This window comes from Hippopotamus amphibius, chromosome 4 (genome assembly GCF_030028045.1).
Source record: "Hippopotamus amphibius kiboko isolate mHipAmp2 chromosome 4, mHipAmp2.hap2, whole genome shotgun sequence".
NCBI classification, from domain to species: domain Eukaryota; kingdom Metazoa; phylum Chordata; class Mammalia; order Artiodactyla; family Hippopotamidae; genus Hippopotamus; species Hippopotamus amphibius.
Window position 1 is genome coordinate 123,068,796 of NC_080189.1, and position 108,418 is coordinate 123,177,213.

The following is a 108,418-nucleotide window of genomic DNA, read 5'->3' on the forward strand; positions in this document are numbered from 1 at the left end:
GAGCTGGATGTCTTCCTTTTCAGAACAAATTTCTTTCTTTTGGATTTCTGTCACTCATCAATTTTGACACGTTATTTTTTACACTTGTGGAAGGGTTAAGAGGGAAAGTCTGCTAAGTATTTGAATCATCTTTAGTATTATCCGTAGGTTGATCCTATTTGATCTTTTCCAAGTCTTCCAAAAGGAAGTAGACAGTATTACATTGTGAATAAATAAGTTGTTCCCACTAAAGAGTGGTGAGAGTTTGTTTGGATTTGAGTTTGTTAATTATTACTTTGAAGACAGAGACACGATTGGCGTTAACTTTTAACGATCGCCTCTTCTCGGGATTAAAGTTAAGCGTAGCGGGAAAGGATGCGATCTCCGGGGTTGCCCGAAGACGCCAGCTTCGGGACGTGGGGAGCGGGCGCGGTCGCCCCGCCGCGGGAGCCGGCCCGTCCCGTTACCTGCGCCCGAGGGCTCGCCCGCAGCCAGACCCACTCCCGCGGGTCTCCGGAGGCCCGGCCCGGCCGGCCCCGCGCGGAGCCCCTTCCCGGAGCGAGCGGCTGCCCGCGCGCGCCCCGCCTCGGCCACCGGCGGGCGGGGAAGGGGGCCGGCGCGGCCGCGGGAAGACTGGGGCGGGCGCTGTTGTTTCCGCGAGCCCAACTCGGGCGCAGGTTCCGCGCCGCGGGGCCGGAGTCTGGGCCGCAGCCCGTGGGGCCGGCGGGGCGCTCTCCTCGGCAGGAGCCCGTGGAGGCGGGCGGCGGAAAGAAAGAAATAACGGGGGGTGGGGTGGGCTGAGCTGCGTGCGGGGCCGGAGCGATGCCCGCGCCGAGAGCAGGGTGGCGCGTGTGGCGCTGTGGAGAAATGTCTCCGCAGCCGCGCCAGCGCCGCCGCCGCCGCGCCGAGCGAGGGGGAGGGGGCCGGGTCGCGCTGCTCCGAGGGGAGGGGGCGGCCGCGGGCCCGACTACACCGACACTAATTCCCAGGCCGCCCTTAAGGAATGAGGGGAGCACGTGACCAGGTGGGGGGGCGGCGGGGGGAGGGGGCGGGCGGACTCTGAGCCATTTTGGAGCCGGTGTCAGTTTCCACTCTGCCTTCAGCGGTGCTTTTTTTTTTTCCGCCCTCCCCTCCCCCCTCCTCAGCCTTCCTCCCCTCCCCCCGCCTCTCCGCACGCACACACACGGCGCCCCCCACCCGCCCTCCTCCCCACACGGCAACTATGAAATAATAATCGTAGTGTTAAAGGCAGAGATCGGGGCGAGACAATGGGGATGTTGGCAAGGGAGCCCCGATCCGGATTAGAAACACCTCCCAGCCCCGCAGAATAATACTGATCGCGCCCCCTCCGCGCGCTCCCTCCCCCGAGTGCGGAGCGGGAGGAGGCGGCGGCGGCCGAGGAGGAGGAGGAGGAGGCCCAGGAGGAGGAGGCGTTGGAGGCCGAGGAGGAGGAGGCCGCGGAGGAGGAGGAGGCCGAGGCGGAGGAGGAGGAGGAGGAGGAGGAGGCCGGGCTCGGGAGGCAGCATGAGCCGAGCGCGGCGGCCGCGGCTCCTCTCGGCTGCGCTCGTTGCCCATTGACAGCGGCGTCTGCAGCTCGCTTCAAGATGGCCGCTTGGCTCACATTCATTTTCTGCTGAACGACTTTTAACTTTCATTGTCTTTTCCGCCCGCTTCGATCGCCTCTCGCCGGCTGCTTTTTCCGGGTACGTAGGAGGCGAGGCGCCTCCGGGACGGGGCCTGGGGGCGGCGGGGGCCGCGCGGGGCTCGGGCCGGCCGCCGGTGGACGGGGAGCGGCCCCCCCCCCGCGCGCCTCGCCCGCGCCGGCCGGGAGGGCGCTGACAGCGTGGGCGCCGAGCCCCGCGCCGCCGCCCGCCGCCGCCCGCCCGTCGGCCCCGCGCGCCGCCCGCCCGTCGGCCCCGCGCGCCGCCCGCGAGCGCGCGCCCGCCGCCGCCCGCCGACTCCCGCGGCGCCGGGACCGACCCGCAGCCCGCGCCGCGCCGCCGCCGCCAGCCGGCCTCGGCGCCGCTCCAGTCGCCGCCCGCTCCAGCCCGGACGCGCTGCGCGCGGCCCCACGTTTTAGTTCCTTTCTCCTCCGAGCGCCCCTCTACACCCTCGCGACGCACATGGCCCCCGAGAAGAACACTTCTATTTGCAGCCTCTGCGGCTCTCCCGGCCGCGGCGCCCTTTGTTGAGAGGTAGATTTTGATGAAACGGGGACGGGTGCCTGAAATCGGGAGCTGCTTGGGTCAAGTGGCTTCCCTCCTCTCCCGAAGAAAGGGCTTTGGAGGACTTTAAACAGCCAGAGAATGCCCCCATTTTATAGGGACGGGTTGCGTGGGGGGCAGCGATCCCGCCAAGGTGGACATTAGGCTGGTGAGAGCCCGAACAAAAATGTTATTAACTTAAGTTGGAGGGACACTTGTGTGAAATTGGATGGCTGGTAAGATGGCGGTTCCCAGTTGTTTCCAAGGTCTCCTGCATTTGTGTTTAAAATAGTAAAGTTTTTAAGGTGCTATTTGTTGGGAGTCTCGGATAAGTTCTTCAAACATTACTTGGGACGTGCTCACTGGGAAGTGGGCATTTCAAATTTGGAGCTTTTTTTTGGAGTGATGATGGTGAGTGGACGTTACTCTTGCAAAAGGTTTCCTTTCTTTCTTTCTTTCTTTTTTCTGTGTTTCTTTTTTTTTCCCCTCTCAGAGACTGCAGTTTTTCTCTCAAGCTCTAGTATAGGGTGCACTTAGAACTATGACTTAAGTCCACAACGTTTTATAGGTTTTGCTAAATGTCAGCATAGGTCATGTGGTGAAGAGATGCTTTGGAAAACGAGCACTAAAAAGTTGATGGCATATGTTTACGCAGTCTTTTGGGTTTGACAGCCATATAGCATGTTCTTTTTCCCAGAGATTTACAGTTAATAATTGGAAGTAAACAAGTATAGAGACTTTGATCATTCCCAATTGCAATAAAAGGATTTAGTGGGCTTAGTGGTCACGGTTCAGTATTTGAAATAGAATCATGTATTAACCCCTTTCCTTAAAGTAGGCAAAATTCTGGACATATTTATTCAAATCCAAGTGTAGGTTGGTGATGTCTAGAATGTTATGAGTAGTTCAACATATGTATTATAAGAACCTTAACCCCCAAGTTCTGGAAACATAAGACACACTAAAGTCTTGAAACTTAAGGATGCCAATTGTTAACAGCATATGAGACTATATTAACAATGAGTTTTATTTTAAGTATAATCCCTTAGAGGTTGATTTTATGAGCAAATTTATAATTTTTAAAAGATATTTGAGTTCATTGCCATACATCTGCCCCAAAGTACAAAGGTGTTTGAAATAACCTACCTGTGTAAATTTATGCCTAGTAACAGTATCTTTAAAGCTATATAAATCACTGTGTATGCATGTGTGTCTGTATACACACATGCATACACACAAGCTTCTGTAAGAAAATTGAGCATTTAGTCATACGTGATAAATCCATTAATGTTCTGCGATCAAGTTCTTGGATGTGCATTAAATGCCCCAAAAGGTAAAATTCTCCCCAACTTTACCCATACTTAATGTTGGGCTGGGAGCCCCAGCTGGGGCTATGGAGTTCATTTGCATTTCTTAGATTGCAATAGTCAAGCTGATTGTTAACATAAGCACTTGCTTCTGTTTTCCTTCATTTTGACATTACTGGTGTTAGGCCTCCAACTAAACTGACAGCCCCAACTGAGTATGTTATAATGGCAAGTTTTAACTATTGAGTATTTTTTCCATTGTATGTTTGGTGCATTTTTGCTTGCTTAACTGGCAGTTTCTGTGGTTGAACCTAGAAGCTTTTCCTTTCTAAGGTGCAAGAGATTGCTTCTGAAACCTTATCAAGCATGTCAGATATTTTGGAAATCTTCATTAGGTTGCCAGTACTTTCAAGTGATATAAATAGATAAAGAACTGATTCTTATACAGATAACAAGGTGATATTTACTAGCATTATAAATGGTTATAGGGTTGTGGCCAAATTCTTCTGAATTGAAGTAGGAGAGTTGTGTGAATTAAGACTTAAGATGAATTTGAAAGGGTTTTGGTCAAGTACATGAGATTAAATGTTCAAAGCCAACCAGTAGATAACCCTCCACTGAGGTCTGATTGTTCTGTGTGTTAATATTTGTGTTTGTCTGGTGTTGGTTTTCTGTAAAGCAGAAGAGAAATAAAGGCAGCTTTTTTTATTGATGCCCCTTCCTGAACTTCATCAGTGGCATTAGTGTGATGTGCTTTCACAAGGAGACAGAAGTATCACCTTGCTAACTATCTTTCTAGGAAAGGTCCTGCTTTCTTTTCTAGGAAAGGTTCTGTTTTCTTTAAGAACCAAGAAGGCTTGTCTTTAATAATCAAGTACAATAGAATTAAATATTGCTACTCTTCAGGGACACTGTTCCACCCACAACTCCTCTGCAACCCCACTTAGATTAATATTAACAATATGTTGACAATATTCCTCTAAACAAGTCATCCAAAGATAACTGAGGAGTCACACATGACGTTCTCTAGTTGAAGTCCCTGGTTGCCACTGTGGTCACTGTTCATAAAAGAGGCTTTGTTTTGTTTTTACCGTTTTTTTTTTTTCTTCTAGTACTCTAAAGCTTTTAGTTTCAGCCATTGAGCTGTGTTGATTAGTATTTCCCTCTTCTGCATTAAAATTCCCTGAGAATTAAAACCTCAGATTCATCTTAAAGTTTCACAAGTTCCTAGATTTCTATTCAAGGCAGCTTTGAGAATGTGCTTCAGATAAGTCTGGAAGCTTAGTCTTGTTTCAGATTCTAAAATGAATGAAGTGGGAGTAAGAAATGCATTTTTCAAGCATACTGCACGAGGTAATTGACTTCCCTGATTGTCCGCTGGTTTATTGTTGCTGACAGTTCCCCACCGTGAATTTTCTATAATATATGATATCTGTTGAGAATATCATTTCATTGTGTGGGGGTTTGCATGGAGGTTAGGCTGAGAAAATGACATTTGTTTTTCTCTGCTATCGATGCTCTGGGTTGACAAGGTGTTGATTTAGCGTTGGGAATGGGCTGGTCACATGGTTCTTTACTTATTGTCACTATCGTTGATTCAAGTAGTTTTTCTTGCCTCCATCCAGCATAGTTCAGGTAAAACACAAGGCTTTGCCCCCTCATCGTCTGCTGTAAAACAGATTTCAGTGTTCAGCCTTTCCAAAACTTTATATCGCTCATCTAATCTACAGGAGAACTTCCTATTAGAGAAGAAAGCTTTAAAGAGGTTCAGTTCAATAAACATCTCTGCAATTTGAGCCCTGATGGTTTCGGGCTAAGTGCACAGTTGGCAATTCTCTAAAGATCCCTTCGTGGAAATTTTCGACCTAGTGATTGCTAACAGGAGAGACTGAAAGAGTCAAGATCTGAAAGAAGCTCTTCGCGCCGAGTCGACGTGGAAAGAGGCTCCCAAGAGTGTCCGAAATGGCCGGGAGCGCGGTTTGCATTTTCCTTTACCACTGCACGCTCCGGGGTCCCCCAAACTGCCTGCCAGGTCGCCGCGGGCTGGGATCCTGCTCCCCAGTGCCGCGGGCCTCGTGGGGCCGCCCCACCCCCGCGCCGCGCGCCCGCACCCCACCCCGCCCCGGCCCCGCCCCCGCGCCGTGCCGGCCCCTCCCCCGCGCCCGCTGCCGCCGCCGCCGCCGCCGCCCGGCAGACCCGCACGCCCGCCGAAGCTACGGGCTCGGCCCGGCTCCGCGCGGAGTTGCAGCGGTGGCCGGATGCCAAGTGTAAGTGTAAGTTGCTATGGAAACCCCGACAGAGGCGAGTTCCGAATCCGGAGCGAGACGGAGCCCGGGGCGCCGCCGGATCCGCCCCTCTGCATCCCGGCCCCCGGGCGTCCGCGCGCTCAGGCCCCAGCCCGAGGCCGACTCGAGGTGCTTCTCCTGCGGCCCCAGCACCCAGCTCCGGAAATGCCAGGGATGCAGATAGAGCAGAATTTGCTTTCCCTTTGTATCGTGTCAAAACGTGCCAGGTTTTGGTTGCTGGAACCGCCTAAAACAACCAGAACCCCTGGGAAGCCTGGGCATGTTCCTGGGTTTTCAATCAAACATCCATAAGGAAGTTTTACGATAAATTTGGAGTCCGGGAACAAGCCTTAGCGGTTTGTAAATATCTGCGGGGAGTGTGTGGCGTCTGCAGCAGCCGTGGGGCTGCTGGGCTGGAGGACAAATGGAAGAAAGAGACCCGAATACTCTCAGCTCCCAGCCCCCACCCCAGACCTTTTCTTCTCTCTCCTGGAATGACCTGAGGGACCAGGGATTCCTTTTCTCAGATCCTTTTTCACCTTTTCCGTAGAATTGATTAAGGTCTGATCAGTGAATTCCTTCTGTAGAAGACGTTGGGACAATCCAGCTGTACAGTGTTAAACGAGTTTTATGAACTCCTTCAGCATTGTGGAGTGTATGGTTACTGGGGGTTGGAGATAATCTCGATTCTCTTTCTGTGAATTATGGCCAATATTTCTTTGTCTTGCAGGATCTTTTATCAAGCAGAAATGCATCGAACAACCAGAATCAAGATCACTGAGCTAAATCCCCACCTAATGTGTGTGCTTTGTGGCGGGTACTTCATTGATGCCACAACCATAATAGAATGTCTACATTCCTGTAAGTACAGTTTTAGACCCTTTTTTGTGTTGTGTATATGTAGCATCTTGTCCTGAAATTTGAAAACTAACAATTCCTGCTATCCTTGAGAATGTTGGTACAAAGTGAAAAAGTTGTTTTCTTCTCTTGCATTTGGTGACTTTTTGTTAATGCATATTTAATAAAATATTATTGTATGAGTACAAATTGTGTGAATAAATTTTACGAGTGTTCTCAGGATATTGAGTTTGTTTATTTAATTAGAAATACCTTTTGGCATTTACCATTTTATTACTACTGGTTCTCTGTTTCTGACACGAATTTTATTGTTTAGCATCTAATTCCTGAACTTTAAAAAATATGTTTTTACTTCTAGTCTGTAAAACGTGTATTGTGCGTTACCTGGAGACCAGCAAGTATTGTCCTATCTGTGATGTCCAAGTTCACAAAACCAGACCACTACTGAATATAAGGTAGGAAAATGTTTAAAAACATTGTAATTGTTATCGGAATTGCATGATTATTGAATTTAGTATTTATTTCTTCACACAAAATTTACCCTGCAGTCCCCATCTAATGTGTGTACTTTGTGGAGGGTAGCCCTTAATTTCTTGGCCATTTTAATGATGACTAACTTTAAACAGAGTTCAATATTATTCAAGGGATGTTAAGATTTTTTTAATCATCTTTTAAAAATGGAATTAGTTCTCCATTTTTGCATTGCTTTATTGACCTTGTGACAGGCAAGAGTAAATGTGTTTAAACTGCTTCATTGTCTCCTCTTTGTTCTCTTTTATATTAGCTAATTCAGTAATTTGAAAGGTACACTTCTCTTAGTGAAATATGAAGAACTTATTAGTGAATATAAAATATTCTCCTACAAATTTAAAACAGTGCTACCACATAAAGAACTTTTATCCGCATAATTAATTATCGTGTTGGTGTAGTTACAGACAGTGTCACAATCAAGTAAAATACTATAACAGAGAATTTATAATAACTTGTGAACATTTTTAGTTTTTGTCATATTAGTTGATAGTTTATTTTCTAATTCTCTTTCAGGTCAGATAAAACTCTTCAAGATATTGTATACAAATTAGTTCCAGGGCTTTTCAAAAGTGAGTAACTTGCTTAAAAATGAATTTTTATAGAGTATCGGTTTTACCTGCCTTACCAAATTTTTGTCTTTTTTTTCCTTCTCTTTAGATGAAATGAAGAGAAGAAGGGATTTTTATGCAGCTCATCCTTCAGCTGATGGTAAACTCTTTGGAGGGGGAAAGACATTTTATTTGGAGGGAGAACTTATCCAGTAATTTATTAACTTTAAAGTGCCACTTTCATCCTTCTATATGTATATTTCAATTAAATATTTCATTCTTAAAAATTGACTTTTAAAATGTCTTTATAGCTGCCAATGGCTCTAATGAAGATAGAGGAGAAGTTGCAGATGAAGATAAGAGAATTATAACTGATGATGAGATAATAAGTTTATCCATTGAGTTCTTTGATCAGAACAGGTAAATTCTTTAGAAAATGTGTTTTATGCTAATATATTTATTAGATACATTGTTTGCCTAATAAATTATCTGTTTCTTAGATTGGATCGGAAAGTAAACAAAGATAAGGAGAAATCTAAGGAGGAGGTATGTTACATGACACAAAAATACACAGAAGATACATTGTTTGGATTCTAGATTTTATGAGGGTGTATGTTACCCTTTAAAATATCCTAGAGTCAGAGGATACTGTCAAATAGAAGAAAATCATCATGTTTGATGTTTAAGAGTGATCTATATCCTGTAGTTAATAGAATTTATCTTATGTACGTTTACTATTCTTACAAAATAGTTTAAGTAATTAATGTTTAATGCTTTGATGTAGTGAAGGAATCTATTCATTTAGTATTTATAATAATAGCAAACTCAAAGTATAGCTGAGAACTTAGTCAAATCTCAGCTTTAGTATTAGTATCTTATCATACTCAGACATCTATCTAATTGACTTTTCAAAAAAATCTTAAAGTTAGGAATTTTAAAAAATTACTTTTCTTAAATTTGCTCTTAGGTGAATGATAAAAGGTATTTACGATGCCCAGCAGCGATGACTGTGATGCACCTAAGAAAGTTTCTCAGAAGTAAAATGGACATACCAAATACTTTCCAGGTATCTACTTTATACTCTTCAATGCATTTTATGTAAATCTCTTTTTAAAGAATTCCAAAGAATTTTTTCTTTTTGGACTCTAAACCCAAAAAAGCAACAGAATTTTTTTTTTAATTTAGTAATTATTTGAAAATAGCTCTTAAAATGTTTGCTGTGGATTCTGTTTTATGCTGTGAGAACAAATCCCTTAATAATTTCAAGAAATGTTTTTCCTCATCTGATGTTTCAAGAGGGATTCTTTCTTTGTCCAAATGTCTGGAGAAAATGTTTTTTAAAAGCATTTTTGGATTATATTTAGATGACCACAAAAAAAAAATCTAGATTTACCATCTTTGTGATACTTAATGACTGAAGTGTTGTTTTTCAACAGATTGATGTCATGTATGAAGAGGAACCTTTAAAGGATTACTATACACTAATGGATATTGCCTACATTTATACCTGGAGAAGGGCAAGTAGCGTTCCTGATGCTTGCAGATTCTTTTGGTAAGCTGTACATAAAGATCTAAGACTGACTTTTTTTTTCCCTCTTAACTTTGTAGAATGGCCCACTGCCTTTGAAATACAGAGTTCGACCTACTTGTAAAAGAATGAAGATCAGTCATCAGAGAGATGGACTGACAAATGCTGGAGAACTGGAAAGTGACTCTGGGAGTGACAAGGCCAACAGCCCAGCAGGAGGTATTCCCTCCACCTCTTCTTGTCTGCCCAGCCCCAGCACTCCTGTCCAGTCTCCTCATCCTCAGTTTCCTCACATTTCCAGTACTATGAATGGAACCAGCAGCAGCCCCAGCGGTAACCACCAATCTTCCTTTGCCAATAGACCTCGAAAATCATCAGTAAATGGGTCATCAGCAACTTCATCTGGTTGATACCTGAGACTGTTGAGGGAAAAACATTTTAAACCCCTGATTTATATAGATATCTTCATGCCATTACAGCTTTATAGATGCTAATACATGTGACTGTCGTCCAGTTTGCTTTCTTTTGTAGTGACGTTAAATCTGGCTATAAAAGAAGGACTAGATGTGATATTCATATGGACGTTAATTGAAAAGAAAGAATTGTTTCTCAAAAGAATTGGTTTCTGAGAAAGCAGGCAAGATGTTTTTCCGTGTGTTAGGACAGATGTGAAATGGTTTCTGTAACCATTGTTTGGATTTGAAAATCTTCTGCAGTGGGTATAAACATTGGGCCATAGTTTGTTAATCTCAACTAACGCCTACATTACATCCTCCTTGATTGTTCTTGTTATTATGCTGTTTTGTGAACCTGTAGAAAACAAGTGCTTTTTATCTTGAAATTCAACAAATGGAAAGAATACGCATAGAATAATGCATTCTATGTAGCCATGTCACTGTGAATAACAATTTCTTGCATATTTAGCCATTTTGATTCCTGTTTGATTTTTACTTCTCTGTTGCTACGCAAAACCGATCAAAGGAAAGTAAACTTCAGTTTTACAATCTGCCTAAAAGCGGGTACTACCGTTTATTTTACTGACTTGTTTAAATGATTCACTTTTGTAAGAATCAGATGGCATTATGCTTATTGTACAATGCCATATTGGTATATGACATAACAGGAAACAGTATTGTATGATATATTTATAAATACTATAAAGAAAATATTGTGTTTCATGCATTAAAAAATGGTTGTTAAAATTCTCCCAACTGGTTCGACCTTTGCAGAGACCTATGTTTGAGTCTTATCAGCATAGGATATTTTTAATGTGGATATCTAATTCTAAATTCTATTCCATTGGAAGCAATTGGCATATCGTAATACTGACTTTTCTCTAGTAATACCTGTTTACTTTTAAAATTAATAGTTGCATTAAAGAAAAACTTTTCACTAAGGAATTTGGAAATGCTGTCTTCATTTTCCATTGCTTGTGATGGAATTAATGTGTTTTTAAACTGCATATTGATCACTGTAGTTCTAAACACATTTTTAAATAAACCAGCAAATTGCTGGTAGAAGGCATTTTATCTTAAATTATTTTAATATGTGGCATAGTGGAAATTTCAAATTTAAGAATTGCTTTTACAGTTATAAACAATGGAAATATGCCCTCTCTGTAATGTCTGGAAATAGAAGCAATTTATTGTGAGCTTCTACAGGTATTCATTTTTAAATAGAGTGAGCATGTTGAATTTAAAGTATGAACATCCCCAACAATTTTCAGTTTGTATTTTGCTTTGGTCGAACTTGGTGTGTGTTCATCACCCATCAGTTATTTGTGAGGGTGTTTATTCTCTATGAATATTGTTTCATGTTTGTATGGGGAAATTGTAGCTAAACATTTCATTGTCCCCTGTCTGCAAAAGAAGCACAATTCTATTGCTCTGTCTTGCTTATAGTCATTAAATCATTACTTTTACGTATATTGCTGTTACTTCTGCTTTCTTTAAAGATAGAGTAAATGAAGTTTTATGAAACCACAAAATACATATATTTTTATTTTGACCTAAATTTGTACAGTCCCATTGTAAGTGTTGTTTCTAATTATAGATGTAAAATTAAATTTCATTTGTAATTGGAAAAAATCCAATAAAAAGGATATTCATTTAGAAAATAGCTAAGACTTTAATAAAAATTTGATATGAAAAGCACAATGTGCAGAAGTTTTGGAAACCCTATTATGGATCACAACAGGTAAAAGCTAAAGAACACCTATTGCTGTCTTAGTGATGTTGCTGAGAGTACATGCTTTGTTGTATAATTGCTTGAAAGCCCAATTGAAAGATGTATCTGTTTATTTACTCCACAATCTTTGAAGTAAAAGTTACCCTTGTTTGCCAATTTTGGTGAATTTAACTCATTTTTCTAGGCTTCTCAAGTTTTTCATGATGTTATCTAAGACAAGAAAAAAAATGAAGTTTCAAGTGATGTTTTTACTTTGGATATGACTTTACATAAAAAATGAAAAAATGTTTTTCAAAGGCTAAAAAAGTGCCAGTGGATTCTCATTTGACTTACACAAAACCAAGTCGTAAGAACAACACAGAATTCAAAGATTTTACATCTCAACCTTTTTATGGACTTACTTTGGAAATTACTTAGTAAAATAGCAGATATTGCGTTTATGGCTTACCTATCGCTGTTTTACCATACTTGAAAACATATCCATTTATTTTGTTTAAAAGAGGAATTTTCCCCCTACTCAATTTGAAAATTGCTTAAGCTTTAAAGGCTATTTCAGCTAAAATTTGTCTTTTAATAAAACAGAAGAAAGATTATAATGGTTTGTATTCTCCTATAAGCAGCCATCATGTTTGACAATTAGGCTTTAAAACTTTTGCTAAACTATCACTTAAAATTTCAACCTTACAAAAACCCATATCAAAGCTGCTAACTTTGTAACTCTGAGCAGTCAAGGCAGGGTATGTGAAAAGTCGGCTTTAAGTTTGGCTTTTGCTTCTGAAAGTATTCTGGGGTTCTATACCACAAAGTTAGAGCTAAAAATAGTCCACAGAAAATGCCTAAATTGATTTCACAGATTTTAGCTTAAATGCAAAAAAAGAATGAGGCTAGTTACTGTTGTGTAAATAGTGATCTATCTTGCTTTACACATGCATACCACTTTACAAGTACTTTTTTGCTTTTAAAATTGCCGGCCGGCCGTTAATTGCTCTGAGTTGAAAAAAAAGTTGCCCTTCAGTTGACTTAAACTGCCAACCATATTGCTTCGTTTCCTTATCCCTATGTGCACATGTTAGGACCTCTGGAGGTACAATGCAACAGGCAGAGTAAGCTGATAGGGTCTTTCCTTCATCCTTTCCTCTTATTCTTTTCCCAATATTGGAGTTGCAGTTCATTTGTGAAGTCTTTCGGTACACTCATTGTATAGGCCTATCAAATAATTTTGTTATGAAACCTTAATAGGAACGTAAAAGGAACCCATGTGAAATCCTACTTGCACTACCCAAGAAGAAATGAAAATGTCTGGTTTTTGAAAAACAGCGTATGGTAATCTTTAGAGGAGATGGGGTTTTAATTTCAGAAACAATCTGCACGTAGAACCTAGTCTCCTTAAGAATCCTGAGGTGAAGTAATGGTTATTTTTGTTCATTTATCTTTATATTTTAAAGGTTTAAAAAATATCCCATATCTTTTTCTTTGACATTGCCCTGGAATGACAGTTGGAAATTCTGATTTAGTTTAGTGCTGCATGAAATGGAGGCTCCATGTTACTTTGGAATACAATGATTGTTTCTTCCATAGTTTTATTCCCTTTTTAGCCAAAACAAAAGGTCTTGGTGAAATTACATTTTAAAGAACCCTTTAAAAAAAAAAAACCCCACCATATATAACTTTAAGACATCTAAGGTTCAAAGAGCACAAAACGCAGCTCCATCGTAAGGCTCTTGGGTTAGATAAGGTCACTTCATTTGAGTATGTTTCTTCAAGTATAAAATGAACAGTAGAACAGGTGACTATTTCTAAGGTCGCTGAAAAAAAAATCTGGATTCCTCCAAAATAAAACTTTGAATGAAACTGGGACCACAAAATTCAGACAGATGGGTCCTTTACAAGGAAGAGAAAGTATCACATATTAGAGCCTCCCATTAGATCAGACTTGGGAAATAATCCCGCGAAGCCTGTCCATCTCCTTACAAATCTCAAGATCGCCCAGTTTTGATTATGAAAGTCTCCGAAAATGTTTACACAGTCGAGTGTTTCCTGTTTCCGCAGTTAAATTTTTTTTAACGTTTTTTCTCCTTTTGGTTCTTGAAACGGATTTCCTTTATTTGCACCAGTTTCTTTTTCTGAGTGTGCAATTTCTAGAGGTCTCACATGAAGACTTCACCATCAACTTTTTGTCTTCATCAAGTTGACGACATGAAAAGTCATTTATCACTGGAAAGGTTACTCCAAGATCCTTATGAGTTATCTGAAGAAGTTTTAGTGCATATGGAAAACTCACCCGAAGTCTCACTTAACCCTCTATATGAATAGTAAGCACTAAATAAAACTTCCAATGAGTGAGTTAAATTACCCCCATTCTTCTGACTCTTCTTAAAATATCCCTTCCAGAGGCTATTAGAAGGAACTTCCCAAAGTAGCAAGTGATGTTCCCTCAGTCACCTACATTTCAGTTAAAAAAAAGAAAGAAAGAAAGAAAAAAGAGGAAAAAAAATATTTCTTGCTCTGATTGTTGGGTCGTCATAAACTTCGAACTTCAACGTGAACATGATTTCAAGTTCGGTGCGGATTTGGAGCTCCCCAACTCCGTCCTTCCAAGTTAGCTAGAACCCGACAGACCCTCGGAAGGCTGCGGACTAGGGTACTCGGGAAACGCGTCGAAAATTGGGATGGAAGGAATGAGAACGTTACAGAGATGGATAAAGAGGTTGCTGAAGACAGCGAAGCCTGCCCAGGAGCTCCAGTCTTAGGTCTAAGTGCCCCCCAATGTGGAAATATTCAAAGAAAGCCGAAGAAAGGAGTGCAGTGCGCGGCTTGGAAGATAAAGCGGGGGCTAGAGTAATTAGGGTGGAAAGAGCAACGGCTTAAAAAAAAAAAGAAAGAAAGAAAGAAAAGAAAGAAGGAAAGAAAGAAAGAAAGAAAGAGGAAAAGAAAGGCTTCTTATGTTCGGGTGCCCGGTGGAAAGGGCACAGGACGCCCGCCTGGAGAAAAGGACCTTCCTTTCCCGGCAGCGCTACCTTCCAGATTAGGGAGCCTTTACCAGAAGGACCGGTGAGGGAGGAAACGGCCCTTCTCTCTGTTTTATTTTTTAACTAGCAGCTCTCCGAGGACTGCAAAGAGCTACAGCCCAGACCTCCGCTCGCGACCGCGCCGCCGGTTCGGCCCGGCCCGGTGCGCGAGCCCAGGCCGCGGGGCACCGGGAGGCCATTTTGCGCGTGCGCCGCTCGCCGCGCGCCGCCCTCGCAGCCGCGGACTCGGATCCCGCCAATTTTGAAAGCGAGATTCCCAGGCCCTGGCGGGCCGGGGAGGCGGGGAAACGAAGTCGCGTCTCCCAGGCCGGACCCCGGGGCGAGCGGCGGCGACCACTGGGTGCGCGTGACCTCACACAAGGCGGCCCCCGCCCCGTCCTGCCGAAGGCTTCTCCACCGGGCGGGATCCCGAGGCGCGGCCACTGGCACCTGGGTCGCGAGCTCAGCGCGGGCAGGAAAGTGTCTCCACGTCCCGGGCGGCGGCGGCTTCGCCTGCAAAGCCCACAGGAGCGCATCCTTGCCGGGCTATTCCAGAGCATCATCTCGCTCTGCCCTCCTCCCTCCCGCTGCTTCAAATCCGACTCCCTTTCTCCTTTCTCCTTCAAAAACGGGGTGTTCTTGGAGTTTAGGGTTTTGTTGGAAAGACTCAGGCAAATCATTAACAAAATATAAAACTGCCATTTGAGGGTCCCCGAAGGGCGAGCTTCGTGGACTGGAAAGGCCGAGGGGAGAGGGTCCTCCGGTGAACTTGTCTAATGGGTAGAACGGGCTCCAATCCCCTGGGAAGAAAACCTGACCAGGTGACAGTGTCGAGGAAGGGGTGGCTGCGCGACAGGAAATCTCAAAACCTGGGAGAAGGACCACACTTTCAGACCCAAAGGCGACGCCTGGGTCTCCGGGCGGGGAGAACCTGGAAGGTCCGGCGCTCTCTCGCGCCCCGGCACCACCGAGACCCGGGCGGGGCAGAGGATCGGGCGGTCGGAGGTTGGGATGTCGCCTCTGGAAGCCGCCGGGACCCAGCGGTTTCCTGCAGAGTCCGCGCCTGCCTGATCCCCGGGGCAGAAACGCCTCTCTGACCCGGGAGTCCCACGGGCGCCCAAAAACGGGGAGAGGAAGGGACGGCTTGTGGACGGGGGGTCGGGGTAGCCGCAGGGAAGCGAAAGCGGCCTAAAATGGGCGACGCCCGGCGAGTCCTCTTCATCGGCGCCGCAGACTGCAGGAGCCGCCATTTGGTGGCGGATTTCGGTATTTCAGAAGCACGTTGTGCTGAACGTCACAACTGGCTTGTCTACGTGGCAAGGTCGTTTCGGAACCGCGGTTTTTAAAAATGCAAATTTCCCCCTGGCCTCCCCGCACCCCTGGGGCACCGACGCCTCCCCCACTCCCGGTGGTGGGCGGGCGCCGCGGCTCGGCTCCCCCCTCGACCCGGGGAGGGGACCTTTCCTCCGGGCTGCACCGGCTTCCACCCGCGCCCGAGGGCTGGTGTGATACGGGGTCAAGCCCAGCGCAGGACTAACGGGGTGTTTTTCTCCCTGTTTTTCCGAGATTGCGAGCCCGCAGCATTCCTCTCCCCTGCGGAGAATCTCATTTCCTTGGGGGCGGTGACGGGCATTGTCCTTTTGCGGGGGCCGCGTCCCAGTCCCTGCCTTCAGCCTCACACCTCTCGGAAGCGAGAAAGAGAAAGGCGGGCCAGCCCTGGCAGAAAGGGACCCACCCGACGAGAGGCGGCACCTCGGGGAGTGTCGGGTTAGCATCCCGGACTCGCGCTTTCAGCGCGGTCCGGAGCCCTCGGGAGGCCGGGGGAGCTAGACACCTTTGGGGAGTGCCAGGGCGTCGGCTTCCCTCCCGGGGTCACCCTGTCTTCGAGGGTCTCCATTAAAAACCCCTGAAGTGCGAGGCGCCTATCGAGTGGAGAACAAAGAGCCGAGGGGAGAGCGCAAGGCGAGTCCGCGCGCACAGCTGCCCTTGGCTGGGCCGGGCTCGGAGGCGGGGGCGCCAGCAGAGCTGACTCCCGGCCCGGAAGGGAGGCGGCAGGCGAGCTGCGGAGTCCACGGCCCCCGCCTCCCCGGAGGACTGAAAGAGCCCAGTCTTCGAGCCAGAGCTGCCATGTTGCATTCGCGGAGGACGCCAGTCATTTGACGCTCCCGAGGCAGCGACACCCCCAAACCGAGAGCCTTTGGGGGCCTCACGTGCCTCACAGCCGTGGTCACAGCCCGAAGGGACCGCGGGGCGCAGGAGGGAGAGCAAGCCTGCGGGAGGCCGAGCCCGCGCGGCCGTGGCGCCGCCGCTTCCCCTCGCCACCTTCCTTCCAGGGGCTGCGGGGCTGCTCGCTCTGCAGAGGCTTGGTTGCCAGTAGCAACCACACGACGGCGATTTGCAGCCAGGGCTGCAGCCTCGGGTACCGCCGCCGCCTCGTACATCTCGGTGTCTAGCATTTAGAACTCTGGGGGTTGCCCTCCTTGACATCTCTCGCCTCCACCCCTCCGGGTCCTCATCCTCCAGGACCCTCAGCACGGCTCAAAAGCCAGCTCCCCGGCTCGGCCCTGCCCCCATGGCAGACAATAGATAAATAGGCTCGGAGCGCACACTGCCGCGCAGGCACCTGAGCCCCCGAGATCCCGGAGCTCGGCTTCTTCCCAGCCTCAGGTGCCCTCGTCTCCAACTTGAGCTGAAATTCTTTGTCAATGGTCAATCCATTAAAAAGCTTTTCTCGATATCAGCAATAAGTGTGGTGGTAAAGAAGTCAGGACAAGACGCCCACTCCCTTTCTAGTTACATCGCACAAAGAGCTTGAAGTTGTGTCTGCTCTTGGTAACGGTGGCTTTCCTCTGGGTTAGAGCCCACAAGCAAACGCTACCGTCTTCCCTCTTCTTTGTCTACCACGAATATTTTGCATGATATTCATAATATAACCGCTTGTGTAGCTCAAACATTACTTCCAGATACTTGTTCTTATACATAAGTGGATGGAGTACTTTTTTTCTCCCTTATTTCATTTGATGAACCACAGCAGCCCTTGGCAGTGAGGATGCACAAAGAAAATGATTGGCATTAACCCTTAGGAATCTTTTTGCCTTTTCTAATGTCTGTGACTCTAGGACGTTGATATAATTTTTAACACAGCTCTTGTTAATGTTTTAAATAGGTTTTTATTGAAGAAAAATCTTCAAGGTATTCAGCAAAATATTTTGATTAGCTAGTAGGATAACCCGGGAATTACATGCACTGCCAAACTTCTTCGCTCTTAACCATTGTCCCGGTTTTAAACAGCTATTAAGTTAGTGGAGTGTTCTTCCTAGATTGACATTTAATGTAAATCACAGATGTGCTGAAAAATTTAAGTGTAAAGCTCCTTGAGGACAAGCACCTGTCTTATTTATCTTTGTATGCTCCGGAGTCCTTTTAACATAACTCAACAAATATTTGTTGAATTTCCAGAGGATTCCAGAAGTTCAACAACCCTTATGAGAAATAAAACTTACTAGTAACTACTATAAAGCTTGGATATCTTTAATGAACTCAGTGAAAAGGTAAACATTTTCCAAGCTAGTGGCACTAGTCAGGTATCCTCATTAGTGCATATTTTTACCTAATTATATTTTGAATGTAGTGATTGTACTAAAAAACAATCTGTACTATATGGCAGATGTTTCCAGATTTCTAAGAATAACAACTTGTAACTTTGCTATGTTCCCACCAAAGGTGTCTGGAAATTGGTTAATAGGCATAAGAAGATATTTTAAAGTGACTTTCATACAGCACAGGCATGGCATTAACTGTCTTCACAGCTCAACGGGAACTCTTAAGGCGCTAGTAGTGGATACTGCAAATCTACTAAGACAATGCACCTTGAAATATTCTAACTTAATCTTTAAAACATACTGAAAATAGTTAATATGTCTTATATCTGATGGTAAACTCAAATCAACATACCTCCTAAAATGCTTCTTAGGTATGATGTTATAAAAGGGGTTCACCTTTAAGCTTCACAAAATGTCGAGTTCATTAAATAAGACAGTTTACTTCAAAGAAGAAAGTTAGCACTACTTGGTTCCTGGAGGCAACATAATGACCTGTAGCTTGCCCAGACACCCCCACCACCACCTGAAAAATAGGAAAGCAAGGCTTTAGTGAAAAGTTCCTTTCTATGGTCTTTCAAGAAAGAAAAGCTCCAACAACTTGCTTTGGACCAAGTTAAAGAGATTATCTCTCTTTTTCATTACGACTGTGTCTTTCAGTGAATTGAAGGATAAGATCAAAGTGCTTTCATATTCATGTGAATTATCGCTATTGACTTGAATAATGATGGATTTCATTGTTTTATTTAAACTGAAACCAGAAATGCTGCTGCTTTGGAGTCTACACCCCTAAGCCTGTAGAATTTCTTCAGAGGACTCAAAAGCCAAGCAATTAGGTCTGACAACCAGGTCATTTCCATAATGTACTTCCATACAGAGGACTTTTTATTGGAATTGGTTACATTTCTATAGAATCTTACCACGCAATTTTTGACTCCTTTCCAACCTTCTGAACAAAACTCCTAACTAAGTTCAATAAATATTCATCCAAAACACAAGTATAAATGGTACTGGGAAAATAGAGTGATGGTTAGAAAGCATCTAGCTGTTCCTAAATCAGAAACTTAATGTTATCAGTAATTAATTCAGGAGAGTGTTTTTCCTTTGAACATGATTTATTACAGTTTGTTTTCTAGTGTAACAGAAGAAGTCTGTCAGAATAAGCTTGGGAAAATGTGTTTACCAGCTGTTTCTTTCTAAATATGCCTCCACAATTATCTTAAAATATATTCATTTGGGTTCTCTTCAGACTATGCCATCATTTTCTAATGAGAAAGAGGTTACAAGATCTGAGGGACTCCCCTCACTTTTACCAAGTAATCATTCTGCTCAAATTATTCACCAATTAAAATCATCACTTCGGACACCACTTCTAAGGAAATTCATTAGAATAAAGTAAGTTTACAACAGAATGATATAAGCAAGCTTTAAAATAGGCTTCAGGAAATGCTTTTTCATGAACTTTAATCTACACAATTCGTATAGGCTCTCTAAACTTAAAGACAGACCTTAATGCAACCAAATCTATTATACTATCATGGTCTGCAATGGGTTCTAAGAATACACTTTCCAAGAAAGATAACTGTTGCCTTAATTGGTATCAGTCTTAAATATTTGCCATACATTTAAAGCATTATGCATAAGCATCGCATTAAGAAAAAAATCAAGGTTTTTCTATCCAGTTGTGCTACAAGAAGTCTCTATCTTAATTGTCCCCATTTGGTGTCCTTACTATTGCAAGGCACTCTTTAAGCCAAAAGTTTGTTAGTAAGTTTGATTCTCTGGGATTTGACCATAAATATACTGACATTACTTGTATACATCTAATTTTACCTGTAAACTTCCAAGACCTTTACCCTTGGCTTATAATCAAAATGATAAGCAATTATGTATTATCTCACCAGGAGAAAAAAAAAGCACTCCTAGAATAAAAACCATTTCTTTACAATTCATTTCCTGTCTTATTAATGGGAAAGGCATTAGTGTTTTCTTCATATAGGTAGTCATTATTTTCTTATGTTGTCCATATGAGAACTTTTATTCTTCACCTTAAAAAATAAAAATGAGGTAACATTGGAGTAGGAGGTAAAATCATTCAGCTTTAGCAATATTCAGATGTTTGCTCTGAACTACCAAAAAAAAAAAAAAAAAAAGATGGCAGGAGTTGTGTTGTATAGCTCACTTGGACTAAGGAGGATGCAAATCACAGTGCAAGCATCTCCATTTAAAGAATGGGAAGCTATGCCACCGCGTCTTCCAAGTCTAGCCTACGTTTTAGCGGAGCTCCCTCTCGGCTGTGATCATCTGTGAGGGGAACCGACGTGCAGGGTGGATAGATAGCCTATGCTATTTTTGTGAAAGCAGAAACCTTGAACACCTCTCTGTACCTTTGCAGTATTTCCTAGGAGTCAGAACAGTCAATTATTTTTCAGAGTAATCAATGAGCAAGAAGTTTTGGCTTGGGACTTGAAGTAGCGAAATGACGTCAAGAATTTAAAAAAAAAAAAAAAAATTTAAGGCTCGCACATGCGCAGTGAAATGCAGCTTTTTTTTTTTTTTTTTAAAGTAAGCTTTGGGCTCCTCACCCCGCCTTTGGGATCCGGCCTGCGCCGCGGGGTCTAGGGAGCTGACTGCTGTGAGGTGGTGTAGTAATCCCAACACCCCATTCCTGGTAAAGAGAGTCTGATCCCCTTCCCCCGCCAACTGGGCTCTCTTTTTTAAGTCCCAGGAGGAGAAAGTCAAAGCGAAGCAGGGCCGAACGGAGCGGCTGCCGCGAGCTTTTCTGCCTGCGCAACGCTGCGGGGCCTCTGCTCCCGGGGTTCCAGCCTTCGCCCGCTCCGGGCTCGCCCCTGCCAGTTGGCCGCACCATTCCCGGGCCCACCGGTCAGCCGCGCCGCGGGGAGGCTCGGCCCAGGACCCCTCCGCGAGAGCCCGCGCGGCGGTGCGGTGCCTGCTGGAGGCCTGGCCGGGAGAAGCAAAGCGAAAGACAGAGGCCTTTTTCATCTTGCAACTTGGCCCCAGCAGACGCCGGCTGCAGCATCTGCGACCCCTTCCCTCCTGATCCCCAGGCCGGCAGACCGCGGGGCTACGAGCAAGCGGGAGCAGGGACCTCCCCCCTCGCTCGCACCCGCAGGCGCCCGGCAGCCCTCGGAGGCCTGGCGAGAGGGGGGCCGCCCACGCCGAGCCTGCGCCGTGCTTCCGCACTCGCGCCCTCGGGCCTCGGGCCCCCGCCTCTTCCTCCCGCCAGCTCTCCCGGCCCTGCCGCCCCCGCGCCCCCTTTTCGGCCCAGCCCAGCGACCCACAGCTGGGGGCCTCATGGGTTTCTGGTTCGAACGACGGCCTGATCCCAGTCCCAACTGATTCCCGCGCCCACTCCCGGGTTAGAACTGCGGGGAGTCCGCGGAGGTGCCCACTGAAGTTTAAGAAACTTTGGCCTAAAGGAAAAGCTGAGGACATCGGTGGAGCATCGCGTTCTTCCCTTCCCCTGGGGCCGCGACACCCCATCCACAAGGAACGCGGTTGCCTGCCAGGGCAAGCGCCGTCGAGCCGGGGACCCCGCGCCCATTCCGCGCGGGGACCCGCTTGCGTCCAGCTTTGTGGCATCCGCCCAGAACCTTCCGCTTGCGGCGGGCGGAGTCCCAGCGCAGCCCTGGCAAGACCCGTACCTGAGGGATGCGTCCTCCTGGGTCTTGGCCCAGATGCGGGCTTGGTGGGCTCCGCGTTTTTTCCTGTGTGGCACTTTCCATCTTTTGTATCTTGCGTTCTGTACTAATAAAAAGGTGGGAAAGGAATAGTACCGACTTTGACTGAGACAAGTCCAACAAGGCCAAGATTTTAAAGGGGTGGGGGCGGCCTGGGGAGTGCTGAGAAGGAGTGGCTGACAGATTTTTATGGCAGGGCGCCTAGAGGGTATCTGGTGCTGCGGGGCTTGGGTACAATCTTAAAGGAAAACTCACATAAATCTTTAAAAAGAAGATATTCACATAACACACGTGCACACACATGCACACCAAGAAGCAATATTTTGGTTTTTATGCATGTCCCATTGCCTTAGAAAATGTTATGCTGTATTTCAGACATTAGAATCATCATTTTTTTAAGTATCAATCACTTTGTGCTATATGATGGCTTTGGAGGTGAACTTTTTCTTGTGTGGAATCCCCCAATCACGGTTTACTTTGGTAGTGGAAAAGATGAGTTCAATCTCTATATCCACTGAATTACTAGAAAAGGAAGCCATGTACAGGCGTATCTTTAGAACTTTGGGGCCAGCGAAATCACTATCATTCAAATATTTTATTGGCCTTAACACAAAGAAACGTAAAAACTTTAAAATATAAGGAGTTGACTTTAAAAGGCTTGAAAAGCAAAGAATAGGAAACAAGACACAAACACAACATCCGCATAGAAATGTTAATCTTCTCTTCCTGGATGGAAGTGTCCGAGTCTTTTCTGCTCTGCTGACAAACTTGATGGCACAACCGGTTGGTCTGCTGAAACCCAAATGTAAACTCCTGAGGCTTTTTCTCAAAAGAGAAGCAGAGCAACATTTAAGATGTCATATGTTTGCTTTCATCATTATAGATAATATTTTAAGTCCACTAACTTGGTTATAGTGTATGTAATACCTTTATTTTTCATTCAAGTATGGAAATATTGTTAATTTTAGATTAGATGTTGGCAAAATGATTATTTTATTCTTGTGACTTGAATAATTACATGCAGTTGCCAAATGAATGCATGTTTAAATATTACCATTAGGTTTTAATTCTTTGGGAGAGGAGGGAAGGAGATTTCATATTTAGGTAAAAGTCAGCTAATTTTTTAAAAAGACAGGACACCTTTTATTAGTTAAGTGATGTTTTAGATATTTTCACTTCTTCTCCTAAGTCCCTCTTTCTTGTTCCCAAAGCACTTAGAGCACTGAGTGCAATTATAGCCCTTAAAACAGAGAAGGCTGCAGTATATGCTTATTTAATGAATGAAACTCTCTTTAGATGTCTATCTCCCACTAGGTTTCATGTCCTAGAAGACAAACACATTCTGTCTGGCACACACTGATATTTAATGTTTTTGGCTTGGAAGAGGAATATATATGCACTTGATTCATCTCAACAGCAGTTTTTAAAATGTGGATTTTAATACCTAATTAGAATATATAAAGCTTCAACTTTTAAAATTCATCTAGAAGCTGAAGGTAAATAAAATGTCTGTTAAAATTAGTAAAATTTCTTTTAGGCATGTGTAGAATATATTCCCATGATAATGGGCTTTTCTGAATTCCCAGAGCAGATTTTCAAAGAGAAATAGAACAGGATTTTTAAACTGGCTTTATAATGTTGTCTTTTTTGGTCTCATTTTCATAAAAAGAGAAATTAAATGTAAAAATGATTTTGAAATTACATGTGATTAGCTTCATACAAAAGTGGCCAAAGGCTTCCACAAATCTTTCATGGAAACATTTTTGCAAGTTATTCAGATAATATGTTTCATTCTCAATCAAATGGATAGTTTAAATGTGTCAAGTACATTGTATATCTGTATTTAAAGTCAGGTGGTACTTTAAGAAGAGTAATCTTAAACAGCAACTTTTCCCTTTTTTTTTTTAATTGAAATATCCCTTTGAATAGTTTTCTTTCTCACTGCCTAACTCTTAGAGGTGTGTAGGTCCTCTTGGGACATTCAATTGGCTTTGTAAAACAGAATGGTATTTTATTTTAAAGTTAGTAAGTTGAAAAGTGGGTCAAAAAATATAGATTGGCTTTGTCAGTAAAAGTAATCTTTCACTTTTGCCATATCTTGGATTACTAACAATTCATTTATGTTTTAGGGTTAATCTATGCTACAGTTCTCCATTTAATTTTAAGGGCTTTTCAAAAGAAAGCTAAAAATATAGAGCAAAGGTATAGCTTCTTTAGTATGTCCAGTTTCACATATAAAGTAGGAATTCTGTATTGTGTTTTATCAGGAATAATACAGTTTAACTCATAGACACTGTTAATGACAAATAGAACCTATACTTAAAATAATTTATATACCACTTGGACTTAAATTTTCAAACTTTGTAGTGTTCCATAATAAGCAGACTGTTTATAGGTTTAGACTTTTTTTTCACCATTGAGCTCTTATATCAACACGTTTAGAGAATACATAGTAAAAAGAATTACTGAAAATGGCAGCTGTAGTTGCTTAGGAGTTTGAGTTGTTAAAGGACTGAAACCAAATATGGAACCTTTTAGTTTTAAGGGGATTTCTTTTTTAATAATGCAACAAGGAACCGAAAATAAAATTACAAGGTGTATTTGCCATTTTAATTAGGTGTCCAATCTGCCCCACCCCCCAATCTCTAAATTAGTACACAAAAATACTTTAGTTCTAAAGGACCTGTTTCTTCAGGGAAATGTGGAGATCAGTGTTAAACTTTATGTCTCAAGGTTAAGTAAAGGCATTGTGGATATCAGTGGCTTCTGAGCTGTGGAGCAAAAGACATGCACCTGTTCTGAGGGTAGTAGGGACCCAGCTGAACATACTTACTCCTCTCTCTGATTGCTGGTCCATTCCACAACTATTTGGGGCTTCACAGAATACCAGGACTTCATCTGAGAGCTCAAGTCAGAGTGAGGTTTTAAAGATTATTGTATAGGACTCACCCCAAATATGAGAATCAGCTAAATTTGCATGTCCCCTTCTATTAAAGAAGAGATACCAAGAAGTTTCCTGTCTTGGCACTACTCAGCAGCAGCTGTGAATATCTGCTCACTTGACATTTGGTGAAATTGTAGTTTCTGATGGAGGAACATTTAAAGTTGACACCTGTCATTGAAACATTTGGTATACAGTTTTCAGACATACTAGAAACCAGTGATAGACTACTTAATTTTTGTTAAAAGAAACTGGGTAAAGAATTAAAATTATGTTAGCTAGGGAATTCTGGTTAAGATAATTTGAATCGAGACTTTCCAGGGAAAGCTTCTCTCTTCCTTTCTTTTGGAAATGTCCTTCGGCAACAAAATGAAGCCTACATTTAAAAGACAAAGACAAAATGTTTACAAATCACATAAAAGTGAGGAAACAGCAAAGTTAGTGGTAATTTGGAGAAAGTCAAGGAAGACAGGACATTTATCATAGTTTCCTCGTCTGCTTTTCTCATTGAATCTCTAGGAGTGCTTATTAAATAGTTTCAATACTGTACAACTAAGTGTATGAACAGAGTTGTCTTGACCCTCCAGGAATCCTGAAACCTGAAATGCCAGGTATATAAAATATGGACTAAAGGGGCAAACATTTGACTTTAAGGTTGCACTGATAGTAAAGTATTTAACAGATTGCACAGTGTCACACGTGAGATTTCTCTGGACCGTCGAAGCCCAGGCGACTCCATCGCAGCAGTTTGCTGTCTCGCCGCACTTGGACCGGGTTCCCTGGGTGCGTGGGGGCTCCCTCCCGCCCCGCTACAGTCTGGAAACCTCGCGGGTCCGGGTTCGGTTTGTGAAGCTCCCTGACCTCCTGGCGGACGCCTGTGCCTACAGGCTGTGCCCCTCGACGGCGCGCGGCTCCCGCTGCCGCCGGGAGAGCTCGGCACGTCGGGGACGCAGCGCAGGTGGAATCCCTTCCCTCCTCATCCCCCCGGGGCGGTCGACCCCGCGGGGCGCCCTGGTACCGCTCCGTGACGTCACGCCCTGGCCTGCCGTTGCTGCGAGACGGCCGCGTTCCGGTTCCGGTCGGTTGCCCGGGAGACGCGGGTACACAGAGAGAACCGGCTCCCGTCCGAGGCCGAGCCGTCGCCGCGGTCGCCCCCTCCGCGGACTCGCAGGCCGGGCGCGGACGAGCCGGGCGCCGCCGAGCTGGTGGCGGGCGCAGAGCCGCGGGCACCATGAGTCAGAGGCAGGTGCTGCAAGGTAAGCCCGGGCCCCCCGACGGGGGACGGCGGGGCCCGGCGGCCGCGGGCGGCGTCCTCCAGCGTGTCTCTCCCCGCAGTGTTCGAGCAGTACCAGAAAGCCCGGACCCAGTTCGTGCAGATGGTGGCGGAGCTGGCGACCAGACCCCAGAACATCGAGACGCTGCAGAACGCGGGTGAGTCCCCACCCGGCACCCGCGTCGCTCCGCGCCCCGGCCCCGCGTCCCTAGCTGCCCCGGCTTTGCCCTTCACCTCCATTCCTAGTCTCCCGGGGTCCTCGGCTCTGCCTCTCCCCTCAGCCCGTATCCCCGGCCCCTCTTCGCCCAGTGTCCCCTGGCCTCGCCCCGGGTCCCTTCCCCGTCGCCCCACTTCCCAGCCGGCGGAGCTGTTGGGGAACAGCAGGATGGGGACAGGAGGACGGCGTCCCTAAGTTCCTCCAATCCACCGCAGAGGCCGTAGAAGCCTTCGGTCTCTTTAGTGGATCTTTGCGGGTCAAGTTTCCAGATTGGTGTAAGAGGGGCCCGACGTCCCTATTTCCCTTTTTATCTCAACCAGGTAGATGTCAGTTTGAAAGTCAAGACCGTAAGAATTGCCCGGGAGTCATTTTACGTGAATGTGAATCTACCCTAGTAAGACCCATTTTATGCGGATGCCCTGCCTTTGATCACCTTCAACTTGACTTTCTCACACCAAAGGAATTCTAGAGCGGTTGACCCGTTATTTCTCGTCTTGCATTAGTGAAAGAGCAAAGCTATGCTCGAATATTTTCCAAGAGGTTCCAAGGAGGCAGAGACCTAGCTTTGAGAAATCCTTATGGTGCTCTTATGTCCACCTCTCGATCCGAACTCCTGTAGACTCTTCAGGGAGAGGAAGAGTATGTGTGTCTGTGTGTGATTTGCTTCTTATCTTTTAGCATAAACAGAGAAGATAGGGGTGGATCTTCACACACACCCCCCCCCGCCCCGCCCCGTCTCTTTCTCCACCTCCACTCTCTGTCTGTGTCTCTGATTAAGGATGAGTCCACCACCATCTGAAGGTAGTATTTTATTGCTACTGTGTCATGAGAAATCTCTAATTTATGGGACATGATCTTTAAAACTCATTTAAATTAACACGGAATTAGAGGAAAATTAAGAACATGTTTTTCAGGGCAAGAATGTTTAGACATAATGTTTACTCTGGGTTTCTTTGAAGGGAATTGCTACTGCACCTAGATGGCAATTTCTTTTGTCACTGGGAAGGATTCTGGTGTTTATTCATTGCATGTTTTTATTTTGGGAGGGAGATGTACTTAGAATAGGGAAAGTGTATTTTATAATCATTTAGAAAGCTTTAATTTTGAGATAATTGTAGATTCACATGCTGTGGTAAAAAATAATACAGAGAGTTAATGTACCTCAAAACCGTAGTATGTCACAACTAGGATATTGACATTGATAAAAATCCATTAATTTTTTTTTCAGTTTTGCCTGGTTTTCCTTGTACTTTTAAGTGTATGTGGGTGTTTAGTTCTACACAATTTTATACCATGTGTATCCATCACCACTGTAGTCAAGATACCACTTCCATCACCACAGGGATCCCTTATGATGCCTTTTTATAACCACACCCACTTCCCTCTTGTCCCTAACCCTGGGCAACCCCTAATCTGTTCTCTATTTTGAAAATTTCAAAGGTGATAATCTTTTGTTCTACAGTCATTTCATGTGGATTCATTCTCTTTCTTCTGCATGTGTGTGCTTGTGTGAATGCACGTATGCTCCTCAAAGTACCCGCAACAGTGCTGGACACACAGTGTTTCGTATATATTGACTACGTTAATGTTACTAGAGCATATGACATTTTCTGAATGCACTTGTGTTTTTGGATTTTTTTTCCTTTCATTCCTACTCAGTGGCTTTTGTGAATGGACACTATTTACAAATAGTGAATGGATGCTATTTACAAATATTTACTTTTCTGGACAGCACGTATACAGCTAAACTAAAACATTTCTTAAAAAGGGAGAATGATTGACGTTCTTTTAGAAATTTGATACTGAAATATGGACATACAGATAGCTCTTAAGATGCAGAATATCATGTTTTAGTGTAATAGAAACAGATTATCTCTTCCCATAAGTATACAATGTAGAATATATTATGGAATTTAGTCAATCCAATCAGGCTAAATCATCACCAAAGTAAAGGTGACTTAGATATGGCATTCTTACATAGCCACCTATTTCCACTTATGGTCTGGTTTATGAAGGAATGGAATACAAAAGGAATATAACAATGTTTTGAAGTTATCTGTACTTGACTAATATCTTGATGGAATGGTGAGATTTTTCTTTCCCCTGAGGAACTTATTTTAACATATTTTGTGTTATCTAAATTCAACTTAAGCACCCCTTTAATAACTTTAAATAGGGACAGATAATGAGTATTCCAATATATTTATTCTTTTAATTAAAAAACCCTGTAAGCTTTCTTATGAAAACTTCTTTTAATAGTCAATTAACTTAACCATTTAAATTGTTTATTTTTAAAAAAATCACCAGGGATTTAAAAATGCTTTTGAATGAGCCACAATATGTATACATAAATTATATATTTTGATCAAGCATTTTTTTTTTCACTCAAGTGACTTCACTTTGGTAGCATAAGATACCAGTGCATTTTATTCCTGACTTTGACATACTGTCTGCATACCTGGGAGGGTTTTGTTTTGTTTTCTCACTTTTCTCCCCTAATAAGTTGTTTAAATAAATATGTATTATGGGTCCAAAGTAATGTGAAACAAAGTTTCCATCTAGGCATCTGTGATAAATCAGTAGTTCCCTTGTTAAGAATTTTTAAATTCTTTCAATGTGAAAGGAATCTTAAAGGTGAAAATTATCAATGAAGTTTTATTTCATTAAAATCTCTGATCTTTTTCATTGTGTTTTTGATGTGCTAATGAGAGAATTTGCCCTATTAAATATGTCCAAAATAATTATAAAACAAAGTGTTGCAAGATATCTTCTTCAGATTACTTGGACAAAAATAAGTTTGAGTTCCAATCAAAATTGTTCCTAGAAAGAACTGTGTACAATGCATCTATAACCTAGAGGGTTTTTTTTTTTCCTCATTGAGATTTTGCTCCTTCTAAATCAAAAGAACATACATGAAAACATTAAAAAGTTTAATGTTTGTTATAAAACTTATTTATCACCCTCAAACCCTATATGTTTGAGCCATTACATCTTGCAGCTATTTAAAAAAGAATTTGGTTACTTCCCCTCTTTGAATAATTAGTAACAAAGGACTGCAGTGGTAGTGATAATACATTGTTACTTGTATCAATTGTGGAATTTCAGTAATTGGAGGTGGCTGTTTAATTGTAAAATATAAAAAAGGTGTTTTGTGGTATATTGGAGTACCAGGGTATTCTTCGGTTGTTTAGAAGGTCTTTTAAAATAAGCCAATAAAAGTCCCAAGAGCATGATTTTTAAACTGCTTAGCTGCATAAAATAATCTTCTTCTGAAACAGCTATTTATATAAGTGGGGGTAAAGTTTAAAATAATACTTTGTAATATTTTGCTTATAACTTATAGCCAAACAGTAAACATGGCAAATCAGCAGTTATGCACATTTTCAGAAGAGTAGGAAAAGAAAAAGTTTGCCTAACACTTTAAATTTGAAGCTAATTTGCAAACTGAGGCAATTTACTTGGTTCATAATTCAAGAAAATACGTGATATATGTTGACATAAAATGATTTTAAATTGCATGTACCTGGGGCAGGGCGAAATCTTCAGATTTATGTTATAGCACCTCAGTTTGCTATGAGGAGGAAAAGCCTGTAGTAAGCATTTATAGTATATTTAAAACATCCTGGGAGGTGCATGTACAATATCATGATTCTCCTACAAAAGCTATTGTTCCAAAGGATATTAGAACTGAAAAGGTAAAGCAACATCAGAAAACTTAACCAATTATGCTCTTTAAATTTGATGTGTTTTGCCAATATAAAAGGAGTCTTATAGTTCTGAATGTATGATAATTAACTCAAAGCACTGACTTTTTTTTTTTAAGGATAGGGATAGAGGTTTTGTTTCTGTTTTGTTTTTACATATACTTAAGTGGAAAATATTCTAGGGAACTATAAAAATTCTAAACTTGTATGCACCTAACAATATGTCCTAAAAACAAGATTTTTCAGAATTTTATTCTGTGTCCCAAATCATTGCTCTTACATGAACATTTATCTGTTTCGTTATCCAAGCACTGCTACATAAGTAGAAAATAATACAACCAGGGCTGGAATCTGTTTTCTTCAGAAAAGTTGGATGACTAAAAAAGAAAAACCCAAGATGTAGATGAACCTGTAAGAGGGGGTTTTTGAAATGACAAATTGTGTGGGTTAAATTTTAATGTCACAGATTAAATGTTTTTGAAAAGTTATTTAATTGTTTCCTAAAAGCACTTTATATTTGAATGTTTTTTCAAGGCCTTTGCTCCTCTGACTAGAACCTTTTCCTGCACTTCCTTGCCTGATTAATTCCTACTCATCTTTGTGGCTCTGTTTAGATGTTGATTCCTCAGGGAAACCTTCTTTGAGCCCTCCCAGTGAGCTGTGTTTCTTGATTTATCTTTCCCTGCTTCTAATACTTCTCTTTCATAGTCCTTATCACAATTATAATGGTTTAGTTTCTGCTTTCTCTATCCCATGTAAGTTTCATACCTGGCATAATGCTCAGCATAGAGCAGATGTTCAACATGTTTAAATAGAATGAAGAAAGGAGTAATTATTTTTCTAAGTCTCTTAGAAGATTAGATACTTACAACAGCTCAGGTAAGTAGAGTAGGTAATCTTCTTCACTGTGGTTAAAGCCCAAAGAAGGCTGGATAATTGCCCTCATCACAAAGTGAGTTCGTGGCCAAACTGGGACTAGGACCTGTGTTTTCATTGCTATCTGACTTTGTGCCCTTTCTGTGTTACCTCAGAGGTATCAGGAAACCATTCGTAGATGTCTAGGAGTTCTGAATAAACCTCAGTGTTAACTGTTAAAACAGGTAATCTGTTTAGGCCTGTGGGTACCAATGACTGTCCAGTAATTGTGCATAACTGCTTTTGAGGTCTCATTGAGGACCATTATGGGATCTCAAGTGGAGGCCCACATGCAGAAGACGAACTTTAATTGATAAAAACCCTGAGGTTGGAGGGAGCGGAAGTTGTATTTAGGGCTTAAACTGGCCTTGGACCTCTAGAAGACCTTTTGGCTTCCTCTGGCTTCGAAGGAAAGTGTTATCAAACCAGAAGCTCTTTAAATCACCTGGGGAAAGTGTGTAATCCACTGGAAGTTGAGAACAGGAGAGTACTTGAGAGAGTTGTTGGACTGAGACCCACCTTTCTCGGGAAGAATGCTCAGGAGACTTCATCAGGGCCCAGGGAGGCCCGCTGCCTTGTGATTGACCACCTGCTCTCCTGGGCTTTTTGAGAACATGTGAGGTAGAGCACACTAAAGAGGGAGGCCCTTGATGTTTGTTGGTTGGTTGATGTGAGTGTATACGTAACACTTCCCTTTGTTCTTTAATCACACTTGGTGTGAAGGACTTTTCTTCCATGTTCATTGGGGGAAGAACTTTGGGATTTCTATTGAGTAGATGTAGTGGCCCTCTGAGAAATCCAGGGCCATACCTTGACAAAACAAATTGGTCTTGCCTTGTAGCGGGTGGGATGGCGCATCTGAACATAAGTCAGACTTCCCTAATTTTCAAAGTGAAGAACTGGTTTTGCCATACACCTCATTTTCTATTATAAGGGTCGCTCAATTTTAAACGTATTGTTTATTCAAGTTCTGTTAAAAATCTAGGTGAAAACAAGTGATATTTGTGCTTGTGTATGTGTGCATGTGTCTCCAAAGGAAATTATCTTTGTCTACTTCTCCATATATTCAAAGTTATATCTCTGTGTCAAGTTAAAATCACTATTAAATTATGTAAATAGACTAGATTACATTAGTTTTCTATGAAAATGTTTGTGTAGAATTAGTCTAATAATATGCCCTCTTTTTTTTTTTTTTTTTTTGGAGGAGTCATTTAAAAATAGATACTTAGATTTTCCCATAACTTTTAAAATCTATCATTGGAGACATTGTCTATTTTGCTGTTAAATTTTTTAATATAAAGATATACTCTTTTATTCAACCAATCATTATTATGTTTCAAGCCAGTCCTAGGTATGATTTCAGGGGAAAAAAATTGTTCCTGCTTCCTTTTATTTCACAAAATGCTTCTGTTTTTACTTTTGCTGCCACTAAACTCAGTGGTATGTTCAGAGTTCAGTTGTAGCAACTATCCCTAAACTATATTTCTGATTTAAAAAAAAACAACAGCCCCCCTCTCCACTCCAAGGCTCTTAATTATTATCTTTGTATCCATATCTTTTATTTTTTATTTTATTTTTTTATTTATTATTTTTTGGGGGGTACACCAAGTTCAATCATCTGTTTTTATACACATCCCCATATTCCCTCCCTCCCCTGACTCCTCCCCCCCATATCTTTTAGAGTAAACGATCTCAAAAAATTTAAACTAGGTAGAATATGAATAAAACAAAAAATTTCATCTGAAGATAGATTTTTGAACTGATTATCTTTCAAAAGTTTCCTCTTCAAATATTACCCATGAAACCTCTTGGAGCAGACAGCCCTTTCAGAACTGTCTTCTTTATTCTCTATACTGATCTCATTCCTAAACATTCCAATCTTCTCCAGGAAGATGGATGTAATAGGTATATACTGTAAAAGAGAAAACACATTGACAAAAGAAGACAGAACTAATTAAATTGTGTAGAGGACCTTAAATTAAAATAGGATTATATTTATGTGGGGTGGTTTTAGGTGGGGGGATAGTTTAAATGACCCATTTGAGTTCCTTCAAGCTTTATGAATTTATAATAGTGACATTTATATACTTGACCTTGTGTACCTAAATAAAGAAATATGAACATATGTTACCCATTTTGTTATTTTAACTAAAATTTACCTGAAAAGAGAAAATTGCACATTAAATTTCAGAGTTTGTTCATTCATCATTCAGCAAACATTTACTTAGTGTCCAAGTGCCAGATGCATGTTTAGATGCTGATCACGCAAAAATAGAAGTCATAGACTCTGTCCTTAAGGAGCTTATTTGCTAATGGAGAGATATATAAATAAATACTTTTTGATAAGTGTCTGATATATAGACATATGGAACACATATGAAGGGTGCCTAACCAGGCTTTAGGAATGAGGGGTGCTGGTCATGGGAGACTTCTAGGGGGAGGTGTTATCTGTGCTGAATTTCTTAGGAGTTAGCTAGATGAAGAAGGGGGAGAGGGAAACTGCCTTTAAGTAAAGGGAACATTATGTATAAAGGCAAAGAGGCAAGAGAAAAGATGGTACTTGATAGAAAAGGCAGATGTTTAGGTATGGCTGGAGCTTCTTGGGGTAATAGGACAAGAGAGAGGCAAGTCAGTGGCTGGAGAGGCAAACAGGCCTAATTATGAGGACCTCATCTGAAGTTTGGATTTATCCTAAAATTGATTGAAAGCCATTGAGAAGTTTTAATTAGAAGGTAAAGTGTTCATTTTGTGTTTTAGGGAGATGATTTTCACAGTAGTGTGGAGAATAGATTGGAGGGAATTGAAACAGCATTGGGAAGACCAGGTATCCATTTTTGCTACAGCAGTCATTCTGGATAAGAGACCTGCAGGACTTGTAACTTAGTAGAAGGGGGTTAGCAAGGGCAGGTGAGGAGAGAGAATTCAAAATGACTCCAAGGGAAACTAATTTGAAAAGATACATGTACTCTAGTGTTCACAGTGGCATTATTCACAATAGCCAAGATATGGAAGCAACCTAAGCATCCACTGACAGATGAATCGATAAAGAAGATGTGGTGTATATATATACAATGGAATACTACTCAGACATAAAAAAGAATGAAATAATGCTATTTGCAGCAACAAATGGATGGACCTAGAGATTATCATACTGTCAGTCAGTCAGACAGAGAAAGACAAATACCATATGATATCACTTATATGTGGAATCTAAAATATGGTACAAATGAACTTATTTACAAAGCAGAAATAGACTCACAGACATAGAAAACAAATTTATGTTTACCAAAGAGGAAGGAGGGTGGGGGAAGGATAAATTAGGAGTTTGGAATTAATAGATACGAACTACTATATATAAAATAGATAAACAAGGTCCTACTGTGTAGCACAGGGATACACACACACACACACACCCACCCCTGAATTACTTTGCTATATACTAGAAACTAACACAACATTGCAAATTAACTATAGTTCAATAAAAAAAAATTGTTTTTAATTGTTAGAGTCCTCCACCTGGCAGAGAGCCCAGTACAACATAGGCACTCAATAAATGTTGAACCAGCTTTGAAATGGCAAACTTATTGCCTGATGAAAGGCAGTCTTTCATGCTTTCACAATAAAATGACTTTTAGAAAGAAACAAAGAAACAGAATGACTCCCATGACCTGTGGTTACTTAGGCAAATTAGCACCATTCATTAATGGAGAAGGGATACAAACAGCAGAGGGAAACAGGATTTCACTCTGTAACAGTGTTGAGGTTGAAGTGTGTCTGGGAGACCTATGTGCCAGTGACTATGGTAAGCAGTTTGGATAGACAGGGCTCTGGGGCTCAGGAGAGAGATCTTAAATGAAAATAAAAACTTGGATATGTGGAACTTTCATGTTTCTTTGAAAACTTTGTTAAAAGCCCATTTTATATTTCTTCGTGTAATTATGGACATGTAAGTTCTAATCATTTTATCTAAAGTATCATGTAAATTGAACTTGCACTGGACAAATGAATGGAACTTCGGTTTAATACAGTAATCATGGAAGAGACCTACAGAAATGTTAATGGCAGAATAAAATAATGTGAATTCAACAGATGGTATGCATTCTAAATTGGGCACGGAGGCCAGTTTTCATTAGTAAATGGGCTGACTGACATTGGGGAGGAGAAGTAGAGGGCACAGACTCCTGAGCTATAAAGAGCATCCACCTGGTAGGATTGTAATGAGGATTAATGGCTTAATATTTATAGATTTTTTAGAGGAGTGCCTGGTGGTGCTCTAGAAATGTATGTTAAATAAGTAAGTACATGCTGTGCTTCCTTGCCCTCTTAGCAGAGTTGCTGGCTGCCAGTGAGAGGGTCAGTGGTCTCTGTCTCATCTTCCTCTCACCCCTCCCCACTCAACAGTGACATGTCAGGTGTGGTAGCCCTTCACTAACAAATGACTGAACTGACAGTGAGTCACCAAGCAATATTCAGAGGATACTACCGTCTATGGGAATAAATTTAAAAGGAGAAAATATATTACTCTTGATCATAAGAGTTTCTTGAATCATTTATGATTACAGTTGAATTTTATGTAAAAAAAGGCTATACATACATTTTGTGATTCATTCTGACCATTTAAATAAATTGCAAGGCTCTTTGTATGTTGTAAGAGATATAACACCTAGAATCATAACTGACTTTATAGTTGTGGCAGTGAAAGTGTGTTTCACAGAAATCAAGACAAATAGACACGTGATACCAGAATTTACTAATTCTTAATCAAATGAAAGAATAGTGGCCAGAGGTATATAATCATAGAGGATGAGAGAAATCAAATCAAGGCCTGAAAATTCTTGAAGAAAAACAAGGGAGAAACACAAATATTTTCAAATGAAAAACAACCAGTGGAGGAAAATGAGAACATGCTTTAAAACTCATCAGTGTCATAAAACTTTCTTCAGTAAAAATATAGACATGTAAATGCAATAACTTGTTATAGAAATTAAAAAAAAATTAACATCAGAGTGAAGCTCTTGAGTGTAATTGGAGTTACTCTGTAACAGGAGAGAGGGTAGTGCTTGTAATAGTAAATTCCAAGTGGATGGTGGTTTCTAGAGTCAAGACCACAGAGTGTTTCAATAAGAGTTAGATGTGTGTTCAGAACTGTGTTAGGTAATTTGAGAAATAGAAAAGAAGTGTAAAACATAAGCACTGCTCTAGAGATGTTTATTATTATACTGAAAAGGTAAGATATTTACCCACATAAAATTAACTAGAGAACCACATAAATTTAAAGGATGGCTACTGTGCTTTGCACAACTTCAGGAGTGCCATTTATATCATGATCTATGTGAATGGCATCCCCTGGATTTGTGCAGTACACAAGCCATACAAGGTAGGCCTGGGAATTATTCAAAATTTTCATTTTCATTTATTTACTTCCCTGAGAATGAGTGGTGCAAACAATTAAAGCTCCCCATGGCTTCCCATTTCACTTAGAACAACATCACAAAAATCTTAATCTGACCTATGGCCAAATTTATCTGGCCCCAACCAACCTCTCCAGCTTTATCCACACTACCGCTCCCACTTTATGTTTCAGAGAAGTCTAGATTTATCATGGCTTTTTCAACAGTATGCAACAAATCATGCATCCCTTGTCCAGGCCAGAAGCTTGGAAGTATCAATGATTCCTCCCTCTTCTTCACAATAATCGGCTTGTCTTTTAAATATCTCCTTAGGCCTTTCACTTTTCTCTTTCCCTTTTGCCATTACTATACTCCAGCCTATCTTCACATCTGGCCTAGATTCCTACAATAGCTTCCTACGTGGTCTTCTCTCTTTTCATCCTTTCTTCCTAGTGTAATCAGAGTGATCCTTCTTTACAAAGTGCAAATTTGATCTGTCACTGCACTGATATTAATGCTCAGATTAAATTCAAAATAGTTAAAACAGTTTATTGGACCCTTCAGGACTTTTGTCTGTTAATCTCAGCCTTCTTTCTCCAACTCCTCTCTCCTCTCTTGTACTAAAGTCAAACTATAGTCAACTTAGTTTTGTCAACATAGCAAAACTCTTTTTGCTTCTGAGATTCATTTTGACAGTTCCTTCTGGTTGGAGTTCTCTCCAATCCTTCCCCTCTCCACGCCCTCCAATTTGTTCAGCAGACGATCTGCCTGAGAGCCTTCAGATCTCAATTTAGATGTCAATTAGCCTTTGCACCTTCCCTCTGTCCCTCAAAGCCTGGGTTAGATGCTCTACTGTATTTTTGCAGAGCATCCTCTATTCCTTTAGTTGCACACATCATAACGTGTTGTTTATTTCTCCTGACCCCTTTATGAGTTCCTTGGAGTCAAGGACAATTGTGTTTTAACACCTGTATATTCTTAATATTTCTTAAATGAATAATGAATGAGTTATTCATTCCATAGTAATTCTAAAATATATCATAGAAAAGGCTCAGTCTATGGGGCCATGCAGCCTTAAATATTTCTTCATTATAGTGGAAGGTATTGATTGATTAATGAGTCATATATGTTAATAATAATAAAATGTTGATGAAAAAATGATCAACATAGGGAATTGATTCCTTTAGAGTGCTTTTATTCATCAGGCATCCAACTGGTGTTTATTTTGTCCCAGCTAATCTTCCTAGCACTTTAGAAATTTTAGCTCATTTTAATCCTCACAACAGGTTTATAAGATAGTCCTAGAATTTGTCACCATTTTCATATGAGGAAACTGAGACACAGAGATGTTAAATAATCTTGCTGAGGCCTCACAGCCAGGAAGTGGCAGAGCCCAGATTTGAACCCAGACAACTTCCCTCCAAAAACATGCTATTAACTACCTCAGTCTGTTGTCTCTCTGCATAGGTAGTCGTGTATCAAGTATGGCAAGATTCCTTCTATTTCTAAAGCATGAATTTTCTTTCATATTTTGATTGGACCCCAACAGAATGCCTGAGTAACATTGATGGTTAAGGGTGAATCCTTTGCTGTGTATTGGTTAATTGTATGCAGGAATCACTTCTTCCAAAACTTGAATAAACTATAGTAGCAGTTTCATAGTAAATGGATATATGGAAAGTAGTTTTAGATTAAAATAAAACATATTGTTTGAGTTTAAGATTTTAAAGCTTTGTAAAATTTAAAACAAATCTTTAACATATTTTATGTTTATAATTTTGAATAAAATTGCTAAGTAAAAAATATTCAGTTTCAATCTAAAAAAAGGAGGGGCCTCAAAGTACACTATCAAGAGAGTAAAAAGACAGCTCACAGAACGGGAGAAAATGTTTGCAAAGCATATATTTGATAAGAGCTTAATATTCAGAATATATAAATAACTATAAACACCACTAACAAAAAAAATCCACTTCAAAAATGCAGATTTAAATCAATTCTGTTTCTCCAAAGAAGATAAACAAATAGGCAATAAGCACATGAAAAGTAGCTCAATATCACTAGTCATTTAGAAAATGCAAATCAAACCATGGTGAGATACCCCTTCACACCCATTAGGATGGCTGTTATAAACAACAAAACATAACTGTTGGTGAGGATGTGGGGAAACTGGAACTCTTGTACTTTGCTGGTGGGAATGTTAAATGGTGCTGCCACAGGGGAAACAGCTTGGTGGTTCCTCAAAAAGTTAAACAGAATTATCATTTAGTCCAGCAATTCTACTCCCAGGTATATACTCGAAAGAATTGAAAGCAGGGACTCAAGTGGAGTACACCAATGTCCACAGCAGCATTATTCACATAACCTAAAGGTGGAAACAACCCAGATGTCCATCAACACATGAACAGACAAACAACATGTATATACATACAATGGAATGTTATTCAATCTTAAAAAGGAATGAAATTTTGATGCATGTCACAATATGATTGAACCTTAAAAACATTATGCTAAGTGGAAGAAGCCAGACAAAAAAGGACAAATGTTGTATGATTCAACTTATATGAAGTATCTAAAACGGGCAAAATCAGACAGATAGAATAGAATAGAAAACGACCACAGGCTGGGAGTAGGGGGAAATGGGGAGATGTTGTTTAATTGGTATAGAGTGTCAGGAATGATGAATAAGTTCTGGAAATGACAGTAGTGATGGTTGCAGAACATTGTGACTGTACTCAATGCCACTGAATTGTACACTTAAAATGGTCAATTTAATGTTATGTATATTTTACCACAATTAAGAAAAAAAAAACAAAGAAGTAACCAGGGCAACCAGAAATCTTTACTTTGACTTAAATGAACCCAAAGAATTGTTTTTAATGGAACAAAGTTGAGACATTAAATATCTTTATAAAACACCTCAGATTGAAGTAATATGTATTAAATTATACACATGTAATATGAGAATGAGTGAGGTTTTTTTTTGTCTTTAGAAATGTTTGACCTTTTTTTCCTGACTTATATATGCAATTGGCATGCAGAATTAAAGTGAGTAGGCCTACGTTGTATTAAGAGGAATTAAGGGAAAGAGCTGTGATTATTTTGAGGCTATTCTATAATGTCTTCCACTAGATTATTAGTTTTTCGAGAGCATGACCTGCCTTTACTCATGTATGAGGTCCTATTTCCTGCCACTTGGTAAACCTTGATCTATTTTTTGAATGAATGATTATGGGCAGGATCAGCCCAGTTGTTTTCATTTTTTGCAAAACTAGATTACAATGTAAGTATTAGAAGCAATGTCTCTAGTATGGCATTGGAACAAGAAATATAGAAAAGACACCCGAAGCTATAAAGCTGGAGGCAGGGAAGATTGTAAAGATTTAGCCTGAGTTAAATTTCAGAAACATTTTTCACACCATTTAATCAATTTATGTAGAGAAGACAGAATTGTTTTATAGATATTAGAGTATAATACAGGAATTATTTTTACTATTAGATATAATATTGGGTTGGCCAAAAAGTTCGTTCGGGGAGATGTTAAGGAAAAACCCCGAATGAACTTTTTGACCAACCCAGTATTAGCTACTACGTGTTGGCTCCTTCAGTGGAGACTCCAATGAGTCAACTGCTCACTAGAGACCTTGTCTATCAGATATTGTAGTGGTTATTCAGACTGCTGTAATTTATGGACTCTACATTTTCATGCATTCACTCACCAAGGATCAATCACCACTAATTCCTAATGGACAGACAGGTAAGGAAATTTTTCTTTTTATGTTGTATATGCTTATCCTTCCCTCTTTCCCTCCCTTCTTTTCTTCCTTCCTCAGTTCCTCTTGCATCATTATGTATATTTCTAGGACAAACCTGCAATTAGAAAAACAAAGTATGCTTAGTCTATGTAAGAGATAAAAGCATGTCCCTGGTAATTGAGGACCATGAAGCACTATGAAGCAATTCAGGACTAGAAATTTGGGGCAATATTTTCTCTAGTAAGAATGACTTTTTTTTTTTTTGAAGTTTTTTTTTTTTGATGTGGACCATTTTTAAAACTTATTTATTTATTTATTATTTACTTATTGGCTGTGTTGGGTCTTTTTTTTTTGTTTGTTTGTTTGTTTTGTTTTTTGTTTTTTTGGCACACGGGATTAGTTGCTCCGTGGCATGTGGGATCTTCCTGGAGCAGGGATCAAACCTGTGTCCCCTGCATTGGCAGGCGGATTCTTAACCACTGCGCCACCTAGGAAGCCCTTGTGTTGGGTCTTCATTGCTGTGCATGGGCTTTTCTCTAGTTACGACCAGCGCAGGCTACTCTTCATTGTGCAGTGTGGGCTTCTCATTGCAGTGGTTTCTCTTGTTGCGGAGCATGGGTTCTAGGAGTATGGGCTTCAATAGTTGCAGCATGTGGGCTCAGTAGTTGTGGCTCGAGGGATCTAGAGCACAGGCTCAGTAGTTGTGGCGTATGGGCTTTGTTGCTCTGCAGCATGTGGGATCTTTCCAGGCCAGGAATCAAACCCATGCCCCCTTCATTGGTAGGCGTATTCTTCACCACTTGCGCCACCAGGGAAGTCCCAATGTGAACCATTTTTATTATTGAATTTGTTACAATATTGCTTCTGTTTTGTTTTGGTTTTTTGGCTCAGAGGCATGTGGGATCTTAGTTCCCTGATCAGAGATCGAACCCGTACCCGCTGCACTGGAAGGTGAAGTCTTAGCCACTGGACCACCAGGGAAGCCCCAGAATGACCTTAAACAGATATTTTAAATGGGAACTTTAGCTTTTACTTTTATAGAGTCAGAGATTTAAATTTTTTCAAAATTCTTATTCTCTGAGCAAAGGAATACAACAGAGCAGAAGCACCTGCATGGAAGTCTAACTTTGATTTTGAATACTGGAGTAGGAAGAAAGGAATTGTAAGTCATTTTATTGACCTTATTTTTCCTGGGCCAGATGCAGTAGAAAAAGGGAGGAAAAAAGATATAAAACAGAAAATTCCTTTTGAGTATATGGACAAATGAAATATGTCTTTGGGGGTAAAATATCTAATTGCTAAAATGGCAAACTGAAAATATCCAACATTGGGAGACTTGTGGTATATTAGCTAAATATAGTAACTAATAATAAATAATAAATAATAAGAGATATTATAAACTCAGATGAATTCATTTTTCAAATTGGTAACAAAAGTTCAGAGTTCTCGAGATTTAATTCAAAATTAAAATTCAGAATTAAAAATTAAAAATCAGAATTCAAAATTCTAGGTTGAATAACCCAGTATGGATTGATTTTCTGTTTATATTTCAAAAGGCAATAAGTCACTGCCTTCACATAATCATATCAAGTGAGGAAAAAAGGAAATACCAGAATCATCAGGAAAAAAATAACATGAAACATATTTGTGATTCTCTTAAAACTATTCAGAGTGTACTTTATGTTTTTTGGCCTCATTAACATATTTATTATGAAACTTTAAATATATGTTAACAAATTTAGCTTTCCTTTTTTAGAGTTTTGACTTGTTTTACTTAAATTGGTATATATTCATTATAAAACATATCAAGTTATACTCAAAAACAAAACAAGAAAAACCAACCCAATTAAAAAAGGGGCAAGAACTTAAATAGACATTTCAAGAGAAGATGTACAAATGACCAATAAGCACATTCACTATCTTTAGTGATAGGGATATAAAAATCAAACCACAAGGAGATACTACTTCATACCTATTAGGATGGTTTTTCTAAAAACAAATAATAATAACAAGTGTTGGTGAGGAAGGGGAGAAATTTAAACACTTGTACTTTGCTGGCGGGAATGTAAAATCATATAGCCTCTCTGGAAAGTGGTTTAACAGTGCCTAGATAGCGGTGATGATTGCACACCATTGTAATGTATTTCATGCCACTGAATTGTTCACCAAAAAAATGGTTACAATGGTAATTTTTTTGTTATGTATATTTTACCACTGTTAAAAAACTTAAATCGAGTAATAGAGCAACTACAAAGGAGAGATCAACAAATTATTTTAGATCTAACTTTCTAGAAGGAGCCCATGTTAACGTTTGGTAGTCATTCTAATACCTTATTCTGTGCATTAAACTTATTGTTGTGAGGTATTTCAGAAATTATCTCTATAAAAAAGTATGGAGAATAATATAAGCAATACTTATGCATACGTGCTGATTTGTTTAACATGATCTGTGGCCTAGGCCTGTGTGCCTGCAAAGTTAACCAGCCTGAGTGGGATGCAAACTTGCAACGGTGGCCTTCTGTGAAATGTTCTAATTAAGCCAACTTAGACATAAAAATGATCACAAAAGGAAATTGGGAAACTGCAGAAAGCCACAGGTCATGTCATTAAATGTTTCTGTGATATGCGTCGTTATTCTTTGCTTATGTTATTTGGTAGTACTATTTATCTTATTTGGGTCTAGTCCTAAATGTTACTGTAAATGTTTTCCTTTTATTTCTATTTCACATGTTTCTGGATATAACATTATAAAAGAATATTGGTAGTATATATTTGCTTTTATAGGTCACTGGGTTATGTTTTTAAGGAAAAGATGTAAAAACATCAAGTTGAATAACCTTCTTCTAAATTAAGTTTAGAAGGTGAAGGGGCACTTTGTTCTAGTTTGAATCCTGTCAGCACCTTTTTTGCAATCTTAGACTAAAACACTGTCATTAAAGGACAAATAGCAGTTGACTGTTTTGCATATCTTAAGTAAGGCAAAGTTAATATAGAGTTGGAATGTTCATTAAAATGACCAAAATGCAATCATTTCCCCCCCACCTCCTCAAGTTTCCATACATATTATTTATTAAGTGTCAATAAAGAATGTTTGAACTTCTAACCTTGCTCCTCCATTTTAGTTGTGTGATGATTTCCCTAAATCTTTCTCAGCCTCCATTTCCACATCTGTAAAATAGACATGATAATAGGGCCTACTTCCTAGGTTTGTTATGAGAGTTCAGTGAGTTAATATAGAAAATATGTTCTTAAAACAATGCATGCACAAAATAATATATAATATAAGCTTTTATTATTGTTGCTGTGATGATGATATTCCTACTATGTATTCAGCCCTAGAATGAATGTTACGAGAGCTAGTAATGTGACATACTTCCTTATCTCAAAGAATTTATTTATTCAGAGATAATGTCAGAAATCTGAATTTGCAGCCCTTTATGAATGGGAGGCCCTAGCCAAATAACCCTCCTAGCTCACCTGGCCCTAAAATAGATCCTGATAAAGTTTCTGTAATAGGCTCTAAGTTTACCTGGAATCGGAGGAAAAACCATTGGAAGACTTGATTGAGAGGAAAGCACTGACTGAACTGAGCCCTGAAAGATAGGATTTGCAAACGCTGTGTGGGGGGGGGAGACCCAGCTCCCCAACACCTCCCTTCCTGCCCCCTGCCACATGCTAAGTAGGCATTCTACTATGCACTTCACAACCTCTCTCTGCATTCCTCATGATGTCACGCAGCTAGTGTTTGCCAGATCAGGGATTTAAATTCTGGTTCTCCAAAGTCCTTCTTGTTTCCATGCTAGGCTGCTGCTTTGATAATTACAGGTTGTATTATACTATGCCTTGGCCAGTTAGATGCTGCTTAATATCCTATTAGTTTTCAGTGGATGATTTTTTTGTTGTTGTTATTTTTACCGATATATTCCCCTGAATTTTCCTATCTGTGTATATGCTGAGTGGTATGTTTGCTTTTTAATTTAAAATTTGCTGATTTCTGTTTTCTCATAACTTAGGTGTAATGTCTTTGCTGAGGCCTCTTCTTCTGGATGTGGTCCCAACAATTCAACAGACTGCTGCTTTGGCTCTGGGGAGACTGGCTAATTATAATGATGACCTAGCAGAAGCAGTGGTGAAGGGCGACATTCTTCCACAGCTTGTTTATTCATTGGCAGAACAGAATGTAAGAATTTTTAAAAACTAAGTTATATATATATATATTTTTTTTTTTTTAATTTAAAAAATTGATAGTTTGGGTACAGTTGCAAGTTTGTAGACATGGAATTATTAGGATGTTAATACAACCTTCAATTCTTTGAACTGCACATAATAATCCTTTAGGGTATTTTACTTTGGGGCTGATAGGCAGCTTTTCTCCATTACTATTACTATAAGGAGAAAACATATTGCAATTTTTGTTGGAATTATACATAAAGCAGTATTTCTCCATATGGGCTTATGCAAGTTATAGGATCAGTCTTAGAAAGATGTATGGAGACCTGGGCAGATAAGTTATATACAATAGTGAAATCTGGTTAATGGACAATGTAAGAGACAGCTTTGAAGCAAGGGGGAGAGAAGCACCCAAAAGGAAGGAAAATGCATGTAATGGAAGTTTTGACAAAGCATTTTTTTCTAAGTATGCAAGCACATCAGCCCTTTTAAGGGTCATCTAAGAGTGCCTCCATTTTTCTTTTTCCATCCTATCTGGTTCCCTCTATGTTTCTAACAATAGTTAACCTAGAGTTTAACTATATTATATAGTTTTATATAAAACTATAACCTAGTGGATCTTCCTCTAGGTTGGGTCTTGGACCGTGCATTCCATCCTGCTAGTTTATCATAACCTAGGGATATATTTTTCTTGACATGTCTTTAAGATTAAATTCCTATTTGTTGTAACCAAAGGAAACAATCCAATTAAAAAGTGGGCAAAGGACTTGCATAGCTATTTGTTCAAAGAACGTGTAAAATAGCAACACGGAAAGATGCTCCACATCATTAGTCATCAGGAAATGCAAATCAAAACCATAATGAGATAGCACTCTACCTACCAGCATGGCCGTAAAAAATAAAAGAAAGGAAAAAAAGGAAGATAAGTAATAGTGAATATGTGGAGAAGTTGTGTAAAATGGTGCAGCTGCTATGGAAAACAATTTGGCAGTTCTTCAGTAAGTTAAACATAATTACCATATGACCCAGCAATTCTACTCCAAGTTATATTTCCAAAGGAATTGAAAACAGGTGTTCAAACAAAACTTGTACACAAATATTCGTAGCAGCGTTATTCACAATAGCCAAAAGAATGACTACATAAACAAAATGTTATATATCCATACAATGGAATATTATCAGTCATAACAAGGGATGAGGTACTGATACATCCTACAACATGGGTGAACCTTGAAAACACAATGCTAAGAGGAAGAAGCCAGACAAAGCCACATACTGAATGATTCCATTTATATGAAATATCTAGAATATGCGGGTCCACAGAGATGGAAGCAGATTGACGATTACCAGAGGCAGGGTGAGGGGGTGGTGAGAAGAGCTGCTTAGCATGTAGGAGGTTTCTTGTTGGAGTGATGAAAATACTCTGGAACTAGACAGGTATGGTTGCACATTGTGAATGCACTAAATGCCACTGAATTGTACACTTTAAAATGGTTAAAATGGTAAATTTTATGTGTATTTTACCAAAATAAAAACAAAAATCCTAATTGTTTTAAAATGTGCCTTACAGATTGGAGAGTCATTTCCTAATGACTGTCTTATCCGTAGGAGGAGCTGCAGAAGTTTTATTTCTCTTGTAGGCGTTCCTTCTATCATCAAACGCGTGCACGTTTAGCTCCTTCTCTGAGGTCAGGGTCTGTGTTTGGTATCTCACATAGTAGGTTCTCAACAGAAGTTTTCTAATGGTGAATGGCTACCCATCAGTTGTAAGAGACAAAGTACTAGGACAGAAGTGAGGAGACAGTGAGAACATGAAGCATTATTCATAGGCTTCCGTCTTCTTCACCTACCAGGCCTTTAGCCCATTTCTCACAAGAGATTTAATCTCTTCTTTATGAGGTACAAAGTCCTCTGGTTTTGCTTTTCCTTTCTTTCCTTTTCCACCCGCCCCCCCCCCCCCCCCCCCCCCCCCGCCCAAGGCCAGTTCTTTCAGTGAGGAATTCCAGGAGAGAAGAGAGTTAGGGATTTGGGGAAGTAGAAGTTAGGAGGAAGAGGAATGAGATCAGAGAGTGTGAATTCTAAGCACTGTACTTAGCAGTGATTCTTGATGTCCAGTAAAGTGTGAATTTGAAAATCCTGCAATATAGAAAGTCAAATTAGCTCAAAGTAACGACAAGAAATTGTGTCACCATTACTTTTCCACAGTTATGAAAAAATAATGTATGGAAAGCTAATTTAAAGCTCTATTTTAATTTTTATAATAAATTAGCAGCTATTTGGTTACTGACGTAAAGTTAGACTTTATAACAAATATTTTAATCTGTTGACATTTAAGAAACTAAAGAAATATATCAAATGAAAACATTATTACTAACATAGCATATTTCTTTTCTTGTCAGCATATACCAATTTTTGAGAGATGTTAAAATATACTTGATGTATTTTCTCTCTCACATAATTTTTTATTGAATCTTAATATTTTAGCCTACATGAAAAGAATGCTTTTAAAACAGGTGTTGTAGTCACCTAGTTGCTTTTTTTTGTAGTCACGATAAAGAAATAGAAACTTAGAATCTAAAATAGGGCATTAATTGGGCTCTATTAATGAAAAATAGAGTTAGGAGACCTTTACTGTGTCATTATGCTAACCATAAAACAACAGTGAGTGTTATAGCCAAATACTTCCTCTACATCTATTTTTTTAGCTATATGAAGAAAAACAGGTTAGTCTTGTGCTTAGTTTTATCTCTTACTCTGCTAAAATTTACATGTAGAAAATAAGTATGAAGCATCACTTGAAATTCACATAATGGTAAGTCATTTGTGTCTTTGTAAAAATGCATTTCTAAGAAGGAATAGATAACATAATCCACTGCTGGGCTGGTTTATTTGCCAGGAAGAATTTTAAAATGTATCATGAGTGTTTTGCCTTTCTGTGTTTATCTGATGATTGCTAAGTGCACCTCAGAACATAGTTGTTATTTCAGGATAACGTGGGACACCAGAAAGGTTAGTTGAGGTCATGCTTAGAGACTGAGGGCAAGTAAAGGAAACGAATTTGTCAGATGACAGTTTAGTTGCATGTGCTAACAATCTAAGAGTTCCCATAGGGCAAACAGATACCTTTCACTGTAATAGAGAAACATAAAACCTCATTATTTTATGAATTTGTAGGGGATATAATGTTTATATTTTATACAATTTCCAAATGCATAGTTCAGAGTAAAACACTTGAAATGTAATTTTAGATTTATATTGTTTCAGTTCAGTTACTGAACAAAAGCAATGTGGGAACATCAAAAAATCAAAATGGTTTTACAGGTTGTTTTTCATCTTTTGTATTTAAAAGCTGTTGAGCTTTTTTTAAAATATCGATGCCATTTTTATGTTGGTTTTGGTCTATTTTAACTTTTAGCTCAATTCACTTTGAATTTTACCTATTTATCCTTGCAGCGTTTTTACAAGAAAGCAGCTGCCTTTGTGTTACGAGCAGTTGGTAAACATTCTCCCCAGCTAGCTCAGGCAATAGTGGATTGTGGAGCACTGGATACACTGGTGATATGCTTGGAAGATTTTGACCCTGGAGTCAAAGAGGCTGCAGCCTGGGCACTTGGCTATATTGCAAGACATAATGCAGGTAATAGGTCTTATTACAAAATAGGATTGTTAAAGTTTAGATTAATTAGATAAATCTGGTTTTGCTCAGTAAACCATAGATATGAGGTCTTAATGATGTTTCTATACATTATGGGAGATAAGTTTTAAATGATGGCCAAGTTGTTTGAATTACAAATTCATCAAAAAACCTATACATTTAAGTCTTTATCTTAGCAAAAGAGAAATTCGAAGACAGAAAGGGAAGCAAGGGGATATGGGGAGAATGAGATATTGATTGATTCAAAGACCCTGGTAAATTCATTCTGTTATAAAATTATTTGAGTTTGTCACGCCCCAGGGGACATTGGGTTTTCACTCTCACTTGTGGGAAGGTGTTCCAAGCCAGCCAGGAGCCATGTTGTATGAGTGAATAATGTTGAAAAGACATGGACATGGTAACTTTCTAAAACATATTTGTATTCAGCACATAATCGGCAGGAAGGAGGAGAAAGAGAAGGAGCACCTTTTCTTATAAACTGAGCTCAATGAATTTATCAAGAAGGGGCCTGGGCCTCTTGGGTGAAGGTTGTGCTGACACACTTGATTGGTAAAAAATACATAGGGAACAAAATTGTTCCCACCACTTTACAGAAGTTGCTAAATAATATAAACAAATAACACAATTTTAAAACAAACATATGTAAAAATGAAAACTTTGCTAGTAATCAAAGAATTGCATATTAAAACATCAGTGAAAGTATTTTTTCCTACCTATTATTATTTGGGTGAAAAAAGAGTAAAGCAGAAATATAACCAAGTGGTTAAGAGCACTGTAGACTTAGACAGGATCTGAGTTTGAGTCCAAGTTTTACTACTGTGTAGAACTTGGACTTGGCTGTGTAACCTTGGATATGGCTTTTAAACTTTCTGAAACTTAACTTCCTCATCTGCAAGAGAGGAAGTACTACTTGAGAGATTTGTTGTGAGGATGATGAGATAGACCAGTGCTTGGTCCATGATAAATATTCAATAAATATAGGATATTAGTATTAATATTGAAGGTTTGAGAGGGCATGATGACATTTCTGTCCATTGATAGAGGCACTAGAAATTGTATAAATTTGTGAAAAGCCATTTGGCAAAATGAACCTAAGCTATGAAAGTGTTCATGGTTACTCTAGAAAGCTTTGGGAATTCATCCTAAGGAAATAATTCTACAGAATAGAGAAACTGCATTCACGCAAATGTTATTATAGTGTTATTTCTAGTATCAAAACCCCTCAAATATTTGGTAGAAATTTAGTGGTTAAATTTATAGTAGTTTACTTAATGGAATCTCATTCAACAAATAAAAGGTAATTATGAATCCTACATGATAATATGGAAAAGTGATTATAATGTGAAAAAAGACAAAATTGCATATTACAATTATAATAATATAAACATAAATTTTTATGTGGACATAAATTAGAAGCAAGTACATGTTTGTGTTACTAGGGTGATAGAATTAAGGATATTTAAAATTTGTTTTCCAGATTTTTCAATATGTGTGCATAGATAAAACAAAAACTACTGTTTATCGAGTAATTACCATGTGCCTGACTCTGTGCAGTACGCTTCAGGATACTATCTCATTTTGGGTGCAGATACACTTAGGGCAATTATTACTCTCCTGTTAACAGAGGAAGAGTGTGGAACTTAGAGAGGATAACTGAAGTTATATTAATGGTGGGACCAAAACTTGAATCTAAATCTGACTCCAAAGCTATATGTCAACCCCTGTACCATATAGTTTCACTAAGTATTGATACTTCTTGAAAGAGTATTGAAGAAGAAACTCAAAACAGAAACAGGAAGTGGCTGTCCCACACTTATGTTTAATTTGGTTTTTAAATGGTGATACTATTGGAGACAAAACAATAAAATGATATAAAAGCAAATCAAGAAAGAAAAGTATTGTCATGCTTAGAATGATTCAGAATTGGTCTATCAAAATTGTTTCCTTATTATCTGGATTTTGGTTTTCCAGGTAGGTTCACCTTATGACTTATTGTTTAACAAATGTTGACTGAGAAAACTAAGGCAGTGTTTTAAATTAGAAGCTGGTTTTCATGGGGTAACCACATGAGTATATTTAGTAATTTTTTTTTTAAATCAGAGGACTTTACGGTAAACAGATTGCAACATGAATATTTTAAAGGGTGGTACAAAAGGGCTTTGAGGACAACCCTACAGATATGCTCTCAGGCAGATGCCCATAGATAACATTTCCATATCTCCCTTTTGTTGAATCTGAGGCTAAATGATTATAGTTCATAAATAGGATCTGTCTTAGGGATTCCATTCCAATTTCTTGCTATAATCTGGCTCCCACATGGAATTCTCAGTGTAATTTCAATATTTCACAGTAGTTAGGCGCTTGGGACCCAGAAGCTCCCAGAAGAGATTACTGCATAAATTTCTCAGAAGGAAAGGTTATTGTTATCTAGTAAGCAGTAAGTCATCATTCACTATCCTGAATATCAGTAAAAATAGAAGACTTACCTCCAAACTACCTGATTTCTTTCTTGATGATTTCCTAAAAATAGAACATATTGAGATTAAAGGGATTCGTTCAGTGTTTTCTTCTGGGTATTAGTGGTAAATTGATTAGGTAGTTTAAGAAATATAAACCTTAAAGGAGATGCAAAAGAATTACACTTTTAGGGGCAATAGAAGGAAAACATTTTGTATATAGGAAACAAAACTAAAGTAAGCATGCAATTAGTAGAAGAGGGAAATCGGGGTATCATCTGACATTTCCTTATTTGAAAAATACAGTTTCTAAAAGTTACTTCTATATATAGATTTTAAAGCATTTTACAGATAACCAAAGGAAACTGGGGGCTATCCAACAGAAATGGTGGTGGTGGTTTGTTAACTCTGGGCAAATCGTCTCATTAAATTTCCATGATTGAATCACCAGTTACTGAATGTACTTGATAATATGTACCTCTTACTTTGAAGATAAATAACCTACTTCTTTCTATTTTGGGCTCCTTAATAAAGGCTGAGGTAGAATTATTCTCAGACTGGTTGTCTCTCTTCCTCCATCTCACTACACTCTCCCACTCAGCTGAATTATTCTGGTTACATATTTACCTAAGCAGTGTCAAATCTCTCACGACTTCCAAGGACTAGTCTTGCTTCTAGAGCTACAAGGGGCAAGGCCAGGACCCCGCGCAGGCCCGACGTGGTGTGAGGGGCCAAGCAGGAGGAGTGGTGGGCTCTGCGATCTCAGGGCTCCCACCGGGAGGGCCCCGGCGGAGACTTCCTCCAGCTCCGGGCCCTCTCTCCCCGCCCCTCCTGGCATCCTGGCTCTGGCCTTGCACCTGTCGCCGGTCAGTGGTACAGCAGCTTCGCGGAGGAGGCTGCCGCTGACCTTGTGTGCAGCGTGTGGCAGCCATCAGAGTACTTGGGACTGAGGTGAGAGCAGTGGCCTGGCTACGGTCTGAGGAGGGAGGAGCCATGTAAGTGTTTTGTAGGAATGACCTTCCACATTTGGTCTCAAGAATAAGTTTTAAGTGTTTGTTTAGGAGCTGTAGCTAAAAGTTCTGTAACTTTGTCTCCTGTAAACCTTTGCTGCCTCAGAGTAAACTTCAGCTGTTCTCAATCCTGGCAAAGAGAAATACATTTGATTAGGTGTTCTAAAACATTTTAATTATTAACATTATATATATATATATACTAAAGATATATAATAACATATTATAGATGAGGAAACTGAAATAGGTTAAAGGATTTATTCTGGTCAGACAGCAATTTATGGCAGAACTACTTGGCAATTACTCAAAACCCTTCAGAGAGCCTTCCTTTTTATAATGTGAGAAAGACAAGTGTATGAAAGCTCATCATTCTTCATTTTAAGCTCCTTGTAATATCTGAAAGTCTTGCCAGTTACCTCTGTTTTTAATCCCTGATGACTGGTTTCCACATGTGTGACTCTTCCCTCTCCCAGGGATCTGATTTATAGCCTTAGGACCTAAATCAAATGAGAAATTTCCCTTCCAGCTCAGTAGCCGTCAGGAGAGGAGACTGCTGCATCCACAGATGAGCAGTGCTTGCAGGAACTGGCTGATTCGGATACTACAGAAACATCGAGTAGATTATATCCTGTTTACCAAATAGATAATGTAAGGAAGGAATCCAGACAGAGCTGGTTCTTTTCAATGCCACATAGAATGATGAAATGATAAAAGGAGAAAATAAGTTTAAAATTCAAAATTTCACAAGTATTCTTCTTATGCCACTTACGCCACCCATATATAAATACCAGTAGTCTACATTGCGTGGAACAGACTTAGGATGCATTAATTAATTTCAAAAAAAAAATCTACATATTAGTGACAGATATCTGAGATAATTAGAGACTTTGTACTATATGTCAGAGTAAGGACGGATGGGGAGAAGGGGACAAGAGCCTGGTAATTAAAATTTGTTTTAAAAGCCCTAAAGACTTTACTGATGCCTGTAGATAATTATGTTGATTTCTGTGCCATCTTTTTCTAACTTATTTTATCTTGGAGGGCTTGAGGAACACATAGACACAGAGGCAAATGATGTATATAAGACTATATATATTATATATCACACCTATTTTGATCCTAATATTTATTTCTACAAATACATTTTATTTAAGTGTTGGTGAAAAAAGATAAAAGTGAAAAATAAATGTCTCTTCTATGTTCTTTGGACATAGAAGCCAAATGTGTTAAAGTAACATTTTAATTATAACTTTTACTCAGTGGTTACCTAATTTGTGAGTGATTTTTAGGGTTAGTTTGTATGCTGGTAAAAAAAAATTATGTGTGGAGAAGGAAAAATGGAGTTGGTGGAATCAGGCTTCCTGACTTCAAACTATACTACAAGGCCATAGTGATCAAGACAGTATGGTACTGGCACAAAAATAGAAAGGAAGACCAATGGAATAGAATAGAGAACTCAGAGGTAAGCCCAAACACATGTGGGCACCTTATCTTTGACAAAGGAGGCAAGAATATACAATGGAAAAAAGACAGCTTCTTCAATAAGTGATGCTGGGAAAATTGGACAGCTACATGTAAAAGAATGAAATTAGAACACTTCCTAACACCATACACAAAAATAAACTCAAAATGGATTAAAGACCTACATGTAAGGCCAGACACTATAAAACTCCTAGAAGAAAACATAGGCAGAACACTCTATGACATCCATCAAAGCAAGATCCTTTTTAACCCACCTCCAAAATCATGGAAATAAAATCAAGAATAAACAAATGGGACCTCATGAAACTTAAAAGCTTTTGCACAGCGAAAGAAACCATAAACAAGACAAGAAGGCAACCCTCAGAATGGGAAAAAATAGTTGCCAACGAAACAACGGACAAAGGATTAACCTCCAAAATATACAAACAGCTCATGCAGCTTAATACCAAAAAAGCAAATAACCCAATCCACAAATGGGCAGAAGACCTAAATAGACATTTCTCCAAAGAAGACAAACAGATGGCCAACAAACACATGACAAAATGCTCAACATCACTAATCATCAGAGAAATGCAAGTCAAAGCCACAATGAGCTATCACCTCACACCAATCAGAACGGCCATCATCACAAAATCTGGAAACAACGAATGTTGGAGAGGGTGTGGAGAAAAGGGGACTCTCCTGCCCTGTTGGTGGGAATGTAAGTTGGTACAGCCACTATGGAAAGCAATTTGGAGGTTCCTTAAAAAACTACAAATAGAACTACCATATGATCCAGTAATCCCACTACTGGGCATATACCCAGAGAAAACCATAATCCCAAAAGAAACATGTACCATCATGTTTATTGCAGCACTATTTACAATAGCCAGGACATGGAAGCAACCTAAATGCCCATCAACAAATAAATGGATAAAGAAGATGTGGCATATATATACAATGGAATATTACTCAGCTTTAAAAAGGAATGAGGTGGAGCTATATGTCATGAGGTGGATCGACCTAGAGTCTGTCATACAGAGTGAAGTAAGCCAGAAAGAGAAAGACAGATATTGTATGCTAACTCATATATATGGAATCTAAAAATGGTACTGATGAACTCAGTGACAAGACAAGAATAAGGACACAGATGCAGGGAATGGACTAGAGATCTCGAGGTTTGGGGGGGCGAGGGGTGAAGGGGAAGCTGAGACAAAGTGAGAGAGTAGCATAGACATATATATACTACCAACTGTAAAATAGATAGCCAGTGGGAAGTTGCTGTATAGCAAAGGGAGTTCAACTCGAGGATGGATGATGCCTTGGAGGACTGGGATGGGGAGGGTGGGGGGGAGTCAAGGGAGGGAGGGGATATGGGGATATGTGTATAAATACAGATGATTGACCTTGGTGTACCGCAACAACTGGTACAAGAGTGTAAAGCAATTATATTCCAATTAAAAAAATTTTTTTAAAATTATGTGTGAATTCTTCTGTATTTTTATTTCTCGTGATTTTTTTAAGTTACAAACTTTTTTTTTTTTTTGGCACACGGGCTTAGTTGCTCCGCGGCATGTGGGATCTTCCTGGAGCAGGGAACGAACCTGTGTCCCCTGCATTGGCAAGCGGATTCTTAACCACTGCGCCACCTAGGAAGCCCAAAGTTACAAACTTTTGATTAATAAAATCTTCTAAAATTTTTTTTTTGCATTTTTTGAATTCAGAATATGGAACAATAAAATATAATTCCGTAATCTCAGATCCCTAAGTCACTGAGACCTATAACTTTATATATAAGGCTAGCAAACAGTTTATCTGCAGCATCATCATCGTAATTATCAAAAAGTATTTGAGGCACTTATGTGTATGTTACCATGTCTTGTTACTGTACAAGGTAAAATAAGTTGGCTAACATCTCACCTCTAAAACTTTAAGATAGAAAAATCGATACAATGAGCATAAAGGTCATCCAGACAGCTGGGCAAATGTCGGACTGAAATGCACAACACTGTCTTAAGAGTATTTGTAATATATTGGGTGATTCTACATTGGAGCAAGTGAAAGATGAATCAAGAGTTATGTTTTTGTACTGTGGCAGAAAGGGGAATCTTACTTTCTTTTTAAGAAATTTATTATATCCAGGTAGCCACTGAACAGACTTTGGGCGTAGAAATAAAAGGAAGAAGTGACATTGATAGTGAGTGCAGTCATAGGAGTCATAAGAGGAAGGAAAGCCCTCTTCCCCACAAAATACTTCTCAACCTCACGGCACCTCACATTCTTTTAGTCTGAGGCTTTATTTTCTGTTTAGTGCAAATAGCTGTGGGAGAAATGTAACTATGTGTGTGTGCTGAGTCAATAAAGAGAAGGGTATTTGTATCTAGTGGTTTGGAAATAAACCAAATTTCAACAGTGCATCATATGATTTTGAGTTTAAACAAAATTATTTCTCACACTTCGTTTATTTTCCAGTCACTAGTGTATAAATCCTCCTAACACCTTTTAGACATTGAGGGAACAAACACTTTTTTCCCCATAAATTTATTTGTTTGTTTGTTTGTTTGTTTATTGGCTGTGTTGGGTCTCTGTTGCTGCACACGGGCTTTCTCTAGTTGCAGTGAGTGGGGCCTACTCTTTGTTGTGGTGCGTGGGCTCCTCATTGCGGTGGCTTCTCTTGTTGGGGAGCTCGGGCTCTGGGCATGCAGGCTTCAGTGGTTGCAGCACATGGGCTCAGTAGTTGTGGCTCATGGGCTCTAGACCACAGACTCAATAGCTGTGGTGCACGGGCTTAGTTGCTCTGCGGCATGTGGAATCTTCCTGGAGCAGGGATCGAACCCATGTCCCCTGCATTGGCAGGTGGATTCTTACCACTGCACCACCTAGGAAGTCTGGGAATAAATGCTTATTTACATTTGAATTTCTAGAAATGCATTAGGCATAGAGTACTTGACTGAAATTCGAAAGTACTCCAAGTAAGCATTTCACAAACATCTACAAGAGAGTTTATCTATTAAAAGCTTAGGACTTCAAGGGACTTCCCTGGCAGTCCAGTGGTTAAGACTACATGCTTCCACTGTAGGGGGCATGGGTTTGATCCCTGGTTGGGATCAACATGCTGTGCAGTACAGCAAAAAAAAAAAAAGAAAGAAAGAAAAGAAAAAAAAAAGCTTAGGACTTTGAAACAATACAACAAAGCTACAGTAACCAAAACTGCATGGTATTGGCACAAAAACAGACATATGGATCAATGGAACAGAACAGAGAGCCCAGAAATAAACCCACACACCTAGGGTCAATTAATCTTTGACAACAGAGGCAAGAATATATAACTGGAAAAAGACAGTCTCTTCAGCAAGTGGTGATGGGAAAGTTGGACAGCCACATGTAAATCAGTGAAGTTAGAACACACCCTCACACCATACACAAAAGTAAATTCGAAATGGCTTAAAGACTTAAACATAATATATGACACCATAAAACTCCTAGAAGAGATCATGGGCAAAACATTCTCTGATATAAATCATACCAATGTTTTTCTTAGGTCCGTCTCCCAAGGCCAAAGAGATAAAAGCACAAATAAACAAATGGGACCTAATCAAACTTACAAGCTTTTGCACAGCAAGGAAACCATAGACAAAACACAAGACAACTTACAAAATGGGAGAAAATATTTACAAACGATGCAACCCACAAGGGCTTAATTTCCAAAATATACAACAGCTCATACAACTCAGCAACAAAAAAACAACCCAATCAAAACATAGGCAGAAGACCTAAATAGACATTTCTTCAAAGAAAAAATACAAATGTCCAATAGGCACATGAAAACATGCTCAACATTACTAATTATTAGAGAAATGCAAATTAAAACTGCAATGAGGTACCACCTCACACCAGTCAGAATGGCCATCACTAAAAAGTCTACAAATAACATGCTAGAGAGGGTGTGGAGAAAAGGGAACCCTCCTACACTGTTGGTGGGAGTGTAAGTTGGTATAGCCACTATAGAAAGCAGTGTGGAAGTTCCTTAGAAAACTAAAAACGGAGTTGCCATATGATCCAGCAATCTCACTCTTGGGCATATACCCATGCAAAACTCTAATCGAGAAAGAAACATGTACCCCTATGTTCATAGCAGCACTATTCACATCAGCCAAGATGTGGAAAGAAATGTCTGTCGACAGATGTGAATGGATAAAGTAAATGTGTCACATATATACAATGGAATACTACTCAACCATAAAAAAGAATGAAATAATGTCATTTGCAGCAACATGGATGGACCTAGAGATGATCATACTAAGTGAAGGAAGTCAGAGAAAGACAAATACCACATGATATCACTTATATGTGGAATCTAAAATCTGTAATTCTGTACAGCAAAAATTAACACATTGTAAATCAACTATACTTCAATAAAAAAAAAAACTTAGGACTTTGTTAGCATAAGAATTATACTTTGAAATAAGTCATGTTCATCATCTTATTTACCATAAATTTTTAAATCCACAGTGTAGAGGAAAATAGTTGCTATATAATTACCATGTTATCTGACTGATTTTGCACAGTTGATTTTTCAGGCCTACTTTGCTCCTGTCTCTGATTTTAGATGAATGAACCAGCTTGCTATAAAAATGGAGTATAAGCTTATTGCATCAAAGCATTTTATTCAAGATAGGATCTCCGACCTTGAAAAGTTATTTAGCTATTTGTGTCATAATTTTATTACTAGTCATAGAATCTTTCTCTGTATCTCCTTTGATTTCACACTGTGGTTTTACCAATATGGTAGCCAGTAGTCACATGCTACCATCGCATACTTGAACTGTAGCTAATGCATCTGAGGAAGTAAATTTTAAATTTTAGTTACTTTTAATTCATATAAATTTAAAAATTAATAATCAGTTCAACTATTGGGAAAATTTTAGGCATGACTGGAACAATGTGGGTATGTGAATCTACTTTTTCAACTGTAAACTTTTTGAAATCTAAGTATTACAGATCAAGTATTTCCAATGAACATTTAGTAGCTAAATTGAGATGTGCTGTAAGTGAAAAATATACACTGGATGTCCAAGACTTGACGTGGAAAAAAGAATGCAAAGTATCTCATTAAAGTTTTTAAATATTGATTACTTATTGAAATTATAATATTTGGGATATATTGTGTTAATGTGCATTGTTAAAATCAATCTCATCTATTTATTTTTAGTTTTTAAATATAGCTGCTAGAAAATTTTAAATTATATATGTGGCTCACATTCCCATCAAACCACACTGACTTAGAGTTCTTATTCCTGCACTCTGTAGTTTTTTTGGGTTTTTGTTTTTGTTTTTGTTGCTGCTGCTGTTGTTTTTTGTTAAAAGGCAATGTAGTGGTGATGTTGTGGTCTCAAAATGTCATACAATATTCATGCTTATTAATCAGTGTAACTGAATGATAACATGTAGTAAGTTAAGGACTGTGGAACTAAACTTACCATTTGGGGAGAAGTAAATGATGAGTTAGTTTCGAGCAATCACTTACTGATATAAGGGCTGAAGTATACTTCGTAAGATAAGTGGCCAAACTACCAGACTCGCACGTTGTTGATGGGGCCACACAGTGATAGTCCCTTTTGGAAAACAATACTGCAGTGCATACTTATTAGGCTGAACTTATGAAATTACCTATATTTTATTGGTTTTGACTTGACAAAAACAGCAGTTCCATATGGTTTAATCTAAAAATATCAAGAACCTCAAAAAATGTCAACCTTCTTCCCCTCATGACCTCACCTCTGAGCCTCCGTCTCAAGTAATAAAACACACATGCACGCACATACATATGAATGTGTGTACGTTTGTCTAACCTGTGGAGTTTGTCTAACCTGGGAACATAGGACCCGTGGTAGCCAGTCTCCCAGATGCCCTTCAAAGATCCTGTGTCCTGGGATTCTCTCCCTTGTATAGTTCCCTCCCACGTTGTACCAGGACTGGTCTGTGCTACTGCTCAAATGCTGCAGAAGTGATGGTCTGTCCCTTCTGAGAGTAGGTGACCAGCTCTGCAAGATTGCGGCTTCTGTCGTGGGAGGTCTCTCATCACTTGCTCTGAGGGAAGCCAGCTGCTGTGAAGTGAAGACACTCAGGCAGCCTATGGAAAGGCCCATGTCATGAGGAGCTGAGGTCTTCAACAACCAGCAAGAAACTGGAGCTTCCTAGAACTACAGAGTGAGCTTGGAAGCAGATCCTACCCCAGCTATGCCTTCAGATGACTGCAGCCCCAGCTGACAGTGTGACAGCAACTTCATGAGAAACTCCAAACCTGCACCACCCAGCTAGGCTGCTCACGGATTCCTGACCCACAGAAAATGTGAGATAAGAAATGAGGCTTTAAGCTGCTGAGTTTGGGTCATTTGGTATATAGCAGTGGATGACTAACACCTAATCTTAATGCACAAAGAGGTTCACTGTACTGTACTTAATAATGGCAAAACCCCAAACCAAGCCAAACAATTGAGTGTCCTGAGTTGGTGGGGGGGAGGGGAGGTGGTTAAGTAAATGATGGCATATTTACTCAGTGAGATATTATGCAATTATTAACAATGTTGGGATGGCTCATCCCTCAGAAATAAAAGTAGACAGTGGAGGCCACGGGTATCTTCAAGGAACCATCCAGAGGGAGTCACACCAAAAACTGCTGACCAGGGACCACTTGTATAAAAATGCCCTGTAAACTAACCATCCAGTGTTTGGTTTCTGTTTCCTCTCTCCTTTGTGTGTTCGTGTAGAGAAGGCCACTGGGGCACTGCTAACCCTTTACTGTTTAGCCACCTCTGTCAGCCTGAGCTCCTCGAAGGCAGGGACTTACCTAAAACTGGGCTGGAGCAAAGAACAAATGCCAGTGAAAGTTCAAAAGTTTGAATAATAAAATCTGCATTTTCCATTTAAGGTTTTTTTTTTTTTCCCAGCAGAATGCAGATGTAGGTGGAGTGAAACTACAACTGTGGTTGCGATATTATATGAAGCAAGTAGAGGTGAATGGAAACATTTCTAGATACAAAAAGCATATTTTGTACAGTGCTGATTCCAAGTAATTTATTGTTTTCTTCATTACAAGAGCACTCCAGACCCTCTTCATGGTTTTGCCTTTTTCGATTCAGCTTAGTCTCAGCTGTTGAATAGTTATAAGTATAAAAGTTGCTAAAATTGGGGTTTTAAAAATCGCTTTATATCTTATGCTACCTATTATCTTCCAAGGGCATACCCAAGTCTTCACCTTTTCCCACCTTCTCTTTCTCTTATCTCTACTTCTAGACTTTTCCTTTCTGTATTTTGAAGCTGCTTTTTATACTTGAGCCTTGTATAAGCACACCATCCATCCAGCTGATTGTGATTTCTTACTAAGGCCCCATTAACTCCAGATCAATGGCTTATTTGACTCACTTGACTTTTTAAAGGAGCTAGAATTATTTAACCTTCAAAGCATGTGTATATATGTATGTTAACCCTTAATCTCTCAAACACTCAACCCATATGTAAGGGTTAGACTGATGGCTCTGAAGATTGGGTGGAGAGAAGTGGCATGGAAACGATGAGTGGGAAAAATGACATTTGTGGGGGTGGGGGATAAATAAAAATCATACATTAGATTTTTTCATAATAATATGCAAATTCCCTCCACCCTTTCTCACTCCCACATGCAATTGGAGACGTCAGTTTCTCAGCTCAGAATTATAGCTCTAGTGAGCCATCGTTACCTATAGGAGGATGTTGCCCCTCTCAGATATGTTGGTGTAGAATAAAAGTTTCTTGGTAGCCAGCATCCATGCCTGTCTCCTCCTATTCACATCCCTGGGTAGTCTCCCACGCTGCACCAATGAAATACAGCAGAAGTGATGCTATGTCACTTCTGAGGTTAGGTTATAAAAGACTGCAGCTTTTGTCTTGGGTTATTGCCTCTGGATCTCTCACTGCTCATAGCCTCATCATAGCAGCCTATGAAAGAGCCCAGCAATGGGGAGGAACTGATGGCGTCTTCCAATATTCCCATGGGTGTGCCGGGAAAAAGATGCTGTAGACCCAGTCAAGTCTCAGGTAGTTATAGCCCTGGCTGATGGCTTGATTGCAACCTAGTGAGAGGTCACAGTCTGAACCATCTAGCTGAACCGCTCCCAGATTCCTAACCTACAGAAACTAGAAGATTATAAACATTTCCTGTTTTAAGCAGCTAAGTTTGGAATGACTTGTTACATAGCAGTAAGTAGCTAAACCAATTGTAAACAGCTGGATTAGACCAAAAACTAGACAAATTTCTTCCACTTTAAAAGTGACATTCCTAAAATCATACTGGAGTATGGTCAATATATAACCAGCTTTGATGATTACAACTCCATATTTGTTTTTACTGTAACTTCACCAAATCCTGAAAAATTTGGTTTGAATGGGGTGATTATATAACATAAGATTGACATCATAAGTTGACAGTCAAATCTTAAATGTAAGAGACACAGATGTAGAGAACAAACACATGGACACCAAGTGGGGAAAGCGGGGAGGGTTGGGTGGGGATGAATTCGGAGATTGGGATACCAAATTGTATACTCTAAATATATGCAGTTTATTGTCTGTTAAAAAAAAATCTTAAATGTATTTTTTTAACCCATTTTATTTCAAAAAGGTTTTGAAGTGATATAGTTGTGTTTTACAGCTAAATGCAAAACCAGCCTATCTTTAAACTGATAAATAGGGCCACCCAATGCAAAGAAATGATGATTCATAACTATTGTATTTTTAATGAAGCAAATAAAATATAAATTTTTGTAGGACTTAAAAACAGTGAGTTAAAAGCAGTGTTTGGAAAAATAAATTAAAAAGCAATAAAGTTAAAAGGAATTAGAGGGGCTTCCTAGGTGGTGCAGTGGTTAAGAATCTGCCTGCCAATGCAGGGGACACAGTTTCAACCCCTGCCCTGGGAAGATCCCACGTGTCGAGGAGCAATTAAGCCTGTGAGCCACAACTATTGAGCCCATGTGCCACAACTACTGAAGCCCACATGCCTAGAGCCCGTGCTCTGAAAGAGAAGCCATGGCAACAAGGAGCCGGCATACCACAAGGAAGAGTAGCCCCTTCTCTCTGCAACTAGAGAAAGCCAGTGTGCAGCAATGAAGACCCAACACAGCCAATAAATAAATAAATAATTTTTTTAAAAAAGGAATTAGCGTTTCTGAGGTGTTTGATTTGCCTTATTGTTTTTGAATTAGTATGCTAAATATATTTTTTTACTTCCTTTTTTTCCTTTTGGAGAACCTCTTCATTTTGAGTCCTTTTTATGAGTTCTCATGATGGATCACTTAATTTTGCTCAAATTCTTCCCTCTTACATCTCCATTATGAGCAGGAAAATTAGTTGAGTATCATAATATATGTTTAGGTTAATCCTTTTTTTGCTGGCCAGCTTTTAAGTTTTCATCAATTTCTTGTAATTCACCTCTGAATTTTCTTATATAACCACTATAGTGGTTCTTCCTTTATGACTCTAGAACATGTCTTCAAGAATCAAAAGTGGAAAGAATGTCACCTTTCCACATCCAGAAAGTCCCCACAGCTCATTTTAGAAGGTGTAAGGTTTAATCCTAGGGTTGTAAAATGATAGATGTGTTTTATTTCGCTTGTACTATGTTGTCTTACATAGTGGGTTTTTTTTGTTTTGTTTTGTTTTGTTTTTAGTTTCCAACACTTAAAAACCAGGCAATCTCACATTAAAAATCAGATGTCTGGCTTCTCTTGAAAAATCCAAGGATCTGACAATGGTTGGCCTATATTTCTATGTGGCAGTCCTGGGCTGAAGCTGAGTAGTTGCTGCTCCTTGTGGCTGGTGCATATACTTTTCCAGTTTACTGTGCTCCCCACTCGGTCATTTTTCTTACACCTTCTGGCTTCACTTATTTTAATTACTTGCTTGGGCCCTATGTATACCACTTCTGACCTAAACAAACCACCAGCCATAACAATTAAGGAGGGGGTGAAGGCCATTGTGAGCACTGTTAAAGCAAAATCACTTTTGCCTGACACACCTAGTTTTACCTGCTACAGCTGATGGACATTCCTGTCTGTGCTCTTCCCTTCTGGTCAGCATAAAGTCATCCCTAAATGTTCCATTCATCCAGCTTTAGATACTAGTGATTTTATGAATATTGTTGATCTTAAATGTTCTCCCTTTTATCTGTCTCTTTTTGTTTTAAAAATTAAGTCTAACGTTGTACTGAGCTTGTCACAGTCCCATAGAGATGGCTGCCTCAGTTCCTTCCTTCAGCAGTGAGGTATGCAGGAGGCCGAAGAGAACTAGTTAGTCCTTTACTGAAAATAGCTGACCATCAGATTTGAGGACAGTATATCAGTTATCTACATGCATGCAATCAATGGCTTTAATTATTATTTATGAATAAGGAAGGTGCTATTGGATAGTTTTATTTCCACTGACAGTTTGAAGTTTAGAAAGTTAAAAATGAATAACCCTTAATATTTAAAAAAATGTAATATTTTAACTGTAATAAAGGCATGACTTAAGACGAAGTGTGAAAAAGTAAGTGAATAATATTTTTAGTATATTATTAGTAATTCTTTAAAGAATAATTATGCATCCTTACCTAATATTTTGTTTAAAAGAGATGTATATTCCTAGCATTTTTAAAAATAAGAAACTTTCATATTGAGAAATAAGCTAAAGGGTTTATTTTTCTTTCCAATAGTAATGTTAGTATAGTTAGTCCCAGCAATAGCTGTATATATGGTCAAAGGACATATTTGGGTTCATATTTCTTTTATTTTTTAAAAATAATCACATTGAAGAAAATTCAGCAAATAGAGAAGAAAATGTCACCAATAGTACCATCAACCCTATCTAAATCCTGTTAGTAGGTTACATAAAGCCTTTTTCCTCTGAATTTTTTTTTTTGCGTAACTACTTCTAATTTTGCTGGTTACCTAACAGAATATGATTATGTCACATGTTCTTGCGTAAAAGAAGATGTAGTTTTTAAAAATTCATTTTTCGAAGATTCATTTAAAATTTAAAATGAGGTTAAGATATTTTCAGGCACAGAAGGTAAATTTCTTGGCTTTTTTTTTTCTTGATCAAACCTTTTATGAGCATCTGTACATATCAATCTTTGATTCTCTAAGTGTAATAATTAACTAAACAACCCAAACTCATTTCCAAATTAAAGTTAAAAATGAATTCTGTGAGATTTCTCCTGGGGGAGTAACTTTTAAGCATACCAGATTTTTGTATGTGTTTTGGTTACTACTGCTTTTTTTTAGAGTAGAAAAGTATAGGGAAGAGGAAAAGGGGAGAAGGAAGGAGGATGGGAAGCACTGCCTGAAACAGCACCTTGTGTGCATTTCCCCAAACACTCCACGCGCTTGACTCCCAGCTCCACCCTGTGCTGTGGTCTGTTTATACATTCACCCTGAGAAGAGTCTGCTAGAACAGAACGATGCTTTACTCTATTCTGCCTCCCCAAGATCTGGCCAAGTTTCTAGCACATAGTAAGCATGTAATGAACAGTCAATGACCTGAAAAGAGAGGAAAATATGTACATACACCAAGCCCCAGAGAGGACAGAATTGTGTCGGTATGTTGGGGGCTGTAAGTTACAGAATATCAACTACAGGTGGCTTAAGCAATGAGGACTTTTTTTTTTTTTTTCCACATGACACAAAGTTCAGCGTCAGGGCAGTCCCAAGGTTGGTTATGCAGCTGAACAGTATCATGGAGGACCCAGATGTTTCTTATTTTTGTACTCAGCCATTCTCAGCATATTGGCGATTTCTTCTGTTATAATTGCAAGATGGTTGTAGGAGTTCCAGATGTCATTTGCAGGCAGATGTGCCCATGTTCAGGGAAGAAAGGCAGTGTTTCCTCCTGTGTATCTGTGTTTATTACAGAGCAAAACTTCTCACAGATGCTTCTAGCTGACTTCTACTCAGGTCCCATTCGCCAGGATTGGTTCACAAGCCCACATCTTGACTGACAAAGGCTATTGGGTAGATGCCAAAGCAACTGGTACAGAAATACCAGAGGAAGCAACGGTAGGGAAGAGGAGAAGGATGAAAGAATAGTGATAGAGCCAGGATGAAATATTGATAGTTAGCCTGTGGTATGTGTAATATAGTATGGTGTACATTATTTAGGCCTAGTATACGCTTACCTGTATACACACTGTCTTATACTCAATATATGTATTCATAGAATACATATGAAGGTGGTAGGACAATATCATTTATGAATAACATGTGCCACCCAAGAACAGAGCTGGGTTTCATAGGACCATATACATTGGACATGTAAGGTATATGAAACTGCAAGTACAAAATTGCTAGGCCCCATCCAGGTCCCTGGAGGCTTCATTACCTTCAGGCAAACCTTTTTTTGGTGCCCTCCCCAGCCTTCCCCTCATTTAGCATCACTGATGCAGAAAGGATGGGAAACAGCTTCGGATGGGAATGGTGACAAGTCAGAAGAACTGAATTTGCTTTATTATTAACGTTGTAGAGTTCAGGGAAAGGAGGATACAGTACTCAATTATTCAAGGAAAGAATAAAATGTATGGGAATTACAAAGATGATAAATTTTTTTAAAGAACTTTGTTTTTATTAATAGTGCTTTTAAACAGTTGTTTACTGCAGATTCTTTACTCTTAGAAACTGTGTATAAAAGTGAAAATACATAAATAGAAGAACTAATCCTTATACTCTCTAAAAATAAAACATTTAGCCCATTAGAGTTGACCCTTGAACAACGCAGGGGTTAGAGGTGCTAGCCCTCCCCGGAGTGGAAAATTTGAGTATAATTTATAGTCAGTCCTCATTATCGGCAATTCCTGCGTATCCGTGGTTCTGAATCCAACCAACCACTGATGGTGCAGTACCGCAGAATTTACTGTTGAAAAAGTCCACCTACAAGTGAATCCAAACAGATTGAACCCACTGTTGTTCAAGGGTCAACTGTATATATATATTCTGGGTGCCCTTAAATATATGCATACAAAGTTGATATTACCGTACAACATCTGATTAATTTGGAATGAATTGAATTAAGTAACATGTTAATTAAGATAAAGTATAAAAATTATATCTAGACATTACGTGATGTCACACTTTTTCTTCACATTTCCCTTGGGTGGGGGCAGCAGGGGTGACAGAGTGATCATGTTTCACCTGCTATCTTTTTGGTCTTCAGGCAATTGCAGTAGAATCTCAGAGATGCTTTTGAGGAATCTCTTCTATTGATTGCTAGGTTGATATTCCAGTCTGTTGCTGCTGTTTTTTTTTTTTTTAAACCATATTCCTCTTTTGCGCCTCTGGTTTTTGAGATTACATATTAACTTCCCATTGTATTTCATATTTCACACTTGGGTTTTTTAATTGAAACATATTTGCTAATCAGTGTAGTGTTAATTTGTAGAAGTGTGTCATCTGCACCCATGTTGAATGAGTCTGGCACATAATAACCTTCCATTAATACTTGTTTAATGAAAGAATGAATGAATCGTTTATGTTGTATTGGGACTTCTAAGGTAATTATAATAATTGAAGAAAAACAAGTGTTGGACACTAACCTGCATTTCCTAACATTATTTCCTTTTAGAAAATGTGATATTACCAATTTTTGCATTTTCTTTAAAGACTAAGAGATATGCCGAATTGGTAGCTTGGCTATTAAGACCTAAATTGCCAAGGTGCTACAAATCTGAGAAAATGAGAACATAATTTGAAAGGAAGAGATTATAGAATGGGTGTATGTGATTCAGTAAGAGAGACCATGAGCACACTGAGAGTAGAATCTGTAACTATGCACTGTTCTATGCTTCTCAAAAGACAGTTTTTACACATATATTATATGGGTTTGCCTGCATGTCTCCTGTTCTCTATAATTTAAAAATGTGTTATTTTTTATGGCTGTTATTCTTGGGCACACAAGTAAATCAACATGTATATTCAAAAGATATTTCTGACATGCAAAATGCTTGAGATAAATTTATCTAACATTAACGTTTACATATATTAAAGCCTGTTGTTCAGTTGTAGTTCTCATTTTTGAAAGTGTTTTTATATGTACAATGAAAATACACCTTTTAATTTTGTACAAAGTTTTAAAAAATCTTTTAAAAGTACTATAAGATGAAAGGAATTTAAAAATCGACATCATTGGCACCAGATTCATGTTAATGTTTACTCATGTAAATAGCACAAAATACTGCCTAATTAGTGTGGTTGGTAAATTTTTGGTACTTCAATTTTCTCTGTTATTGTAAACCATGCATAAAATGCTTGCCTATTGAGAAGTGCGGAATTGTCAGAGCTTAAACAGCTGACATCTGCTTACTCTCTTTAAAAAAAAAAAAAAAAAAGAATAACAAGCCATTTCAGCCTAATCTACCTCAAATGTGTTCATGTAAATGAAGGGCCATCTATTGACCTGTATTCTTTTCAGCGCAGGATTGGTCCACATGGTTCATGAAACCAGGAAGGCTGATTTGAAATGCAGATGTCGAGACAGTGAAGTACACCCTCCCCTTTTCCTTTTGCTGTATCTGTCAGGGTGAAAAGTGGCTTGTACAAGGGTCAGTCACCCATACTCACTTAATTACTTTTCTTGGACCCACAGAGCTGTCACAAGCTGTGGTGGATGCGGGAGCCGTTCCTCTTTTAGTGCTCTGTATCCAGGAGCCAGAAATTGCTTTGAAAAGGATTGCTGCTTCTGCCCTCAGTGATATTGCAAAGCATTCTCCAGAGTTAGCACAGACCGTGGTGGATGCAGGAGCGATTGCTCACTTAGCCCAGATGATCTTGAACCCTGACGCTAAGCTGAAGGTATTTAAAAATAAAGTTAAGAAACAAACAAACCAGGATTCCGATAATCTAAGAAAATGGAAATGTGTGCAGATTAATATTATACATTCTTAAATAACTAGTAAATTATCGTGGAAAACAGATATGAATATATTATGTATTTGGTCCTTTAATATGTGAAAACTATGCTGTAAGGATTAGACAATAAAGACGTGACTGGGAAAAAGTATGTGCAATGCCAAAAACTAGAATTAGCGTCAGAATCAATAATTAAATGAAGGAATCATGTAATGATTATATCTCAGGGTTAGAAGGGTCTTTAAGGTTTTCTAGCCCACTAGTATATTTGTTTCCTATGAAAACTGCCATATTTATATTAGTCTTTTTTATAGCTTTCTAAAACCTAATTTTCAGCTAATAGTCACCAATTATACTTTTATATTCTAATAGTTATATTCTATAAGATTTTAGAATTGCCAATTGTTAGTTAAGCAATGTAAAGTTTTTTAAAATATCAGCAGCATCCCAAAAATGTTAGTTCTGCTTGATCGTTATTGTATTATATTACTGCATTTATCACAAATTAACAACTTAAGTATTGCATCATTGAGAATAGTATTCATCCCAGGGTCATATTCTTTGACCAGCCTCACTAGATAGAGATTTAAATAGTCAATAGTTTGAACTAAGATGTTTAACTTGGAAATTAGGGAATTTAAGAAATATGAATATTTAAGTATAAGACCAGTATGTGAATGCCTTGAGACTCCTAGGTTATGTTGGATGTGATTGTTTTCTCCTCTTTATAAAGGAATTTGAATGTGTACAAAGCTGCTCAGATTACGTCTGAACTCCACAGTGGACTCTCTGTAACACTTGGATTTGGTTTTTGCCCAACAGCGTCAGGTCCTTTCAGCTCTCAGTCAGACTGCAAAACATTCTGTGGATCTGGCAGAAATGGTGGTTGAAGCAGAGATTTTTCCAGTTGTACTTACCTGCCTGAAGGACAAAGATGAATATGTGAAGAAAAACGCTTCCACTTTAATTAGAGAGATTGCAAAACATACACCTGAGGTAAAACAAGGGGAAGAAAACCAGCTTCAACATACAACAATATGCAGTTAGTTTTAGTTTTTAAGTAAAACATCAGTTTGTTCACAGGGCCCGGGGCGTGTCACGTGTTCTGAGGGTTTCTCATTCTCAGCACTATTGACATTAGGACCAGATCATTCTTTGTTTGGGGGACTGTCCTGTACATTGTAGGATGGGTGTTTAGCAGCATCCCTGGCCTCTGCCCACTAGATGCCAGTAGCACCCCTCCCCCAAGTTGTGACAACCAAAGATGTCCCCATGTATTACTAAATGTTTCCAAGGGGACAAGAGTGCTGCCAGTTGAGAACCACTGGGTTATGTCAATGGAGTCTGAGTCTGAAATCTCAGTTTTTAATCATTTTCTGCCTCTGTTTCTAGATTGTAGAGTCGGTGGACCTTTGTTGTCCTGTCACTCTAGGTCAGCTGTTAATAGTGAGAGATGGTGCCCCTTCAGGTTGGGAGAGACCGTCAGGCCCCCTGACCTGGTGTAACCACTCTAACAGCTGCTTTTACGTGGTAGTTCCTGCTCTGAGATCTTATTCCTGGGCAAGGAATAGAGACAAAGCAAACCTGGGTAGATTCTGAAGTTGTGTATTTTTCTGTGTATATTTTCACTAATCAATTTCATTTCATGAAACTTTTAAGTCCTCATTCTTTTTTTTTTTCTAATTTATTAATTTATTTGGCTACGCCAAGTCTTATTTGAGGCACACGTGACCTTCATTGCAGCGTGTGGGATGTAGCTCCCTGACCAGGAATCGAACCCGGGCCCCCTGCATTGGGAGCTTGGAGTCTTAGCCACTGGACCATCAGGGAAGTCCCAAGACCTCATTCTTTATTCCACACAACATCTTTATCTGGTTGAGATTTTTCAAGATTGGAGTGCAGCCCGCTGGTGATCATTGCTAGCAAAGAAGGGATACCAAGGCCAGAATATTTCAAGTCTGACCTCACCTTTCAGCATCCAGTGATCAATCCGCTTCATACTCACGCACTGTGATGGGAGGGTTCAGCAGTTAGCTAGTTACGAACTAGCCCTAGGCTTAGTGTTTAGGTGAGGAATTTTCACATCTATTACAATAAGGATAAAACGTGTAAGAAGAACTGAGAGGCTTCTCGCAGTGAGCATATTCTGTACATTAGAAATAGCAGGATTGTTACCCTTGTACATTTCTCTGATAAATTATTATTAATTTCACTAAATGATATTTCAGATTTTACCAGGTGTTTTTTAGGTCCTAAATTTTAAATTTTGGCAACGCTAAAGTAATATTTAAAGATCATCGTACATTTTAGGGCCACGGTTATCTAGCTCTCCTTCTTTTCTCTTAGCTTTCTCAGCTGATAGTGAACGCGGGGGGAGTTGCTGCTGTGATTGATTGCATTGGGTCCTGCAAAGGAAACATAAGGCTGCCGGGCGTCATGATGCTTGGATACGTGGCAGCTCATTCTGAGAACCTGGCAATGGCGGTCATCATTTCCAAGGTTTGTTCTTGCTCCCTTTCCCTCTAGTTATTGCAGTGAGATACTCTAAGACAGAACCACAGATAAGTACTCTCCCACAGAGTGTAAAATATGGCCGCCCAGAGTCAAAGAATTACCAGCTTTCTTCAAGGCTTATTAGTAAGTTTCCCAAAGCAGTGCTTGAAATAAAGTTTACTTGGCAGGAAGTTTAAAGTTTTACTCAGTGTTTAATATCAATAAAATGTCAACACCTCTGAGTGTTAGTATTATATATATCTAAATACTGTGTATTTGTGTCTTGAAGGATTAGCTTTACAAATATGTAAAGCATACTTTGATTAAAGACAACTATCATAAATGACATGCCCAGTCATTTTTATTCTTTCTTATTCTTTATTTTTATTCATTTTTATTCTTCTCTACATTCTCCCCCTTCCTGTCATTTGGGCAGGAGATGACAATGGATGGCTCTCTCTCCTTCAGCTTCCACGAGCTAATCTCTCTTCATAGATGTAGACAATTCAGAGCACACGTCAGATAGCATGTTTCCAACATGCTGTTTCCTTGCTCTGGGCATTTGGCCTTATCTCAATTTACAACTTGAAATTAACCCACCAGATCATGTAGCCCTGGCTCATAGTAGGTGCTCAAAAAATATTTGTTGAATGAATAAATACTGATCTCCTGAAGCATGCTTCAAAGGCTGTGTGCTTCCAGTGTCTCTGGCAACCCTCTAGGGTGTGGGTTTCTTATCAGCCTGGAAAACCCACTGCTATATGTTAAACAGAAGTGTGGATTTTTTTTTTTATCCTTTGCTAATCCTCAGAATAACAAGGAGCCTCAGATCTTTATTTTCTACCTATTCCTTGATAATTCTTTACTTCACTCCCTTTTTATCCCTAGCTTTTCCAGTTGTTCTTCTATTACCAAAGACTCTGATAGTGACTAGAGCAGCAGTGCTGCTTTCTGAAGGATCGCCGTGGGGATATTATCAGGATTCTTGCTTCTGGGTTCTTCTGTGGGTAGTCAGAAAGCCTACCACAGGAAAAATGAGGGAAGAAGAAGCGATTGCATTTGCTCCCTGTGTTTCTTCCCCAGATTAAGCAGGAGGCTCTCCCTGCCTTTGGTCTGGGGCTGCTGCGGCCTCTCCCACCTAGTTTGTCTTCCTTTTCACTGATGATCAGGGTGAGAGCTGCAGCAGTTTGAGGCAGACCACGCTGCACTGTCAGGACTGACAGCACCTCCCGTCTACATAACACTTTCTAACGTTCAAAGCACATTCACACTCCTTGTCTCATTTGCTCTTCATAACAACCGAGGCCAGTAAGTCAGAGTGTTGGGTTTGGGGTAAAGGGGGCTGTCTTCCTTTCCTCCTGCTTCTTCAGGTTTGGTATGTCTCAGAAGTATGGACTTTCTGGAAAGTTGCCTCATTCTGAAGATAGAAAGATTCTGACCTTTTATTTCGTATGGGCAGACACACATTTTTAGTTGCAAGAAAGAAGCCAAAAAAATGTGGCAGATCTCTTCTGGAAATTGCTCTTAAAAACCCAATTTAAAGGTGGAGGCAAAAAAAGGATATATGATCATTTGGCCTTTGCTGCAGTAGCATGACCATATGATAGTGGCTTTTGTGGTACTAAATTTAAGGTGATAATTCTTACAGTCTCAAGTTAGTTAGAAAATTATGCCTCTACAGAATGAATTATAATTTGATTTGGTTATTTGACTCTTCCTCGGGTATATAAACTGTGATGCATTTGAGGCCCTTTAGTTAATTCTGTTTTGATTATTTAGATAAAATTGAAGTTTGAAATACAAAATATAAGCATATGCCACCTGTGTAACAAACGTACTCATCCCTACTTTAAAATTCCAATCATATTAAAATGGGCAAAACTATCATTTAAATGTTGACTAAAGTTAATGGAAATTTACTATTTCAGAAAAGGTTTTAGTGAATATATTTCACCTAAAATTTACTTAAATAGGATTCTTACTCATATTATTCATTTGATTTTGCATCTATAGCAGGTATTTTGTTCTCAGATCTGTTATACTTGGTGAAAAGTCAATTTTTAAAAGGATTGTAAGTTAACATTTTTAACAAAGGAAAGTAAAAGGTTTTAAAATCCTGTGCATTTTTAATTTGTCACAGTGGAATCTGGTTTTGCCTAAATACCAGTCTGTGGCATCTGATTTTTGGTTAAATGCCTCTGTTTGGGGAGTAAATGCTAGTAGAGATATTTAGTTTAGTTGGATTGTTACAGATAATTAAGGTAAATTAGTTCTAGTCATTTTATTGACTTGAAAAATGACAGCCCCTGTGAAGTGCTCATTTATTAAACTGTTTAAGAAAAAAAGAATCAAGACCAAAATGACCCCTTCTAATGTTTGGGAGATGTGGAAGACTCTTTAATCCTGCCTGGATTCGTAACTCTTGCTCTTTTGATCAACCCTGCAGGGTGTGCCCCAGTTGTCAGTCTGCTTGTCAGAAGAGCCAGAAGATCACATTAAGGCTGCTGCCGCCTGGGCCTTGGGACAGGTTGGGAGACATACTCCTGAGCACGCGCGGGCCGTCGTGGTCACAAACACTCTGCCTGTCCTGTTGTCTTTGTACATGTCAACCGAAAGTTCTGAGGATCTTCAAGTGAAAGTAAGTGCTTAATTCTTCACTGTTTTAATGAAGATTTGTTAGATTTTGACGCATTCTTTAAAATGTATAATTTAACATTTTAATTTTCATTATGGACGATATCACTTTTCTGAGTCAAGAAATAAATTTATCAGAAGAACTGAGGTGACTCTTTGAAAACGAGTTACCCTTCTCTCTAAAAATCGGTGATAAATTTTAAAGAAAGTTCTCTATTGGTAAAAAGTTGTTTGTAAAATGAATGTCTGGTTGTTACCTTCTACATTTCTATTGACTTTTCTCATGGACTAGGAATTGAATAATAGGATTTTGGAGGTGGAATTGGCCAGAGAGAACTTTAATCCATTTTACATTAAAAAAATGAGTCTAAAAAAATTTAAGGTGCATTCCAAAGGTATTCCTGAAGCTTATATTTGTTCCTTAAAAGAGAAATGACCATGAGATTCACTAAATTGAACATTTTAAAATCATGCATTAAAAAAAAAAATCAAGATTTCTGAAAAAAAAGTTACTAGCTACTGAAATGATTCATAAAACATGAATATAAAATAGGAGGGTTTTTTAAAATAATTTTAGGAAAACATGTAACTTTTTGAAAGCAGCTTTCAGAATTGATTTGGCTTGAGGGAAGTAGACAGAAAAGACAATTCAAAATAAAATTAACAGTAAGTTAAATTATTTTTAAATTTTAATTAAAACATTAAAGTAACAAACAGGAAAATACATTTGCTGGAACAACTTTAGGTGGTATAACGGGGCAGGAAGTCTGTTTGAACTGTACAGTTGAGAGGCTCTGAAAGCGATGTAGTGAGTCATTTATTTGATTTATAAATTTTATGAAAGTGAATTTGTGTTGATTTCGTTATGTTTATGTGTTTTTTTCTCTACAAATTCATTTGATTTTAAAGTTGATTTCTAAGATTAATGCTTTTTCTGTTTTTATAAGACTTTCTAGATCAAAGCAATGATTTAATAGATTTAGGGCTTTTTCCTTACTTGTCTCCAGTGTTGACTCCATTCCTTGGCAATGCTTGGTAGAGAGTAAGATTGACAATGTGCTAAGGTCTTTTCCTGTTTAACAATTCTGTGATTCTTTGACTTTCTGGTGAGAAGCCAGCAACTCCATTTCCAGTTTTGAGTTGTCCAAGTACAGCTAATTTACATATGTGTATTTTTAACCTGTGTATATACTTCTCTTTTTGCCTCATATTCTTTAACCCATTGTCATCATTGTCTTCCTTCCTCCCTCTTCCCTCCCCCCTTCCCCACATCTTCCTCCTTCCTCCTTCCTCCTCCTCACTTCTCATCCTTCCCACCCTCACCTCTGGTGATCCAGGGAAATAAAAGTGCATGAATAGTGGAGTCAATAGTAATTGTAGTTTGAGAAATCCTTGCAAGTAGTCTCTAAGGGAGTACTATATACTATTCACATGCTACCAAGTTTATATAACTTGTTTTTTAATGAATTATTATGATATTGTATAAATATCACGAGCGTGATGTTTGATAACTTTACTTTCTGAAGTCAGATAATTTTTATCTTGTATTAGTTTAACAAAGGTGGTTTTGTTAAAACATTAAGGTTTACTAATAGAAGGTTAATTCAGCCTTTATTTAATATAATATTTATTTTCAGGAAATACAGTGGGTGTTAAATTAAAAGTGATTTGTCAATCATTATCCTGTTGACAATCTTTCCAAGACTTTAAATCCATCCAAATATTTTCTTATTCTAGAGACTTAATCATTCCTTTTTTTTTCCCTTCCCCAAGGTCTCTTGGATTTCTATCAGTTGTTGTTTTAAAGGCTTTAGAGTGAAAGTCCAAGTCTGTTTGATTTGACACTATCTCAGTAGGGAAAATGTATCCAAGAGCTTTAGGAACTGTCTAATGGTGTTTCTCATTTGTTACTCTGTAGCAGCTTTCAAATTATAAGGCCCTGTTGAAGTTCATTTTGTCCCAAAGGCATGTCAGCTTCTGTAAGCATTCTCTAATTGGTTCTGATCCAGGAGAGAGAGCCAAAGAGTGGCCCCTTGGAATTTCTTACACATTTTCACACAGCCTTGATATCTGCACCTATGTAATTTCAAATACCTTATAAAAACTGAAAAAGAAAATCTTTTATATAATCAGCTTACCTACATATATTTTGAAAATATTCAGGCAAGTGCATTTTCATTTGTTTTGATTCAGAAGTATCATATCAAAATATGTCATCTTAGTTTGGCATTTGAATGGTTATAAAACTATTTCTAAGATAATTATTTGATTTAATTATTATATTCCTATTGTCTTGGTTGTTCCCCTTTATTTTTAGCAGCTTTATTGAAGTATAACTCATATACCATATAATTTACCCATTTAAACTATACAATTCAATGGTTTTAGTATCTTCACAGGTGCAATCATCACCACAGTCTAATTTTAGAACATTTTCATTCTCCCATTAGTAGTCACTCCATATCCTTCCTGCCTAGCCCCAGGGAACCATTAATTTACTATCTGTCTTTGGGGATTTGCCTCTTCTGGACATTTCATTTAAATGGAACCATATAATATATGTGGCCTTCTGTGCCTGGCTTCTCTCATTTAGTGTAAGTTTCAAGGTTCATCCGTGTTATAGCATATATCAATATTTTGTTCCTTTTAATTGCCAAATAATATTCCATTGTATTGAGATACCACATTTTGTTTTTCTGTTCACTGCTTGGACATTGGGTTGTTTCTCCTCTTTAACTATGATAAATAATGCTGCTGTGAACATCATTGTACAAGTTTTTGTGTGGACGTATGTTTTAATTTCTCTTGGGTATATACCTAGGAATGGAATTGCTAGGTCATATGATAACTCTTTTTAACATTTTGAGGAACTGCCAAACTGTTTTCCAATGTGACTATACCATTTTACATTCCCACCAGCAATGTATGAGGGTTCTGATGTTTCCACATTTTTGCCATCACTAGTTATTGTCTTTGTTTTTTTATTATAGCCATTCTAGTGGGTGTAAGTTGGTATCTCATTGTGGTTTTGATTTGCATTTCCCTGATGGCTAATGATGCTGAAAATCTCTTCATGTGCTTATTGGCTATTTATATATCTTCTTAGGAGAAATGTCTAATCAAACCCTTTGCCCATTTTAAAATCGGGCTATTTATCTTTTTATTATTGAGTTATGAGGGTTCTTTATATATTCTGGATACAGGTCCTTATCGGATACATGATTTACAAATATTTCTCCCATTCTATGGACTGTCTTATCACTTTATTGATGGTATTGTTTATAGCACATTTAAAAAAATTTAATGAAGATCAGTCTATTTTTGTTTTCTTTTGCTGCTTGTGCCTTTGGAGTTATATCTGAGAAGACTTTGCCTTACACAGGGTCATGAAGATTTACTCCTGTGTCCCCCCCTCATTTAAATAACTATAGCTCTTTGGGTCTGAATGCTTTCAGAATAAAATTAACTTTTGAATAAGAAACATTTTTCATTTTGAGCACTTTTCATTAAAGATCACTTATTAAGGAAAGCAACAATGAATAATAATTGTTTGTTACTTCTTTCATTTTCTGTGAAAAACAAGTGAAGTGGCATCAAGTGTTTGCCTAGAATTGACAGTTTTGTTTTTGTTAATTACTATTCTTATGTGTGTTGTTAAGAGGTAAAAAAAGAAAAATAGTATTGCTAGTCACTTACTGTGGTTTTTACAATAGCTTTGATCAGGGTGGCTAAAGTCAGTTTTTAGAAATGACAGAAAAATTAATGAATGTAGAACTGGAGATGCTATGCTTGTTCATAGGAAAACCAGGTTCAAACTCAAGTTGCACTAAATAGATAGCCCACAACTCCTTCTCTCACATCATCATGTATTACGTATCTAAGGATAAACACTAGCTGCTAAATGCTGTGACATTTAGCAAAATTCATATCTCTTATTCATTATTTCAAAGTAACACATTACTTGATTTCCTGAGGTAGGTAAATAAAAGGGTTTGTTGACCCTATGTAACTTCTGTACAATTCACAGAATTAAGTTGTAAAAACAGTTTTATTTCACCCCTGGCCATAAACAACCAAATGTAAGGCATATTTTCTAAAGGCTTATACATTTTAAATCCAAAGTATGACATGATCTTGTATGTAGAAAATCCTAAGGAATACACACAAACACACACATACACAAATACTAGAACTAGTAAGAGTGCAACAAAATTTCTAGGTCTAAAATCTATATATAAAAATCAATTGTATTTCTATATCCTAGTAATGAGTAATTCAAATATGAGATTAAGAAAATAGTTTCATTCACAACAGCATCAAAAAGAATAAAATATTTAGGAATAAATTTAACAAAAGAAATATGACTTGTATACTGAAAACTATAAAACATTGCTGAAAAAAATTAAAGAAGATCTGAATAAATGAAGAGACATTTCATGTTCACAGATTGGAATATTCAATATTGTTAAATGGCAATTCAATATTGTGAAAATGATGTATATATTCAATACAATCTCTGTCAAAATCCCAGCTGGCTCTTATCCCCCCAGAACTTGAGAAGCTGATCCTAAAATTCATATAGAAATGCAAAGGACTCAGACAAGCCAAAACAATCTTGAAAAAGAAAGACCTACACTGCCCAACTTCAAAACTTACTATAAAGCTACAGCAATCAAGATAGTATGGTATTTGCTTACAGAAAGACATATATACCAATGAAGTAGATCCTTTTATAGTCAATTGATTTTTCACAAAGGCAATTTAATGTTAAAATGATAATCTTTTCAGCAGATGGTACTAGGACAATTATTATACCCTCAGACAAAAATATTAGTTTGGACCCTTATCTCATACCATATACCAGAATTAACTAAAAATGGATAGCAGATCTAAGTATAAGAGTTAAGAATATAAAACCTTAGAAGAAAACATAGGTGTAAATCTTTTTAACCTCAAATTAGGAGTTGATTTCTTAGAAATGATACAAGTAATAAAAGAAAGCATTGATAAATTAGGTTTCATCAAAATGAAAAATGTATGCTTCAGAAGACATCATTGAGAAAATGAAAAGACAAGCCACAGACTTGGAAAAATTACTTGCAAATCATATATTCAAGCAAGGACTTGCATTAAAAATATATAAAGATTTCTTACAACTCAATAATAAGAAGACAAATAACCCAACTAAACAATGGGCAAAAGATTTGAATAGACATTTCACCAACAAATGATCAGTCAGCACATGAAAAGATGTTCAGTATCATTAGTAACTGTAGAAATGCAAATCAAAACCATAATGAGATATTACTTCACCCACAAGAATGGCTATAATTATAATTAATTACTTATAATTAAGACAGACAATAACAAGTGTTGATTATCATAGGGAGAATTGAACCTTCCTACATTACTGGTGGAAATGTAAACTGTTGCAGTCATGTTGAGAAACAGTTTGGCAGTTTCTCAAAATATCAAACATAAATTTACCACTACCACTCACTAACTCTACTCTTCAGCATTTTCCCAGGTGAAACCAAAAGATTCATCTACAGAAAACTTTGCATATGAATATTCATAGCAGCATTATTCATATTAGCCCAAAGCAGAAATAACCAAAATGTCCATCAGCTGGTGAAGACATAAAGTGTGATAAATCCCTGTAATGGAAGGAACAGGCACTGATATGTGCTATAACATGGATGAACTTCAGAAACATTATACTAAGTGAATGAAGCCAGACTCAAAAGTTAACACATTACGTGATTCCATTTATATGAGTTGTCCAGAAAAGTCAAATTTATAGAGACAGGAAGCAGATTAGTAATTGTCTGGGTCTGGCAGAGGTACGTGGGGGAAGGAATATGGAGTAACTATAAATGGGCATGAAGTTTCTTTGGGGATGATGAAAATGTTCTAAAATTAGATTGTGGTGATAGTTGCATAGCTCTGTAAATTTACTAAAAATCCATTGAATTGTGCACTTAAAAATGAGTAAATTTATGGTGTGTAAATTATATCTCAGTAATGTTGTTAAAAAATCTCAAACCCAGAAATTGGTAAGTAAACAAAATTTTAATTAACTAATATATTAATATTTCTCTCTTGCTGGATAATACAATTGATTATTAATCATGTATACATCCCAATCTAGAAGTTTATAGTAAAAAATCAAGTATATTTGTTGATGGAGGATTGTAAAGCTCAGTGGATTTCTAGTGTCATTAGAGTTCTTGATTAATGACTTGACAGTCTATCACCAACTTGTAACTGTTAGAATTGGAATAGAGCTGTCTGCATGGTTCAGTGGATGTGATCTCTGCTATCCCATTAGTAGACCTGTCAACAGCAGTTAAGTTCATCACAAGCTCTTCATTTCATTTTCAAATTCCAGGAGCACAAGACACAAATTTTTGTCAAGCTTTCATTGATTACTTACTTTGGTATGTGTTTTGCTTTGTATTTCAATAGAGTAAAAAAGCGATAAAGAATATCTTACAAAAATGCACCTATTTACCAGCTCTTGAGCCGTTTCTGTATGATGCTCCTCCCAATATTCTGAAGCATGTGGTTGGACAGTTCAGTAAGGTAAGACATGCTCTCTTCGCCTGGATGTGGGGAAGAAGATTAAAATGAGGTATTAACTTGTTCCTTCTGTTGGGCCAACGTTTTCTTCTGTAAGATGGGGGCAGGGTTTTACTACTTAACTTTCACTGGTCATATTGACCGGGAAGGTAATATAGGTTAATAAAATTAACATAAGTGAATAAAATTCACACACAAATAATTCACACTTTCTTCTTCCTCACATTTTCCTCACAGCTTCTGTATTGCCTTTTTTATGTTCTTGGAGAGTGAAGAGTCAACATATAAAAGCCTCATAATGCAGAGAATTTATACTGATAAGTAACTTTTGGTAATTTTCCCAGTATCTGTTAGTCTCACTCATCTGGAAACACTGCAAAGATCTTATAAAGAAAAGGAAGAAGGTCTTTGAGTCACTGACATATTTTTTGCAAAGTCCATGCACTTTACCGGAGATGCTTTCAGCAGTCATTTGGAGTCTATTGACTTCTTTTGTGAACAGTTTTAATGAACATGGCTGTCATATCTCTTAGATCTGCAGATTCAAGGTAGTAAGGTAGAAAGGTCAAGCTGCTGGAAGGGGCTCAGCCAGAGGGACTGCCTGCTGACCACAGAAACGAGAGAGAGTGAGCGCCTTCCCACAGCCGTGGATGGCCGGGAGGCGGACCCTAAGCTATCAAAGACTGGTCAGATTGTGCTCAGGAGGTTGGGTTTAAGAAAATAGGGTCTTTGGAATTAGTATCCCACCATGGCTGTGAGCTCAGGCTCTGGACCGGGGATGCCTGGATTTCCCATTGACCAGCAGCAATACCTTTAGCAAAGTCTTGACCTCTCTAAACCTTAGTATGATTACCCGTAAAATGGGGCTAATAAGAGGACCTATTTTATAGGGTCATTGTAAAGATTAACGGGATGTTATATATAAAGAGTTTAGCTTAATCCCAGGTACGTACTAAGCACTCAAAAAAAAAAGAAAAAAAAAAAACCACAAAACCCCCAGAAGTTAAGAAATGAAACATAGAAGTGGTTAAGGCTGATTTTTAAAAATTAGTAAAAATAAATGGGGGGCCAAATTCCTTTGAATAGTCAGTTATAATGCTATGTAAAGGAGGTACTACTGTTTGTATACTATATTTCTACAAACAATGAACAAAAACTGTATATCAATGTAATGTTTAGGTTAGGCCCTACAGCTAAATAGGTCCAGTTTTAGGTACTCATCTGAAAGATCATACTGCCTACTAACAGCCCTCAGTTCTCTGAATCCTTTCCATGATCTCCAACAGCTTGGTTGCCCCTCAAGCACCACAGTCACTGGATAGTAGAAGGATTTAAGTTGCTGAAGCCCCCTCAAGATACAATTCAGTGTATCAGACACCTATGCTCTGTCCTCCTCCTCCTAAGAAAATAATCAAACTTTGTTTTCTGGGTGCTAAGTAAGAAAGTGACCAGCTAATTTGATCAGCTAAGAGGGAGGGGGTGTAAAGAGATGAGTGGATCATCTGCAGAGTCATCAGCTCTTGAAAGTGAGTGGTTGACATGATTTCTGAAAGCTTCATTTTATTGTCTAATATTTTAGGCTATGGGGAGTGAGATATTGTAGTTTTATCGAACTTGCTATGAAAATGAACACTAGCCTGAACTGAGTTCAAAATAAGTCACTTTTAAAGTAAATTAGTGGGGGAACTACTGTGGTGGTGCAGTGGTTAAAAATCTGCCTGCCAATGCAGGGGACATGGGCCGGGAAGATCCCACATGCCGTGGAGCAACTAAGCCTGTGCACCACAACTAGTGAGTCTGTAGTCTAGAGCCTACAAGCCACAACTACTGAGCCTGTGTGCTGCAACTACTGAAGCCTGTGAGCCTAGAGCCCGTGCTCTGCAACGAAGAGTAGCCCACGCTCACCACAACTAGAAAAAGCCCATGGCACAGCAAAGAAGACCCAAACGTGGCCCAAAAACATAAATAAATTTTTTTAAAAAAGTAAATTGGTGGGATTTGTGGAAGTTAGACAGCCAAGATAAAATAAAGACAATACTGCATATCACATACTCTTATAAATGTGCCTTTGGGAATATTTCTTCAGGCAGAATTTTGCATTTTCTTAATCTAAGGATCCAGAGCACTAGAAAAGAGATGGGAAAGAAAGGCAGAAGGTAAAAGGATATTAACTTCGTGTGGCTGCAGACAGGTAGGAGGTAATAAAAACTCTCCAGGCTAAACAAAGTATTTAAAACTGACACATCTATAGGCTTTTCCATTTTTAGAAATACACGCTAGTGTCATCTTTTATTGCCCAGTTGATGTTTATTATCATTCTATTAGCAAGATCCTTTTGTAGTTTTAAGTATTTAAAATGGCTGCATGTACCCAGCACTCTGTTAAACATTAAGGGATGGACAAAAAAGAATAAGACCAAGTTCTTTTTCAAGGAACTTTATGATCAAGCTGGGGGACCAGATGAAACAATCAGAAAACACTTCAATGTGCTAGATTTCATGATAAACGTTAAAAAAAATTGAGAAGGAATAAGTGAATGTAATCTGAGATATTCAGAGAGGACTTCAATGGAAGAAGTACAAGTGAAAGAAAGCTGGTCTTTTAAAGAAAGAGTAAGAATGGAGGAAGAAAGAAAGGGTGTTTCTGTTAGAGGGAATTTTTAGCAGTGACCACGGAAGGAAGAAAGCAAGAACCCCTACTCCTACCTGCCAGGACCTTCCTTGTCTGTTCCTTGTCTGGTGGTCATGCTGTCTTTCATAATTAACTTCTTCACCTCCACTGGCTCTTTTCTTTCAACACACTAACATCCATTGTCTTTAAACCCAGTTACTTTATTTAGTTCTCATTGGTTGCTTCTTAAAATCTTAGATTTTTTTGATCTTTACTTCCCTGGTTTTTCTTCTGTCTCTAACACCTCCTCAGTTTCCTTTCTCTGCCTACTCCTTAGTGTGTTCTTTTACTTCCTAAATATTTATTGAGCATCCATTAGGCACCAGGCACTAGAGAAATGAATGGATGAGTAAATGAATAGTTTCTATCGTCAATGACATTTAAGTGTGACAGACACATAAACTAATAATTAAAATAGTATGTGGCAAGTGCACTGATAGGGGTTTAACAGAATGCCATGAGAGAAGAAAAGTACCCAACTCATCCTGGGAAAAGAGAGTAGGGGTGTCCCAGAGAAAGTTTCTTAAAGGAGGTGACATCTGAGCTGAATCTTAAAAGATAAGCTACAGTGGGAATTCCCTGGTGGTCCAGCTTCCACTGCAGGGGACATGGGTTTGATCCCTGGTTGGGGAACTAAGATCCTGCATACCATGTGGCATGGCCAAAAAAAAAACAAAAGATAAGCAAGAGTTAGCCAAGTAATGGAGGAGGTGTGTGGAGGGTGCAAGGGCATTCTAGGAAAAGGAAACAGCATAAGCAAAGGCAAGAAATGGTTCAGACACACTCTTTGAGGTTATTGAAACAAAATTTAGCATAGTGGTTGGTAGGGAAGGACGCTGGAGAGGTTATTTAGGACCTAAGTCACAGAAGGCCCTCTGTGCCTTGTTAACGACTTGGAGAGACCTTGAGTTTGTGTAAGCAAAGACAGATACTGCTTTTCCTTGTGCGTATATGAGTGGATCTCCATTATCTTTGCTCCTGTTCATTGCCTTTGTTCCACCACCACAGCATAAAAAGTTAATACATTTCTAAAAAGGCTGCATTTTACTTCTAATCATCAGCAAATTTAGGCTCATTATGTTACAGGTATATTGGACATAAATTCTCTTTTACATTTCCTCAGATGTATTATTGCCTTTCAGTAGTAAAAATCCAACTTGGAAAAGGAAAAGCTGACATTTTTATGTGCTTCACTTTTCAAGGTGCTACCACATGATAGCAAAGCTCGACGACTTTTTGTAACAAGTGGTGGTCTTAAAAAGGTTCAAGAGATAAAGGCAGAACCTGGATCTCTCCTTCAAGAATACATCAACAGTATTAACAACTGTTACCCAGAAGAAATAGTAAGGTGGGAAAAATGGACTTTGAGAAGGTCAAAATTATAATGCAGTTTTTCTGTTCTCAAACCTAGATTTTATATCCAGTGTCAAAATGTGGACTTTGAAATAGCACATACTTCCATTTCTCTCTTGGTCTCTTTTATCCCTCAAATTAATGATGTTCTGATTGACACATACATTTTCAAATCAAACTGGAATGTCATTTGAGACGTTTCTGTACTAATTTAATACATGCTTTACTAAAGCGTACCCAAATACAATTCAAAGTAAATTAACAATCTTTAATATGAACCTGATTTAGAAAGAGCCTCATTTTCATAGTTCCCTGCATATTATTTCTCTGCCTTAAGCTCACATTCATATCAATGAGAGTATTACAAATAGAAAAGAGATGTTGAATGGCAAAAAGAAAGTTACTGTCTATATTTAAAAAACAATGTTTTTTATGAAATACAGGTGCTTCATAGTAATGTAGCAGAAAGCTATTTTTAAGATTAATTTTTTAATGAGGTTGATTTGCAGAGCATTAAACCTAAGCCTCAGTCCTATAAGCCTAAAAGAGAACTATGCCACTAAACTCCAAATAAATAAAAGCAAAGTTATCAAGCACAGATAGAATTATTAAACAACTGAATCTTGAAAAATTTCCACAAAGCATGCAGAATTAAAGTCTATATTTATCTATATTTTTCTAATACTACACTCATTTCTTATTTTCTCTTAATTAATATTAGAGAATATAAATTCCAATGTTTAAAATTTGTTATAATTTATATGTTATATAAACTATTCTCATTTATTTTTATTTATTTATTTTTCTTCAATTAAAATTTTTTTTCTTTTATATTGGCATATAGTTGATTAACAATGTTGTGACAGTTTTAGGTGTACAGTAAAGTGATTCAGTTATACATACACATATATCTATTCTTTTTCAAATTCTTTTCCCATTTAGGTTGTTACATAATATTGAACAGAATTCTTTGTGCTATACAGTAGGTTCTTTTTCATTGTCCATTTTAAATATAGCAATGTGTACATGTCAGTCCGAAACTTCCTAAATATGCCTTCCCCCCAGTAACCATAAATTCATTCTCTAAGCCTGTGAGTCTGTTTTTGTTTTGTAAATAAGTTCATTTGTATCATTTCTTTTTAGATTCCACATATAAGTGATATCATATGATATTTCTCTTTCCTGTCTGACTTACTTCACTCAGTATGATGGTCTCTAGGTCCATCTATGTTGCTGCAAATAGCATTATTTCATTCTTTTTAATGGCTGAGTAATATTCCATTGTATATATGTACCACATCTTCTTTATCCATTCATCTGTTGATGAACATTTAGGTTGCTTCCATGTCTTGGCTATTGTAAATAGTGCTGCTATGAACATTGGGGTACATGTAACTTTTTGAATTATAGTTTTATCTGGGTATATGCCCAAGAGTGTGATTGCTAGATCATATGGCAGCTCTATTTTTAGTTTTTGAGGAACCTCCATACTGTTTTCCATAGTGGCTGCACCAATTTACATTCCCATCAACAATGTAGGAGCGTTTTTTTCTCCACAACCTCTCCAGCATTTGTTATTTTTAGACTTTTTAATGATGGCCACTCTGACTAGTGTGAGGTGATACCTCATTGTAGTTTTTATTTGCATTTCTTTGATAATTAGCGATGTTGAGCATCTTTTCATGTGCCTGTTGAATATCTGTTTGTCTTCTTTGGAAAAATGTCTGTTGAGGTCTTCTGCCCATTTTTTGATGGGTTGTTTGGTTTTTTTGTTATTGAGTTGTATGAGCTGTTTGTAAATTTTGGAAATTAAGCCCTTGTTGGTTGCATTGTTTGTGAATATTTTCTCCCAGTCCATAGACTGTCCTCTCATTTTGTTTATGGGTTACTTTGCTGTACAGAAGCTTATAAGTTTGATCAGGTCCCATTTGTCTATTTTTGCTTTTATTTCTATTGCCTTGGAAGATTGACCTAAGAAAACATTGCTACAATTTATGTCAGAAAATGTTTTGCCTATGTTCTCTTCTAGGATTTTTATGGTGTCATGTCTTATACTCAAATAAAACTTAAGTCTTTAAGCCATTTTGAGTTTATTTTTGTGTATAGTGTGAAGGAGTGTTCTAACTTCATTGATTTACATGCAGCTGACCAATTTTCTCACCACCAAGGAAACAGATATCCAGGTACAGGAGGGTCCCAAACAAGATGAACGCTAACAGACCTACATCAAGATATATTATTCTTTTTTTAAAATAAATTTATTTATTTATTTATTTAATTGGTGTGTTGGGTCTTTGTTGCTGCACACGGGCTTTCTCTAGTTACAGAAAGCGGGGGCTACTCTTCGTTGTGGTACACAGGCTTCTCATTGCGGTGGCCTTTCTTGTTACAGATCACGGGCTCTAGGCGCGTGGGCTTCAGTAGTTGCAGCACATGGGCTCAATAGTTGTGGCTCATGGGCTCTAGAGCACAGGCTCAATAGTTGTGGCACACGGGCTTAGTTGCTCCACAGCATGTGGTATCTTCCTGGGGCAGGGCTTGAACCCATGTCCCCTGCATTGGCAGGTGGATTCTTACCCATTGCGCCACCTAGGAAGCCCAAGACATATTATTCTTGTTCTTTTTTCTATCCAAGTTAAATCACACTATTAGCTAGATCAAATTTAACATTATAATAATACTGGAGAAATTTATGTAGCAGCACTTGGCCACTTATCTTTTCATTATTTGTTTTGATGATAAATGCATATCAAGCAAATATTTCTTTCATTTTTCCAAATATAAAAGACATAAATAAAGATTGTTCTGATTAGATTTAAATTGCTTTTAATTGCTAAGGTAGAGATTCCAAACTTTTTCCTGATGAGAAGCTACTTTTGAATTCCTTAGCACCAGACAGATTCTAGCTGGAATGGGGTTTCTGACAGTTAATGGATAACTTGCTGTACTTATTTATGGGTCTATACACTGAGATACATACTAGGTTTGTGTGCGTTTAGAGAGGTTAGGTAGTGATAAATGTATACCCTGCTGAGGGCGTGAGGAGTATAAGTTCTGAGCACATTTCCGTCCCTGTGGGGAATCCTGGAGATTGTGGCATCTCTGAGGTCCCTGTGGGGAGAGCTATGCAGTGGCAATTAGCTTGGCAATTAGCCAGGTAAAACCTTACAAATTATAGGTAGATCCTAATTGATTTATTGGGGACCTTTATTTTAAAGCAGTACTGTCCAATAGAAATATAAAGTGAGCCACATATGTCATTTCAAATTTTCTGGTAGCCACATTTTAAAAAGTAAAATGAAATGGTAAATAAATATTAATGATATATTTTTGTTAGCCCAATATATCTGTTTTATCATTTCAATTTGTAATCAATATAGAAACTATTAATGAGCTATTTTACATTTTTTATACTAAGTTTTTGAAATCTGGTAGGTATTTTATCACTCCTAGTACATCTCAGTTGATATTAAATTTCATTGGAAATACATGATCTGTATTTAGATTATGTAAAGTTTACAGTTGAAAAAGCAGATTTACAAGTTGTTCCAAACACACCTAAAACTTTTCCAATAACTGAATCGAATATCAGTTATTAATGTTTTTAATTAAAATTAAATATAAAAATTCTGTTCCTCAGTCATATTTCTAGGGCTCAAGAGCCACATGTAGCTAGTGGCTACAGTATGAAACAGCACAATTTTTAAAGTTTTGGTTTTTCTAAATCCACTTTTTACCATTTCTATAGAAGTACCTACCTCGTGTCTAAAACATTTAAAAGACCACAAAGGGGAGGCCTGCTTAAAATTTGTGACTAACTCAGAAATAGCCATAACTTCCTCGGTCTAGGGATAATTTGAAGAGACTCACTGTTGAGGGACAATTTTTTTCCAGGGAAGGAGGCCTTTGGTGGAGAAACATTCTTTAAGGTAGCTCTTTCTGTATGTGTGTATGTTTCTGTTTATCTGTGACTGCCTATAAGCACGCTATTGAGAAAACATAGCTCTGTTTTATTCATGTTAACTTGACAAATTGTGGAAGCAATTAATGTAATATAAATTATGAGTTTTTAAGTCAGGCATCTGATGATAAATTAACAAAGGATGAAGCAAGTCTTGAACATTAGGTTTTATCTGGAGAAAACACCTTAGGAGGTTTAATAATTTTGAGTGTTTTGGAAAATTTTAAATTACACTTACTTGATTTTTTATCCATTTATTGTATGTCTGGCAAATTTTATTTGACTTACTTTTATATGCATATAAATTCTTTTCATGGTATATGAAGCATCTCACAATGTATTAATCAATATGTATAATACTTTTATACTATATATTTTATAAAACAATAAATTTATAAATGTAAATTTATAGTACTATAGATGCCCAAAACCAATGAAAATTATTTATTTCCTAGCTTTGTATCATGAAGTATTTGTAAACTATTTATTAAACAGTTGTTTAATGTGAATTATACTCCCAGAAATTTTTGTTTTTATGTGTGGCCAGATCGCATTAAAACATACATTGAGAATAATCTGTAAGGCAGTCAGAATGCAGAAGTTGATTAGTAATGGTAGACTGTGTTGCCTAACTTATAAAAAAAAAAACCTATTAGCTATGATCACGAAAGCAACATCAGTCACTTGATGTAATGAAAACAACATCTCTGTAATAAAATATTGTCACTGGGTCCAATTTCCTGGCTTTGAAAATACCCCTTCTTTGCCATTGCATTGTTATCCCTTAAATGTTTTGCTATTTGCCTGGCACAGTCTCATGAGCTGCTGTTTCTCTTCCTTGATCATCTCTCATCTCATGCGCAAAGCATTCCTGGAGCATAAGTGGTCACGGTATTAGAGGTTTCACTCAGAGAACTATTTCAGATAAATATCTTACATTGAATCTTTTGTGCCTACTGTGCTGAATCTTTTCACAAAGATCTAATAGAAAATTTTCTTTTTCAGGTATTATTCCCCTGGATATTCAGATACTCTTCTGCAGAGAGTGGACAGCTATCAACCACTTACTAACTGAGCAAAGTTACCTTTTATACTCGAATTCACAGCAGAGTATTTATGAATGACAGTTGTTAAAGTTCTTTCTAAATATTTGAACTAAATACATTCAAAATGTATTCAATGTGAAAAACCTTTGGATATTTTCTAAGTTTATGTACTACTTTAAAAATTAGTGGCTTGAATATATGAGGAACTATTCATGTTCATTTGCATAGGATTTGCTCTAAAGGTAAATTTAAAAAAGACATTAAAGGCTCTTAAGGCATTTGCTGTTGTTGCATTGAAGACCACACACACACACACACACACACACAAACACACACACACACACACACACTTCCAACTAGATATAGATGAAAGATGGTGTTCAAAACCTCTTAATTATTTTGCCAATTCCTCATTGGCACAGGCAAGGAAGACTGGCCTTGCAAATTCCACAACAGGGATATCCAAGGGAAGTACCAGCTGAAAGAGGACACTGATGACAAAGTACAGAGCATTTGAAAGACATACTGATGCTGGGTACACAAATATGTTAGCCGAACACATGGAATCTATGGATGACCCGCCAGGTTTTCCTAAGAATTTAGGAAGTCTCCTCTTCATCCTAAGCTTTCTAAACTCTCTTCTTAGCCTACCTAAACTGTTCCTTACCTTTCCTGGGGCTGGGCAGGGTAGAAATCAATATTACGCATTATACTATTGCAGACATACTTTCCATTTTCATTGAAAGGTTTCTTCTTAGTCTAGCCCTGCTCAAGAATAAACAAGGAAGTGAGCAAATAAATTGGGTCCTCAGTGTTCTCTTGTCCTAGCTTCACATTCCCAGGTTTCAAAAGTCAGATTTGGGGGGATTTAAGGAAAAATTAGAGAAGAATACCGTGTGACTCAGACTTTACATGCATTTTCACAAACAGAGCTGAAAGGGTGATAAGAGGGAGTTGTGATAAAATTTTAAATAAAAACAGCATTAAAATTGTCCTTTTCATTTTTCCTATGTAGTGTTTCTGACCTTGGGGAATATGTGATTAGACTGGGGAGTCTTGGTTAGTTGGCATGTGTGTGTCTTTTTTTTAATCTAAAGAACATTCCTTACAGTGATCTCCCCTGGAGGCCTGGAGAGGATGTAAATGATAAACAGAGAGCCCCTTGGACACAGTGTTTCCAATCTGGTTGGCCTTCAGATATCCTTCTTGGGCTCTTTTTTTTCTCCCTCTCAGAAGAAAACTACCCATTTATTTTTGGTATTTTTCTGGATTTATCTCTGTCATCATTTCCTAACAGTACATAGCTTTGCTGTATCTTTTTAAATTTCATCATACCCAAGATTATCCCATTTCTTTTTGCCTAGTATCATTCTAGAATTGCCTGCAGTTTGACTTTTTAATACTTTTTGGGCCTATTTTATTTCCTTGCAGTGATCTCTTAGATCTATTGCCTAAGAAAATGTAATCTTTATCCTCAGTTTTGTAGCTTCCCTTTCTCTCCTTCCTCTCTGCCCAGCTTCTCTTATGAACCTTTTAACAAGCTGAGAAAATAAAGGTGGTTTCCATCTTTCTTCATTAATAATGACAGAAACTAGTCTATCTGCCGTAAGACTTCCTCAAATGTTATGGGAATGGTGAATTTCTTATTATGTATTTCTTGCTATTGTATGTTGTATTTGAAATTTTTCACTTCTTAAATCATTTCACACTTATCAAATAGTTTTAAACTAAGAAAAATAAAATATTTAGTGGAATTTGGATGCATGCTTTAAGTTGTTCATATGCAATTTGGAAAATGTATGCTATGAAATGTTTCTTGACATAATGAAGCTTTCTTTATTCTTTGATAAGTCTGAGACTTTTAAAAAAATATTTTCTATGTGTGCTAGAGGAAAAAAAGTATCTCTCACTGATGGTATTCTTTGTCATTTTCACCCCCGGTTTGAATTTTGTCAATTTGAATCCTCTGCCTCCCCTCCCTGCCCCCTGCAGTTTATTTAAAATGCAGCTCTCACTAGGGTACCTCATTTAGCTTACATGAACAACAATTTATTTTTATGACTTCAGGAATATAATGGTTGAATCTTATTATTAGTTAAACCTTATTATTATTCATTCAGTTCACCTGTTGTGGAAATAGGTGTGTATCAGTGGTGCCCAGAAGGAGACAGTGAAAGTTTGAGTTCTAGTCATGTCTGTTAAATAGTAAGGGTGATAATACCTGCTCAGCTGACTCATAAGATGCTTATGAAGATAACTTGCAATGATGCATGTAACAGTTTTATAAACTGTTCCATTCTGTGCAAACCAATATGTGATTTATGGGCAATGACAGATTACACATTTTGGCCAGCAATTGGGCACACCAGGCCCCATACTCCTAGATAAGTGGAGTTTATTCCAGATGATTTATGATAAAGAAAAGCTAAATTTCCTGCCCGCATGGAGTTTTCTAATATAAACACATTTGCCCAGACACATGGAGTAAAATAGGCACAAGACACTGAACACCAAATAGGCATATTTCATGCAGTATGTAAAAACAAATGACAACTTCATATTTACAGGAGGTTGACCTGTTTTTCTAACCTTTCCTCTCAAACTGTCCCCTTAAAGACAGGATTAAAGATTTGCTTGTTTCTAAATTTGATTTGAGGTCCTGCTTAACATAAACCCTGACCTTAAATTCCTGGATGAGGCCATCTCCAATCCAAGATGTCAGGTTTAGAAACTAACCTTGAAAGAATGAAGGATTTGTCTGTTGTGTTTTCAAATCTCTGACCCTTTCCTTAAATTCATAAACCCTGACCTTAAATTCCTGGGTAAGGCCACCTCCAATCTAAGATGTCAAATTTAGAAACTGACCTTGAGAGCATGAAGGATTTGTCTGTTGTGTTTTCAAATCATCTAACTTTGATTAAGTTAGGTGCTAGCAAATGTTGAGGCTTGTGTATACTGTGGCTTATTTTGCCACAAAATTCACTGTGTAGAAAATACCGATTTGTAGCTCTTCTATTTCAGAGATTAAAAGGATCAAATGACAGTCTTAATTGTAACTATTGTATTTACCCATTGGTTAAGGCACTTTGGACATTTTTTAGGTTTAAACTTGTTTTTATTTTAATTATTTTTTAATTGTATAGTTGATTTACAATGTTATATTAGTTTCAGGTGTACAACGTAGTGATTCAGTAATTCTATAGATTATATTCCATTTAAAGTTATTATAAAATATTGGCTATATTTCCTGCACTGTATAATATATCCTTGTAGCTTATTTATTTTATGCATGGTAATTTGTGCCTTTTAATTCCCTACCCCTGACTTGCCCCTCCTCCTTTCCCTCTGCCCACTGGTAACCACTGTATCTGTGAGTCTGTTTCTGCTTTGTTATATTTATTTCTTTATTTTTTTATATTCCACATATAAGTGATACAGTATTTGTCTTTGTCTGACTTATTTCACATAGCATAATGCCCTCCAAGTCCATCCATGTTGTTACATGAACTATTAGTTTATTTTACCTTGTTTTGTCACTGACAGCTGTAAGGAGGGAAGAAGAAGAGGAGGAATTTGGGCCATTGATTTGCAGCATGTCCTACTGATAGTTAAATACAGTGGTTTGTTCTGTTTTCTGCCACTTGAGGGTTATTTAATTAAATTCATGACCTAGGATGCTAACCAGCCCCACATCTAAAATAATTGCTTCTCTGTTGGTGAGATGTAAAGCCGGGATTGATTTTCCCCTGGCCGTTAGCTCTCCTTTCTGAGTCATGAATGTCATCTCCACTCTCCTCCCCACATAATTTGATCTCTGTATTTGATCCCTATTTAGTATACACTTCGCTAAACAGATGTCTGAGTAATTAAAATCCCACATGGGCACACTCATCAGTGAGTTACATCTATTTAACAGTCAGCTTAGAAACTTCTCACCCTCAGCTCTTCTCCCATCCTGGTGTCATCTGTCACTGGCCTTTAGCAGGCTTTAAATATTAGACTTCAAACTTGCTGTTTGTTTTCCTGCATTCATAGAACCTCTCTTTTCATTTTATGATTGCATTTTCCTCACAAGTCCCTGATCTCTTTCTCCTTCAGCTCACCTGGCTATTCTGTACAGTTTTCTACCAGCATTCAAATTCTCACTGGATGAATCATCCTATATTTCATTCATGCCAACACCAGCAATTAAAAAAAAAAAAAATCAGAACAGTGTTGTGCTGTCAGAACCATGGATTAAGAGTGCCTTTTATTTTTTTCCCCTGAGGCATAGCCAAATATTTCAGTCTGAACAATCCCCCCATTTTTTTTAACTATTTGAGATCAAATCCTGGAAACCTGTTTGGTGGCTACAGGTCACTGAAGGATTTTGATGGCCAAGAATTATAGAAGGAAAGAATGTGAGTTTGAGCAGGAAAAGGAAGTTAGGAAGGACTTATTATATGAAATTTTCTCACTTTTGAGAAAGGATTTAGAAAGAAATTTATTTATGAAAATGTTTATACTTAGAGAGAGACAATGTTCTTATGATGTCTTATGATACTGATATAGCATTACATACAACTTGAGGTTAATGCTGTAGTTTACAACAGGTAAAAGAATTCCCTTTGCAGTTGATGACACATATCAATTTTAGGAACATTTTGAAATGAGTATAGAATGTATATTTTCTGATACCTATCATTTGAGATGAACAAAATCAGATAAATGAGTGGGCAACAGTCTTATAGTAAAAAGATTCTTTATTTTCCTACTTTGAAATGAGTTAGTTCCAGTGCATTTAATATGGATCATTTTATAGATGTAAGTTTATCAGAACATGAGTGTTTCTTGTGAAGAGACTTTGTATTCACCACACTGGGAAATAAAAAAAATAAGGTGATCAAAAAACATGCAACAAGTTCAGAGGTTAACTAATACTGTTTTAGTTCTATGAGAGCAAATTCTAAAAGTATTTGTATAAACTTCATAACCGTGATTGTATTTTAAAACTACGTGAAAATCCTATTGTGCATTGGAGTTTCATTTTCGTTGCTTAGACATAACTTCTAGCCTTGTTATCGAAACTAACAAAGGCCAGGGAAATAAACAGAGACATAAATTAACAGCTGGATTCTTAGACAAATACTGCCATGGAGTAGGAGCTAGTATTTCAGGAAGGTAAACGAGTTCGACATGCTGAGAATGCTGTGGGTGTGATTTCTTTCACTGTTTGTGATCCAGCATCCTTACAGACCTGATGGCTCCTGAGCTAGGGTGATTTTCATTCTCCCCGTGCTCAGGATAACCTCCCCTTGCTCGTTCTCCAACTCCCTACCCCTCCATGCAGCTTGTGTTTAATCTACTTAAAGTTCAGGGCACTTCTTTCTCTGATCCAAGCCTTGTAAGTCTTGTTTTCCCTCCAGTCATTCCTTATCACATGTCTATCCATGCTCTGCTGTCAGCTTTCTTCAGATCATTAAAAAAGAAAAAGAAAAAAAGACTGATTCCAATAACCCATTTCTGGTTTCCCACTGCCTTAGTGTAAATCAGGGAGTATATTTCCTGACCTCCTTACAAAGTTGTGAGGGTCAGAAGTGCTCCTATGGATGAAAGGGCTGTATGCGTGGTTACTTGTGGCCAAGGGGCTTGGGCTCCAGCCCCAACTGCCTGGCTCAAATACAGTTTCAACCACTCCCTTGCTGTGTGAGCTTCAGCAAGCTGCTTATCTTTTCTGTGCCTCAGTTTCCTAATGTGGAAGATGGAGATCGTAAAGGTACCTAAGTTCTGGGGTTGTTTGGTGATGGTTACATGAGACAATTCATGTGTATTATGAAGTTGCTACATGCTCAAAAGAGTCGCTGTTTTGAGCCCCCAGCAGGTGTTAGCACAAGTGCAGGCACCTGTGAACTTCCTCACAGCCTCCTCTCTCCAGTGGGGCCTCTGGGACCTGTTCTCGTTCAGGCACTGCAGAAAGCTAGGCTATATCCCTTGGGCATGGTCTGTGACAGCTAAAGATGGGGCAGGTTGTAAGAATCCTGGCTGAGCACATGCATTTGAGGATCGGCAATTACTTTTAACAGTTGCCTCTCTTTCTCTAGATTGTGTTCACTCGGCCCGGCTTCTCCTCTAATGATTGTTTATGTTGATATTTCAGTTTGCTGCCTATTTGTACTTAAAGCCACAAAGATACATCTTTCCGAATCTGGAAAATGGGGATAGTAAGAGTATCTACCCCTGGGTTTGCAATGAGATGTAAATCAAGTGAACCCCTTCCAGAGGAGACAGGGAAGCACAATATTCTAGGGGTGCTTTTGAAAAGGAAACTGGGAAAAGAAAACATTTGTAATCCAAATATCATCACTTTGTACACATGAAATAAGGTGGAAACAAACAAAACAAAAGGCAAAAACCTTGCATTCTAAAAATGAGACAAATGATTCTTCCAAACGAACTGTCTTCTTCAAGGTGGTTCCCTCTGAACTCATAAGACATAACCCGTAATACAATGATGCAGTTTTTGCCCAAAAGGTGTTGGGATTTCTTCTTTGGAAAGGTTTTTAAGGACCTTGGTGTAAATACTAACTCTGCCATTTTATATTTATGACAAATATCTTTCTACTTCTCAACTTTTTAATATTGTTTGTAATTTCTGACATACAGATGTTCTAAATGCTTATACCAATACATCTATATATCCATTGTTTTGTAGTTTTTTTCCCACTCAAAATCCCTTATTTAAGGGGCTCATTTATATTTTCTTTTAGTTCTTTGACAGGTTCATTTTCACACTTGTCCCGTTAATCCATCTGGGATGAATTTCATAAATTGTATGAAGTGAGCATCTAATTGACTAAATTATTGGCCAGTTTTGAATAATCTGTGTCCTCCTCATTGGTGATGGTTCATTTATTGGCATATTAAATTTTCTTTCAGGGCTTTTTCTAAAATATTAATCTATTTGTCGAGGTTTTCTCAGTAGTTCAAAATCATTGTAATTATTGTGGCTTTATAATATGTATTAACATCTGGTACAGTGAAACTCCTATTATTATTCTTCCTTTTCAAAAGTATTCTGGCTACTCTCCTGCTTTTTCTTCCAAACGGAAATTAATTTTTTTCTACTTAAAAAAAGTCTTATTGGAATTTTGGTTAAAGGAATAGATACATTTATCTAGAAGCATAACAGATTTCTCAATCTATTTAAATCTTTTTGCTTTCATGTTTTTTCTCTTCTCTGTTTTTCTGTATCAGTCCCTTCAGATATTGCCAATATTATTTATATGTTAATAGAATCTTTTACAAATACATATTTCCCAACAGGTTTTTACTGGATCTGGAAAAGTTACTGGTTGTTAAGTTATTTTGTAATAACTTTTTAACCATGTCTCTTGAGTTTTCTAGGCAAAAGTATCATCTGCAAGTAAAGGTAACTTTTCTTCTGCCTTCAATATTTTACCTATTATTTCTGTTTCTTGTCAGAATTATTTCAGCATAATTTTAAATGATAGTGTTGGTAGCGGGCATCTTTATATCTGATTTTAATGAGAATGCCTCTCCTGTTATATCATTGGTATGGAAATTTAAAAATACACACGAAAGTAGATTGAACAGTAAAATCAGCTCCATGTGCCCATCACCTAGCCTCAACAATTATCAACACTTTTGCAAACATTTTTAGAGGATTATAAATTAATCCAGAATTTTTAGATGCTAATTTGGAAATACCTATCCAGAAATGGATCCAGCAATTCCATTGCTAGGCATTAATTCTAGTACACCAGTACCAATAGCACACCAGTACCTAGTACACCAGTACCAATTAATCCTAGTACACCAGTACCAATAGGCATCAAGGATGCTCAATGTAACCATACAGAATTGCAAAAAACTAGAATATGTTCCTCAATAGGTGAGGGAAAAATTATGGCACATTCATATAGTACGTAAACTTATATAATTCATATATATTCATATAATGTGTTATGAAAAATTTTTGTAGATCTATGTGCTGATATGGGAAGATGTCCAAGGTATTGTATACAATGAAAAAATCAAGTGCAGAACAATACGTATAGTATGATTCTATTTGTTTTTATTTTTTTGTAGGGGATGGTCATATGCTTTTATGTAACATGGGAAATTTCTCGAAGGACATGTAAGAAACTTTAATGGAGTTTATATCTGGGAAGGAGAACAAGGAGTGATGATGGGAGGCTGAGGAATTACAATACACTTTCTCCTCTTCCTTATAGTTTGGCTGTCCTACCATTAGCATTATTATGTTTATAGAACCTTATTAAAAGATATGATGTTGGCTGTTTGTTTAATATTTATTAAGGGATTTAAAAAAAATTAGTTGTTTTAATCAGGTGTAGATGTTAGATTTTTATTGTCTATTGAGATAACAAGGCCTTTTTCTTATATGGCCTAAATGTATAATTTGTTATTTCAATTATTTTCCTATTATTAAAATATCCTGGCATTTCTAGGATAAAATCTACCTGATCAGGTTAAAAATTACTTATTTCATTGAATGTAATTTGCTGATATTTCTGGGGGGAATTCTGGTATTTGATTTCTTATATAAGTTTATATTTTTTGACTTCATTTTGTACCACTTTTGATAAGGTTTTATAATAATTATATTTACTTCATAAAATGAATTAAATTTTAAACTATTTATGCATTCAGAAAGGGAATTACTTGTCCTTCAAAATTTGCAAGAATTTGCCTCTAAAATCTCTAGGTGAGACTTTTTTGACTTCTTCTCTGGTTTTGATCTACTTATTCTAACTTCTTATTGATTAAATTTGGGTTAAGATTTATGTTTTTCCTGAAAAAATGTAGTGGCATATAGCTAACTATACATAGTATTCTCATATAATGTTTCTAAAAAAACCTGAAACTTCATATCTATTGTCTCCTTTCTCCTTTATAATTTTATTTATATTTTCCTTTTTTAATTAGACTTGCCAGATATTTCTCTACTTTCTTCCAAATAATTACTTTTGGGATTGATCAATAATAGTTTTTTTGTTTTGTTTTGTTTTCTCATTCATTAATTTCTACTTCAATCTTTCCTAAGTCTCCTTTTCTGAGTTTAATTTTTTAAAAAGTAGTACTCACTTCCCTTATTTTTATTCTTTCATGTTCAATTTTCTCCTGCTAAACAATGTTCCTAAGTTTGGTCTGGTTTCAAATGACTGTGGGGTATTTCTAAAAATTAAATCCACTCTCAAAAGAGAAAGATTTGCTATCACTGATGATGTCTTTTACAAGAATGTGACTCAGTCTCTTTTAGAACTCTAAAGAATTCTAAAAATGTTTGAGTAACGACAATTGCAGCCAGCTTATGACCTATTCTGAAAGGCCCAAGACCTATTTGTATACATAAAACCTATACATTTGCTAGAATGATACCTGCCCTCATATATTCGGAAAGAATCAAGTGCTAGAATTTAAAGAGAAGCTCTTACATTTGCTAAATGGAATATCCCCTGATACCCATACTCAGGTTATAGACATACCTTAGGCATGTCTATAACCCAAGATATTTTAAAATGTTTTTTTCTTTCTGTGAAAATGTATTTAAATACATCATGTGTACAGCTTGGCTTCATGTTAGCTTGTGATTGAAGTTAACCCCAGATAAAACATGTTTTAAATGTAAAGATTAAAAATTGTTCACATGATAGGATGACAAAGTTTTCTCTGCAAAAATCAATTCATTATGATGATGTAGATAAGGCAGAACATGTTTTTAAAAATAATTCTTAAATGCTCTGATACACCAGATTATAAGCAATAAAAATACCTCTAATAAAAAAATATTATGCCAATAGGTAGATTTGCAGGTGTGACCTTTGCCAACACATGTAGCAGATCGTCATCAGATCCACGTTTGTAGATTACATAACAGTGTTTAAGTGGCCAGGAAAGGGAGGATTTTGTGGTCAAGAAAGTGGAAATGTCCTGTTTAACATATGACCCTGGCCAGTCTCATCTCAAATTACTGTTGATCAAGTTACAGATGGTTGCCAAGCCAAGTGGGAGGGAAGAAAAAGTTCTAACAAACCTACAATAAACAGGAGGCCACAAAGCGAGTGGCTGTTATCATTAAAAATACAAACTTACTCAAGTCTTCTATATTTAAAGTAATGTAAAGAAAAATTGTTTTGCAAAGCCTTCTGCAGCAGAAAATGTTGCCGTAAGTGGCTTTAACATATCCTTCCCTAATAAGATTTTAGCAAAGATAGAACATGGCTTTATGAATGAACCAAAAAACATATAACTAATCCCCCCGGCCCTTGCCATGACAGCTTTATGATCATGATTGAAAAGCATTTTCTTGGTTTTGCACTCACATGCATCTCAAATTTTTTAAGATTCCAAATGTTTAAAACATACAAGTGCCTGTGATCCAGGAATTTACTCTTAAGAGGAATAGGAACCTATAAATGGAAAAACGAAATTTTAATCTCACAAAGAGGCATGTATATATAAATTTATGTATTTAGTATTGGTTTCAACCGATTGCCTTTTAAAGTAGCAGTTCAGGGCTAACAGGACAGTATGCCAGAGCCAAAAATAATCTTAATTTTGTTTGCTATTGTGGCAGTGAAATTTTCAGTAAAGCACAGACTGAATGCCCAAAGGCTGCTAAAGGATTACCTACAAAGCAGAGCCTGAGGCCAAGTTTAAGTGCTAAGATTTTATTAGGAGGTGCAATCCCAGGGCAGCAAGGGTGAGGGGAAAGGCAAAGGAAAGCAAATGGAAAGCGGTGCTTCATTGAGCTGAAAATAACTTCACAAGAAAGTACAGCTGATTGCTCAGTCCTCAAGGACAGCTTCCAGACAAGCCACACAGAATCATCATACCTTGGGACCAGCTGCCTATGGAGAAAAGGAGAGAGTTTATATGCTTGCTACTTCTTCCTCTCTGCCCTCTTAGGTTGCCCTCTTTGGTGTAAGTTTGCCTTGTGAGGCTCCAACACCCCACTCTTCTGAGTATGTCTTTTGACCCTCCAGACATTTGCCCGGGAGACAAGAATAAGCTGAACCTCAAGATTCTTCACCCGAGTCTGGGACTGATGGGAGGAGCAAGTGCCTCCTACCTTCAGAATCTGGTGTGGAAGAGGCGGTCCTGAAGCCTGGCCCTCACCCAGGGGGAGGCTGTTTTGAGAGAAACCACAGCAGTGAAGGACAGGCCACTGCACTGAGCTAGAGGCTAAGATGGGGAGGCGGGGGGGGGGGGGGGGGGGGGGGGGGGGACGACTGGCAAACCGGGAAGGTGCACTAGCTGGGTCTGGTACAGTGCATCCTTCTAGGACCTGAGCTATTCCTAGTGCTATTCCTAGTTCACTGATTCTTACCGGAGGAGGAACCACTCATTTCAGAGATAGCACACATTTAGCTCTCAGATTTTGTAAATGTACTTATTTTCCACCGACCTGTCCCATGTTCCTCGACTACCCTTACCCATTACTTTAACTCTACCTCCCAAGATTTTTGGAGGTGTAATTTGACTATAATAAAATCCACCCATTTGAAGACTACAGAGCACTGGATTTTGGCAACTGCATACGTTCTATAACATCCACTCCTACCAAGGCGTGGAATTGGGCCATCACCCCCAAAGTTCCCTCCTGCTCCTCTGCCTCCCATCCTCTCGCCTCTTTCAACCCTCCTTAGGCAATCGCTTTTGTCACCACAGTTTTGCTTCTTCTAGAATTTCAGATAAACGCAATCGGACAGACTAAGGTCTTTTGTGTCCCCCGCCCCCAGCAGAATGTTTTTGAGATTCATCCATGTTGCTGCACGTATTAATACTGGGTCTCGAAGCGAGAGAGTAACACAGACATATATAAACTACCAACTGTAAAATAGTCAGTGGGAAGCTGTTGTATAACAAAGGGAGTCCAACTCGAGGATAGAAGATGCCTTTGAGGACTGGGGCGGGGAGGGTGGGGGAGGCTGGGGGGGGTGTCAAGGAAGGGAGGGAAGATGGGGATATGTGTATAAAAACGGATGATTGAACCTGGTGTACCCCCCCCCCAAAAAAAAAAAAAAAATACTGGGTCTCCTTTTACTCCTCGCTCTATTTTGGAGACTCTGTGCTAAACGTCGGGCATTTAAACCTGCATTCGCCCATCTGGAGCCCTCACAACCCCTCTGCTTCACCCGAGGCTCGGGGCGCCGGGCGGGGGAGCTTGGGGAGGTGGCTCGGGGCCGACACCAGCCCATCAGGCCGCCACGCTCGCCGCGGTCCGGGGCCCGACCCGCGGCACCTGCTGTCCGGCTGAAGAGGGGGACAGGGGGCCTGGCCGTGTACAGCCGCGGGCCAGACAGCACCCCCCCACCCCGCGACGGAGGCCCCGCAGGGGAGCCCGCGAGGCCGGAGCCACTGCCACCACCCCGGCCGCCCCCTTCCAGCCGCTGCCCTCCAGGGCCGCCAGCTCCCGAGAGTCGGCCCGGGGCCTCGGGCCACCCACAGAGGCGGGGCCTCGAGCCGGCGGGCGGGCGGACGGGCGCGCGCTGGGGCGGGGGAGACGCATTTCCGCGGACGCGTCACGGTTCCCGGCGTCTCACCGCGCGCCGTTTCCCTCCGCGCGGACGGCGCTACTTCCTGCGGGGCCCCAGGAGCCGAGTGGTCGGCTCGGGAAGCGCGGGCTCGGCCGCAGCTCCGCCGCGGCTCGGGGCGGGCGCCACGGCCCTGCAGCTGCAGAGGAACGAGAGGAAAGTGTGCCTCAGAGGAACGAGCGGAAAGTGTGCCGCCGACTCACTTTTTCCTCCTCCGCTCCCGCCTCGCCACAACAGTCCGCGGAGACCGAGTTTGAAGGACGTGGTGGAAACAGAGATGCCCGTGCTCTGCCCTTCGGCGAGGCGTAGCCTGGCCGCCGCTGTTGTCTGGCTGCCTGACGGCGAGCAGCGGCTCTATTTTTCTTCTGCCGAACGTGGTGGTTTGGGGGCAGCGGAGAGACTGACGAGGAGGCTTTGTCTGAGGGAAAAGAGCTGTTGCGAAGCGGCTCCTCCTGAATGGCGGCCGGGCCACCCTCGGCGTCTCCGCGCGGGCTCCGCGGGCGATGTTTTCCGTGTCGGTTAAACCCGGGAAAGTCTGCTCTTTCCCTCCCGACGTTTTCATTCTAATTGAAGTCTTGGTGTGTGAGGGCTGCCCTCCGCCTTAACTTACTCCATCTCCTTTAGCTGTTGTGAAATCTGATGAGACCGAGTTCTCTTCGGACCCTTAGAACATATTTTCTTTTCCTCCCCCAGAAAGAATTGAATTGGGAAACCGTGGAGGTGGGCGAGGCTCACCCAGCCTGACAGCCCTGAGATTTGTTTTGCTGAGTCCACCCTCGTGCCTCAGACGCAGGCCTGAGGAGAGGGCCGTGGGGGTTACAGTTATTAGGGGACTCCATTGTTCTGTGGTTTTATGAATATCCAGTGAAACTGCCCGAACAGAGAAGGTGGAGGCAGCTGAGCCTCAGAAAGGGGCTTCCAGTCCGCTGCGAAGGCGTCTTTTGTTTGGTTACACGACAGCCTCGGTGACAGAAAAGAAGGGAGGAGGGTATCTTTTGAGAGCACCGAAGTCCAGCTTGGGCTTGGAGCTTGTGACTGCTGATCTCTTTTGTTTCCCTTCGTAGTATTTCTTACCACCTGCTAGATGTTGCATATTTTACATATGTATTGTTTGGCTTCTCCCGCGATAAACCTGCCCTTCACCGTGGTCCCCTGGAGCCTAGCACAGTGCCTGGAGAAGCACTGGGGGCTTCTTAAGTGTTCACTGACTCAGTGAATGAAAAATACACATGACACGTTCTTTAAAGGCATCGTGAGAGAAGCACAAAACCGAAAGCCACGTGACCCAAGAAAAATTGATCTCTTCAAACCTTCTCTTTTCATTTCGGAGCACTCATTGGTAAGGAATGTCCAAGAGATAGTGATACCCCACTATTATATTTTCCAAAGGAGAATAATGAAGGAAATGAGCTTTTATGTCTAGGGTGCTTTCCACTTCATTCTAGGGATTGATTCTCTGAGGTGAGCCCACCAAAAATCAAAGAGGAAAATGGAAACCCTTTTGTTCTAGTCTTATGTGACCCTCAGACACATGTTCGACCCCATCCGGGAGTTTAGGTGGCCTGTCTGATGAGCAAGACATGGGGCTTTGGGACATTCAGAACACTTAGAAGCTGAACATCAATGTGTCACAGATATTTTTCTGTGCTGGACCCTCTATAGCATGTATAGTACATGGAAACACATCTGGGGAGTGTGTTTCACATGAAAATTAGCTGGCTAAATCCTTCTACTACCTGAAGGCCCTTTCAGAGATGACCCCAGAGAGTGCTGATTCATAAATGATTAGTTTTGAAGGAAGTGAAAATGGGGTGCTTTGAGAGTGAAGAGGATCAGAACAGCCAGCTCCTCTAAGGAATTACCCTGTCTCAACCTCCATTTCTTTGGAACATTTGGTTGGGAAAGGGCCACACCTTGGCTAGGAAAGTTTATAATACCTGTCAAAGTATACGTGACAGATTGGAAAGTCCTCCCCAAAAAATAAGTTTAAGATCTCGTGTATTAATGCCTCAGCCAACCAGTAATCATAGCATCCTGACATGCAAAACTGGAGGTATCCTGTAAGATCATTAATTCAACAAGTATACTATATTTATTTAGCATTATTATGTGTCAGGCCTTGTTCTAGATGCTGCAGATGTAGTAGTGAAAAACAAAACAAAACAAAAAACAGCACAAAAATGCCTCTCCTGTTTTATATTGTTCTATTCCCAGACCCCTTCCATCTTTTCACTACATATTTTTTCTTTACTAGTTTTCACCTTTCATTTGCCATCTACTTTACCATTTTCAAAACATTTGTATTTTCTGCCCCTCACTTCATCCCAAATATGAACATATCAAATAAAAATACATGATGAAATACATTTTAAAAGTCAAGTCCTTTTAGTTGCTCCGAAGCATGTGGGATCTTCCTGGAACAGGGATTGAACCTGTGTCTCCTGCATTGACAGGCAGATTCTTAATCACTGTGTCACCTAGGAAGTCCCTCAAGTCCTTTTCAAAACTGAAATGTTTTACCAAAAAGAATCCATTTTCCTTTTATGGCTATAATTTTTAAAAGTTTAAAAATGATTTTCCTGGTTTCCTTCAGTTGGTTATTGTGTAAGTGAAGATAATTACTCTGCAGTCAGCTTTCACCCTTCCATAGGAATGTTTCCTTCACCCATACTTTGCCGGACCATACTAATCTTACAATAAAGCATACAATAAAACATTATGTGGAGAGTAGCAATATTAAGTCTTTAAAAACAGAAGTGTTCCTTTTCCAGATTTTTTAAAAAGGAGTAAACTGAATGTTGGCTTAGAGATTCAGAATATAACTGTGCAACAAGGTTCTAGGGCATAACACAGTACCAGTTAGTTTTACTAACTCAACTCTTTTTCAACAGTTTTCTTTAAATATTCTCCCTTTCATTCAGTCCAAAATGCTCACTGGCCCAAATGTTCCCTGAAGACTATGGCTTCACTATAATACTTCCCTTTCCCCATTTCACATTTAAATGTGTTATGTTTCAATTTAAACTGAGGAAGCAGCCTCTTCTCTATCCTCCCTCACCTCCTCCCACCCGCACTGCCAACCCCCAATTGCTCAAGCCTAGGGATTAGAGCTGGATTACCCAACCTGCTAGTGATTCTCAACCCTGGTTGGCACATTAGAATCACCTGGGAGGACTTTAAAAAAATACTGATTTCTTGGGCCTACCCATGACCAATGAAATTAGAATCTGTGGAGTTAGAGTCCCAGCACTGGTATTTTTATAAAGATCTCAAGGAGAGTCTAATGAAAGCTAGTTTGAGAAGCAGTGCAGGAGGCAGCTCAAGTATCTGTCTAAGGCAACTATTCTCAAACTTCAGTGCTTCAGAATCACCTGAAAGGGCTTGTTAAAACACAGATTGCTAGGTCCTACACCCTGTTTCTGATTCAGTAAATTAGGGGTGGGACCAGAGAATTAGCATTTCCAACAAGGTGATGGTGCTGCTGCTGCTGCTGCTGTTTCAGGGATTAGAACCACTGTCCTAGGACACCAAGGAAAACGGGGGCACCAAGAAAAAGTGAGAGGGAAAAAAATCAGATGGATTGTATTTGATACTTCAAACAAAGCTTTGAAGTAACTATCATGGTACAAATCAAAAACGTTTTGAGCTTCTTCTTTATTTTATGGCTAGTATGATTTTTTATTTAGAGTTGTGTTTGGGGAGAGAGATAGGACTCCCATAATTCTTTCATTGCTAGAAATGGCTTCTAAAGGTCTTAAGCCCTCTACAGTTAAGTACCCCACAAGCCAATGCATCTCTTCATGTAAATCATGGCTTTCACCCTTCTGTGAGAATGTTTTCTTCACCAGATTTTCCCTGACCATAACGAGTCATAGTAGCTCACCATAAAACATTTATGGAGAGTAGCAAAGTAAAATAAACACACACACACACACACACACACACACACACACTCTTCTCACTTTTCCCAGCAAAAAGCTGTAAGGCTGAAATAGTGTTTATTTTGTCTTCCAGGTGATAGGTGAATGTATCTTGCATGTTCAACCCTGTAACAGAGAACTTGACCCATGGAGGGCATGCAAATACCATTGCAAGAGGACCTGTCAGAGTTATGGAAATGAAAGGTACTTTTGCTTTTGAATAACTCTTCCATCTGTTTTTTGCACTTTATCTTCTGTCTACCAGCACATGAGGTATTTCTACTTTACATGGAGAAAATCAGTTGCAGGAAGGTTTCAAACTTGCCCAGAACCATTAGGTCTGAAGTGAGTGCTCTTTGCTCCCAAACTCTGCATTCTTTTCTCTAGAATGTGCTGTAATTCAAATGCCACACACTTTGTCTGAGGAAAGAGGGAAAGAATTTGAGATTTTTTTTAATCATGTAGAAGTGAAATGTAAGAAAAACACCCTACATTTTTCAAGTCCATGTAAGTAACAGGGTTAATGTGTAGTTAGAAAGAATTTAGATGCAATTTATAATACCTTAGGAAAGAACAGTTTGAAATGGGTGTAAGATGACAACGTGGATGGACCTTGAGGGAAATATGTTAAGTGAAATAAGTTAGAAAGAGAAAGACAAATATGAGTATATGATTTCACTTATATGTGGAATCTTTAAAAAACAAACAAAAACCATGCTCAAGGAGACAGGGAACAAATTGATGGTTGCCAGAGGTGGAGGATAAGGGGGTATGTGTGAGAAATGGGTTGAGATCAAAAGGTATAAACTTCTAATTATAAAATAATTGTCAGGGGATGTAATGTACAGCATGATGACTATAGTTAATAGTACTGTATTGCATATTTAACAGTCATTAAATAGTAAATCTTTAAAGTTCTCATCAAAAGAAAAAAAATTCTGTAACTGTGTGGTAATGGATGTTAACTAGACTTATTGTGATCATTTCACAATATATACAAATATTGAATTATTGTATTGTACACCTGAAAGTAATATAATGTTGTTTGCCAAATATACCTCAATTGAAAGGAAGGAAGGAAGGAAGGAAGGAAGGAAGGAAGGAAGGAAAGAAAGAAAAAGAAAGAAAGAAGGAAAGAAAGAAAGAAAGAAAGAAAGAAAGAAGAAAGAAAGAAAGAAAGAAAAAGAAAGAAAGACAGACAGACAGACAGACAGAAAGAAAGAGAAAGAAAAGAAAGAAAGGAAGAAAGAAAGGGAGAGAGGAGGGAAGGAGGGAGGAAGGAAGGGAGAAAGTAAGGGGAGTAAGAGAAGTAGAAAAGATTCAAGGTAAAACACTTGTATAGTTAGCTAATAGTTCTAGAGCTGAAAGAAATTCTGATGGACCTTAAAAGAAAACAGGGCAGAAGACTCACCTTTTCAGTTAACTACTGCTGTGTTACAAGCCACTTCGGCTTAAACAAAGACTGTTTTACTTGGTCATGATTCTTTGGGTTAGGAATTCAGTCAGGGCTCAGTGAGGATGGCTCTTCTTTGCTTCATGTCCTCTTGACTGGGGTGCCTCAGCTGGAGGATCCAAGGTGACCTCATCCACTTGTCTGGGCCTTGGCGCTGATGGGGCACTTTGGTTCTCTTCCACGTGCTCCTTCTCTCTCTCTCTTTCTCTCTTTCCCTGCCATGTGGTCACACATCTTTCAGTAGTCTAGCCCAAGCATTTTTACATGGTGGATGTCTTCTAAGGAGTGAAAAGGATTACAGAGCATCAGTTTCACTGTATTCTGTTGGTTAAAGCAAGTCCAAGGGCCAGCATGGTGTCAAAAGATTAGGATTCCACTGTTGATAAGAGAATGGTACAGGCACATTGCAAAGGGGATATCGTTCTGCTGATTGAAAGAAACCAGACACAAAAGAGTACACTATGTATAATTCTATTTATGTGAATTTCTGGAAAAGGTAAACTGATATATCAGAAAAGAAAGCAAATCACTGGTTGCCTGTGGCTGAAGGGTGGTGACAGCAAAAAAGCATGAGGGAACTTTTTAGGATGATAGAAATGTTCTGTACCTTAATTGTGGTGGTGTACACACAGGGAATATTTGTCAAAATGTGTGCATGTTATTATAACTATTAGGTAAAGTATACCAAAAAAAAGCAGGAGATAGGAGGGACTGTGGGATCATCTTCAGAAATAGTCTGCTGTACGTAAAAGTTGAGATCTGAAGGAACCTTTGAAGATCATCTAGTCCGGTGTCTTCACTTTACACATAAGGAAAGTGAGGCCCAGAAAGTGGAACTTAGCAAACGATACTCTGTTAGTGACAAAACCAGAATTGCAACCCCGTCTTTTGACCACAGTCTTTCTCTAAGAAAATTGGGGAAAAGGATGCCCTAGGCCTGTGTTCCATTGAGGCTCACTTAGATATAAGCATGTCTGGGAGTGAAGGCTGGACCATGAGAGCTGTCAGTATCCCTTTGTACTCTAGAAGTTTTCAGGGGTCTCCAGTGCTCAGATTTCTGCACTCTGTTCCATATTCTGAGAGACTATGGACAAGTTCCTGTAACTCCTGCATAAGTCAGTGCCTATAATAAAGGTGAATGGAGCAATATTTATACATAGAACCGAACACTGTGTAGAAAAAATAAGAGAAGAGCAGCTTTGCCTCAGCCACCTTTGTCTACAGTGCTGTCTCTGGATTTCCTACGAGGGTGCTGGTGGGAAAGGGCAAGGAGGGCTATGGAACTGAAGAAACATTATTATTCACTTAGGTTTTACTAAATTAATAAACCTACCTTTTAGGCTAGTAAGGTAAGAATTATTGCTAGCTTTCATAAAGTGCTTCATAGAGTAAGATAAGGTTAAAACAATAAAAAATAGTATTGCCACTCATAGTAATGGGCAAATGTTAGGACATATTTAGGGAATTTGATAAAATGAATACAGTTCATGCTCTACTTTTAATATACTGTCTTGTGTGTGTGTGTGTGTGTGTTTTATTTATTTATTGGCTGTGTTGGGTCTTTGTTGCTGTGCAGGCTTTCTTTAGTTGTGAGCGGGGGCTACTCTTCATTGTGGTGCATGGGCTCCTCATTGCCGTGGCTTCTCTTGTTGCGGAGCATGGGCTTTAGGTGCGTGGGCTTCAGTAGTTGCACCATGTGGGCTCAATAGTTGTGGCACACAGGCTTAGTTGCTCCACGGCATGTGGGATCTTCCTGGAGCAGGGATCGAACCCTTGTCCCCTGCGTTGGCAGGAGGATTCTTAACCACTGTGCCACCTAGGAAGCCCTAATATACTGTCTTTACTCAGAAAAAATGATTTCAAACCTAGTCCAAAGTATCTCAGACATTTATCAATGTATCCAACTCCTTTGGATGCCAAAGAACCTTTTAAAAAAAAATCTGAAAAAAAAATATCTGCAAGAGATGGCAGAATGCTGTGGGCTGAAATGATTTGTGACTGGTACATCAGAGAGTAATACTGTGCTGATCTTGAGCAGTCACCCAGAGAACTACGGACTTGAACTGTGGAGGGACTCTGAATTTTTGCTAACACCAAGTCACTTTTGGAATTAGTTACCATAACACTAAAAATGAGTGATTCTTTTTCAAGAGAA

The 108,418-nt window shown here is 38.8% G+C and overlaps 3 protein-coding genes across 6 annotated transcripts in view; all 3 read left to right on the plus strand.

The window, feature by feature from the left end:
• The window catches only part of COMMD3 (COMM domain containing 3), a 3,974-nt gene extending 3,747 nt beyond the window's left edge, over positions 1 to 227 (plus strand). For both annotated transcript variants that reach the window (XM_057732956.1, XM_057732957.1), the window contains one exon: positions 1 to 227. This exon is cut by the window's left edge and continues 138 nt beyond it. The gene's annotated coding sequence lies outside the window, so the exon portion shown is untranslated.
• A 980-nt stretch (positions 228 to 1,207) lies between these two features.
• On the plus strand, positions 1,208 to 11,583 carry BMI1 (BMI1 proto-oncogene, polycomb ring finger). 3 transcript variants are annotated; one of them, XM_057732953.1, is made up of 10 exons: positions 1,208 to 1,682; positions 6,506 to 6,636; positions 6,992 to 7,088; positions 7,678 to 7,733; positions 7,822 to 7,872; positions 8,024 to 8,132; positions 8,213 to 8,258; positions 8,680 to 8,778; positions 9,149 to 9,229; positions 9,321 to 11,583. In XM_057732953.1, exons 2-10 carry the CDS (start codon positions 6,525 to 6,527, stop codon positions 9,648 to 9,650), a joined length of 981 nt encoding a protein of 326 aa, XP_057588936.1. In that variant the 5' UTR covers positions 1,208 to 1,682; positions 6,506 to 6,524; the 3' UTR covers positions 9,651 to 11,583. The 3 variants fall into 3 exon arrangements, with proteins under 3 accessions (XP_057588936.1, XP_057588937.1, XP_057588938.1); XM_057732954.1 differs by lacking the exon at positions 1,208 to 1,682 and adding an exon at positions 5,650 to 5,757; XM_057732955.1 differs by lacking the exon at positions 1,208 to 1,682 and adding an exon at positions 5,655 to 5,763.
• A 14,451-nt stretch (positions 11,584 to 26,034) lies between these two features.
• SPAG6 (sperm associated antigen 6) lies at positions 26,035 to 88,359 on the plus strand. Its single transcript, XM_057732509.1, has 10 exons — positions 26,035 to 26,107; positions 43,941 to 44,107; positions 47,551 to 47,734; positions 67,329 to 67,534; positions 68,414 to 68,587; positions 69,938 to 70,090; positions 72,531 to 72,722; positions 79,187 to 79,303; positions 83,173 to 83,318; positions 88,290 to 88,359. Exons 1-10 carry the CDS (start codon positions 26,053 to 26,055, stop codon positions 88,357 to 88,359), a joined length of 1,464 nt encoding a protein of 487 aa, XP_057588492.1. The 5' UTR covers positions 26,035 to 26,052.
• The last annotated feature ends 20,059 nt before the right edge of the window (positions 88,360 to 108,418 follow it).

Bases quoted from the DNA above. Each gene is read 5' to 3' on its own strand.
- BMI1 (XM_057732953.1), top strand. From the start codon at position 6,525: ATGCATCGAACAACCAGAATCAAGATCACTGAGCTAAATCCCCACCTA. The intron at 7,734-7,821 runs GTGAGTAACTTG...CCTTCTCTTTAG, and splicing joins AGTTCCAGGGCTTTTCAAAA to ATGAAATGAAGAGAAGAAGG. The intron at 8,779-9,148 runs GTATCTACTTTA...GTTTTTCAACAG, and splicing joins ACATACCAAATACTTTCCAG to ATTGATGTCATGTATGAAGA.
- SPAG6 (XM_057732509.1), top strand. From the start codon at position 26,053: ATGGTGGCGGAGCTGGCGACCAGACCCCAGAACATCGAGACGCTGCAG. The intron at 72,723-79,186 runs GTAAGTGCTTAA...GTATTTCAATAG, and splicing joins CTGAGGATCTTCAAGTGAAA to AGTAAAAAAGCGATAAAGAA. The intron at 83,319-88,289 runs GTGGGAAAAATG...TTTCTTTTTCAG, and splicing joins TACCCAGAAGAAATAGTAAG to GTATTATTCCCCTGGATATT.